This window comes from Rhipicephalus microplus, chromosome 8 (genome assembly GCF_043290135.1).
Source record: "Rhipicephalus microplus isolate Deutch F79 chromosome 8, USDA_Rmic, whole genome shotgun sequence".
NCBI lineage: Eukaryota > Metazoa > Arthropoda > Arachnida > Ixodida > Ixodidae > Rhipicephalus > Rhipicephalus microplus.
The window spans coordinates 38,935,197-39,064,585 of record NC_134707.1 but is presented as its reverse complement, the minus strand read 5'-3'; the positions used below and the strand labels follow the sequence as shown (position 1 = coordinate 39,064,585).

The 129,389-nt window shown below is 44.3% G+C and overlaps 2 protein-coding genes and 1 long non-coding RNA gene across 3 annotated transcripts in view; 2 read left to right on the top strand and 1 right to left on the bottom strand.

Moving 5' to 3' along the window:
* LOC142768471 (uncharacterized) overlaps positions 1-2,695 on the top strand; it is a 4,928-nt gene extending 2,233 nt beyond the window's left edge. The window contains exon 2 of the mRNA XM_075870452.1: positions 309-2,695. Coding sequence (XP_075726567.1) covers positions 309-699 — 391 coding nt within the window. The 3' untranslated portion in view covers positions 700-2,695. The remainder of the gene's footprint in view (positions 1-308) is intronic.
* Positions 2,696-7,766: 5,071 nt separating this feature from the next.
* On the top strand, positions 7,767-18,705 carry LOC142768470 (uncharacterized). Its single transcript, XM_075870451.1, has 4 exons — positions 7,767-7,905; positions 13,073-13,367; positions 15,085-15,436; positions 17,916-18,705. The coding sequence occupies exons 1-4, from the start codon at positions 7,837-7,839 to the stop codon at positions 18,307-18,309; spliced, it is 1,110 nt and encodes a 369-aa protein (XP_075726566.1). The 5' UTR covers positions 7,767-7,836; the 3' UTR covers positions 18,310-18,705.
* Positions 18,706-27,680: 8,975 nt separating this feature from the next.
* Positions 27,681-62,930, bottom strand: LOC142768952 (uncharacterized). Its single transcript, XR_012885579.1, has 4 exons — positions 62,784-62,930; positions 47,025-47,095; positions 36,397-36,469; positions 27,681-27,831 (listed from the first exon to the last, which is right to left on the bottom strand). It is a non-coding gene; the product is annotated as an uncharacterized LOC142768952 (long non-coding RNA).
* Positions 62,931-129,389: the final 66,459 nt, after the last annotated feature.

The following is a 129,389-nucleotide window of genomic DNA, read 5'->3' as shown; positions in this document are numbered from 1 at the left end:
TGTGGACTGTGAATGTATGTAAATATTCTTGTGTATTAACGTTTACAGCGTCAAATGGCGTGAACGTTTTGGTACAATAAATTACTCTATCAAACACGACGGTCTTCTCAAAATTTCGTTTTTCGTGTTACCATATGCAAGGTCAATACAGTTTAAGGTCCTAAAAAGACCGCAGCATACATTTTCTTGTTATTAAAATACTGTGCACGTTGTTGCCCGCTTATTGCTTTAGTGTGAGATTCTGTGGCTTATTATGGCAACAACAACAAAACACACAATAATGGTTCAACTTTCAATTATCTTCGCAGGTTAATCCGGATATTGGAGACAGCAATGGACATACCATGTCTCATGGAGATTGCTATATACTTCTACAATGGCATAGTGACCGTACCATCCGTAAGACGGGAGTTCTGCTTACGACTGACCCACCGCGGTCCTTCCAACGCTCGGCGTTTGACGTACGAGGTAGACAGTAGCTTAGCTGAAAGCCTGCAATGCATATGTGGCAGCACTTCCGGCTTCAACACAATTGGTATTGAAAGGGCCGCACCACTTCCTATGCTGCTCGCACGTCGGGAGCTGAGCGGTTCTGCGACCAACCTGGTGCGCCACCTAATTACAGTTACAAACCAGCCATCGTTGAGGGATATCGATATCGACGTTGTAACATCTCTGCAAAGGCTCACAAACAATTAGCTTTTCCTTTAATTTCTCCGAAACGCGACTTCACAACGGTATAACAAACATAAACCAGAAGAGGAGTCAAAAGTGGTGTGGTGCTATCGTTTAATCATCTCGGAAAAAATACCTGCAGGCCTTATTGTCAAAATTATCATTCCATTCTTCATAATCTTTCTCATACAATGAACAACTTACTTTACTGAACAGATTTACTCAAGCATTGCTTGAGCAAGTAATAAGTCTGTGTTTGTCTCTGCGCTGCGTATTTACAAGAAAATGAAATGGATAGTACGTCGAATAAAAACTGCGAAAACGTTGGCTAGTGGATGAACGTAGCGGCCGTTTCGGTGTTGAAGGCGGTGCTCCTTTCAGTGCATCGTTCGTGGATAACTTTAGGCATTTTTCGTTGTTAATGTCCTTTGCACGTGTTGCTTGCGTATTTTAATTCAGCAATACAGAATCTGAGATATGTGACGTTAGCTCAGTCACCTTGGCAGACGAGTATAGAAATGCCTTACATAACTCGCGCGAAAGAATTCTTCTAGAATTAAACTATTCATAAAGTTGTGAATGCGCAGTGAAGATGGCGCAGTTATTACACCACAGGCCTATACCACCTGACTAGTTTTCTTGCGAGATAAATAGTTCAGAATTTTCTGCAGTCATTTTGGCACATGGTGCAGTTCGAGATACGTTACTTTCTCTTATACGTCCCGGCTGCGGCACGTAATTATTCCCTGGGTGCCTAATGAAGGTGACCCTAATTGAATCTTCTAGTAGGCACTTTTAGCAGTCGAATTCATAATTTTATGTATTTCATATTTTGCCCATTCAAATGAAATACACTTTAGCGAACCCCAAGTGGTCGAGACTTCCGCAGCCCTCCACTACAGCGTCTCTAATGAACATATCAAGGTTTCTGACCCTCAACCCCAGATACTATATGAATAAGTAATGTGCTTTTACAAACGTATTCACGCTTTCACTGCAGTAACAATGGTGTGTATATGCAGTCGAAGTACAATTTTTTCACTTTGCATCAAATCATACTAATTAAATATTTTAACTCGATGGCATCATCCCGCGCATCGTATGCTTTATGAGCAAGCAAAATTTTGCGGTTAATATGAACAGTGGAGCCTCAAGAAGTCGTGATATGCGCCGGGCGGCTCCGTGAAGCAAAGACGTATGAGGGGCGCTGGTGAACGGAGCATCCAACTGATAGCCACTGCTAACATCGAGCACAGAGGGCGTAGTCGTGCGCTTTCAAAATTCCTGTATATGCTACCCTTAGGTAGCATATACAGTAACTATACTCTTTCTCGGCAGACATTGATAGCCCCTGCCTATCTAAGTGCGGTCCTCTCAACACTTCTTTCGCAACCAAGCGACATTCCAGTTTGTTGCTATTGCTTTCATAGCTTCGCCTTTAAGCAGAAACTGCTGTCTTTCGTAGCGTTGATTCTACATTTGAAACAGTTTTAGTTTTTTATGCATCTTAGTATTTAGTAGCGTACACTTCATTTTTTAGGAGACTTCCACTTCGCTTTCCTTAAAACAGTAGCGATGAGCTTCTGCTGAGCTGCTGACATCGAAATTCAGGGTTGGGTCTGGATCACGGAGGTGGCACTTCCATTGTGGCGGAATACTAGAAGCCTGTGTACCATGTAAAGTCGGTACACGTTAAAGAATGCCAAACGGCAGCGTTTCTCGTAAGCCTTGTCCTAGTTTGGGGACTTGGAGCCCCCGACGATATTGGTATGAAACATGTGCTTGTACTCAGTTAACCAACATTACAATTATTACGGTTGATTTGTTCCACTTGTTCATCGTTTTTAAGCGGAGGCATAAGCAAGGTCCAAAGCGAAATGTTCATCATGGTATCGTGCATCTGTCCTAACCGCCACTCCTTCGCGATAGCATCAATCTTATGAATTGACAATGTTGCAATAAAATATGTCCGAAATTGCCGTTGTGCTGATTATCTGGAATAAAAAAAGTGTCAAGTGTCCACAGTGTTCACAATGCCATTTCTTCAAGTTGTAAATTTCCTCATGTCATCCTCTAGCTTCAAGAGAGTGATGCATTTATTTAAACATGGATATTAGCAGAACTGCTCGTTAATGACAGCAAGACTATGACTCAGGCATGCATGATCAGGGTTCGAAGAACGTGAGTTTGATCTTGTTCCAGCCATCTAAATTATATGTTGACGGACTATTTGAGGCCCTTGTGTGAATCCTGTTAAAGGAAACCATGTGTTGACACTACGCAGTGGGGGCTAACGCCTACACAAGCGAAGTTGACGCTGGTGCTCATCACGGCGTTGCGCAGGAGAGAAACCCGGGGAGGGGCAAAGCTTGCTGGAATATGTCAATCGCTGCTAATGGGCAATGAGAGACAGAAGGCTCCGATTGGGCACAGATATGCGCAACACGCTTCTATAGCTAACGTTATACGCTGCGATTTTTTATTCTTGAACAATGCACTGGAGAAATCTTCGGGCACTACCTTTGAGGTCAACGCTAAGTGCCTTATTACGGGGTGGCGAATGAACAGTGGTGCAACGCATGCAGTCCTTTTTTTACTGCGAAATTTATTTAGGGACGGCTTGCTGCTCTCCCATTGTTGAGAACCAAGTACTCAAATCGTTAAACTTTTTTTTTCTACCCCCCACCCCCTGTTATAAGATCACTTTTCGGGTCACGCGCAGTTCCATGTTGTCCGCCGCTGGTGTCCTAACCACATCGCGAAATTAGAAAAAAAAACTTGCATTAATGACACTGTGGAGCTCGCAGCCGAGTCTGCTGGGTGCCAGCCCAATATTTTATCACTGAGTTACGCCGGTGCTTGTAACTTATTGTCAAACTTCCCTTGGGCAAGCATGACCTAGCACCAATTGCACAGTGCGGCTCGAATTCGGGTAAGCTGGGTGCCAGCCCAGTATTCTACCACTGAGCTACACCCGGGCTTGCCCGTTGTTGTCAAACTTGCCTTAGACAGGCTTGATGTCGGGAAAGCAGTCACCTTATTACGACTTATAAAGCACTTTACAACAGTGAGAGAACAACCAGTCGTCGTAGAGTGCGGATATCGTAACGAGTGGGTCGTCCAATGCTCCAAGCCATTAAAAAATCTTGTTTCCCTATTAACTGTGGCACATACCCACTTCAGCCTTAATTCCTCATCGTCGTGAGCCATTTCATGAACAATTGGCACAAAATTCCTTGCAAGTGTTTAGCGGATACTACGCTTCTCAAAAGTAAGACGAAAAATTGCATAGTGAACACCTGCCTACAGCCCAAAAGCTTATTATTAATGCCCAAGTGGGTACCAAGCAAGTGTGCTTGTAGTAGTTACCCAAAGAGTGTTTTGAAAAAGCTCTGAAAAGGCGCTCTGTTAGCTTTCGCTGTGACTGTGCTGCGCCTACCACGCTGCCCTAATGTTTTTTTGTTTTTTTTTTCAATCAAGAGACTCGCTAGCAGATGCTGCCTTCGTCGGCGTTGTGATGTGAGGGAGTATGAGCATTGAATTAGAGAGAAAGAGGGAGGGACGAACGCAATGCGTGTGTGAATGCTACAGTGAGAAATACCTAGAACAGAGAGGGTGAGCGAGAGTAGCTGAGCACCACCTCCCTGAGTCGGCGTTGCGAGGCGGGAGAGGAGAAGCAGACACGCATGCGTGGTTGGGGTGGTCACGCTGCACACCGGATAGAGCTCATCAACCTGTTTCGCATCTAAAAAGCACTGAGCTGGAAACCATCCAAAACCTTTCTGTATTGTCGCAACGTTAGCCTTAATTACTTTGGTACATACATTCTATGAACCGAACAAGCAACCTGCTCTGTATAAACCGGATCTCGGACTGTTTACCTCAACGTTAGCCTTAATTACTTTGGTAAGTACATTCTATGAACCGAGCGAGCAACCTGCTCTGTATAAACCGGATCTCGGACCGTTTACCCGGGTTTTGCTACGCTTGGTACGCTGTTGAATTGAGTTAAGAATCGACACGAAAACTGCACTGTTCCTGATCTGAAGCAGTGATGCTGAACATGAACATGATTGCAGACACTTGAAATTGCGTTAAGTCACTTTCCTTCCAGTTACAGGAAATTTCATCAAGCAGAGTAGTTTACAATCGCCGTGTAAAATAATGAAGGCTGTCTAGATCAGTATGACCAGTTGTCCAGATAAACGGCAGTCAACAAGGCATGACTGCATGTAAATAAATGTGAGCTCTTTTTTACCTTAGGTTTGACGAATTAGATTAGCAGCGCTGAGCAAAGCACTGACAATGGCTCAAGTCTTGCCACAAGAGTCTGAAAAAATTGAGTAATATATCTCGAATGATAGAAGGATTGGGAAATAGATGTTGTTGGGGCGATTACATCAAACGAATGCATATAAAGGTAGTTACTGTACGACAATAACGGCATGAGGACCATGAAGCGCCGCTATTGAGATTGCTGTGCAAGAAAATTGTGCACGAAAAGACAAAGTTACGGTGTAGGTCATCACTTCGTCCACTTTATAAGGTGTAAATATGCATTTAAATCTCAGAGTGATACGCAGGCACATCGGCACATTATGCTGACTAGCAGCGCGCGCACACACACACACACACACACACACACACACACACACACACACACGCACGCACACGCACACGCACACGCACACACACACGCACACGCACACACACACACACACACACACACACACACACACACACACACACAAAGAGATCTCAGACACCAACAGGCATCACTAAAGATGACACCAAAACATCTCTACGTATCGATTCACATTTGATATATGTAAACTACCAAGCAGGCTTCCAATTTCCAATTCTGACGCTTCAAAATACGTCGAAGCGTGTCTGAAAGCTTCAAATTATAAAAATTTGTTTCTAAGCTAGATTCGCTACTTTGTCAAAAAAGCGTTGCAAGCATCATTTATCCGGTGGTCAATCTGGTTGTCCTAATAAAAGTTTCCCAATTTCTCCACCTCGTCAATCGGTAGGATTTCTTCCGAAAGTACAGCAGTGGTGACGTGTGTACAGAACGCACGAGCAGCTGGTTTTTGCTCTCCTGGGCGGCACCTTGAAAAGCTTTCGGGCTATGTCATGGTGTGCTAGGAGCATGCACGGTCTTGTAGGCAGGTTGGCGACGTCAGAGCCCAAACGTGCCTCAAGGAGTCGCCCCGCTGAGCGAAAACCACCTGCTCGCGTGCTCTACACCGATGTGAACGTGAGCGTACCTTTAATGCGATAGCGTTAAAGAGCTCGTGTCGCGGAAAACCCACCGCCGGTGTTGGCCTCGTAGGTTGTGAGCAAAAAATCGTCTGTGCGTCTGTGACTGAAAACTCAAGTTACGGAGATAGCCGCGAGAGGCCGCTACTTGTCCACGCATGCGCAGACAATCACAGTGAGCAAATCACGCATTTGAAGAAAAAAAAAGTGCACAAGGTCCCGAGGCACGGTAGTTTCTTTGCACTGCCACGCCTCCATGATTAGCTTCCAGCGCTATTGTCGAGACGATAGAAGAGATGATGCAATTGCAGCATGCGACAAACCTTTGTAACTCCCCTCGCACTGGACGGATTCTTAAAATTTTTTGTGGCATTGAATTTGTAAGGCAACTCTTCTAGTAAGTTCATTCCATGGTTACTTACAAAAGTGTTTCAGGGCCCCTTTAACGCATTTTGTTCTACAGGTGTCACGACGAGAACGAGCCCAATCGGCAATGATAGCGCGCGCTGGTCCAATCTACTGTGTGCGTTCGTCTGTATGTAACAAAACATGTGAATAAGTATGCACTTAGCGGTTGAAGGGTGTACTAGGGGTCAGATTTCGCTATCGCGTCCCAGTCTTGAAGGCGAAGCTCAAGTGTCCCCGTATATTTTAGTAAAAGTGTAGGCGTGGAAGCTCAATGATGCTTCTACAGGCCATCATGCACACAAAATGTATTTATTTCTTCATGACCATATTATATGAACAATTAGGGTCGGTATGAAACAGCGTTGGCAGGATCTGTAACCACTCATGCCGAGTTTCGTTGGCACTGATCCCGTCCACGACATCTGCACAGAAAAAAAAAATATGCGGAAAATGCATATTTTTCATGTGAACGGTAGCGCTTAACTAAGCAACAATATTGTGAAATAACAAGCGGGTGCCCTATTTTGGTCTGAACGTTACTCGCTGCTGGCTGAAGATAATCTCACCAAATTTTTACCTTATACTCTTGAACACATTTGAAGCAGTCTATAAAGAATGCCTATAGGACTATGCCATTTCAGTCGTTTTACATGTGAAATTGTTGCTGCCCCCCGGTGGTGGTTAAATGGCTAAGGTACTCTGGTGCTTACCCCCAAGTCGGGAGATCGAATCGCGGCTGCATTTTCTATGGAGGCGAAAATGCTGCAGGCCTGTGTGCTTTGATTTGAGTGCACGTTAAAGCACCACAGATGGTCGAACTTTCCGGAGCCCTCCACTACAGCGTTTGTCATATCCATATTTATTTATTTTTTTACAAATACTGCAGGCCCTGTTCGGGCCCAAGCAGGAGTGGGTAACAAATGTCAGTGACAAAACAGAATATAAAAATATAAGAAAATACAATAATAGGTCCGAAAAGAAGGAAATTCTCAACATCAGGGAAAATATAATTAATGCATAGCAATAATGGCATTCATACCGAAATACAAAAAATATCAGCACTAATGAGGAACGTAATGGTTGTTTCTGCACCTTAAGCCCAAGATAATTAAATCAATTAATTTGATTGTTGCTATCGAAATCAATGCTTCGGGAGAAAGTGTCACTTTTTCTATGAAACACTAAGAAATAACACGACTCATACAGAATGTGTGCAATGCATCTGCTCTCTTTCATTATATTGTAACAGAATACACGTTTTGTTTTTCAACTTTCAGGATACCATGGGACGTCGTAGTGTTATGTTGGGTTACTATAAAGAGCGTGCGCATGCGCACATTGTTTGCCTGTAAGACTCTGGAGACACGTGACTTTTCCCAGACGTGCATAGAAACATCGCTTCTAATATCATAATATCTCTTATTAGAGCCAAGAAGGAACCTGTTTCAAGTGTTCCCAAGCACCTAGGCAGTGTTCGAACTTGGGACCGTAATGGAAACACGTTGCCTTCGAGCCGCGGATGACGAAAGTGCAGAAGCCGCTCGATCCTCAAGACAAGAGGCAAGTACCAACACTACTTTACTTCACATGGGACTTTCTTTTGCACGTTCTTTTTTCTCGCTGGTTCTTGTTGGTCGTTTAGTTTTCTGGTCGCTCTAGTACGCCCTCCATGTTCTGACCTGATATTAACCCATATGTGTGTCCCTAGCTGATTGCTGCCGTAAAATTCAAGTGAGTTTCATGGTTCCAAGATTTTTCCTTCCACAAACTACACGTAGGGGTGCATTCTGGGCACTTAAAGACATTCCTACACTGCCGTCAAGCGGAAAATGCCGAAATAATATGGCCCCTCTTTCACGTTTCTTTTTGTGCACACTGATCAAAATTTTCATTTGTTTGGCATACACAGTTTTATTTTTCACTGGCGTTCAACGTTAGGAGTGGGACGACGTTCGGCGCACACTGATCGTGTTTCCACATTTCCGTAAAATTTTTGTTTCATCTCGTGTCATGCGATTTCATTTCAGTGTAGGCGTTCTAAACAATCGAATGTTAAGCCTCTGAAGTTACAGAAGTTTGTTGGCGGCGTGACGTGTTTATCTGTACTTCTCGTTATTCTGTGTGAGGTATTGTTTTTACAACTCCGACATGACCACTTGCTGACAAGCAGTTGGTTCAGAAGACTGGTAGATAAACGTTAACTACGCGAAAAAGCTGTGAATAGGTCGTCCACCTTCAGGAGCGGTCGAAATCAGACCGCGGGGAAACAATGTACAGCTTGGCGCAAACGCTTCCATATTGCTTGAATTCTGGTGCAGTCACGCGCTGTATAAGCGCTATCGCGCGCGTGTCGACCAGGAGTTGCAACGGTGTCACGCGGCAGAATATTCTTTGAAAAAAGGGTGGTATCATGCAAACTTCACTCAGTCTATCCATCACTCAGTCTATCTTAGGGACCTGTTAGAATACTGAGCATTTTTATCTATCTATCTATCTATCTATCTATCTATCTATCTATCTATCTATCTATCTATCTATCTATCTATCTATCTATCTATCTATCTATCTATCTATCTATCTGTCTATCTATCTATCTATCTATCTATCTATCTATCTATCTGTATAGATAATTACGTTCGGGTGCTTTTGTGCGTGATCACCCCATTAATTTGGCGTGAACCAAAATTAGCGTGGCAGAGTAAGATGGTTTCACGAATATGACGCACTGGTGAAGGCAGGGTAATATCACAATCTTGTCGCGTACGCCATCAAACACTTCGCTCCAGACAGAGGCACATACCTACGGGTGGGTACGTGCCACTGGTATCCGGGTATGTGCCACAAGTGATTGACACTTAGCATCTACCCAGGAACGACGAGAGCACACATATCCGACATAGGTAGCGTTGACCCGAACGCAAAGAATAATCGTCAGGGTACCAGCTGAAATTGAACCCAGACATTCTGCGTGGTAATGAAGCATTTTACCACAGAGCTACGCCAGGTCTCGGAACTATTTTTGAAATAGACGCTAATATTTGTGAAACGTCAATAGTTGTTGCAGTGCAGTCTATCCAATTTTATAAACATTAAGTATGTAATCGTTTGATACAGCCATCACGTCAGGTTAACGTCGATTGTGGTTAGTTTCCATGCGCTGAAGATAATTTACGTAGCAGTGTGAAGAGCCAGCATTTTCGCGAGCATCTGCGCTTCATATCAGCTTCTGGTGTTCCTAATACGCATGTTCCAGTTGGCATCATTGCGCAAGTGCAATCAACTGGGTATATAAACATCGGCAACTCTTCAACCTATGTGTGAACATGCAACATTTGCACATATATTTAGCGTCATTTCATGCCATGTCGCTCAATAAAAAAATTGCAACATGGTCACCTTCCCTCCGCATGCTTCTCATAACGTCGATTCCCGGGTACGTGGTATCTGCCGATTTTTTCGCTGTATCTTGAGCTTGGATAACTGCCGTCGTAGAAAGCTGATCAGCCAAAGTAGTGCCAAGCACCAGCTCAAACACGTCTTTCCCGGCAATTCATAATCACCTGCAGTCATTAGAGCCGATGATGACTACTCTTGATCGCAAGAAATGAAAGGCTCGGAATAAAAAAAAACGGTATAGAGTTCTAAGAGAACTTGTTGTTGGGCTAGTTGGTAGATCATTTCGAAAAGTTAATTAGAGCGCGAAAACTTGAGACAATCACTCACACATGCACACACCCATGCATCAAACACACAGCGCTCACTTCCAACTGATTTATTCATAGCTCGAAGGCTTGAATATATACAGGACACATTGTGCGCACACACACCAAAGAAGGCCAACAGCAACATTATCAAAACGTACAGTTAATCAATGTCATCGCCTTAGAGCGATAAACTGAAGTTCGCTTGGTAACAACGAAATTGAAGGGGCGCTTACACAGTTATCTTTATTTTTTTCAATGAAAAAGGCTTCTAACACTTCACGTGCAGTTTTACTTGCGCTTCTGCCCAGAATCTTTGTTTCAGAAAGTCGTACGTCACAACCACACGAGATGACATGCGCAACCAGGTGCGCATACTTGTCATCTCTTTTCGTTAATTTTTGGGCGTGTTCCCTTAATCGGTCATTAATACACCGTTCGGTTTGGCCAATGTTCACTTTTCCGCCGGATAAGGGTATGGTGTACACAACCCCCATGGAACACTTAACAAAGGCCCTTTCATGCTTCTTCTGACAGCCGCGCTTCTTTCTATCGCACACACTTTGGCACAGTCTTCCAATTTTTTCTGGTGCGGAAAACACCATCGGTACGCCGTGCCTGGCGGCGACTTTCTTAAGGTTGTGCGAGACCTTATGGATATATGGCACAACTTGTGGCCTAATCCTTAAGGGCTGGGTAGCAGTCATCGCTTCCCGTGTTCCACGTTTAAACTTCTGCAGAAGTGATTCAGCAACGGCCGTAATGACCGATCGAGGGAACCCAGCAGCCTCTAGTCGGCTCACCTGATTAAGGAAACTAAGTTTCATGCTGTGTGGGCACGACCTTTTTAGCGCCAATTCTAAGCAAAGAGACGCAACACCCCTCTTCACAATCTTTGAGTGGGCAGAATCGTACAGCAACAGCTGCTTCTCAGCACGAGGATGATAAGACCAACACATATGCTCATCGTTCCACGTGAGGCTTAAGTCTAAAAACTGCAGACAAGCTTCTTGAGGCAATTCGACAGTAAAGGAAAGCCCTCGTCCTAGTCCTATGAAAACGTTTAAAATAAAATCAGGGGATGTAAGGTCCCCTTGTTTATCTAAAAGAATTAAAAAATCGTCAACGTACCTAAAAACCTTTAAAACCTTCCCCCCTTTAAAAGCATTGTCCAAATTCCTATCTACATTTGCTAAAAAAATATCGCAAAGGACCGGGGCGACACAGGAACCAATGCAGAACTGCAGTTTTTAGACTTAAGCCTTAACCCTTATCCTGCGGAAAAGTGAACATTGGCCAAACCGAACGGTGTATTAATGACCGATTAAGGGAACACGCCCAAAAATTAACGAAAAGAGATGACAAGTATGCGCACCTGGTTGCGCATATCATCTCGTGTGGTTGTGACGCACGACTTTCTGAAACAAAGATTCTGGGCAGAAGCGCAAGTAAAACTGCACGTGAAGTGTTAGAAGCCTTTTTCATTGAAAAAAATAAAGATAACGGTGTAAGCGCCCCTTCAATTTCGTTGTTACCAAGCGAACTTCAGTTTATCGCTCTAAGGCGATGACATTGATTTACTGTACGTATTGATAATGTTGCTGTTGGCCTTCTTTGGTGTGTGTGCGCACAATGTGTCCTGTATATATTCAAGCCTTCGAGCTATGAATAAATCAGTTGGAAGTGAGCGCTGTGTGTTTGATGCATGGGTGTATGAGTGTGTGAGTGATTGTGTCAAGTTTTCACGCTCTAATTAACTTTTCGGTATAGAGTTGTCTACAGGAGCGAATGTTGTAGCATGGAACAGCCAACGAGAGAAAAAAATGCGCAATCTTGATTTTCCCCTTTCGAAATCGTGCCACTTCGTCCATAAGACGTTAAACATGTTAACGCTTGTGCGATAACTCTGATATCGTGCGTGATCACCAGGTGGTCGAAATTTCCGGAGCCCTCTACTACGGCGTCTCTCATAATCATATCGTATTTTTGGGACGTTCATACTCACAAATCAATCAGTCAAATCTATGATATCGTGCGCTGCTCTTCAATAAACATAGCATATTCCGATCCTGTTACCAGTTATGCAATTCCCAGTTGTTTCACTTCAAAAAATTTGGTGTCGAAAGATTTGGTCAGTGTGAAGAGAATATTCTTGGCTTTTAAGAGAGAGAGAGAGAGATAATTAGAGAGGAAAGGCAGGGAGGTTAACCAAGCTTGGCTCAGTAGGCTACCCTACACTTGGGGTGGGGGAAAAGGAGAATGATAGAACGGAAAGAGATATTGATATGTGGGGTTTAACGTCCCAAAACCACCATATGATTATGAGAGACGCCGTAGTGGAGGGCTCCGGAAATTTTGACCACCTGGGGTTCTTTAACGTGCACCCAAATCTGAGTACACGGGCCTACAACATTTCCGCCTCCATCAGAAATGCAGCCGCCGCAGCCGGGATACGAACCCGCGACCTGCAGGTCAGCAGCCGAGTGCCTTAGCCACTAGACCACCGCGGCGGGGCAACGTAAAGAGATAGAAAAGAAGAGTAGTAAGAAAGAGAAGCATGACTAGTCAGCTCGAGACTACACAGCACGGTCTCGTGCAGTTCTTTCACAAGCGGTTGTGAAGTCTGGTGCTCCTCTTAAAAAGTACAAGACGGCTTTCGTGGCTTTGCACGTATGGGAAGCCGTCGGCCAAGGTTCCAGCATCTTCTCTTCTGTAAGCGGCCGTGAATCCAGCTAACAAAAATGGCTCTACATCAAGTATACGAAAAGGTGCGCCGTGCACTTGCGTTATTGTACACAACTCGTCCTTAAAAAAGAGTTTGGGACCACAAGGGTGGAAGTAACTTGCATGGTGATTAGATTGCCGATAGACGAAGGCACAAAACGAGAGTGCTCCATCCGTTCTTACTTCAAACATTCCAGCTAGTCTGAATTTCCATCCTTCTGGAAGCGACTTCTTGGCCCAATGTGTTGAGTTTTACTCTCTTACTCTCTCTATTAATGCTCAGCCTGTACCATCTTTCGCAGGATGAACAACGAGAACCGGTGGTCGAAGTCAGCGGCCACATTAAAGTACTTGGCGATCGGCTTGCTGGACAGCAGGAACATGAAGCAAGATCCTCCCGGATCACTGCTGACCCACCCGTAAGCACCGGAGTCGAGACCTTGGCCCATTTAACGATAGGGCAACGTGATGAAACGCCAACGCAAGTACGTGCTCCCCGCGACGTCGAGGTGGCGGTGTGGCCAATCTGCGGCGTCGAGTACCGACTTACCGGGCAGGAAGCATTCGGAGCTCCTGCCAGTGCTGCAGAACACCCACGTTAGGACCTCCACACTTTACCAAACAATTCCCATGCGCTGTCGGAATGATTGCCCGAGAAATGGTGCCTACATAGCTACATAAATCAAATTCTACCAGTGTCTTTTTTTTGTTTTATCGCATATCACTGGAAGCGATATATTAGAGGCCTGTGTGCTTAGATTTTGTTGCGTGTTGAGAATTTCTAGGTTGGCGAGTTGGAGAAGTTTCGGGAACAACCACTACGACATCTGTATTAATTATACCATGTATTTGGGATGCAAAACGTTGAATATTACTAACTACGTGACTTGTGGAGTCTTGTTCAATCTTACCGTGGAGTAAACGTTTATAGTGGTTTGTCGCGATAGTATCCAAGTGGTGAATGCGGCTTGCTGGAATATTATTTAACATCTATGCGAAGCAGGACTTCTTCATATCGTTACTCGGAAAGTTTGATTCGTGTTAGAAAGCAGGTGATTGATGTTAGAAGAACGCGCTCAGAGGTGCACAACACGCGTCTTAGTGAGACCAATCCGGTAGGAAGGTTTGTTAACGAGCCAGTGCTTCATGTTTACGTAGAACACGGCATTGTTGGGCACGTTCTGCGATCGGCACTGCACTGTGTTCTACACGTCGATTGGCACGTTAACCACTTTCCGCCCTATGCCATACTGGCCGCAGCCGTTAGTCAAATGGCCAACACTCATGAATGGCAGACGTGAAGATATCATCTATGGAAGACGTCGAGCTAAACAACATTGCGTAGTTTGCCAACGTTCACTGAGCAGCAATGTGTGACGCGTTACATGGGAATTTCGAACGCGGGATAGAACATGTGCGTTGCGTCTACTAAACAATCATAAGCTGCATAAAAGTAGGCATAGTTATAAACGGAGAAAGGCGTAGTTATAAACAGAAACAGAAAAAAATGAACATCATGCTGCATTCCACAATTCATTGTCATCTCCCTGACATTCAAGAATAAAATATTCAATGTGTCACTGAGATATTCTCTTAATAGGCTTTTCAATGCGAAGTGTTTGTCATTTACTGTTGCCAAAGTTTCTGCCATCTGATTGATGTTGACGACGCAGATAGAGATAACAACGCTTCTGGCGCACTACACGGCCAATTTTGGTTCAAGTTTGAGTGACAGGCGTCCTGTTATAACCTGAAAGATTCCTCCAAGTGATATACGCTCCGTTGGTTGAATACATGTCGAGGGCTTGGTTCTGCTGAACTCGTGTATATGTATCTGCCCTAGCTTCTTAGCAATTGTTTTGAATGCCTCGGAGCGTTTTTTTAAAGGGGCCCTGAAACACTTTTTTTGAGTAACCATCGAATTATTTCACTCCAAAAGCGTATTACCTCATAACCGTAATGCTTCTAGAATTTCAAGAATCCGTCCAGTACGAGCGGAGTTACTAGGATTTGTCACACGCTAAAATCGCATTCTCTCTTCTCCCGTCCCGACAAAAGCGCTGGGAGCTAAGCAGGGAGAGATGGGAGGGGCAAACAAAAAAACGTCACGCGTGCATCGTGACCTTGAGCACTTCTTTTCTGTTCTAAACTCAGCCTGAAGTCGTAGAGCCTGTTTTGCCATATAAGCATTTGTTAGCAAAATGAAACAACAGTGGGCATGCATTTCAGTTAATTCACATGTGCTATGATTGCATGCCCCCTATTGTAAAGAACTTCATTGTTGCTACAATAAAAAACCTTCATTCATTCGCAGTTCACTTGGCTGAATGGGAGACACTCATGATGACAGCATTGACCATGCACCAATGTATCTACCGCTTGAATTTGTTGATATACGCTGCCCCCCGCTTTCACGGGTGCTTCTACCAGGAATTCAGTTTGGAAGATAGGGTCGCGATGGTCCTTGTTCAAGTGCCAGCGATGGAAGACCCCTGCAATGAATTCCTGCTACCCTACCTGAGCTATTTGTGCCGAATGAGGAATCTACAACAGACTTCATCAGTCATTTACCAAAATCCTTACTCGCATCCTGACTATGTTTTCAATGGAAAAGAGATCAATCCAGTCGTAGATGAAGAAGGACTTCCAGAATTCAATGACATCAGGTACTTCCTTGACATTTTTTTTCTTTTTCTAATTACCTGCATTTAAAGAAATAGATTTTATGAGAACTCGCGGGCAAAAATAATAAAATCCTGTAGGTCATCTTCATGTAGAGAAATGCTAGCAGGATGGTATCTGCAATTGCTGGAGTTTTGTAATTCTGTCCATGCTGTTGCAACTTGAATAGAGATAAGAAGGCACCGGTAGTCATCTATAATACATCCAAGAGCCGTTGTAGCACATTTCACTCCCACTAAAGTCAGAACGCCCGTTCGCGTTCCCTTGTACTACAACACTGTGGCCATTTGGACCGTTTGACAAATGTATACAGTAAACAATCAGTGAGAAGATAACGGACAGGATAATGACGGACAAGGCTCTGACTTCAGCACACAATCCTTATGCACCTTCCGAACGGTTCCAGACCACCTGTTCAAAAATATTTTATAATCTACTGACGAATACACTAAAACGTCTCCACTGAAGTCAATATGCTCTTCAGTCTATTGTTGTTTTAGAGCCTTAGTTGTGTTCAACAGAAGTCATACGCGTGAGCTGTTCTATGTAGTTGCGATAGATAAAACATTTAAACTCCTATTTTCACATTCAAATAACTGTGTTCTCTAATGAATATTTAGAGGGGAAAATAATTAGAAGCGTACCAGATAATTTGCAACTCTAATTAGGTGTACGAATTACTTTTTATATTATAATTAGAAAAACTAACTTTCCGAAAGAACACCACGTCATGTAGACGTCACGCAGCTTTCTAAACTCTCAATACAAATGACAAAAACGGAATACGCTTCGCCACAAGAAATGCTTCCTCCAGAGATCCGATTTTGGACGCTCATCTCGGAAGGCGAGCATAAACTCTAATCATAGAAGCACCTAAATGAAGTTTACCGCGGCCGCCCACCTGACGTACTTCAGATCGCCTTCCCTGCACCATTCTTCAAACCCATCATAAAATACATACGCAAGTTGGAATGTGTCAAGTTCCTTTAAAAATCCCTGTTAGGTACATTTCGCCCACATTCGTTCTCCTAACGCGGGGAATGTGCTGGCGGGAATGTGCTGACGCTGAAATTTGAACCCGTACCCACAAGCTCCGAAGGCGAGTGTCTTCACCACTAAGCTACATATGCATGCTTCAACAAAGGAATTAACTGTACAGTACATCTAAACTACATAAATGTGCCTCTTTCTACAAAAGAAATGCAGAAAAACCACACTTTGTAGTCATTCTTCACTTTTCTCTGTTTTAAGAAATTAAATGTCCCCAGCGAGACATTATGTAGAGCGGATGTGGAAAATTGCAGAAATTAATAAAGTTTCTTTTTTTGCAAAAAATTGATGCCAGACTTAGGTATTCATTTTCTTCCTGAGGAGGCTATTACATGTCTTAAAAAAAGAGTAAAAGCGAGGATGGGCATGCTATCTAGTGGTTGTTCGTACTATTTCTTGCTGGGCCGCGAAAATGCTTCAGTGGACACTCTTTATGTAGTATATTTCTCTATACGCTGTTCTTCAAAAAAACAACCTTTTTCTTCTTCCGTTTTTGATACTTGCGCTCTACCTACCTTAATCGTTTGTTATAAAGTAATGGGTGCGTAATGTGTTCTATTTACATCTAATTATTCTGCCTTTATTTAGCCATAAACAACCCATCACATTTTCCGTCATGCTGTTCCAGTACACGAGATGGATCATCGCATATGGCATCTGCCCTCATTTTCTGAGAATATGCATTCGAATATGTCACAGAAGGGAAACTTACTCTTGATGTTTTTCTTCGCTATTTCTATGTGCACACTACGTGGCACACAAACTACAGGCGATGATTTCAAACAAAATGTTCACTTAAGCAGTTTCGCTGTTCGATGTATTCTTCGACTCCTCTTTCGCAGACCGTACAAATATGTTAGCAGAATTTTCGCACATTAAATTTCGAAGTATGAAATGGAAGACTCATTCTTGCAGGATATTACTCTGCAAATAAAGTGCGTTGGAATTTTATAGAGAGACAGTCCTTATTAAAAAAAAACAGAGATACTTGCCAGCATCTGTTTATCAATGGCATGCTACTCTGTATAAAAATGGAGAACGGAACTAAAAGATTTCAGAAAACAGGGAAAATACGAGAAAAAAAAAGTAGCGATCAAGTGAACCTGATAAAACTATTTACAATAAGGGTATCAGGAGAGTATTGGCTATCCTACGTGAGATATCTTATCGTTAGATCATGCCGACAATGCTAATTTCAGATAAAACCCAAAATATTGCGCAAAGTGTAGTAATTTCGTTTTGCTTTTATTGTATGTTGAGAAACCGAGGCGGAACGTCACAGCTGGGAGCTTTGTTTTCCCCCGGGAGGTCTCCGTAGGAAACCTTTCCTCGGAAGGTGTCAGCTGTACTGCCTGACATTGTTAGCAGTCAAATGCCATGAAGTAACACGTTCGCTTTCTATATTCCTCGCAGGTTTATACGGATATTGAAAACGACGATGGAAATTCCATTTCTCCAAGAGATTGAAATATACTTCGTCAACTCTGCGTCAACAGTACCTTCGGTGACACGGGAGTTTTCGCTGCAGCTGACCCGCCGTGGTTCTTCCCAGCTTCGTAGTTTCACGTACGAAGTCGATAGAAGCTTAGCTGAAAGCCTGGAATGCGAATGTCAGTATACTATCGACCGTACTACACCAGTCGGTAGTGGCAGGGCTGTACCACTTCCCGGAATCCCCGCACACCCAGAAGGGGCTGGTTCTGCGACCGACTCGGAGCGGTGCCTAATTACATGTACGCAACATCCGTGGCCACACAATTACGTTATCAATGTTGAAGCAAGGGTGCGCACGCCCGTAAAAATTTAGCTTCATTTGTTCAAAAGTAAACCCGGGGAAAGGTAAAGAGCATTCACCTTTTATATAATTCCCAACGTTGGGCACTGCGACCCTACTGCTTTCACTACGTATCGTGAAACTGACATGGCGAAAGCGCGTGGAGGAGACGTCCTCGAAAAATATCCATCTGGTGTTTGTGCGCTTTCTCGTTCAATGTTCGATAGGATTTTTCTTTCGGTTGGGAAGCAATCCTGCAGCATTGCTTCTGACTGTGTCATTACCACGCCAAGCAATAACGCATATGCAATTTTAATGGCATGCACGTAGAACATCAACTCAGGAAACCACTCACTGGTCGATGGAGCTGCTTGTACATGCCCAGTGTTATTAAATAGATGGTTGCCTTTCTTTTGGCGCTCCTCTTCAGTACGTGTCATTTCTAAAAAAACGAAAACATATTACAAATGGTTACGATCACCACGACACACTGAGCAGAACACATTCTAAGCAGTGGCCGCAGCTTTGCACGTCCACATGAAAATCGCTCCCATACATCACACGGAAGACGATGACTGCAATATAAACAATTATTACGTTGAGAAACGTTGTCAGAGTGCCGGAATCTTGCACGACATGACCACGGTTTTAAGGGGGCATTTATTTCAATATTGTTATACAGCCACGGTTGCATAGATTGCTGGTTTTAGAAATTACCTTCTTTTATTCACCCTTCATGTTCATTATAGTTATTAGGCTCACACATATATTCAGTGTTTTTACAATGTATGGTTTTCATACTTTATTGCTTTAAATTTATATATTGCAGCGATTTCACCTTTGTTGTTGTGCGTATTTATTTAGACAACACAATTGAAAATTTTTTTGTCTATTCTAACGTATGTTCGGCAGAAGCCCGTAGACCTTCGACTGACTGTGCCATGTGTTTCTTTTTTTTTTGATGGTATTTGTTTGCACTTACTCAACAATCAGGTGCACCGTTGAACATCTGCGAATCCCGGTATTTCTTCATTGGCTCTCCAAGCTCCAGGCTTAGCACCGGTTTTCCTATTCAGCCGGCCGCGTCCCTTCGCATTGTAGGTATTTCATACAACCACTACGGCATTTGCGCATCTGTTTGGTTAAACGCTCTCGAAGAAGTAATACTGAAAATTCAGGATGCACGGGATTTTGACTTCCCGCTTCTTGAGCTGAGCTACCTTGCGCAGACTGTATTTTGCTGTCGCATTTGGTACCTTTCTCACGTCGTGCAACCATCTTTACGTATCGTGTGATCACTGCAGTCTGCTTTGTGTTCCTTTTTTTTTGGTCAGGCGGTACTGGGTTGGTCTCGCGCGCGGCACTGGGACAGCAGCGTTCTCAGGGAGGCTTTGCTTTCTCTTCAGTGTCCATACGGTGTCAGCTGCTGGCACTGCGCTTCCTTTTGCGCCTAGTGCAGGGGGAGGAATCTCCCGCACAAACGCTTGCATATTACTTTCTGGGTACTCACCTTCGGCATTTCATGCCTAATGTGCAACTTAACAGGGGGCCCCAGTCAGTAACACTTCCTGCGTTTTATGCAACAAGTGTTGCATTTTTTCGCCATGTCAAGTCGAGCTGTCCTGGCATAGATGTTTTGAACAACACCATAGTTGAGACAACTGCTGCTTTGTGGCTTCCTTAAGTCCCGCCAGCCAGACGGGTGTCTTGGAGCACGTTAACGGCTTTTTTTCTGCCTGGACACCTCCGGGACTTCATGTGGCGCGTGGGTTGGGGTGTGCTTCCCACTCTCGACCACCTCGAAAGGTGGAGAATGGTCCTGTCAGCAACATGTCTGAACTGCTCCCTTAGGGAAACAAATCAGCATTTTCTGAGGCATTGTGTCATTGCTCACGTTTTTCGGAGAGCCGTACATGCCAGATTTCGCTGCCTCAGAGTAAATCGCTTCGTTTCTTCTGGGCGTTGTTCGCGAGGCCACTTCGCTTGTCTTCTCATTGTTGCCGACTCTTTCTGCCTCTGGCGCAATCGCTGCGAGGTGGTTGCAGCGGGCCACCGCCGCCGCACGCTCTACCCGATCCTAGAACGATTGTACTTGGAGCTACTGTCTGTTTTGTCGGAGGACCTCTTCTTCCTCGGTGAAGACGAATTTCTTCGGCACTGGTCTTGCCCTTTTGTGTCGGTCTGTGACAGATGAGTGAGACATGTCTTTCGGCCGGCCTGGTATTGGTAGGCTGATGTGTCGATGCGCCAGCGGAAATTGCATGCCAACATGTAAATATGCAAATTGTACATATTTATGTTTCATTTGTGTCTCGTCTTTACCTGCAAATACTTTTTGTGGCTGTGTTTGTGTGAATCATCGAATATACATGTTCTTTTAAGATCATCTCATATTCAGGTTCATGTAAATGACGTCTGTTTTGTCATCATCGTTAGAGTATGTCTAAGAAGGAAATGTTCTGTTGAGTGTTATTGATATTTGTGGCAATAATTTTTTTCTAAACAAAACAGGGGCTGCGCTGCATGCCAAGCTCCATATCAGGGGCGTAGCCAGAACTTTTTTACAGCGAAAGCTATTATGAGATCAATTTTCGTGTCAAGCGCAGTTGTTGTCCGCCGCCGCCGCCACCGCTGGTGTGCGTGACCACATCAAGCGAAATTGGACAGAAAACCTTGCACCAATGACACAGTGTTGCTTGAACCCGGGTGCGCTGGGCGCCAGCACAATGAGTTACGCCAGTGCTAGTAACCTGTTGTCAAACTTGCCTTAGGCAGGCATGGCCTAGCACCAATGACACAGTTGGGCTTGAAACCGGGTCCACTGGGTGCCTGCCTAGTATTCTACCACTGAACTACACCGTTGCTTAACTGCAACTTGTTCTCAAACTTGCCTCAGGAGGGCTTGATGTCGGGAAAGCTGACCCGTTAATACGACTTATAAAGCGTTTTACAACATCGAAAAGATAACCAGTTGCCGCACATTGCGCATAGCGTAACAAGTGGGCCGTCGAATGCTCCAAACCATCACAAAATTGTGTACTTGTTTCCCTTTTAATTGTGGCACATACCCACTTCAGCCATAATTCCTCATCGTCGTCAGCCACTACATAGACAATCGGCACATAATTCCTTGCAAGTGTTTAGCGGATACTACGCTTCTCATGAGACTGACGAAAAATAGCATAGCGAATGCTGGCCTACTACCCAGAAGTTTATTATTAATGCCCTAGAGGGTACAAAGCAAGTGTGTTTGCAGTAGTCACCCAATGAATGTTTTGAAAAGGCTCCGAAAGACTACTCTTCTAGCTTTCGCTGTGACTGTCCTGCGCCTACCCCGCAGGCCTGGTGCTTTTTTCTTCTGGGGAGGGGTCACACCGACCTGACGGGGGCGGGGGGGGGGGGCAAAGGCATGAGCTTTCCTTTGTGACGTCACTATCATCAGCAGTTTGAGCAGATTATCTAAACGCAGATCAAAGTTGTGAGGCTTCCCCCTCTCCCTATGCGTATGCTTCCGAAGAGAGTAGGTAAAAGTAAAGTCATGACCATCATCATTATTATTAGCTTGACTACACCCACTGCAGGGCAAAGACCTCTCTCATGTTCTGACAGTCAACCCGGTCTTGTGCTTTCTGCTGTCACGTTGTACTTGCGAATTTGTTAATTTCATCAGCGTACCTAACATTCTGTGTCGTCTTCTAGCCTTTTCGTTCTCTGGGAAATTCAGTCAGTTCCCTCAATGACCACTAGTTATCTTGCCAACGTGCAACGTTCCTAGCCCATGTTCATTTCTTCTTGATTTCAACTATGATATCCTGAACCGGGTTTCTTACCTTACCCACTCTGCTTTCTTCTTGTCCCTTATGGTTTTCCTTTCCATCGCTCACTGCGTTGTCTTCAATTTAAGCTTATCTCTGTTTGTAAGCTTCCAGGTTTCTCCTCTGTAGTTAACTACCAGCTAGATGCAGCTGTCATATACCTTCCTCTTTAGGGTTAGTCGCAGATTGTCCTTCATGAGCGCAGAATGCTTGCCAAATGTGATCCAGCCCATCCTGATTCTTCTAGTTGTTTCACTCACATGCTTCGGTTCCATGATTACTACCTGTCCTGACTAGGCATATTTCTTTGCAACTTTCAGCATCTCGCTACCTCTCGCAAAGAAGTGCTTTCTTCCTAGACTATTGCACATTGCACATTACTCTAGTTTTGTGCACATTGATTTTCAGACCTGATCTGCTGCTTTCTATGTCCAGTTCAGTAATCATAAGCTTTAATTCACCTCCTAAGTTACTCATTCAGGCATGTCATCAGTGAATCGAAGGGTACTAAGATACTCTCCATTAACTCTTATCCCTAGCCCCGCCTCGAGGAATTCATCTGCTAACACGCAGGTCCCGTCATCGAAGCCCGGCTTGGGCGGTTGTATTTTCGAAGGAGGAGGAAATGCTGAAGGCCCGTGTGCTCAGATTTAGAAGCACGTTGAGGAATCCTAAATGGTCTAAATTTCCGGAGCCCTCCACTACGGCGTTTTATAATCATATGATGGTTTTTATACGTTAAGTTCCACAATCAACTCTTATCCTTACCTTTTCCCCATCTAGGGCATTGAAAACCTTTTGTAAACACGCGGTGAATAGCATCGGAAAGGTCGTGTCTCCCTGCCTTACACCTTTCTTTATTCAATTCTGTCGCTTTCTTTATGAAGAACTAAGGTGACTGTGGATTCACCGTACATTTTTCCCCCGTTATGTTTATGCAGCATTTGTCAATGCATTCATTCTGTTGTGCCTGCATCGCTGCTGATATCTCGACTGAGTCAAACGCCTTTTCGTAATTTATGAAAGCTATGTATAGATATAGGTTGGTTGTATTCCGCGCATGTCTCTATTACGTGATATATAGTAGAAATTTGGTCTAGTGTGGAGTCACCTGTACGAAATTCTGCTTAATCCTTTGGTTGATTGAATTCGAAAGTCACCTTAATTCTATTAGCCATTCTTTTTGTAAATAGTCTACAGAGGACGGACCGTAAGCTGATCGACCCGTAATTTTTTAAGTCCTTGGCGTCTCATTTATGAAGGATTAAACTGATGTTGACGTTTTAAATGCGAAGCATTTCTTAGTGAACTTTCGTGACTTTAAGCGTTTCTATCTATCTATCTATCTATCTATCTATCTATCTATCTATCTATCTATCTATCTATCTATCTATCTATCTATCTATCTATCTATCTATCTATCTATCTATCTATCTATCTATCTATCTATCTATCTATCTAACTATCTATCTATCTATCTATCTATCTATCTATCTATCTATCTATCTATCTATCTATCTATCTATCTATCTATCTATCTATCTATCTATCTATCTATCTATCTATCTAGCCGCCTACGACTTTCAGCTCTCCTGGCCATTTTGATAATGGTATCAATACCAAACTTGGTATGGCATAACATGACTGTATTGAGAACACATTTGACTAGCCATAACATGAAAATCCTGACTTGTATGTCATGAATGCCATGATTTACAATTCACGGTCCTGCAGCTCTTGTGGTGGTTTCGTTCCCATGGCATCTTGCAACACTGATATTATATGACATAATTGCATGGCAAAACACAAGCGACAGACCCTAACATAAAAATAATGACATGCGCGTCATGTAACAACATGACAACTTTCCAAGCTCAAGATGTGCTCGCGGCCATTTCGCTTGCGTCACATATACCAAATTTGGTATTACGGTACGTGAATAAATGACGAATCTATGTAACTGATGCAAACATGATAATCACGAGATGTGTGTCATGTAACAAAATGACTACATGTATCGCTCATGATGCGCTGGCAGCCTTCACTAGCTTCACATATACCAAATTTGTATTACGGGACGTCTATAGATGATGAAGGTATGTGACTGGTGCAAACACGATAATCATGAGATGCGTGTCATGTGAGAACATGACTACACGCCACAATCAAGGCGCCAATACATTTCAACGTAAGGCGTTGTGCGTGCTCACCGGTGTTTATTTCGTCGCGTTACGCCGGCGTTGCCACGCCAGGCACCGGTCCTGTCATATACTCGCAGGCGCGCGTCGCGCGTCGCGCTGCGTTGCTTTGACGCATGCAGGTTTCAGCGCGTCCGGCGTCCCTCTGTCATGAAAAGAGGGAGACGCAGTGTTGTCTGGGTAACGCATCGGCGTGCAATGCAGCTTGTCGCGTTTTGCTCTGGTTGCTGTCGGGTCAGGCCGACGGACGCTGGTCGGCCCTAGCGTCAGACTATAGAGTGCTCGCGTTTTGCTGACGTAGCGTTGCTGTGCCCAGCGTGCGCGCGCGTAAACACTATGTAGGAGTATATTGGGCCCTTCATGATGTGCTCGTGGTCGTTTGGCCAGCTCCACATATAACGAGTTTGGTGTTACGTGACGTCAATGGACGACGAAGTATACAACTTGTGCAAGCATGATAATCCTGACACGCGTGTCATGCAAGGAAATGACAACATACCACGCTCATAGCGTGCTTGTGGCCGCTTCGCTAGCTCCACATATACTAAATTTTGTATCACGTGACGCGAATAGACGAAGAAGGTAAACTACACATCCAAACATGATAATCATAACACGGAAGGCATGTACGGCATCATTTACCTCCACCTCGAAGCGTGGAGCTCATTTTAAAGTTACTTATCAACATTTCGCCATCATGCTTCACATATCATAAATTCACTGTACGTGGGATCTGCCAATTTTTTTTAGTAAACAATTCCCAGTAAGATACAGTAAAGACGGGAAGACGGACCCTTTGGAGCGACAAAATCTCGTTGCAACACTATATGAACTAGCCTTCGAAAACGCATTGTTGCAATGACCCACCCGACCGGAGAAGACATCGTTACTTGTCAATCTTTGTTAAGCGTAAATGGCTTGTTCCTCTTCATGGCGAAGTGCTTTTCAAAAAGTCAAGGAAGGCTACGTTTATAACGAGAAATGAGAGGTACGCGCAGCATGTGTTTGTAGATTCATAATTACATATCGGCTTTGCTTACTTTGCTGATCCAATACTTTGGTACTGTTGATGTATGTTACTGCATGTTTGAGGGAATGATTTTTATGTTCCGCTGTATATGTCAAGCAGCCTTGACGCATTGATGGCTTTCTGTCAACAGTTTTTCTTTACTGCGCGCATCCAAGCATTCTTGCACTAAGAAATAAGTTATGTTTTGTGAGTTGTGTTGCACGTTTTCAGCACGATTTCACACGCGTTTGTTTTCGGGCCGACTTTTTCGCATCTTTGGTTAATATAACAGTGTCACTGTGACTTTCGATAGCAATAAAGTACTCCGATGATAACAATTTGATTGTGTAAGTATATATATATATATATATATCGTCTCTAGACCTTATTTGCAGGTTAATATGCAAATACGGGGCCATTTTTCATTACTTATCTATGCATTTTAGGAATAAACAAACACACTCATCATCATCAGCCTAACTACGTCAACAGCAAGAAAAAGGCCTCGCCCATGTTCCGCTAGTTAACTCGGTCCTGTGCTTGCTGCTGCCAATTTACACCCGCAAACTTCTTAATCTCATCTGCCCACCTAACCTTCTCTCTCCCCCTAACCCGCTTGTCTTCTCTGGGAATCCAGTAATTTTCTCTAATTACCAGCGGTTATCCTGCCAACGCACTACATGCACGGCACATGTCCATTTCCTCCTCTTTACTTCAACTACGAAATCCTTTACCCCTGTTTGCTCGCTAATCCACTCTGCTCTCCTCTTGTATCTTAAGGTTATACCTACCATTTTTGTTTCCATTGCCCGCTGCGTCATCCTCAATTCAAGCTGGACCCTCTTTGTAAGTCTCCAGGTTTCTGCTGCGTAGCTAAGTACCGTGAAGATGCAGCTGTTATATACCTTCCTCTTGATGGATAGTGGTAATATACCAGTCATGATTTGAGAGTGCTTGCCAAATGCGCTCCACCCCATTCTCATTCTTTTAGTTACTTCAAACTCATGGTTCGGTTCCGCGGTTATTACTTGCCCTCAGTAAACATAGTCTTTTACAACTTGAAGTGTACTATTACCTATCTCGAAGCGCTGCTCTCATCCAAGGTTGCTGTAAATTACTTTGGTTTTCTGCAGAATAATTTTTAGACCCACCTTTCTGCTTTCTTTGTCTGACTTCATAATTCTGAGTTGAAATTCGTCCTCTGAGTTACTCAGCAATGCAATGTCATCGGCAAAACGCAGATTACTAAAGTACTCTGCATTAACTCTTAACCCTAACTGTCCCCATTCTAGGAATCTGAAAACATCTTGTAAGCACGTGGTGATTAGCATTAGGGAGATTGTATCCCACTACCTTACACATTTCTCCATTGGTATTCTGTTGCATTCTTTATGAAGCCCTGTGGTAGCAGTTGATCCCCTGTAGATTTCTTCCAATATGTTGATATATGCTTTATCGACGCCCTGATTCCAGAGTGTCTGCATGACTTCTGTTATTTATACAGAATCAAACGCCTTATCGTAATCAATGAACGCTATGGATAGTGGTTGGCTGTACTCTGAGCATTTCTCTATTACCCGATTGACAGTATGAATTTTGTCAATTGTTGAGTAGCCTGTTCGAAATCCTGCTTGTTCCTTTGGTTTAGTGAATTGTAATGTTTTCTTAACTCTGTTAGCAATTACCTTTGTTAATAGCTTCTATACTACTGAGATCAGGCTGATCGGCATGTAATTCTTCAAGTTCTTGTTATCTCCTTTCTTTTGTATTAGGATGATGTTAGCATTCTTCTCAGATTCTTGTTCTCTTCCCACAAGGAGACAGCTCCCAAACAGAGTGGCTAGTTTTTCTAACACAATCTGTCCTCCATTTTTCAGCTGATCTGATGTTACCTGATCCTCACCAGCAGCTTTGCCTCTTTGCATGCTCTCCACGGCTTTTCTGATTTCTTCTATCATTACTGGTTAGATGCCATCTAAGTTACTGCTAGTTCTTATAGTATGAAGGTCGTGGTTGTCCCGGCTACTGCACAGACCTCTGTAAAACTGCTCCTTTATATTAACTAGCCTCTCCGTATTGGTAATGATATTGCCTTGTTTGTCCCTTAGCGAATACACCCGATTTTTACCTATCCCAAGTTTTTTCTTCACTTTTTCGACGCTTCCTCCTATGACTGCTTTATCGCTTCCATACGATATGAAACTGCCCATAACCTAAAGTAAATACGGTGCTCACGCAATAGTTCTTTTGTGAACAAAATCCAAGTACTAAACTTTTTGTTTAAGAACTTGTCATTTGGAACATTTAGGCTACTTATAATACTGAACGAGCAGCCTGAAGGTTTGAGGTGAGGGTTCGAAAAGCACCAAAACTTGAAACTAATGCATAGTGAGAACCTGTTTATTGCTGCCAAATTGTGCCATATTTCAGGAACAGAGAGGTACTATCGCCAGTAACAACCATATCTTCCAATCGCTCTAGCCATCGGACCTGGACATCTGCAGTTTATAGGACACCAGGTATGTCTACAACTCTGTAAGTACAGTAAAAAGTTAATGCAAAGAAATGACCATCTATCATGGCGACACGCCCAAATTATGAGAATCCATACGTGATGCACACTGAAATGTTTTTATTCTTCATTACTTTCAAAAATTTATCGTTGATAAATAAGCACCACCTAGATATACGCTGCTTAAGTAGTAACTTAGTATGTAAGTCAAAAATATATAGCCTCGGAACAATGTCAGTATAAAAAATGTGTACGAGGGGTCAATACGCCAATGTGCAAGCAAGACCGAATCAATATTCCAATCTCTTTTTCAAGAAAACTTGGCATTTACACCTAAGAATGTCCTGTCCACATTTCATTTCTGTGACTATGGCAAGAGAAGCATCATTGTTGTTTTCCATAGCTCATTTTTGTGAGCTTAGTTATTTAACAATAAAGAAGGCTATCATGATGCGTCTTCGCAGTTATAAAAACTATTCCTATTTTTCTTTGTCTTATGGGCACACCTTTCTGCGTCGCACCTCTCACGGCTTCATAATAGTCCTCGTAAGAACTTATTCTATTCGCCGGAGTTAAGGATGACTATTCGCCGGAGTTCAGGTTGGTATATGAGGTAAATCCTACAATATGCCAGAAAAATAAATTCCAAACACATCAAACAGCAATGAAACAAGTTCTCGAATACTGAGCTATCATGTGCGTCTTATCTGGAAGCATGGTCTACAAGTTAAGGTGTTTTATTTCCTGACAGCCTCTTTATCATTTCAAATATATACCGTAGCTTCTATAGAGGCAAGTAGTGACTATGCGGTGTTTATGTCTCACAGTAATTGTACTGTACGAGTGCTGTCAATTTTACACGAAACGGTACTCGAGTGTCGGAGAGCCATATACACATAAATGTCCACGTTGACGGTAGTGTAACGTAATCAAATTGTGACTGGAATTTGAGATCTCGTAACACAGTGGACTTCCAATACTGATCGTGCAATCAGTGAACAAAGCCTGTGGGAATAGCACGGCTACAAAGTAGCACGATAAGCTGACAACGCATTGTGGGGAATTACATTGTGTGCTATCCGATTTTGTTTGTCACATTTGCGAACTAATTCATGCTGAACAAATCAAGAAGCACAAGAAATAACCAGTGACATTCATTTTATTTTTGCGTCAGAAGGAGTATTCATCAATGCGACAGAGGGCATGTAAACTTTATTCAAGAATAAAAAAAGTGATTTTGTAACTTCTATGGTTGGGGCCCTATGCCCAGGCCTCCACTGCCCTTGACCACCGACCGAACAGTTTTCAGAAGTACGAGCTGCACTTCCAGGTCCGAGCTGGTGAGTTGCATTATAGTGGATTGAGTGGTCCACCGTAAACAATATAGGATAGTCGCGCAACTCATGCAAATGGATCTCCGATGTTTATAAAATCGTCTGCCTAAAGAGAAGGCTCCCTATCCACGTCAGTCATATTTAGATGCTCCTCCTAGGAGGAATATGAGGCAGATGGAATAAAAGGTAGCCTTGTGATTGTGGAGATTCCGGTGTGCGCTGATACACTGTGGACTTCACGATAGGAGGAGTATAAGGGACATTGTGTCGGGTGTAAGAGATGAAGGATATGGCTGCCTGGTGGCAGCTACAGCCTCATGGCTACCCGTGAGTCTACAGGTATCTCAGGATCGAGTGATTTGTGCGGTGACGGGAAGTACATACAGCTTTGTCAGGAATACAGGAATACTGTAGCTGTCAGTGTATTTTAATGCTTTGTTCGGTGCTTCATCAGAGATAGACAGCTCTTCCGATCCGCCCGATTTGTAAGCTTTCGAGCTACCGCATGAGGGCTATCATTGGCATGGAGTGTGTCTAGGTGTCCAGGCAATATGCAACTTGTGTGAAAATGTGGGATGTACAGATATGTGGATATGGTGTGTGTAGGGCGCGACGTGCCCTTCAGAAATATTCTTACAGGCTGTTTGCGAATCAGTAATAACAGTGAATGGTTTGTCTGGTACTGGTATTTGTGAAATGTGTGTGATAGAGAGGGTGATTGAAGCCTCCGATGCCGTGCCACTGTGCACTGCTTTAAGTGAAGCCGATACTATTAGAGAATCGGTATTGTCCACTATGACGAGACACATGGCCAATTTTTACAGATATCGGACCGAATCAGTTTAAAGAACCAGTGCGTTAGACGTGCCTTCCCCTACCATTCACATTGGAGGTTGATCTCTTGCCCGTCTCCGGCCTTTGTCAATCAGAGTGAACATTAAGGAGTATCGAACTACCTGCATTTACCTCTTAATGTCCAGTAAAATATGTTTCGGTTCTTGTTGCAGTTTTTCTGGCGCGTGGTAAACCTAACCAAAACAGAATGAGACAAGCCTGTCCAATCTGCTGGAGGCCTTCAATTTTGGTGTTTCAATGGTCTTCGAATAATTCTCCTCATGAAGTTGCAAACTCTATTGAGGGACCATGAATGTTCTTATTGCCGTGCGTTTTATCAGAGCTTGAGCCACGTATTTTCTTTAAAAAATCCCATTTTTTTCCTTGCCTAAGATTCAAAAGGCCGCGAAAGATGTACGTGGGAATATACGAGATCCCGCTAATGTTTTCATCATAGCTTTTTTCCCCACCAGGAAATATTACGAAAAAGAAGTGATTGGACATGGTGCCAATGGATGCTCTCTGTCAATGAATAAAAACACGGAACGAAAGGTAGTTGCAGCATATTCCTTCTGTTTTTATCCTGTAATAATTTTTTTCCATAAAGAGCAAAGACAGCAACATATTTGCTATGCCTACCGACATTAACAATGTTAAGTTATTATTATCGGTAACGAGGAGGCCACAAGCACTGAAAAGAAAAAATTGTGCCATTTCCAATCCTCTTCAGCAGCTGTAACCGTGGCAGCCAATGGCTGGAGCTCTCCAAATAAACTACGGATAACCACACGAATTTCATCCTAAAGAAAAAGCGGGGCACCAACACCAATTTACCCGGACCTTTGAAATGACCGAATATATTATTGCCTCCACACTCGAGATATTAGCTGACCCTCTACACGTTGGCTATTGATCTGTAGTGTCATACCGGCACCACACCGACGGCGTTTTGTTCTATCGAATAGACTATTCACAATATCTCGGCGTACACTATGCTTGCTATACCATCTATTTACGCAGACGTTATCGCTAAACAATTGCGAACTGAAGGCAGCCACAATTTATCGAAATATTATTGCGAAAAATATGACTTCACACGTTCCGCGAAGTGCTGCTGCTTCACAAAGTTCCAAAGTTCAAGATAATTTCTGCATTAGTGTAGCAAGGCCCTATCTTACTATTCACTATTGCATTACACTCGCTTGCTCCTACGTCAAAAACCAGCATAGTTGACGAAGTACAATAACATGACTTCGGAATAGAATCATGTACCTCTATAAAAAAGCGCTGTTGCTTAATGGAGCAAATATATTTATGCAAAATCTCAATGATACCTAACTTGTTTTCGAGTGAGCATTAACGTTTTAACAGTGTATAACCAGCGAGCTTTATATTCCCACAGAATCACTCGAGAGATGTCATACTTAGCCTGGACTTCTTAGGCGACAAATTTTTTTATGAGAGTATTCTTTATTTATTTATTTATCGTGAATACATTGAAAGGCTGACGACAAAAGCTGCATACAAGCAGCTTGACAGGCCCATCAGCCCCATTCAAACGTCAGCAGCAGACGGCAGATATGCATGCTGTAGAAATTTACAGTAATAGACACAACACACCAAAGTATCGCAATTCTATTGCGATAACAAAAATATGCAAGTAAAAAATATATGCACGCTAACAACTAAACAAAGAAACGATATTGTATTCGAAAAACATGGGAATGCTACAAACAAGAAAAAGAGAAACGACGAGGCAATACTGAAACATACAAAAGTGCAAATAGTGTCAATTTACAAAAAAAGATGCACCGGTAAAAGAAAGACTGATAATAAAAAGTGTACATTGCGAACTGAAGGCCCTATCTTACTCTTCTTACTGTATCGGGGCATAATAAATAACATTACTATGCCCCGACAGATGCTAGTTAACTCAGCGTCACCTGGCTATGCCCACTCAGGGATGGTCATGTTAAACCTGACTGCCCTCGCGTGGGCCCGCTAATTGATATGTGGGGTTTAACGTCCAGATAGATAGATATGTGGGGTTTAACGTCCCAAAACCACCATTTGATTATGAGAGACGCCGTAGCGGAGGGCTCCGGAAATTTTGACCACCTGGGGTTCTTAGCCGAGTACCTTAGCCACTATAGACCACCGCGGTGGCACGCGTGGGCCCGCTAGACGACCAGGATTTGAGAGGTGAGGTCTTGGGCCACAATCAGCTTGTTCCTTTTTTTTCTTGTCGGAAAGGGGGACCGACCAAGGAAAAGCCCCACAGAGCATGCTCATAATCCGCATAACCGCCACATAACGAGTATTCCGGGCTCGAAAACATTTCCTGGTATATTGTGTGCAGTGCCGCAGGGCTCGGGTAGGGTCTTTGTTGGAGCACTATGAAAGTAACAGCTTGGGTCCTACACAGTAAAGAGTGTGGCAGGGGAAGCAATTTTCATGAGAGATAATGGTGCTTACATATCTCGTTGTACGTGCATACAGGCTCGGATCACCCAGTAAATGACGCGTTCCCAGCACCCGGTCAATCAAACCTCGTGCAGACAAATTCACCTCCTCGTTTGCAGTGATCGAATGACCATGAATTAGCCTAAGGTGGGCTGAGAATCAGACCAGTGAGTGATTTTTAAGATCGTTTGCTTTTTTAAGGATCATTATAGTGCCTGGGGAGCACCATACTCCTTCGAAGAATGAAAACAAATTGTGGTTCGACGACGACCAGCATAGTTTGAAAAAACTTAGAAGAAAGATGAGCACCAAATTATTTCTCCGTCGTGGACCTCGAAGCCTAGTACTGGGAAATTGAAGTATACGGGAGGGATAGACAAAACCACCTTCTATCACTCCAAATGGCCTATTCGACTTGAATGTCTTCCTCGGAACCTGTGACGTTTCAACAAATAATGAATGCGACAATGTTGGGCCTAACACGACACCCTTGTCTCGTATTTTGCGATTACTAAAGACTTAACTGCTTACAATGCGGACAAAAAAAAGCGGTGCGCCGACTTTGAGGTTGTTTTGCCTATAAGCGCTTCAGCGGTTGTTTATACAATTGTACTTCATCTTTTTAGGTGCGTGACACACCACGTGATTCTTTAAATGGCTTCAAAGTCAGTTTGCACACAAGTGCATAGTTTCTGAATTGAGAGGTGGGGGTCATTTACCTTTATTGTGTTGTGCATTGCTGCCGAGGATCACTTTGTGGGAGACACTACCTTGTTAAGCTAGCGTCTGACGTGCTGCGCACCATGCCGGACCTACGTAAGGTGTATTTTTTGCCTAAAACAAATACTACCAAATAGCCATCTGTGCACGCTTTTTTGGTCTAATATTTGGTTATTTACATGCAAGAATTGAAGCTGAATATTCGAATGAATATTTTGTATTTAATTACAGGCAATTAAGAATTATTGAGCTAACAGGTAGAGAACTATAGTTCCTTTTATTTTCCCTTTTCATTATAATTCTTAGTGCTTGGAAATAAGGTAATTTGAAGATGGCACATATGCAGGCAGTGCATCATGATACTACCTGAAGGGATAATTGGTGTTTTAAGAAATCTTCCTCCTCATCATCATCATCTGACAATTCTTTCCAAATATGATGCGAATGTCATGTGGACAAGCTGACAGATTGAATCATTCGAGAAGCGAAAATGACTGCAGTCGCCGTCTATTCTTTCAAATGTTGACGAGCAAAAGGAAATCGCAATTTACGCCGGCGTGGCTTGTTCAATACTCGACACACTGTCGTCGAGTGAAATGATGACCTTGAAAGGGCATTCGCTTATGCTAGCCGGTCGCTCATAAAACCGAAATTGACCATTCTGCGACGGCTATGGAGTGCTTCGATATCATTTCGGCCTCTTCACACTTTTTCCAATACCTATAAAAGATACGCCTGAATGTGGTGTGCAACACCATCATGACTTGCGTTGGCTTGGTTGTAAGCCTGAAGGACGCTTCCGGTTGGCTCCATTCATTGCGACACGACCAGATGATAACATACATAAATTCTAGCTATATTTATGAGTCTAAAAGAGTACTCTGCAAGGACATTCTAGAGAGATTGCGAATACCCTTTGGCACTATAGTACAATCGTCAAATCTGCGGCACATGTCATGGTGGACACAGTACACGAAGTTGATCCTTCATGTTTTGGCTCGCAATTTAAAGTGACCATGCGCGGAATGTTGCTTGAAGTAATTTAATATTAGAGTATAGCCTCATTCGCGCCATCTAGTACTGTTGTCTAGAAAATTGAGCCGTAGGCAGCGACTGTCAAGGCAGTCTCCGTCGCGTTAGAAAGCAACACTGGCATGCACCTAATTACACCAAATTTTTTCGCAACTTTGTTATTTTCAAGACGCAAGTGCACTATTTTTAATGCTCGTAAATACCTAATGAACATCTAAAACAGGCAAATCTGTTACAGCTTTCATTAAGTGCAAGAAAACTGGGCGTTAATGAGCAGATTAAACAGTTGTGGACGCGCTAATTCACGGCACTAGCCAGACTATGATGCGTCTCATAGTTTATCCTTTTACTTGTAAAATATTTGGTGGTTTTGCACTTCAAACTTCTCAAATGAAATGAGACATCGAAAAAGACTTGACGATGACTCAACGGAGAAACAGCTGCCAAGAACTGCCAACGGTAACACGTATGGTACGATTCTCTAAACAATGAGGAGGAGGAAGGCCATCGAAATCAGCCTGTGAATGGTAAGATGAGTAAAAAGTGTATAATCTCGCTTTGATTTGCGGAGTCGAACAAAAAAGTGACTTTTGTTGGTGGTCATAATATGCGATGATCCTGGCCCACCCAGAGCAAAACTGAATCATTTGCCTCTACTGCGCAATGAAGACCAAGAAGATGTCAAGCGAACAAAAAGGAGAGCACAGTTGGTGGTCTCCTCTTAGTTTTATATGGTGCCGAATTATATTGCATCACGGTGGGGTAGGCGCGAAGCATCGAGTTAGATTGGGCTGGAAGCAAGTGGTTAGGTGATTGAGTGGAGGAAAGGGCACTTTTTGAAGTCCCCTGCCGATACACAAGTCCCGGTTTCGCGTTTCATTTCACAGGTCGTCATGCAAGTGTCATAAAAGAACTCTATGGGTGCTGCTTTAATTGTTTTACACATGATATATTTGAAAAAGAACTTAAACGTGGCCCCAACATGCACGCATTTCAGACTACAAAAGCACCGTTTTGAAACACCCACCTCCACTTTCACCTAAATAAAAAATAAACACTTCGGACAATTAATTAGTCTTGCTATTTCGCTTTGATATTTCCAAGACTTAGGATGTACTGAATTTATGCCACTCGTTTTAAGGGTTTTATAAGTCATGACCTATATTGCACACTTTAGTTAAAAATTTATACCCCAAGATTGCTAGTTGGATATAAATATAGAAACGTCTGGCCCAGTCATTCAGAGACTGATGGCTGATTTAGTACATTTTGTGATTAGGAAAGTAAGTGTTTGCATTCGAGAACATAATTTATGTTGTATGTAAACACGTGCTTTCATGAGACAAAAATTGCAGCACTTTCTGATTTCTATTGACGGAGCCACAGATTGCACATATTTGCACGCCTCTTAAAGCATTGTGACTGTACCTTCACTTTCTTTTTTCGAAATAAATTTTTATGGATCATTCTCCTATTATTGTACATTTGTTTTCTACACGTTATTTCATTGAAGGGGATTCTCATAGTTTTGTATAAATTCTGATCAGTATCCACAACAGAAGACACTGCAGATGACATAAACATGTGCTTCTTGATTACAAAAACGTGTGCGGAAGGCAGCAAATGATATTACAGAAGAAGTAATTATTTCATATTCATTGACTTCATTTACGTTCTACATTATTATATAGCTAAATCTTCGTGTGTTCACTGAAAATTACGAATAATAAAAAAACTTCACTGGAGCTTTCCATGGCTCTCTGATCAGCCAGAATTTTTTTTAATTTGTTGAACACAATGAATCAACACCAGAGTCAAGCATAACAAACTGTAGCACTTTGAAACTTCACTAATATCACAAGATTTGTGTTTTAAAAAATTGGCACAGCATGAGTATGCAGGAACTACGTTGTGTTTTTTCACCTAAAACGCCAAAATGAGCTAGATATATAGGAGTAGGATTGAAAATAATGTTCATGGAAAACAGGCAATGACAACAGCTTAGAATGTCCATTGAGTAATGGTGTTGTTATTTTGTAGTGATTATTACTGTGAAAATGTTGTAAGGCATGGGCGTTGACGTTTCGTACTTCTCTGTAGGAATTTAGAGCAAGTTTTTCAAATGTCGTATAACGTGCCTAAAGTGCAAAAGATATTTAGCCAGCTTAAACAAAGGTGCTTGAAAGTTCATGTTTATACTCACGTATTTCTCGCATTCCCAAAGGTTGGTAACGATACGCCTATCTGGATATTTTTCCGATGCCAAGACATTTGTGCTAGAAAAACAAAACAATATCTTGAGATATATGTTTTTGCAGCGCCGATGCATCCTCTTATGTCACACAATCTTTATGGGTGCTTTGTGTTATCTAAACGAAAAAAAAACACAGCATATTCACAAAGTGAATGATCATAAGTGGGCCAATGCGGTCGTCCGTGCTTGGCTCCGTCCGTCCGTGAGTCCGTCGGTCCGTCCGCAGACGGACGGATAGACAGAGGCATGAACGTACAGACAGAAGCACGAACGAACGAAGGAACATACGCATGAACGGACGCTCGGGCGGACAGAAAGATCGACGGAAGCACGAACGGAAGCCTGTAGGAACTCATGCACTGACGAATAGACAGACGAATCGACAGACGGAAGCACGCACGGACGCACGGAAAAACAGAAAGATGTACGAATTGACGCATGGATGGATGGGCGGTTGGACAAAATCACGGGCAAACAGATGGACGGTCGGAAGCATGAACTGACTTACAGATGAATGGACGCACGAACGGACTCACAGATAGATGGATGGACGGAAAGAAGCGTGGACGCACTGACAGACGGAAGCACGAACGGACAGACGTTAGCACAGATGGAAGGACGGACGGGTGAGACGGACGAATGGACTGACGGACGCACGAACGAATGGAAAAACGCTTCACCCTAATCATCATTATTCACTCTATGGATATTCTATGAAAGCCACTAATGCTATCAAGTTATATAAAGTTACATTATACCCAAGGACATATACACATAACGCCATTTATTGGGCAACTCCTAAACTAGAGCTGTCTTTGTACTTCTGCTACGGAATAAGGAACGACCCAATGCGTAAGGAGCTTCGCCCCTAATAGCATGCCTTTTGCTTATTGCAATGGAGGAAAAAAGCACATAGGCACCGAGTGGCAGATGTTGGGATGACGCCAACCATAACAGCTAAGTAAGTTGTATGGAAATGCACTGCTTGTGCTCTGCCACTTTATACATCCCGGCAAAACAAGCTCACATCGAAACGTTGAATTTACACAGATTTCAAGCTCATCTGGAGGCTACCTACATAAAAACTTTGCAGTGATTACACTCGCTGTATATTATAGGACAGGAGCAACTAATGATCCCCCAAAAAATATAAATGACTTTATATGTTACGTACTGTTGCACTGTTCTAGGCACACCAGCAATTCGAAGGTTGTAAATTCAGACGCTGCAGGTTGCAAGTTGTCTTCTCGGTATTTTACTTGTTCCCATCATTATCTGGGTTACATTGTTGCACGTAATAGCGCGATAAACGTCTCCTATGCGTTCATTTACTTAATATTCAGCTGGTTAGTCTAACGAAAGTAAAAGCTCCCAAAAAGTTCATTTCGCCTACTCTATGTAACTTGCTCAACAACATCGAGGATGGTTCATGACACCTTAAACGCTTCTTGTGTTGCGCGACAAAACCATAAAATCGTGTCGTTCAGAGTATATGAATTGAGCAATGACAGTGTGTTTTGAAAGCCCACCCATTATGAATGTCTCAAATGAATTTAATCATCATCGGCAGCTAAACCATCGATAAAAAAAGCGCTGCGTAGTTTGGTCTGCGCACGCAGGGCCCTTCGCTGATTCGCAAAGGAAACAAACATAACGTAGACGCTTAACATCTGTGCGCTTCATAAGCATTCAATTGACCTTTTTCACAACAGGTCCAGCACACCTAGCGGGGAGAGCCAAAAGGAAATTTGGTGGCTTTCCGGTCAACGCGACAGCGTGTGAGCTTATGCAAGCCTTTGCACCCATTGCCTCCGAAATTGTGCGCCGACAGATTTCGGAGGCCACGAGCCGCCAAAAATGTTTTGGGGTGGCACCGTTGAAGCGTTCCTGGTGTGCATGCGTAGATGGCGTCTGTAAGAGAGGTGTATTATACATCGAAACGGTCATTGTTACGAGCATAGTAGTTCGTTTCCTTACAAAATGGTTCAGTCATACCCTGAGAGCCGAAGGAGGTTAGCGATTGAAAAGGCGATGCACTGGAGGCCCAATCACGCAGTCGCGCCCTACTGTTCGAGGTGAAGCTCAGGCTAATTTTACAGTGAAAGCTGTTATGAGATCACAACTCGAGTCACGTGTCCGCCGCCGCTGCCGCTGGTGTCCGTAACCACATCGGGCGAAATTAGGAAAAAAACCTACCTAATAACCTAACGGGCCTCGAGCCCTTGCCCACTGCGTGCTATCCCAGTATTCTACCACTGAGATACCCCGGTGCTCGAGATTTGTTGGCAAACTTGCCTTAGGCAGGCTTGATGTCATGAAAACAATTGCGTTAATACGATATATAAAGCGTTTTATAACAGTGAAAGAGCAACCACTCGTCGCACAATGCGAAAAGCGTAACAAGTTGGTTGTCCGATTCTCCAACAGATTATAAAAGCTTGTTCTTGTTCCTTTATTAACTGCGGCGAACACCCACTTGGGCCACAATTCCTCATTATCGTCATCCACTGCATGAACAATTGGCACAGAATTCTTTGCAAGTGTTTAGCGGATTTGAAAGAAATTTATGTAGCGCGAGGCGAAAAAACGAACACAGGAAAGAACAGACTGAGAAGACAGAGCGCTACTATTAACAACATGTTTATTTTCGACCTCCAAGCTGCTTTTAAGCAGTAATCGTCAGGTGACCACGCAGATAAGCACGTGTAATTCAGATACATGCACGACCATGCCATCTACCTACAAGAAAAAACGATAAATAGGACACCGTGGATACTACGCTTAGCGGATGCCACACTTCACCGAAAAATAGCGAGAAATAGCATACCGAATGCCGGCCTACTAAAAAAATTTTTACTAATGCCTTAGTGGGTACCAAGCGAGTGTGCTTGCAGTAGTAACCCTAAGGCCCTGAAAGGCCGCTCTTCTAGCTTTCGCTGTGACTGTGCTGCGCAATCCGCGCAGGCCTGGCGTCTTTTTTTTTAATGCGAAGCATTTCTTAGCGAACTTCGGCGACTTTGAGCGTATCTATCTATATATCCGTCTATTTATCTATCTATCTAGCCGCTAACATTTGGGTGTTCAAGTGGTCATCCCCTTAACTTGTCGTGAACCAAAAGTAGCATAGGAGGGTAAGATGGTTTGACGAATATGACGCACTGGTCATGACATGAATAATGTCACAATCCCGTAGCGTACGTCGTCAAACACTTCCCGCCAGACAGTGGCACATACTCACGGGCGGGTATGTGCCACTGATAAACGGGTATGTGCCACAGGTGATTGACACTTAGTATCTACCCAGGAACGACGAGAACACACATGGGCAGTTTTAGCGCGTGAGCGTTTAGCAATACCAGACATAGGTAGCGTCATTCAACGAAGGCATAGAATAAATGTCAGTGTTAAGAAAAGCCTGACATAGGCAGCGTTGGCCACCCAAAGAATGCAAATAATAAACTTCAGGGTCCCCGCAGGAATCGAACCTAAGCATTCTGCGTGGCAGTCAAGCATTCTACCTCAGAGCTACGCCAGGTCTCGGAACTATTTTTCAAAGAGAGGCTAATCTTCGTTAAACGTCAATAGTGATTGCAGTGCTGCGTACCCAATTTATAAACATTACATATTTACTCCTTTCATACAGCCGTCACGTCGGGTTAACGTCAATTGTAGTTAGGTGCCGTGCGCATAGGTTGATTTATGTAGCAGTGTCCAGGGCCAGCATCTTCGCGAGCATCAGCGCTTCATATCAGCTTCTTCTGGTGTTGCTAAAAATCATTTCAGCTGACATCGATGGGCAAGTGGAAAACTTTTTATATAAACATCTGCAGCTCTTCAACATATGTCTCACATGCAACATTTCTGCATATATTTAGCGTCATTTCATGACGTGTCGATCAAACAAAAACGCACCACGGTCACCTTCGCCCCACGTGCTTCGAATAAAGTTATTCCGAGGTACATGGAATCTGCTGAGTTTTTTTAAAAAACGATAGTCTTTCTTGGGGATCTTCGACGCAAAAATTTTAGTCTGTATGTCTGTACATGTGTTTGTTTGTCCACTCCTAGCGGCATCGGGTACGTGAAAGGGCCGACCCCATCCGCAGCGCCCACCAATGATGCTCAAGGTTCAGCTTTAACACTTGTGCAATTGTCAAATAGAAATCAATTATTGCGCATGTGTGGGGCACCATAACACGTGTATACCTTGCATGTGCATCTTTTACTGGAAAAGGCATGCACAAGTAATTTTAAGGACCGTAGCACTTCTGACCATGCAACGCTTGCACGGAAAGGCGAGTGTTTCCAACACTTTACTAATACGTGACGGTTGTGGCACCTACCCGTCGCCTTGCGTTCTACACCTTATCACCTCTGAGACAGGCGCGCACGTGTCTCAGAGCCATGCGCTTAGTTTTCAAAAAAAAACTGCCAGATAGCGCTCATGTCTCACGTGTGACGTGACTTGATGCGTTTGTTCGCCTCCGCTGCGCGCTTGAGCCACTCTAACGCAGCGCCTCCAGAATACCATTCACCGATTTTCTTGCGCAAAACTTCAAATAAATATTTTGTTCACTCTCACCACACGCAAGACTATCGTCTTTCGATGACATTTGCAGATTACATGCAGATACGGGGCGAATTTTTTTTACAGCGTTCGCGATTTCATTCTTCCACCACAGAATATATGATGCGTTAAGAAGACTTTATCGCACTGCATAACATGCATAGAGTGTCTTTTTTTTTCTTGAGCAGGTTGAACAATTAGTGCGGTTCTGCGGGAGAACACCTGCTTGCCATTCAGGTGGTCTCAGTTCGATCCCTAATACGACCTGAAGTTTCGGTCCCCTTGAAGGTGATGACTTTTTTCAATAAGGACCAACGACGCTGACGCCGGAGTTTTACCGAAAGATAATATTTTAAAGCTATTGAACTAAAATGATAGAGGACCGCATGCTTAGAATCAGCTGCGCTGTTGAAAAGCTCCAGGTGGCGGAAATGCCCCTAGTTCTCTGCTACTTCGTCTTCCGAAGTCGTATCATGGTTTTAGAATGTTCAACCCAAATAATTATTAACATGGTAGACGAAGACTGGAAGTTGAAAGCTTGCTAATTAGAGACACATTATGTTATACGAGCGAGAACTCAGTTACTTTCAACACATAACGGATTGCCGTATGAGAAATTACTTGGACGTTCACAGTCGACTGCTTCTTCCTACAATGCCCGCATCCTCCTACAAGTTTCCTTCGACTCATGTGGGGTTACGCACACTCCGCGATAGGCACGCTTTGTAGAAGTGACGATATCATTCCGTGACGTAATGACGCGGTTCCAAATTGTAACAACCCGTGGTGCCATAATGGTGTCAGAAATAGGCGATCTGCCCTTCTTTCTGCCGACTGAGTACCGCAGCAGTTTCTAGGTTACCGTAATATCCTTCTCGTGCGCCCCTTCAGACAGAGTGGGTACGTACATTTAATGTGCTCTTGCCAACTGAAACTAATTTCGAGCATTGTCTGCCATTTTCACTGCCAGCTCACCTGCCGGGATTCCAGAGTAGTCGGCAGGAGTTTATCGGCGGAATTACTTCGGCGTTCAACGGGTGCTGTCCAGCGAAATGCCGAATTCATTCGTTCAATTTTTCACAGAGCATTCCAGTGGTGGTTGAATTTACCAAAACGCACAAAAAGTAAATTTGCTGCGTGTTCAAGATTCCACGCTGCAAGTGGAAGCCTATAGGGGAAAAACAGCAGGCCCGAACGAAGCACGCAGCACTGATAAAGCGAAACCTGGAGGAGCGGGATTTGAGAGCATTTGTTAAAGGCTCTTGGAGCAACAAATGAAAGCGCACATGCATGGTACCTGCTACGTTATCAGCCATCAAAATTTTAGAATTTTTGCGTGTATTAGGAATGCGTCCCCAAGGTCACTATTACACATTGTTTATAAATGCCGAATAACCGGTATGCACACTTGTAGGGAATCGTATGCTCTTTGTTCATGCTGTCATTGACGACGATAAAAAATTACGCCTGAGTCTTTTGTAGTGAGCTGGAGTACTCAACGACCCACTCTTCGCAAAGTTTGCATTGTGTGACACGTGTTTGTTACTACGCTGTTCTAAAACGTCTTGTTACGCACGTTAAAGTGATTTTTTATCCGACATGAATGGAGTCAGCGCAAAGCCAGTTTCAATCACCGGCTTAACTGCGCGGTAGAGAAGTGGGCGGTCACGCAGAGGAGCCAGGTTTCATTTTCATTTTGTCCTCGGTATCTTTAATCACACAGTTTGTTTCGTATTTCATGCGATAGGGGTTTCGGACATCAGTGGTAGTGGACAAGTACGATGCCAGAGTAGACCCTTCTTGAGATCTCACAACAGCTTTCGCCGTAAAACCGTCGTATTTGTGCAGTATTGATACTTTAGCGCTCACCAGAAATAACTATCTAAATATCAAAAGCTTCGTTAAATCACACTAATGACCATTTTTGGCGCTGTCTTTCTGTAGCTGCGATCACCGGTGTTTGCAACGATGGTCTTACAAAATGAGAAAAAAAAAAACATATGCATAAAATGCCTAACGTAAAACTCTGTTTGAACCAGAGGCTTCGGCGGGCAGCTGACTATATACTTCATTGCTGTATGCCATATTTTTATTTTTTTTGGTTCTGAATAGCAATAGAGAATGACGATAGATTACGATTTGACATAATTTTACCACTTGCTTGCACACTTTACGATGCTTTCAAAAGGGAGGATTTCACTGTGACCGTGACAGGAGACCAGGAAAACAGTACTTAAAAATATATAGGAATGTTTTTCAAGGTAGTAGCAATTAATGGGTTGTGTACCTTCATGGTTGGAAAGGCTTGGAGTTCTGCTTAGTTTGAGGCAACTTCATGTTCCTTATCAATAAGCTACGCCGGTTCGCTGTAAACTGACCCTATGCAAGTCCCTTTTCGGGCAAGTAATTGCATTAAACGTTTGTCATAATGCATTTCAAAGCTTTCAAGTAGCAACCAGGCGTCACGCATTGCGAATTGCGTGTGTAGTAGGTCGTTGAATGCTCCTACCCTCTACAAAAGTCTTGGGAATCATTCTTCATCGTCGCGTGCCTCAGCATCAACGAAGTGCCCAGAATGCCTTACAACTGTGTAGCTGGTACCACGCTTCTTCAAGGAATGTGTTCCGGAGAAAGGTTGAAATATCTCCGCGACATGACATAGGAGCAGTAAACACATTCATTCGCCACTGTAACAAGTTTCTATTTGTTATTAAATTCGCTATGCACCATTCATTTTGGAAATTTGCCTACCTAGACACGACAGTATCTAATGAAAAGAGAAAATGGAAGACGACGCTGCACCGAAATCTCACTGACAGCCATTATTACCTAGATTCTACTAGTCACCACCCACGACACTGAAGACAAAGTATATTGATTAGGGAAGAGCAGCGTACCACAAGGATCTGTAGTGATAACAGCGTTCATACTCACTGCTCAAGAGAACACGAAGCTGAAAGAACTTACCCGTACGACGCCCTAAAGAAGGTCTACAACGAAGCGCGTAGCTTAAACAGGAAATCAACGCGACTTAAGTGTCGCCGTAGCCTAGCTAAAACAGCCACTGGCATTCTAAATCAAATATACAAATGCGCTTGCAAACGTAAGTAATATCCTTCACAAGTAATGTGCAGTATTAGCTAATAACGAGCGCCTTATACAGGCGTTTCCCGAAGTGCCAAACGCCGTGTGTCACCGCAAAAGGGATGATAGCACCGACTAAAGTACACTCTCATTAAACTACCCAGATTACACCTCATTCTCGTCCAAGATGTAATACATGCAAACGTCATCAAGATAACGTTACAGTTGAAAAACCCCATTTGATGTGTACGTAACCTAAACTCAACTTTACCTGCACTATACTTCGAATGTATATATATAGTCTACTTGATCGAATGCTCATATTGTCGCTAATGGTATATTACCCGCACAGTACAGCCTGTGGACGTTAGGGTAAAGAGGCATCACCAGGACACGGCGAATGAATTACCAAAATCAGTGGTACAGCATTTTACGTTGCAGTTTACGACTTTGACAACCTCAAACTTGACAACCTCCAGTCAAACTTGCAAATCCCAAGAGATAAAAACTATACAGTGTCGTACCTTATTCACAAGTTCATTACACTTCAGCTAGCAGGTATAAACATTTTAAAAGGAGCCCTTTAAATCAGAAATAACCCTTAAAAAACTGAACTATCAAATATTTGGGCTGAGTTGGAATTAGGTTTTTAATAAAAACATCAAAGAGATACTCCTCTTTTCATGTAACAAACGACGCTCTAACGTTGCTGAAGCGTGTTTGTTTGAAACACGCGTGTTTCATCGAATACACATAATTTTGTTTGAATAAAAAGGTAACAGCTAATATGAAAGTAAAATATCGCTTCCGTTATCCGTGCACCTTGAGATCATGAGTTTATGTCTTAGGTGCATTGCAGGCCGTAAACGTCTTTGAATTATTTTTATTTTGCTCTGCCCTATGAGGGACTCCTAATTTCTTGATTGTATATCTGCTTTTGACCTGTCGCAGTCCACGGCCAACTTTTTCATATCTTCGTATGCATTCCGCCACTCCAATAACCATTTTATTTTCTTCGCATTACAGACCTTTCCCGTTCGTGCAATGCTATACAAATCCAATTATAAGCTTTAGTGATTAACACGAAATATTCGTTAACATGTTCCTGCTTTTTTCTCATTGGCAATAAAACGATTTCACCAGTGCTAAGCACTCATCTACAAACAGTTGTACATAGCATAGTACAAAGATAACTCAAGCGAGTAACGCCAGTATATTTTTTCACAAATACTAGCGGCAAATACAATTATTATTCATTTGTTATTCTTTGGGACAATTATACACTGTTGGAACTGCATTTCAACTGTAATGCCGTTTTTACGCCCCGCGTTTCGTTTTCCGTACATGAATTATACTGACTCACAGCTGAATTAGAGCCGTTGGCGATTGGATTAAACATGATGACACTTGGATTAAGCTCAGAGGCACGCGGTCTCTTTGAGTTGGTGCTTGGATTAAATATGTTGATGCTTGAATTAAATTTTTGGCAGATGGATTAAATAGCTTGACGCTCACATTCTTTCAATGGCGTGTGGATTATCTAAGCTGGCACTTGGATCAAAGTGAGCAGGAAAACGTGTATTTAAGAACTTTTTGCTGCGCGAGTAAATGCATATCAACACACAGGGAATAACTGCGCTACACACGTATAAAACAGACACACACACACACCACGCCTTTGTGGGTGTCTGGGTTATACGTGTGTTAAGCTAAACACGTTGCGCTCTTAAGCAAACGAGGCATAGACGAGGGAGCGATGTTGCCAGGATATACATCAAGAGCAATAGTGTATTGGCTTTGCAGTTTCACACTCCCCCACTACTCGCCGTTCTACCATCGTTACTACGTGAGACAAACAGAAAGTAGTCCCAACCAGCGCCTACGCGAAAAAAAAACACTTTTCTGGACTTAAGAAGGTGAAGAACCCGGTGATTAATGGTAAGTTGGCCGGATCCGTGCCACATTTAAATACTAAAATGGTGATTTTAGATAATAATGTTATTTGTTCCGATTTGGCGTCCCTAAAGCACCACATGATACGAGAGACGTCGTAGTGGATGATTCCGGCAATTCTGATCTCCTGGGGTTCTTTAACGAGAACCTAAGCACATTGGTTGGTCAAAAGCATTTCTCCCTCCATCAAAAATGCGGTCATCACGATGAAGTATCGATCTCGCAAACGGTGGGTGAGCACACAAATACCTTAGTCACTAAACTACCATGGCGGGTTATGGGTAATTTTATATACTTCCACTTTTGACGAACAAGCAAAATGTTTTAGGCTTAAACGCGATAGAATTCTTAAACTACTGAAACGCATTCTTTCAAATTTTGTTTGTATCTACATGCTTGCATAGTCCAGCGTCGCAGAGTGATCTCAATACCAAAAATGATATGAACTAAACAGGCAATAGTCAATGCTTTTTTAATTAATTAGGAGCGAAGCTTCCTACCACCGCCGTGTACAATCAAAGTGCATGTGCAATACATGTGTGCACAATATCATCTACAGAGCGTATGTAGAGCGCATATATTAAAAAAAAGGAAATTCCAAAACACACTAAATCACCGCCAATAAGCTACGCATCAATCGAAGCACATCACAGACCAATAGGTTAAGCAGAACCAAATAAAAGGCTAGGATAGAAGGCAACGGTTCACGATCTCAAGCATATTGCGTCGCTCCACCATCATCATTCACTTCGCAGACTCGCCTTAGTATATATATCCAGAAGCTTTCGAACAAAAGTTAACTCACTGAATGAATGATCCATCAGCAATAGTTTTGATATGTACCACTGCTAGTACTTATAGCCATACGCTCACTCTATGTGGTTAGATAAATGCTTGTAAAAGTACCATGTCACAAAGTGGTTTGCAACATAACGACGCCGCTTCCAAAGAATAAAAGATACTTTTTCCTTACCTCTGAATGAAGATCGGAACAATTGTTAATAAAAATGATATATTCATGATTGTCCTTGTGTTATGCGAGTTCTGGAAGCAAACATGAGAGCTCCATTTGTGCAGACGCAAATCGTTGGTAGGTATACACAATAGGTAAAAATGTTTTAATGAAATGTTTATCATATCAATGCGTAATTATCCCCAAGTGTCTCACTTATATTTAGTGTAATTGAGGCAATGTTAGTGCTCGGCATAATAAACAAAGTATACTTGCAATGCCAAGAGCTCAGACAAAAATAGTGATTGTAGCAAATGCGCCGATCTTTACAAAAGACACACACACACACACACTGTATATATATATATATATATATATATATATATATATATATATATATATATATATATATATATATATATATATATATATATATATATATATATATATATATATATATATATAATGCCACCTAGAGTTGTGAGCCGGCAAGCCCTAGCGAGCCAAAAAGGGCAAGGAGGACCAAGAAGTGTGGTTAGCGCCTCGTTTCGAAGATACACGCTCGTGTCTTTCTGCCCCGCTGTTCCTGTCCCTTCTCTACGGCTCTTGGTACGTGACAAACTGGTGGAGGTGCTGGGTAATCTATGCACCGTACCCCTCCACATAGCAGGAACACAAGCGTCGTACCGGTGGTCACTCCTGTGCACCGCGCCAGCAGAAGGATCCGAGGGCAATCCCCTGAGTTTGGACTGCTCGCAAACAACATGGCAGCTCCGACCAGCCATGCCGACACCAACCCAACCGGTACGAACGGCACAACGCCGCTCACTTGCACCTTACTCACACCGCGAACGCCAAATCCTTTTCATGGCACTGCACTTGAGGATGTGGAAGATTGGCTTGTTCATTACGAGTTTGTTGCCGTGCACAGCCAGTGGGACGACGCCGACAAACTGCGGCACGTCTATTTCAGTCTTTTGGCCGGCGCACGTGTCTGGTACGAGAACCGGGCAGGTATTCTTACATCATAGGAAGACTTCAAACGCCGACTTCTTGTGACATATCCAAGCCCTGACCGTCGGGAGAGAGCTGAAAGCGATCTGCAGTCCCGCATACAACTACCAAACGAAGGGGTTGCGATGTATGTCGAAGAAATGACGCGCCTCTTCCACCGAGCTGACCCCGGCATGCCAGAAGAAAAGAAGGTACGGTACCTCATGCGTGGGGTGAAAGAGCAACTTTTCGGTGGGCTTGTACGCAGTCCACCCAAGACTGTGTCAGAATTTCTCATGGAAGCTGTCACCATCGAAAGCACCCTTAGGCACCGGGCCCCGTCATACGAGCGGCACGTCAATGCTTCAACTACGGACTACTTTGGAGCTTTCGGTGGCCAAATGGATTTTTTCCGAGAGCTCATCCGTTCAGTCATCCGCGAAGAACTCCAGAAGCTGTCAGTGCCCTCGCAGCCCCCTACCTCTTTGTTGTCCAGCGTTGTCCGAGATGAAGTCCAGCATGCTTTAAGAGAACCATCTTGCATGCGGGATTATCAACCACCCGGTGACTTCCCCCGCATGTCGTATGCTCAAGCTTTGCGGCAACCTGTAACACCCGCAATCCCGCATCCCACCGTGGCCCCAGCCATGCTGCAGACGGTCCAAGCGGCGCCATATTACAGCGCACCTCGCCCGATCTCACGGAAATCAGACGTCTGGCGTGCGCCTGATCGACGTCCTCTCTGCTTCCACTGTGGCGAAGCTGGGCATCTTTACCGACACTGTTCTTACCGGCAACTTGGACTACGCGGATTTTCGACGAACTCACCACCACCCAGGTTCATTCATTCATTCATTTCATTTTATTTCAAGTTCTCTTATTACATGAAAATACACAACACTTGTTAGACCCATAGCCACTGGCTAGTAGGGGGTCTAAATAAACATGCATTTAAAGGAACAGATTGTGTTAACAAAGCAGATATTTTATAAGTACGCTTCAATCATACAAGAAAAAAATCGAAACAAAATATAAGAAGGAAACATATTTGTGATAAGTCATTTGCAGTATCTTGCAGCATTGTTCCATGCAAACAACGGATTGCATGTATACAATACATCAAATACATAAAGGTACGTATACCATGTCAAGTATGATTTTGTTAGACATATAATCTATACATAACGAAGTGGAGATTACAATGAGGTTTGTGTTAGTGTACCTGTTCATTTTTCTGCAGAAAGTATTTTTTAAGAGCACAGGCTAAACTTTTGCTTTCTTTTATTTGGTATGGTATATCATTCCAGACCTTTACTCCAGCAAATTGTAGCAATCGTTTGCCATAAACATTGTTAGTAGGCGGAAGATTGAAATTATGTAATGTGGCACGTCTGGTAAGGCGGCAAGAGGATGAACATAGTGATATATGAAAGGGCAGGTTGTAAGAAATCACATTATAGACGGCAAGTGCAATTTTTTGCTGTCGTAAATTATCGAATGGTATGATTTCCATATTACGAAACAATGGCGCGCAGTGTTGATCATATCTAGCATTGTTTATTATTCGAAGTGCCCGCTTTTGTAGTATACGTAAGGGTTCTAGATATGTTTTAAAAGTCCATCCCCATGAATCTATGCAATATGTGAGGTGACAATGAAAAAATGTGAAATAGAGAATGCGGAGAATACTACTTTTAAAATAATTTCTAGCGGTTAATAATGTACTGCATCCAGATCCCAGTTTAGCGCATACAGAGTTAATGTGGCTTTGCCAGTTTAGCTGGCTATCGAGAATTACACCCAGATATTTGAATTCGTTCGTCTTCTCAAGCACGCAGTTATTTATTGTAATGCAAATGGACTCATTATTTATATCTCGATAACGGGAGTGGAAAATAGTGTATTTAGTTTTCTTTGCATTCAGTGTTAGTTTATTCGCTATAAACCACTGACAAACATTTTTTAGTTCTACATTACTTTTATGCTCGAGATCCCTTATATAGTCTGCAGTAACAATAACTGCTGTATCATCAGCGTACATTAGCCTCTCTGCCGATGTCAATATGTTTGGTAGGTCGTTTACGTACAGTGAGAACAGTAAGGGTCCAAGAACGGAGCCTTGTGGTACCCCTGTGTGTATATTTAACAAGGAGGAAGTGAGATTATGCATAATCACCATTTGTTGACGTTCGCTCATGTAACTAGAAAATAAGTCAAAAATTTTGCCACGTAAACCGTAGTGTCTTAATGTCATTAGTAATATATCATGGTCAACTGTATCAAATGCCTTCTTTAAATCAAGAAAAACGACTGCTACAAGCAGGTTATTATTTAATGCTTCGTTAATCTTTTGTGATAGAGATAGTACAGCAGTGGCGGTGGAATGGTGCGCCCGAAATCCATGTTGCTCGGCGCATATTACACGAGGTTCGGTCAGCGGCCCCCTGATATTGAAGAGTATGTGGCTCAACAGCGCGAAACTTGGTCATCCTTGCACCAGTCACGCTCCCCGTCGCCGCGGTGATTTTCTTCTAATCGCCGCACCTATTCGAGCGTGGCGCAGGGTCGGTCCCCCAGTCCGCGCCGGGAAAACGAACCACAGCGACCTTCGGGGGTGAGGCCGCTCATACTGGACAAGCTCAAGGCCTCCTACCGACGCTTCCGCAAACTGACGATTCCCCGACGACGACGACACCAGCTGGTTCCGAAAAGGTTTCATTAGATATTCCAGTGCTGCTCGACGGTGGCAAAGTCACTGCTTTAGTTGACACGGGTGCGGATTTTTCTATAATAGGTGAAAAACAGGCTGCTCTTCTAAAGAAAGTGACGATGTCTTGGAACCTCAAGCCAATTCGTACTGCTGGCGGGCAAATCGTCATGCCACTCGGCGTTTGCACAGCACGAATACAGATTCGTGGTTCAACATTTGTTATCAGCTTGAGCGTTCTCCGTCAGTGTTCTCGAGACCTGATCATTGGCATGGACTTCCGGAGGGAGCACGGTGCTATCATCGACATTCGACAACGCCTCGTCACGTTCTCAACAAAAAGCGCCACACCAGAGCATATTCCCGACCACGATCGAGTATGTCGGCGGGTAATTGACGATGCTGTGACGATACCACCGCGCTCAAGTGTTATGGTTCAAGTGGCTGGTAACAAATCAGCACACGGTGAAATAGTGGCGGAGAGCAATCGATCCCTGCTCTTTTCCCAAAGTGTCTGCGTAGCACGAAGCTTAGTAGACCTTTAGGATGGCCATTGCGAGGTACTTGTTACGAACTTCAGCTACGAGCGCCGACACCTTTTCCCTGGTTCTGTCATCGCCTATGCCTACCCAGTAACTAATGTGACTGAGTGTTTTGCTTTCGAGGCAACCGATAATACCGAAGCACCTCTCCGGGGCGTCGACATAAATCCAACGCTTTCTGACGAAAACAAACTAAGGCTTAACGACCTGTTGATAGTCATCGCGCGCAAACCGTAGAGCACGCGATGGCGACAGAAGAAAATAAACAAGGCGCTACGCCGTGGCACGTGAAGCCACGGCTCACGTTCCTGGCTGGCATCGGTTATCGTTCAGGCGTGTCTTTCTTTCGCTCGTGTGGCATAAGCCTACAAGTGGTGACCCGGACGAAGACAATGACTGACTCGAATGCACCCTCAACCGAACAAGCCTCACGTCCGCAGGACGTCTCGGCCGTGCAACTGCGTCTCCCATCTTTCTGGCCACAGGACCCACAGGTGTGGTTTCATCAGGTCGAGGCGCAATTCTCCCTGTACCGCATCGCCTCGGAAACGACACGCTACTACCACGTAGCCTCCGTCCTTCCTCCTGACGTTGCCAGCGAGCTCTCCGACGTCCTCTCCAACCCTTCGGACACTACGCCATATCAGCACCTTAAAACCAAGGTGCTGGAACGAATCATGCCTTCGGAACGCGTCCGCCTACAGCAGCTCCTTGCAGCATTGCTTCGCGAGCTCTTCCTCCAACGCCTTTCTCAGCCAATCCGCCTCGTCCTCGCGGCGGCCGGCGACGTCAATCTCGACCACATGGTGGAGCTCGCCGATCAGGTTCATGAAGCGACATCCCTAACTGTCAACGCTGTCTTACCACCAGAAGACACTGCGATTTCGCGCCTTGAGGCCCGCATCGACGAACTCGCCGCCTCCATTGCCGCACTCCGGAACCCCCTGCAGGAGACTCGTTCGCCTCGTTCCGGTCATCGAGCTCTTCCACGCACACGAGATGCTCGGAGTCCCAGCCCTCCACCCCTCTGCTGGTACCACCGGCGTTTCCGACACCGAGCCACGAAGTGTACACCCCTATGTTCGTGGCAGGGAAACGCCGGCCGGGACCACTGACGGCGGCGTGTGATCTCCCTTCTCGTCCCAGCCGCCTTTTCATGGTCACGAACCAGCTATCGGGCGCCAGGTTCCTTATAGATACGGGCGCGGAAATTAGCGTTGTGCCCCCAACTAAGGCTGATCGTTCAAAGTCACAGGGGCAAGTGCTTCGTGCTGCCAACGCCTCGTCTATAGCAACGTATGGGCTCCGATCTCTCACCCTCGACTTCGGCCTTCGCTGCATTTTCCGGTGGGTTTTCGTCATCGCAGACGTGGTTCAACCGATCATCGGCTCGGACTTCCTCTCATACTTCGATTTGGACGTCAGCGTGCGGCGGCGCCGCCTCATAGATGGTAAGACTCGTCTCTCCATCTCAGGAGTCCTGTCCGACATCACTCCAATGGCCATCCGCATGCTGATACCTTCCTCACCGTTCGAAAAATTGTTGGCGAGTTTCCCGGAGTTAACTAAACCGTGCAACCTCACTCAGCCGCCTAAACATACGGTGACACACCACATCGTCACCCGGGGTCCACCGGCAGCCGCTCGACCACGCCGCCTGTTCGGAGACCGCCTAGCTATTGCTAAACGGGAGTTTGACCACATGCTGCTGCTCGGCATTATCCGCCCGTCGTCAAGCGCTTTGGCTTCCCTGCTGCATTTGGTACCAAAGCGTGATCCTGGTGACTGGCGTCCTTGTGGGAACTATCGAGCGTTGAACGCCAAGACTGTCCACGACAGCTATCCTCTTCCTCACATCCAGGATTTTACATCGCGCCTCGACGGCTGCACAATTTTCAGCAAAGTGGACCTTGTTAAGGCGTACCACCAGATTCCTGTCGAGCCCGCCGACATACTTAAGACCGCCATCACGACGCCCTTTGGGTTGTTTGATAACGTGCGCATGCCTTTTGGTCTCCGCAATTCGGCTCAAACTTTCCAGCGGTTCATTTCTGAGGTCACACGGGGTCTTCCTACTGTGTTTGCGTACCTTGACGATGTCCTCATCGCCAGCCGCACACCTGAAGATCATGAGCACCATCTACGCGCTCTGTTCCAACGTCTTCAGCAGTACGGCCTCGTTGTGAACGCCTCTAAGTGTACTTTCGGCGCATCTGAGCTCGAGTTCTTGGGCCATCACATATCATCCAAAGGAATACGCCCTCTCCGGTCCCACGTTAAAGCAATTCAGGATTATCCTCAGCCTACAACACTGCGCCAATTACGCCAATTCCTGGGGCTTGTGAATTTTTCCAGGCGCTTCATACCACACTGTGCCGAACTGCTACGTCCGCTCACCGACCTCCTTCGGTCGACCGCCGACCCGTCCTCTGCCATTCCTTGGTCGTCAGAGGCCTAGGCCGCCTTTGCTGCTGCTAAGCAAGCGGTCGCTAACGCCGGGCTTCTCATTCATCCACGCAGCAACGCCCCTACTCGGTTGATGGTGGACGCATCCAGCGTGGCCGTCGGAGCCGTCTTACAGCAGTGCATTAACTCCGAGTGGAGACCCTTGTCGTTTTACTCTCCGAAGCTACTTCCTGCTGAGACCCGCTACAGCGTCTTTGGCCGGGAACTACTAGCCATCTACGCTGCAATACAGCACTTTCGGCATTTCCTGGAAGGATGCTAGTTTTACGTGCTGACTGACCATAAGCCACTGGTGTATGTTTTCCGCACTAACTCCTCCAAGTACGTGCCCCGTGAATTCCGCCATCTGGCTTATATATCGGAGTTCACGACTGACATCCGCCACGTGAAAGAAGCTGACAACACCGCCGCAGATGCCCTTTCTCGTATAGCCGCGGTTGACTCTCCACCGCCAACCATCGACTGGGCCTCATTCTCCTCGGCACAGCAGGATGATAGAGAGCTTGCCGCTTTTCGGGAGAACCCCCGTTCTCTCCGACTACGCCTGGTGCCTCATCCATTATCATCTGAGCGTTTGTGGTGCGATGTCTCAGCTGACCTTCCCCGCCCTTTCGTTTCCGCTTCATTACGACGCACCGTTTTCCACTCCTTACACGACATCTGTCACCCTGGCATTCGGGCTACTCAGCGTCTTCTCACCCAGCGCTATGTCTGCCCCGGAATCAACGGTGATGTGCGCGCTTGGACGCGCATGTGCCTGCCCTGCCAGATGACAAAGGTCTCCCGTCATACTAAGACGCCGCCCAACCTTTCCTTCCACCCGGCTGTCGTTTCGACCATGTTCATCTAGACATTGTGGGCCCTCTACCAGTGTCTCAGGGGTACCGTTATATATTGACCATGGTCGATCGCTTCACACGCTGGCCAGAGGCTGTTCCAATTCAAGATATCACAGCCGAAACAGTTGCCCGCGTTTTCATTTCTACGTGGGTATCCCGTTTTGGCTGTTTTGGCACCGTGACAACAGACCGTGGACGTCAGTTTGAGTCCTCGCTGTTTACTTGCCTTAATCGCATCCTCGGAGCCAGACATTGCCGTACCACGGCTTATCATCCCTGCGCCAACGGCATGGTGGAACGCCTTCACCGACAACTGAAGACCGCCTTGACTACCCGTCTCAACAGAGCCACCTGGGTTGATGCCTTGCCACTGGCGCTCTTAGGTTTACGAGCTGACATCCGGGCAGACCTGCAGTGCTCAACAGCAGAGCTGTTGTATGGCACTTCTCTACGGCTTCCGGGAGACTTCTTCACGTCAACAAAGCTACCAGACCAGCCACAGCAATTACTACAACGCCTTCTCGACTGCGTTCAAGACCTCCGGCCCACTCCACCCAGACCTTCCGAACACAAGACGATATTCGTCCACCCTGATCTGGCCACTGCAACACATGTTTTCGTGCGCCACGACGCGGTCAGACCACCTTTGACACCAGCCTACGACGGACCATTCCGCGTCCTTCACCGCACCCCCAAAACTGCCACTCTACTTCAGAATGGCCGTGAAGAGACAGTCAGCTTGGACCGAGTCAAGCTGGCGTACCTGGAGACCGCCCTAGAAAGCCTCTCATCTACGACTGATCTTCCGTTGGAATACCACAAACGGCATGTCACATTCCGACTTCCAGTCTACACGGGGGGGCCCTGTAGCGTCCTCGTTCGGGCGGCGCGCAAACCGGAGAACGCGCGATGGCGACAGAAGAAAATAAAGAAGGCACTACGCCGTGGCACGTGAAGCCACTGCTCACGTTCCTGGCTGGCATCGGTTATCGTTCAGGCGTGTCTTTCTTTCGCTCCTGTGGCATAAGCCTACAATAGAATTCCACGCCTGTTTTGCACGTTCATCGAGAATCCGCCAAACATCGATTACCAAACACCATATTATCACTTACGGCGACGCGCACCCTATACAGCAACAGCCTTACTGCATTTCACCAACCGAACGACGCGCGATTCAAAAGCAAGTGAAGGAAATGCTTCAAGACGGTATAATACAGCCATCAAGTAGCCGTTGGTCATCGCCAGTGATCTTTGTAAAGAAGAAGGATGGTACACTTCGCTTTTGTGTTGATTATAGGAAGCTGTATAACATCACAAAGAAAGACGTGTACCCGTTGCCTCGAGTGGACGATTCTCTTGACAGGCTGAGGCGAGCAAAGTACTTTTCCTCAATCGACCTCAAAAGTGGTTATTGGCAAATTGAAGTCGATGAACGTGACCGCGAAAAAACGGCTTTTGTAACTCCTTACGGCCTGTATGAGTTCCGAGTGCTCCCATTCGGCCTCTGTTCCGCTCCAGCCACATTCCAACGAATGATTGATACCGTTCTCGCTGACCTCAAGTGGAAAAGTTGCCTCGTCTATCTAGATGATGTCGTGGTCTTTTCAAAAACGTTTGACGAGCACCTTCGTCACCTTCGGAGTGTTTTTGAAGCCGTACGATCCGCTGATCTTACCCTCAAGCCAGAGAAGTGCCATTTCGGCTACAATGAACTGAAGTTCCTGGGTCACGTTGTGAGCGCTGCAGGCGTTCGGCCCGATCCCGAGAAGACTGACGCTGTGGCCTCTTTCCCAGCGCCGACAGACAAAAAAAGTCTTCGGCGATTTCTGGGGCTCTGCGCCTACTATCGCCGCTTTATTGAAAACTTCTCTGAGGTTGCGGAGCCTCTCATCAGACTTACGCGTGACGACACCCCATTTCAGTGGACTGACGAACAAGCGACTGCCTTTTCGGAACTGCAACATCGATTGTCTTCCCCTCCTGTACTCGGTCATTTCGATGGGGACGCTGACACCGAGGTGCGTACAGACGCAAGCAACATTGGTCTCGGAGATATCCTGCTGCAAACACAAGATGGGATTGAACGTGTGATTGCCTACGCGAGCCGCACTCTATCACGTGCCGAAACCAACTATTCAACGTCAGAGAAGAAATGTCTCGCGGTAATATGGGCGATTACAAAGTTGAGGCCTTATCTATATGGGCGCCCATTCAAAGTTGTGAGTGATCACCACGCTTTATGTTGGTTGGCTAACCTCCGAGACCCCTCTGGGCGATTAGCACGATGGAGTCTGCGACTTCAGGAGTTCGATATCACCATTGTATACAAGTCGGGTAGAAAGCATGAAGACGCCGACACGCTATCACGAGCACCTCTGGAGTCCGACCATACAGCTGTAGAAGGCGACAGCACCTTCCTGGGGACTGTCAGTGGGGCGCACCTCCTCAGTAAGCAACGAGCGGACCCCGAATTAAGACCCATCATCGATCATTTAGAAGGCAGCACCGCGTCTGTTCCTCGTCTCCTTTCCCGTACGTTGCCGTCAATTTGCTTACGACACGACATATTATACAAGAAAAACACTGGTGTTGGCAGCAGATTTTATCTTCTAGTCGTCCCTCAAGACCTTCGTGATGACATCCTATTAGCCTGCCACGATGAGTCGACATCCGGCCACCTGGGATACTCACGGACACTCGACCGGGCTCTAAAGCTATATTTCTGGCCAAAACTCGCCGCTTGTGTCAAACGCTACGTGAAAGGATGCCGCGAATGTCAGCGTCGCAAGTCACCACCTGTGAAGCCTGCAGGCCTCTTACAACACATCGATCCATCGCGTACGCCATTTGACCAAGTTGGGATGGACCTTCTTGGATCGTTTCTTTTGTCTCACTCCAGAAACAAGTGGATCATCGTCGCAACTGATTACTTGACGCGTTACGCTGAAACGAAGCCATTGCCACGCGGTACAGCATCTGAAGTCGCCCAGTTTTTCATGCACCACATTGTGCTTCGTCACGGTGCCCCGTCATTCATCATCACTGACCGAGGGACAGCGTTTACGGCAAAACTGTTGGACGACATCTTCAAGCTCAGTTACACGAACCACTGCAAAACAACCGCATACCACCCCCAGAGTAACGGCTTAACAGAAAGGCTGAACAAAACGCTGGCGGACATGATTTCTATGTACGTGGATGTGCAGCATAAAACGTGGGACTAAATCTTGCCATACGTAACGTTTGCGTACAACACCGCAACCCAGGAAACGACAAGGCTCGCACCCTTCCGCCTCGTTTACGGTAGAGACGTGCAAACCATGCTAGACGCTATGATTCCTTGTGACATCGACCAGCACGAGCTACTAACTCCCGATGTCGACGATTACATTCAGCGTGCAGAGGAAGCACGTCAATTAGCTCGCGTGCACATAAGATCGCAGCAATGTGAAGACGGGCATTAATAATAAACTCTTGAATAGCAGGCCGGTGATCACTATGCTATTTTTCGTCATTGTTCTTAGAAGCATGGTATCCGCTAAACATTTGCAAGGAAATTTGTGCCAATTGTCTATGCAGTGGCTGACGACGATGAAAATTATGACGGAAGTGGGTATGCGCCACATGTAATAGGGGAACAAGAACAAGCTTTTGTAATGGGTTGGAGCACTGGTGGCCCACTCGTTATGCTATGCACATTGTGCGACGACTGGTTGTCCTTTTGCTGTTTTAAAACGCTTTATAGGTCATAATAACGCGATTTCTTCCCCGACATCAAGCCTGCCTAAGGCAAGTTTGACAACAAGCCTCAGGCACCAGTGTAGCTCAGTCTTCGGATTCTTGTAATCTAAAGCCACGAATGCAACTGTTTTGAGTTATTGCTAAGCACAACGATTCTATATGTAAACTGAGAAGTAGGGGACTCAGTGGGCAGCCCTGACGGACAGAACGCTTTATGTTAAGCGTATCTCCTAGCGTCTTATTGATTACCAGTCGGGTCGTGCAGTTCTGGTATGCCATAGATACTCCATCTCTGATTACAAAACCAATGTTGACATGGTCAAGGATGGCAAGCAGAAGGTTGGGGGAAACACAGGCAAAAGCTTTTTCGAGATCAATCAGTAGAATGGCTACCCCTGCTTGATTGGCATCGCTACACTCGAGCACGCAGCGCATCTTGTGTATATTGGTCACAATGGAGCATCCCATAATTCCGCCTGTTTGGTGAGGCCCAACCAATTCTTTGATTACCCCTTGAAGTCGCCGTGCTATTACTTTCATTACAATTTTGTAATCACAATTAGTTAGGGATGTATGTCTATACGAAGAAACTAATTTTAACTTCTCCGAGAGTTTTGTCTTAGGTATCAAAACTGTATGTGCTTCACCAAAGGACCTAGGGAGGCCATTAAGTTTGTAAGCTTGATTGAAGACATCTGCAAGTACTTGGGATAAGCCATTTTTAAACTCCTTATAAAACGAAGCACAAAGCCCGTCCGGCCCCGGAGATTTACCAGGATTTATTTATCTATAGCCCTTTCTACTTTCGTTAGCGTTATAGATAGCTCTAAAGCTGATATGGTGTCATCTGACAACTTCGGCATTCTGCTAAGGATCTCTTGCTTGAATGCCTCTGAACCAATGGGCGTAGCAGCGATGAGTCCCTCGTAGTGTTTGCCAAACGCTCGTCCTATGCTCGCATTGTCTGAAACTTTGATACCGTTGACTTCAATGACATCTGACGAAAGTGCTTGGTCGACGTTTGGTAAATCAGACATAGTTGGTCACATTACTAACGGAAGTGGAAGCAGTAATAAATTCTCGGCCTTTAACTTATGTGTACAATGATGTGGATGAGCCGTGCCTTCTATTTCAGGCAGATTTTCTCGTTGGAAGAAGACTGACAACGCTACAACCTTACGACCTCAAAATAAAAACTGAGTCGACCAACGATCAACTGAAGAAACTTTGGAGCAAGAGAGAAGGGGATCTGCAAACTTTCTGGTCTCGTTGGTTAAAGGAGTACCTCAATGAACTCGGGAATTACACATTCAACCAAGCAAAAAGAAATCACATATTGAAGGAAGGAAATGTAGTTCTACTCAGGGAAAAACATTGTCCCAGGCAACTGTGGACCTTGGTTCGCATAGAAGAACTGATCGGTGGACGTGACGGCATCGTGAGGACTTGCTTTCTACGCTTGCCCGACGGCACTGTTGTGAAGCGTCCTGTGCAGCTACTCTACCCATTGGAAGCCACCTAGCGTCATCTGTCGGCGCGGGAGACTGTTGTGACTTCCTTTATTCATCTCTTGCAGCAGAATAGCAGTCATCATCATTATTGAGCCTCCTCACGAGCTGACACTTGGCCTCGTGGCAGTGCCCGCTCACCCTTGTCTTTTTCTTTCTTTAGTTCCATTAAAGCCTTTCATCTGGCAAGACGTGTTTTTGCTTGTTGTGAGCCGCGCCGCAGCAGAATGGCTCAGAGGTCCAACAGCATCTATATGATTTTGTTTGGCATGACTATTCTCTAATTCAAGCGCTCTGTACCGCGCTCCCTGTACCGTGCCATGTACGCTGGAGGTGAAGGGAAAGATGTGCTTATACGAGTGAAGAGAATGCTAGTGGCTCCTGCCGCGAAGTCTTTCTTTTTCAAGCTGCACAAAGGTACATTATCTGTCAGGACATTTGAAGCAGACCGTGGGTTTTACTCACCTTGAGGGACAAATTGCCTTATCTGTGAAAAACCGGAACCTATTGACCATGTTTTCTTACATTATTGGGAGGGAGTATATTCTTGGGATGTACTTCAAAGGACATTATAGAAATAATTACCTTTAAATTCATATCGTATAAGATTTCTGCCAAAGTGGACGAAGAAGGAATGCCTTTTGATTTGATTATGGTATGTGGACTTCACTGTTTATGGCGGGCCCGTATAGCGGGTTTCTATCGCGATCATTATGCACGGCCTGCGCGAATGTATTTCCGTGAATGTATGGCCAAGTTTGTTGACCTGCAGAAAACTCAGGATATTTTACCTGAGTGGTTTTCGAGGGTAGAGCCCTTGGCAGTTCTTAAGGAATTTTAATTTCTGTCGGACTGTTACTGCTTGTTTTCGTTGTGTTTGTAGTTTGATGTACGCACCTATAGACAGCCCATAAAGCAAAAAAAAACAGTGTAGCTCAGTCGTAGAATACTGGGCTGGCACAAAGCAAACCCGGATTCGAGCCCCACTGTGCCATTTGTGCTAGGTCATACCCGTCTACGGCAAGTTTGACAAATTAGAAGCACCGGCATAACTCAGTTGTAGAATATTGGGCTGGCACCCAGCGGCCCTGGTTCGAGCCCCACTGTGTGATTGCTGCAAGGTTTTTTTTTTAATTTCGCGTAATGTGAATACGGACACCGGTGGCGGCAGCGGACAACTGCGCGTGACCCGAAAAGTGATCTCATATAAGCTTTGGCTGTAAAACGATGTTCGATTACGTACGGTGCGGCCGGGGACCCACCTTCGTAGCAGCATATCTCTATGCCTTCATGAAGGCCGATCTCCGACCACAACGTAGACAAAAAAATATTCCTTTTGTTCACTCATTTTATTCAGTTGAGCACCTAAAAACTACCGAATCCAGGAAGACCTTCAATATATATGCATATAAAATGACAAGGCTGGGTTCATTGTTTCAGGTCTAATCCTATCTTTCGATTAATGTAGTCACCTGTAGACTATGGAGCTAGCAGGTGGCACTACCCAGCGTAATGACGATTTCCTTGATGTTGGGAAGCCAGGAGAGCAAAATTTGGCTGCCGTACCGTGAATGTCCTAACTGAAATTAATATTCTTCTTGTGCATGCATAACAAATGTTACATGGGGCTTTCAGTCCTAATATTAGATATGATTATAAGAGACGATGTGATAGAGGGCTCCAGAAATTAGGGTAACCTGGTGTTCTTTAACATGCCGTGTCATCGCACTGTACACAGACCTCCAGTATTTTGCCTTCACTGAAATGTGATCACCTCGATGTTGGTTTGACTAGAACATGCTCAGTTTACTACAAAAGGCACATTTAGTTTGTCGAATAAGAAAGCGTTTGATATAAAAAAGAAAATCTTCCTACTGCTGCAGTAACGTTGCAGAGTTCTTTTTCACGAAGCAATCAGATGTAGGCACACGCAATGCCTAACTGCTAAGTAAACACCACTTCAAACACATGTAAATTCAGTTACGCCTTACATATACAAGATATGTTATCGGGAATACAGAATCATTATTAAGCTTGAGCTACCACATGCATATTCAATAACAGAAACTGATATCCATCCAGGACGCCACAGGACATAACCTCCGAGTATTAAATGTAGTTTCGTTAGTGGTAACAAATATTTTTTCGCCGAACAGGAACGGAACGAATTGCCCCTGTTCTTTTTTTGACTTCCCGACGTTGTGCATTTCCTCCTCTTACAGAAATTGCCGTGCAAGTGTGCAAACTTTTTATCTTCGACAGCGTTAGAATAGATTGGTCATCGTCCTGGTAGGCCGTTTTTTTGTGTAATTGGGACATATTAAAAAGAATGGTTAATGCGTATCATAATTTCAACCAGACAGTCATCATAAAGGCCTAAATTGGCAATAGACAATTTAAGCTTTAGCAACTAGGTTTTTGAAAGCAATCGTCAATGAGCTCTAGCATTTTCTTCATGTCAGACTGTCACTAGGTTTCCATATTGAGTCGTTTACCCCTCTCTTCTCGCTTTTCCACTGTTTTGTTTTCATTTTACGGGGTACAGAGAGCTTGCACGCAACCAAACGAAACCTGTGTTCTACGTAGTTCTGACACCAGGACGGCGCTGCGGGCTCATACTGATCATTTGGTCTGATGTCCGCACGCGGATAAAACCTAATAACATTGCAAACCTTGCAATCGCAACACTCCCCTCTCCCACTGCAAGCCTACTTTTGTGAAATCTCTACGACCATGTCAAGCTTACAGCAATAGGGTCATTGTACACATGGCGAAAAAGTGATTGGCTTCTACAATCATGCACAATGAAGGCCTTACCAAACGCGTAGAGTGTGTACACACAAAGACCCCCATGCATTTTGCCTACGGACTTGTGTTCACAACAATAAAAAAGTACTGATCTAATGAAAGGGAAAACATTTTATGTTATGTAAGGCATGTAACCATCATAATTAAAAATTTGTTGATGTATCGAAACAATATACCACACTCCAGTGAAGCCTTTCAGTTTTGGGGACTTGAAATTCAGGGCAGCCGGAGACCTACAAATACTGTACAATACCAAAAGATATATTCTCTCACAACAATGTCTTGGGCTTGTCACTACAGTAGCGTGCGAGGAAATACCGGAGCAATGGTTTCCATTAGACAAGTTTTGAAGTTTTTTGTCCCGGTATATATAACACAACGATTATGTTTTTTTGATGATAACAAACTAGAGCTTCTTTTTCAAAACACTATCACCGCGTGAACTCTTGTTATATCTCAGCTGTTGGCTCTGTTTGTGCATAAATGCTTCTACGTGTCAGTACCTTTCACGCTAGTCTTTTTTTTTCAAGAAATTTTTTAAACAGCACTTTCAAATAATCTCTTTACGTCTGACCTTTGCCCGCATGTGTCCATACAGCTCCAAAGCAGCCGAAGTTGTTTATAGGCAGCAGGCTATAGGCTCAAATTTTATTTTTAACTGAAATTTATTCATCAAACATGGTCCTTTTTCAAATCTTGCATTGCCGACAGCATGTCTTTCAGCATTTTCAATGATCAACTTCCTTGTTTGATGTTGTTAACTTGAAGCTGTTCGTGCATCGCAATAACATAAAGCATTGAAGCAAGCTATACACGGACGCGCTCCTGCTGTCGTGGTTGGAAATTTCTATTGAAAAGGCCAGACATTTTTTGCATCTGCTGGACGAAAAGAACAAAATATGTTTGTGCATGTTGCTGACCAAGCCGAAATAAACTTACTTATTGAATTAAATGAATAGCATTACCCTATTTCGCAAACAGATTGCAAAATAACCATTCTCAGAATAGCTATAGACCAAAAAACGAATAGTCATGTCATCATTTGTCCGCTAAGGAAATATATTTCTATTCATGTAAGTACACAGCGATTCATTAAAACACAATTTCTCTTTCCCTGCTCAAACACTTTGGAATGGGCCCAAACTAAATCTGTGCCCACTGCAGATGTCGCTTGGTGGGTTGGAGTATTCTTCTGGGCATCTTTTGTGCACGAAATATTTTGAGACTAACAGCTACATTGGGGTTCTGTGGAATCTCGTTCGATCGCCATTGTCAAGCCAGTCCCTGTTCTAGTGAGCGGACGGATGAAAGGTGAAACTTATTCATGTCCTGAGAGGCACGATTACTGCTCAGTAAGCATCTTACGCGTTGGCACCATCAGGCTAAGCCTCCCCACTGCATCGTAGGGTCTCCGAGTGCCCTAAAGTTGATCATTGTTGGTGGTTATGATGGCGAAGCACTACTGATCTTCGTATTCACAAATGCTCTTCGACTCAAACTTCATCCTTTACTTGACTTTGAGCAGAACCCTGCGTATGGGCTGAAAACAAGCTGCGTTTTTTAAGAATCGCTGCAGAGCTTTGCTGGTATGCAATGATGTTCTCTTCATAGAGACGGTGCTCCCCACGACTTTTTAAAGTCAGTGTGAAGTGCCAAGAGAAAAAACGTCCTAGAATACAGGAATAAAACTTCCACTTTCCTTCTTACTAGGGCAAATTTTGTTTTTCCAAAACTATGAATTGTTTCCTGGCCGTACGCCTCCACCATCACCACATACTTTAGGGGCGAGGCTCCTTGTAATCTAACCATCTGACTAGTCACGCATAACCTGCAAAGAAGAGACCAGAAATAAAAGAAGGAAAAAGAAATAGACGACCACTTCTCGTCTCAATTGCTAGATGGTGCTACTCTACCGCTAACTTCCGATTGGTTGCGCGCGCGCGCGCGCTACTCTCAGATAGGCTGCAGTGCACATTTTGCCAACGAGTGTCTCTCGCAGTCTCCTCAATAGTCTCCCAATGTGGCGGATCATTGGTAAAGCATTGATGGAGCAGAGCGGCCGGCGTGTTGAAGACGCATGCACTCGGCTTCCTTGGCTCGCGTCTCGTCGGGGTTAGCCGCGCGCCGTCTGAATTACTGAGCGTGATCAGACGCATAGACGTATGCACGGACGGATGGACAAATGGATGCTTCGCCCCACTCATCATCATCCACTTCGTGGCTATGCTGTGATGTTTTTCACTTTACAAGGTCCTGCTATTCCCCTATACTATCTGCTGTATCACGGGCGCGTGTTGCGACCAAGGCCGTTCAAGCCTTTCGTCATATACTGTTACTCATGCTACAGTCAAAGGCATATGAAATCATCTTGCCACTTCCTAGGCACACATGAAACAGTGGAAGGTACACCATCACCTTCGTTTCAGTGTGGCCGCTGTGAAACCAACATTAATGCCATTACTTGACCGATTCACCTTACGAAGCGTGCTGCGACTAAGAAAGCTCACCGCCATTGTGATAGACAATCAGCACAGCAATCATTGCAGAAAGCATCAAACCAGCTGGCTACTTCCAACAACTATGCTCCTATAGCTTCAATGGATAAGAATTCAGTGCTTCCAACAAACTCGCCTTCCAAATGAGATGCACTCTCTTACAGTGCCGCAGTCGAAGCACCCCACTCGAAACCTCGGCCTTCTATGCCGATGCCAAAAGACACCATGCCGGAGGAAGTCTCAACTGACGCGTCTAGCGAAGAACAGATATTAATCTTCGCCCGGCTAATCTCCAGAAGAAATTTCAACGTCTAGAAAAACGTCACGCACAGATTCGCTGGCGACGTCAGAGTTTAGTACCACATCCGTCACAATCAACGACATAAGGGCCGCTCCAGCTACTCATTTTAGGAGGTGGCGGGGTCGCCTAAAGTAACATCCGAGATTGAGGGTGTGGTCATCACTTTTCTTTTGTTTTTTACTAGCACAAAAACGCGATTATAGCATAAATACTGTTACTTTGTGCTGAAAAGGATTTCCCTAATTTTCCCCAATTGGTGATAGCAGGTGGACGGCAAGCACTGAACAGAGAAGGAGAGAATACGGACAAGCTTTGGGGGAGAGGGAAGGTGATCGTCTCTACCTCCCCCCTTCTTGATCCGCCACCATGCCGAATCAGACACCTGCACCACTGTTGTCACAACGTGAGCCACTGTGCTTTGTGGCCCAACAGCTACAGCCACGCACGTCGGTGTTAGTAGCTAAACTACAGTTATAAATTTGGTCAGTCATTCTACAATGTCCTCCGAATGCATTATACAATGAAACTGTCACCGAATTTTTGGGAAGGTTGAAGAACTTTGTCAACGTGTAAAATATTGGGAGCTATGTGTTTAAGCATAGCAGCTTCAAGAAATCAACGCCCTCCCACTAATTCCAGGATTTGTAGCGTACTCCTCCTCATCCATCATGGATAGCAGAAGCTCGACACCCAGCGTACCATCTGGTAAGGTTGCTGCATATGTTCGGACCACTTTACCTCAGTCGCGTATAGACCTCTCTCGGTGATGCACACTGTGAAAAGAAGGGGTGGCAGTATTGGTACGTCTTTCGCTATCGAATGTTATAGTTGTGTTTTACTACGCTTGCCCTTATAGCGGCAGCGCAGCTGGCGTGAGCCTTGGTTGAATGTATCCTCTCCACCATTGTTATCTTGGACGAGAAATATTAGTGGCTGGTAATTATAACGCAGCACACAACACTTGGGGATATGGTGCATCAAGTGCATGGGGTACATTGATGTACCTGAACTAACTTGTTGGCGCGAGCGGCACCATACGCCATCAAAATCGCAAGATTTATTCTGGTGGCTTGGAATCATGCCGATGCTTTGAGCATGTGCAACGAATTGTTGGCACAGCGACCATTATTCCATTCACCTTAAGCTTTATCCAACCTTTCTGGTCGTGTTGGCCATCTCTCTTGGGTTGTAGACAGTGTTCACTACCATTCCCCATCCAAAGCTATGACCGATAGAACCAGCGCCAATTGAACGGTTCATCGTCGCACGACACTAACCGTGACTACAGAGACGTCTTGGTTTGACGAATCTCGACCAATTCCAGATTTACAGCTCCTTCGTCTGTGGGCTGCACGCCGACAAGCAGCAGTTGAGTTGCAGCGAGATTCAGCTTCAACTACGGTGCGGATAGAGTTCAGCACCGTACAGCGATAGCTCGTTGTCATGAACGCCATATGGAACGAGGTCCTTGGCTGGATTGGTGAGCTTCTCTTGGGCCCTTATTGTCAAATGCGTCGATATGGAGATTATTTCGAGTGATGGAACGAGTCGCCGTCACCCTGATTTAGCAGTCAATTAAGCTGGCAACTGGCGAGACTCCGTCCACTTTCACATTTCCAGCTGCCCGTTTGACACACCGCCTCCTTCATTTACTGCACAAGCATTACTTCCCTAAGTATGCGGGCACTGTAACTTCACTAGAAGTTGTGAACGGCCATTCAAGCGCCTAATATTATGCCCGAGTTTCTGTCAGCCATAGACAAAGCCAAATCGCACAGCGCACCAGGGCCTGATGGACCCTCTTTATAACTCTATAAAAACACAAAAGGAAACGTTCTTGTAGATCTCCTGGACCCTACTAATGAGAAGTGGGCAGGTAGAATCTTCCCAAATACATGGCGCCCTGCGGAGATAATTGTTTTTCCGAAGCCAGGAAAAACTACAGATAATATCACTGATCTGAGGCCTATATTCTTAACATCAACTCTACACAAGCTGATGGAGCAAATGCTTGCGACCCATCTTACATGATGACTCAACGATACTCCTTGTACCATTGGATTCAAATTGGAATCCCACCCCACTTGGGCACTGAAGGTGAGCTGGGACACCTATATTCTATGGTGCTTGTAGGAGGTTGCTCTCACCGTACTCCAACATTATTGGCGATGTACAATTGAAAACCTTATGGCCATGTCAGAAATGAAGCAATAGCTGCAATGATATATTGCCTCGGCCTTCCCAGATGAGCGTACCTTCGCTGAAGCCTTCTTCTGTGATCGAACATTCTCTATCCGCCCACCTGGGCATGCAGAAGATCTGTTCGCATTCCATCGTAGTGTTTCACATGGGTTTGTCCTTGCGCTAGTTTTTTTTCAGCATTGCCTTTCTTCCATTTGCGTGGCAATGACCGTCAGTATCTGTCATTTACTTTTTAATGTATTACGATATTACAGTGCGGACAGTCTACCAAGATCTCGCTCGTCAAGAACAGGGACTTAAAACGGCCTTAGATGTTACTAATGCTTATTGTGGCCATGTCGGCTTGGAATTATCGAATGAAAAAAAAACAGCGCTTATCACTGTCGGAAACAAGATCCGGCACCGTGCTCTTTTAAGCGGACCCATTCACCTCCCCTTCAATCTTGCAAGTGCACAGAAGGTTTCAAGTCTTCGCATGTTGTGGCTCGGAATCGCTCAAATTGGTTCTGCGTCTACATTTGTCAAAATCGCAAAGCAACGTCAGGAGGAAACAATTCATCTTATTTGTAGGATTGGTGAAAATTTGGGTGGTGCATGCATCACAATGGCACGCCACCTTACCAAGGCCTGGTGTACCACGCCTGGTGTACCAAGTCTAGTTACGCAATCTAACAAGAGCAAAATGAACACGTCTCAAAAGTATTATCACGTGCAATCACTGGGCTTTCGCGAATGCACCAATGCACAATAATGACACAATAATGACGATGAGTCGGACTTTGCAAACAAAATCACAACTGAACACCGTTTCTGAATTGGTACATCAGCGCGGTTTGACACGCGCACTGAAACTGACAACATTCTCAATCGTTGCAGCGTTAGCTAAATACATGAGATTCGCAGTACCAATTCTGACTGTTATGGCCACTACTACTCTATGGCAGAATATACAGCTCATAGACAACAAGCCTCTTGGCCGTCCTCATCACCCGATTTCTTGCAAGTCACGGCTATGGTCTCCTGTCTTCGTCGCACCAAGAACACGGCAGGTATCCTTGTACGGTATGTCAACGCCAGTATCATTCTTGGCATGGTTTGTGGTTTAAATTCATTTGTGTTTATAATGTGCGTGTGTATCATGAACTACCATAGCAACAAAGTGCCAAATTGCCGTTTTGAGGCTTTCACTCCTCCAGTAGAGAAAACGAAAGCACAATATTCTCTGTCAGCCATGGATGACTTCTTAGGCCAATGAAATGCAGACACGCTTGCAGTTTGTCTTACGTGCATCTTCATAATTTCAGGTAGGTCACACTGATATATACCATACCACTCCAGCGCCCATTACATTTGAGTAATGGTTTGGTACAAGAAACTCTAAATTTAAGTAATTTGAATGCTCTAGTGGTAGTTAACTATTGAATGATGCAACTACAGTGCAGCTGTGCACGATGTCATCATACTCTTCAAAGTGCTCCAGCCATCACAATGAATGTTTTTATACGTGCACAATATACCGAAAAACGAATTCGCTGGAACTCACCTTCTACTTTTTGGTCAAGTGTGTTCTGTTGGAGATACGGAACACTTGACCGTTGAGTGCCTAGTCATTCGTCACTACTGTAAAATAAAGAAAAAAATGTTTCGCTGCAACAACCAGGTACTGTATTAACAAAACTAACAAACAAATTTCTACGCAAAAAAGTTTATTGCGTAAGTCGATTCACGAAACGAGAAGAAACGTCGTAAGAGGCCATTGTTGTCACATCGGCGCTCTAATAAAGCGCGCTGCGACTGCCCGCAAACATGACAGCGATGTTGATACAGTTGCTATATTTGACAAAACACTTCTTTCATCGGGCACGCCTGTCGTATTCGTCATATCATCCCGCTCACACATAAGAGCGAATTTAGTCAAGCCGTGAAAAATGCACAAGTACTTTTTAAGAGCTTTTTTACGTGCTGTGCAGTTGCCCAAAACAACATGGTGTTGTAAACAACGTATCGGTCGGTGCGAGTTTTAACAAACGCCTCTCACTTGAGTTTCTTCAGCGTTCGACCGGATTCGTTGTGATTACCGTTTTTTTTGGTGCCATTAAGTGGTGTGAAAACCAGCGGCAGTTTATTGGTGTACGGTGAGGCGTAGTGAAGCCTGTGCGTCGGTGTGTTTATCAAGCGAGATTGGCGCCTGTGCATGAACGACAAATAGCACTCGAGAAAGCTGCAATGTGTATTTGTGTGCTGGTAACCGTTCGTTCATTTTACTTTCCGGTCTCTCAGTTTGGTGTTGTCGATATTTCGGATTGACAGTGTTTCGGCACGCTACTTGAGTGACCCGAAGTACGTACGAAAACGTAATAACTACGTGCAGTGTTCAGTTCTTGCTTCGCCACTGGTTATCCCGTACGCTTCAATTTTCTTGTGAGCAGTCTAGTGTTCGGAAGTGAAACGATGTTCTTTGTGAACATTGTTGCTGTGTTGACGTTTTTGATTGATTGATTGATTGATTGATTGATTGATTGATTGATATATGTGGTTTAACCTTCCAAAACCACCATACGATTATGAGAGACACTGTAGTGGAGGTCTCCAGAAATTTCGACCACCTGGAGTTGTTTAACGTGCACCCAGATGTGAGCACACGGGCCTACAGCATTTCCGTCTCCATCGAAAACTTGATCCCATGACCTGCGAGTATTGATGTTTTTTCAAGACTTGTGAAGGTTCATGTGACCAAAAATTGAATGACAGCGTTGATAACTGTCCCACCCTGCGAAGCTGCAGCGGTGGGGCTTGGCGTTTTCGTTTGTGAACTGATAAATTTTACTTTTTTGTAATAACCATAGCCCGAGAGCGAAGATGTGACGAACCAAAGCTGCGAAATACTACATTCTCTCGTGGATCGTGTTGCTTTGGCAGCACACCTAGACTGTTCTTCCGTAAGAACTGGAGAGTTCTATGTGCCAGCGAGAACCTATGAACGTCAAGAGCAAAGGTTTCATCGGGGCTTCGCTTTGGATGAAATTGAAGGCCAGTGCCAACTAAATACATGCTTTCTAGTTTGTCTGGCTATCGTTTTGCACGGAACTACAGCGTTGACAACAGCGTCTCATGGCCAGTTCTTACACTATGTCAATGGGCGTGCATGCCTGGCCAGCCTTTCATTGCTATGTCATCGGCAGCTTTCAGTCTGCAGATGTTATTTGCCTGTTGGACCCAGAGCACACTTGGTGGTCCCTGATGACACTGATAGCTACTAAATGCTGCCATCGGTGAGTTGACTTTGCGGAACTAAATTCGTTGCTATTCACGTAGTAGTATAACGTGTGCAATTTTTCATCCCAGCACATGTTATAGTTTTCTATGTTAAGTTCAAGCATGAAAAATTTACCACTATTGTTATATACATACTTATGTTTTGGAGAGGGACGCAAATACATCAGCAGTTTTTTTGTAATTTTATATAAGCGAGTTGTTGTTTGATTATTAATTTGGGCCTGTGTATTTATTATGTTTCTTAGTTGGAAAGCTAATATGAATTTATTTTCCAGGAGCCAGGTTGCACTTGAGGAATTTGTTATTGTGAAAAATTAGTTCTATAGATGATTACCGCTGTGGTAGCACAATACTTCACTAGGACATATATATTGCGGTATGTAAATCCTAAATGGGGCTTCAGTTTGTCTCAAAGTGTTTATAGCAGATTTGATCCCTTCGATGACGTGATAGCTTCGTCAAATAAGTATTAGAATTGAGTGCTTTAAATATTATTTTAGGTATATTGCTTTTGGCCCTTAACTGACCGCAGAATTTTTAAGGTCCTGTGATGTATCGTAGCACTCACTGACATATCAAGCCTCCTCATGACTTGGAGAACCTGTACAAAAATAGGAAGGACACGGGCTCCCTAAATGTGCAAGTCTATGTCACTGTTGGGACTATTATCATTCAGCGTACCTGCAAGCGGCTAGCAAACATCCATGGCAGCCTCATATGGAAGGACTGTGATCTGCCTGGGAGCTTCGAGGGAACAAAACTACCTACGGCTGGTTGCAAGGTTAGTTTTTTTTAATACAATTGATTAGGTATACACCACTTACTGTGTACAAATTTAAAACCCAAGCATGGTTGCTTGCAGGAGATACCTGTATTATTCGCACACATAATGCTTATTGAACTATATTAGAAGTAAATTACGAGACTTAAGGAATTTGAAAGTGGAAAGCCTGCAGCTTATAAATATAATTCCACTAATGTGAGGCTGAAAAGCTCTCATTTTTGAATAAGTACAAATACTTTGATTCCTGATTGAGCTCTAGCTTGTGATTCACTCTGTGGATCAAGTGCTCTGGAAGTAAATAGCAACTGGGTGACAATCACCGGGCTATTCACAACTTGCCAGGAGAAAGACCTACCGTACCTCAGACGACATAGGTCAGGTAACTGCATTTTTTGCAGCACTGAGAGAGAAAAAGGTAACTACCTTTTTCTCTCTCAGTGCTGTGGCAGGTTCTGTTTCAGCCGAACGTGGCCTCCACGACTGCATAGTTATGTATTTTTTTCTACAAACTGTACCTGACTTAGAGGCCAACTCCGGCGATTTTTCGACCATGTCGAGGTAATGGTGTTTTTATGTTCCCGAGATACTCTTGTCACGAGCCGAATAGCTGAAATTCTCTGGAAAATTGGAAAAAAAAATTATTAAGCAAAAAGGTGCAAAGTCGAAACAGAAACTTGACCGAGATCTCAGTCTGCGTATGACGTACTACTTGGTAAGAACCGGAGGCCAGCCATATGCTGGTTCCGCCGGCGCGTAGTATGAAAACTGTAAAAGTCAGACCAGCGAAGCGCCGGCCAAACACCACAGAGGAAAGAAGAAAGCATTCCAGTGCTATACCCGTGTCAAACGTGCCGCTGTCGCCTTGTGGCAAGCACAATAAACGCTGTATAGTGGCCAAAATAGCAACTGCATCAGCTGCGTCACTTCCGTTGACATGAAAAACATGACGTCCCACAGACATTGTTGCCAAAAATTCTAGCAAGCGAGGTGAGCTTCTCGAGGCAATCTTTAAAATTGATTTGCAAACACTCAGCGCATCTTTCAAGCCTGTACTTTAGCATAAATGACCTAAATGTGCAAAGGAACGTACCCAGTGAATTTGATTGAGACCCATTGACCTCGAAAAATTGCCGGGGCTATCCTTTAAGTATGCACTGTTCATCTCCAAAATTGATGCTCGGTGTGCCTCAAAGCCATGGCTCCTCAGCACCCTGTCTGTGGCTATCCTACTTGAGCAGCAATGCGATGCAGCCAACACTCAGTCATGGAGCGCTTCTGTGGTGTTCTGTGCAGGGACTCAGCATATTCATCCGGCAAGACACTGACAATAATAGCAATGGTGAGTGTTGGTGGAACCTGCCGGAGTCCATGGTGTTTGTTGTGTATGATTGTTTCTCCCAATGAAGTGCATTTTTGAAAGGTTTTCTTCATTTGAAATAATATATGTGAGCAACAAGCACACTCATAATTCACAAGTGCTTTGTGTCTTCTAGGCCGCCCATTTTCTTCTATATGGTGTTCACTATCTCCATTATGTTGTATGGTGAGCTGGCTATGTCAGATATCTTTAAAGTTAGGAACATTAGCTTTTCTCTTGTAACGCAGTCTCACTTTTGTTCCCTAGTGAACTTATTTGTGGTCGGATTATCGCATCTAGTGTAAAGCCGGAATAGAAAATACCTTATTGGCTTATGCCTGGCAGAAGTTTGATGCCTTCACTTACAAAAATGCTGTTTTGCACTTGTATCATAATAAAATATATTTACAGTCTTCACTGTGTGTGTGTATGTTGAGACTTCATTTCGTTATATTATTTCTGCATACTTGTCATCGGCTCCTGAAAGTACGGCATCTGTATATATGAGCACACATTTGCAAATGCGCACGTTTGCACGTAGCATGATGTAACGATGATCTGTATTTTTCTAAGTTTCAGCAATAACAAAGAATCAGGTGCTGCATGGTCACGTACAATGTATCACGAACAGAGCACAGAAGACCAACATGTAGAAAGGGACTGCCAGTGACTGTTGTTTTCAGCTCAAAGTTTACGACAGCAGAATGAGCACATTGTGATGTATGGTGTAGTTTGAATTGTATACGTAGTAACATCCTGTGCAGCTGCAATTTAACTTCTTAGATGTGTAGTATTCAGCAGTTCCTTTGTGCATGAGTATTCCAAATTAATAAAATTTTTCATGGAAGGTACCAAACTTCGACACTATTTTAAAGGCTGTTGTAATGCTAGTGGGCAAATAAATTTGAACTGAACTTTTAACATGCATATTAATCAAAGTGCCTGCGTGTCTCTGCATTTCACAGCCACAAATCACAGCATCCATGGTCGCCAATGGTAATTTGTTTGCATTCTTTGTAGTACAAGAAGTGAAACCATGAATGCGGTAGTCTTGTACTTAGTCAACATAATCATTCAATATACACTCATTCGTATAGCCCCAATGATGTAGTGTGTCTATAAGCCCTAAGAAGTGCTTCTATCTGGATTATTTTATTTGGAAGGAAGAGGATCATCGCCAATCCTAGTATATTTAACACTAGATTTTAGTACTTGTGTAATGTTATCCCACTCCCTGTCCGTCCTTCAATATTCTACTGCCCTGTTTCTACTGTGTAACTGTTTCAATGTACTCTTCGCTCGGATAAGTTTGTTCATAATGTAATTGTCTATTATGCAAATGAGCTATCATCTATGCAGCTTTTCATGTATTTTACAAAAGCGTTTATTTTAATTTATATGTAGATATAACATGCATTTACTTATCTTTTTCTAGGTGCCTGCACAAATGTTTAGCCCTACAAGGGTACTTGTACACTCTAATAATGAAGCTGGCATCTTAAGGAGAGATGCTCCTCGAAGACACATTTTTTTTATATTCACCCTAGAGCAATGAAACTTGAGCTGTTTATGGAACTGTTTCTGCTGATTTCAATTATGTAATTAGTTTTTTGCAAGTTGCTTAATTTGAGGTCTGCGAAATGACAAAGCGAACATCCTAAGCCTTTGCCTCCTCCTCCTTTTTTTATCCCTAAACTTCCGTAATTTTTACCATTGGTAGTTCATATTGTTTCAAATAAAGCGTATAATACAAATAACTATCAAGGAAGCCCATACAAAATACGTAATAGGCGTGGAAAATAATAGACGTAAAAAAAGTTTATATTTCATCTACCCAAGTAAAAGTAGTAAAAGTACATACATTTTTATTATAAAATAAAATATCGAGATTCAAACTAAATGGTTGTATTTTAGATACTTTGGAAAAAACTTTGGCAAACTTTCATACAGATCAAAGCACTGGAAGTGCCCGAAAAGAGTGGGGTACTTTTATAAAAAATGGCAAAGTTTGTGTTTTGACAAAAACAAGTTTTAAAGTTAAAATTGACTTTTTACTTATAAAGGATGTCTATTATTGCGATGAAATTAGCACATAAAAAAGAATAATCATTCTTGTAGTGGCCACTGCCAGCACCATGAGTTTGTCTTTCTTGGCTTTTTCGAGCCGACTCCTCATAGACATTTCGCTCAACGACAGGGCCATGAAACACTTGTCAAAGTTTTTCCGCTCCAACTAGGCAGAGCTTTGTGCCGACGGCAAGCTAGGAAGAAGTTTGACAGGGCTGTGAAATCTAAACTAAGTCAAGTGTCGAGGGACACAACAGTGCCGATGCCATTAGGAGGCCATGTTTTTTGCCCCATACCATCGAACATAATGACAACCTCGTCGCCGCTAAGCTTCCTCACTGTCAGCTCTGTTGACCTCGCATGATTGACACTGACATTATCCATTGCCGCATCACTAACTTTCCGGCTGATGGGTGTGAATGGCTTTTGATGCATTGACTATTGCAAGCCAACAACTGCCGAAAATCGGACCAGCTGCTCGTAGCCTATTCCTACAGAGCACGACGACACAACGGTTTTCACGCGTGAGCAATGGAATTTCATTCATAACGGAGATCAATGCATGAGAAAAGCATTGTCCAGCTGCACTGCTTGACAAGATATGGACCCCGCAAGTAGGCTTCACAGCACATACAGGCGCGCAGCGGCCAATGGCAGTCCCCGATGTGTACCACATGTGAAGCCAGTCGTGGCACTCGAAAAACGTGCAAAATCTTGCTTCTTTTTATTATTTTTTGCACTGCATCAGCGAGGGAAACTGTCGTTATTTAAAAAGTGAGACTCAACTCTACGCCCCATGCGATCGACAATGGCGAACGGCGCCGCATTATTGACGGCAAGGTGCTCGAAAACTGCACACTTTAGGCCTTTTACAAGGTACCTTGTGATCTTCACACGTAATTTTAGAGCATTTTCATTCAAGTATCGACATGTATTTTTTTTAGAACAGTAGAGGTGCTAATCTTATCAAAATGGGCGAAACTAAACAATAGGTATTTTGAAGAAAGCTCGCGTTTTTCGACCTGCATCTCCCCTTAATACCATTTTGTTCGTGGAAGTAACAATGTGTTTATAACGATTGTTGTTATTTTCAGATGAGCGGGTGAAAACTCTTTGGAAATGTATTTTCATTTTTTGAACTGTTTGAAGGTAAATGTTATTATCTTGTTTTATTGTGCTCCCCTGTTTCATGCAAATGACAGATAATTACTTTGTAGTGGCGTAGTATTAGTTGCGATTATTAGAAGCAATAAGCTCGCTGCATGTCAAGAGTTTCTTCAAAACATCGTGACTACTGACCGCGGGTCGAATATCCAAGTATGTGAAAAGCAATAAAGCGGGTATGATATTGGTATTTCAGCACTGAGGTTCTCTTGCAATAACAGAGAATGGAGGGGGAAAATATGAACCCTGAATTATGTAATTTATGAAGCAGCACGGCACAGTGCTTTTGAGCCGAAAGAGGAGTAAGAAACAGTGTGAAAGTCAACTTCTCAAGAAATGAGTACCCGCCGACGCGCGTAATCTCTGGCCGTGAAACCTTTTAATAAAACGTTCTTGGGAACGCTCCGAATCGAACCCAGTACCACTTATATTGTAGTTGAATGCTGTAACTGATCTTCCACTGCTGCAGTGCTTGAGATGAGAGCTTTGTACTGCGGCATTTACCCTATTGCTAAGATATTGTCAATCCCTCGAATAACGCCAAACGCAAAACGTCTGGTACTTAATCAAAAATAGAAAAAAATTAGAAGGTGTCACAGAACACCTACCAGTTTAGAGAACGGAAACTGTACCCTTGGGCTGTCACCAAAATAACATGCAAATACGTAGCGGCGGCGTACTGAACAGTGATATCACGAGGCCAGATGGCGCTGGTAGTACCATCATCATCGGGTGAACCATCATCGGGTAAACCATCATCGGGTAAAACCATCATCATCGGGCGGTTCGGTTCGATCTGTCACGGTGGATGGACGTGTTTTTTGAGCGCTTCCGATCGACTGCGCAGATAAGAGTTTTTGCATGTTTTGAGCTGGTCTTTATAACTAAAAGGGAGCAGTTGAAATCTTTGTAGCACTTATTTTATGGTACGGCTTTTTCGAGGGCCAGTCGCCAGATATTTATTAGTTAGTGCGTGTGTATGTGTGTTTGAATTTTTTGTTGTTTTTTCTTTTGCCACCGCGTGGGGGAGGTGCACGTACATTGAACACGCAATTTTTGGTAGTTGAACTTAGACTTTCTTTTTTTTCGTAGGGCAGGGCTCGAGTTTAGTAATTATAGAGTATAGGGACAATTGGTATCAGAAAGACATGGTTAAAAAGACTGTAAAGTGTTGAGGATGTGGAGTGGGTTTGAAAGTGGACCCAAGTATAGAAGCGGATAGAGATGAGGCTGATGCAAAGTGTAGGCAATGTGAGGTTGAGGAAAAAATGAAGAAAATGATGGTTCCCAGAGTTAACTACTGATGAGAATCACCGTGCTCGAGACTGCGTTGGCGACAGAGCAAGAGAATATGAGGGCTATGGGAGAAAGGCTGAAGTCCGCCGAGGAAGCACTAGCCAAGGTGAACAGAGGAGCGGCCTACGGAGAGAACAGTAGGAAACCGGCAACCAGAACGGCGGAGAAGAAAGAGCAAGCAAGTTTAGAAAAAACTGGTTCAGCCGGTTGAATTGTCGCAAGGCCCAGCTTCAGCGAAGTAGTGGTGGCGCTGGGAGGGTACAAAGCAGCCGGCGTCACAGGTGCAAGTAGCCCCCAGGTGCAGGACGCTCAAGCTGAAAAGTCCCAGCATGTGATAATCGCCGGGCACTAGAATTTAAATCGATGCACAGAAGTCATCAAAGAGAGGGTAAGAGGTGACAAGAGGGTTGCAGTAGAGGCGTTCCCAGGACGCAAGCTAGAAGCAGTCATGAGGCAAGCGAGCGCAAAACTCAAAAATACAGCTGATAGACAAAACCTCGTGATAATTTCAGGTGGTTTAAACGATGTATTGAATGAAGATACAGCAGGACTAGCAACCACACTGGCGAAAGGCGTCGATGACATGCGCGCCACTTCTCCTCAGGTACAGGTAGTGATATGCATGATACCAGAGGTACCGGTGCGTGATAGCAACCTGCAAAGAGCGGTTGTCAACGCAAACCAAGAGATATGGCGGATGAGTCGAGAGACAGGCATTGACGTGGTGGAAATAAACAGAGAGTTGCATAGGTGGGTGGTTTTCATTGAGACAGAATTCACTTCGATGGGCGGCTAGGTCATGAGGTGGGTTGGCGACTTGCAGGAAGCGCAGTAGCTTTTTTTGGGGGGCAAGCGGGCCCTTCGAGGTGCAGGATAGCTAGTAACGAGGAAAACAACCAGGGACACTCTTTCAGTTGGTATGGACAGAGGAGATTCCAAAGTGGCACCAGTATCTAAGATAGGTGGAGTCCGGGGCCAAAATAGACGCAGCCATGAGCGCCGAGCCAATTCAGACATAGGGTATATTAACATGCAGGGTGGTAGGAACAGGCTGAAGTGGGAAGAGATAGAAGAACAGCTTAGGGAAGAGAGGCCGATGGTATACGGTTTTGTAGAAACACATCTCAGGGACATGGAACAACGTCCGAACAATTCGGACTACGCGTTGGAATATTGTAAAAAACAGAAGGCAGCAGAAAGGGGAGTGGTATTGGGGCATTCATTCAAAAAAGTACGGACTGGCAAAAGGTCAAGCAGGAGTGCAAGGAACATTTATGGCTAAAATAGAAAGTGGCAGGTCTAATGACACTCCTTGGTTTCGTGTACTTGTGGACGGGAGCAAAGGCCAGAGAGGAAAATCAAGCAATGGTAGAGTGTATATCAAAGGACATTCAGGAGTTAGGAAGAGAGTGCGAGATACTTATACTAAGTGATATGAATGCGCACATAGAAGACATAGATGAGTATACCGACTCGACAGGCAAAATGATCATGGATTTGTGTGACAGGCTTGATTTGATCATTTGCAACAGTACCGAGAAGTGTGAAGGGCAAATAACATGGGAGGTAGGAAGACTGCAGTCAACGATAGATTATGCACCGATGTCACATAGGACGTATGATAAGCTCAGGGGAATGCACATAGATGAAGGTGGCTCCAGAACTCTGGGTAGTGATCACAAACGTATCAAGCTAAGTTTTGAAAGAGCAGTGAAAGTGGGAAAGACACAAGATGAGCAACTAGAGGAATATTTTTATCCAGAAAGGCAAATTGAAATAGCCTAAACAAATTTAGAAAGTAATCATTGAGGATAATACAACCGTGTGGACACACATGAATCTAATTAGACTGTTTGAGCTAGAGCTTGCTAAGACGCGCGACAAGTCACCCCAGAAAAGAAGACACAAACCCAAAAGTTGGTGGGATGAGGAAGTTAAGAGAGCCATAGCAAAACGTCAGGAAGCCTCTATGGAACACAGACATGCTAAGCGACGGGGTGAACCAACAGATGATGTTGAAAGAAAATGGTAAACCTTTCTAAGTTGTAGAAGGAACGCATTCTTTCTGATCAATGAAAATATTCGAAAAAAGGGAGCTCAGTGGCTGGCAGAAGTACTTAAGAAAAATAGAAAGGCGACTGCAAAATTTTGGAACCATCTAAACTCCCTAAGAAATGAGACAAGCCTAGAGCAGAGGTTTATAACTACAGCCCAAGGTGCTTGGCTAGAAGGAGACGAAGCTATTGACTATATAAGAACAAGGGTGACAGAAAAATTTCAACAAAGAAGTGCTTTATGCACCACAATAGACAAAAATGAATGAAGAGGCGTAATGGCTCCATTTTCAAAACGAAAGCGGGAAAGGGCTGAGAAAAGGGTTCCTCGTAGTACATCAATAGGCCCAGATGGCATTCCAATTATGCTGATAAAGACATAGTCGAGAGTTCGACGGAATGCCGTCTGGTCAGGTAAAGGCATTGTTGAAAAAACAGGTCACTGACCAATGTCAAACAAAACAATGACGTTTCGGGACCCGTACGGGTTCCTTGTTCACAATGGAATGACGGCTGAGCAACAGGTTCTTATGTAACGTTGAGCGCATGACGCAAAGTCCGGGAGTACACGTGGTTTGGTGTGCCAGATGATCTATTGATTGTGTTACTTGTCGTCTGAATGATTAGTCATTCGAGGTTCAGTCTGGTTGTAAAATTCTTCTCCGTGGCCACGATGCGTGCGTTGTCCCAGCTTATCTCGTGGCCCGTCTGCAAACGTCAGATGCAACACAATTACTGCAAACGTCTGATGCAACACAAGAATGACGTCGCCAAGGGCCACACAGTGACAAATGCACTCGCAGAGCATGCCGAGAAGACGGGCCACGAGATAAGCTGGGACAACGCACGCATCGTGGCCACGGAGAAGAATTTTACATCCAGACTGAACCTCGAATCACTAATCATTCAGGCGACAAGTAACACAATCAATAGATCATCTGGCACACTAAACCACGTGTACTCCCGGTTTTTGCGTCATGCGCTCAACGTTACATAAGAACCTGTTGCTCAGCCGTCATTCCATTGTGAACAATATTTCATTTCATTTCATTTCAACAAGGGACCCGTACGGGTCCCGAAACGTCATTGTTTTGTTTGACATTGGTCAGTGACCTGTTTTTTTAACAAGCTGATGAAGACATTAGGTCCGAAGACTAAGCAGGCTTTGAGAGAGGCAGTGAGCAAACTAAATATCGATGGTGAAGTTCCCTATGGATGGAAACTTAGCAGGATGAGCATGATCTCTAAAGCAAAGGGGGACAAAGCTGACAAACAACTACTGTCCTATAACAGTGACATCAGTGGTATACAGGCTGGTGATGCAGATTATAAAGGAAAGACTGCAGGCATGGATAGAGGATGAGAGGGTGCTGGGGGAACTGCAGAATGGGTTTCGGAAACACCGGATGTTGGAAGACAGTCTGTTCTTACTGACGCAGTGCATCGAAATATCTGAAAAAAAGAACACAGGCCCCTGTGGCTAGCATTTTTAGATATCAACGGAGCGTATGATAGCGTGGTTCAAGAGGAATTATGGGGAATACTGGACACACTAGGCGTGGAACATGTAGTCACTAATCTTTAAAGGATATCTATAAAGGTAACAAGGTAGTTATAAAGTCGAAAAAACAGGTATCCAACCCTGCAGAGGTCAAACGGGGGCTTAGGCAGGAGTGTCCCCTGTCACTCTTACTATTCGTTATGTACCTACAAGGATTAGAGGCCAAATTAGAGGGAAGTGGACTGGGCTTCGACCTTTATTTCGTCAAACAAGGAAAACTCATTGAACAAACACTACCAGCATTGATGTACGCAGATAATATAGTGCTAATGGCCGACAACAAGGAAGATTTGCAGAGATTGGTGGACATCTGCGGTAATAAGGGAGATAAGTTAGATTTCAGATTCAGTACGGAAAAATCAGCAGTCATTATTTTTAATGACAATGAAGGTAGTAAGCTAAAATTCAAGAAGTCGCGCTAGAGATAACAGATAAATACAAATATCTGGGCGTATGGATAAGCAATGGAACCGAGTACCTAAAGGAACACGAAATATACGTGACGACTAAAGGTAACAGGAATGCAGCGGTAATGAAAAACAGGGCATTGTGGAATTACAATAGGTGTGCCGTTGTCAGAGGAACATGGAAAGGGGTCATGGTTTCTGGACTGACGTTCGGCTATGCGGTCTTGTGCATGAGATCAGAAGTTCAAGCAAGATTAGAAATTAAGCAACGTGGAAAAGGTAGGCTTGCCTTAAGAGCTCACGGGAATACACCAAATCAGGGAGTACAAGGTGATATGGGATGGACATCATTAGAGGGCAGGGAAGCTAGCAGCAAGATAAACTTTGAGAAGTGATTGAAAGAAATGGGGGAGGAGCGTTGGGCTAGGAAGGTATTCAGCTACTTGTACATGAAGAATGTCGATACAAAATGGCGGAAGCGAACCAGAAAATTGACTGGTAAGAACTTGGAACATAGCAGGGGACCAAACCTAAAAGAATTATCGGTTAAGAAGAAGGTGAAAGGAGCTGAGACCGATATATGGAGAATTGGCATGAATAAGAAGTCCGCACTTGAGATCTATCAAACCTATAAGCAGGATATTTCCAAGGAAAGGATCTATGATAATACTCGGGGTAGTTCTCCACTGTTTGAGGCCAGGACGGGAGTATTGCGAACCAAGACATATCGGGCCAAATACGAAGGGGAAGACACGGTATGCAGTGCGTGTGGAGAGGAAGAAGAAACTGCCGAACACTTGATAATGTTCTGTAAAGAGCTTCGCCCTGTAGTTCAGGATGATTGCGCAAAGTTTTTCAAAGCAGTTGGGTTTAGGGACGAGGAGGGCAAAATAGAATTTAAGCGGGTAGAATTAACTAGAAGGAGGTTATATGATTGGTGGCTAAAGTCAAGGCACGAGTGAAAATTAAATGCTTCACTGCAAAGTACGAATCCTCAACCTCACTTTTTAAAAGAGAAGAGAATCTAGTTTTTGGTTCATTAAGTATTAGGGCTTGATGGCGCTAGCCACCGCCTGATCTAAAGGGTACAGCCATATCCATTCATCCATCCATCATTAATAAACAGACGCATTTTTTTGTTGCAGGTGGGGGGCCCGCGGCTTGTTCGCGCTGCTCGCTTTCTCTGTTTTTTTTTTTTCGTGTGCAATAATTGCCAGGTGACCTAGCTGGCCTCGACTGGCAAAAACAACGTCAATCAAGTAAGGTTTGCATCGTTTATTGCGAGTGTCCAAGCCGGTACAATCAATGTATACGCTCGGGTCCGAACAAAACAAGTCACTCATACATATCGAATGCTTTCAGCCCATATGTAAAGACTCTTGAAAGCTAAGAAGTATGCATATAACTGAACATCGAGATCGCTGAATGAACATTATTCTGATTGTGTCACGGCGTTCCAGCTTAATAGCGTGGCTTCAAGACAATGGTCCGATTGTAACGTAAGATGCGGCCCTTGCCTTGTAATGTCGATCTTGAAGGGAAGTGAATGCATGATGTGCAACCAGGAAGAAACTTGCACATTGCCGATATAATGCTCGCAGAGTGAGAGCAATGTAGTTTTGTTCAATTTGTTAAATAAGCAATTGCGGTTGCGTGCACTTCTGTATTTTTTTTCGCTTGGCCATGCTATATTGTGTACCTCACAATTGTGCAATGTCGCGCCATGTCGACAGGGTAGGCACTAGTTTAATGTCACAGCCATGAGCCTATATCAAAGGTAATATGTATCGAGGTGATGGGCCTAAAAATATTTCAGGCTTGCTACATTTATTGTTAGAGTCAAGTTACACAGTTACTACTGCTAGATTTCTCGCCGCAGGTAAGGACCGGTTTGCTGCGTACGCAGCGAACATGCTTGCGGAAAGAACAGAGTTATGCTTTCAGATCGATAATGCAAAATTCTAAGAAAATAAGCTTTAGGCATACATTGTACATTTTTGTTGTTTGTACATCTTTGTTGGTGCTCTTACAGTACACTATCTGCTCAGCTCTGAGCACAAACTCTTTCGCAGAGACACATCAATAGTACTTGACCACTTTCTTGCAAGCAATCACTCCTGAAATCAAATGGTGGTGCATGATGTGAATCTGTCTGATGACGGGATCAATAAAGGTCACATTTATTACACACTTGTGATTGTGTTTGCTTTTTCAGTATACTTGTGCTTGAAAGCTGAAGTTGTTTTCTCCCTGCTACATTTAGAGGTTAGGATTTGAAATATGTGCTATCGTGCAGTGTGGCTGTGCATAAGTCAAGATCATGTATGTTTCAACTAAGTGCGATTTCCTAGATTTTATTATGATCGTAGTGCACAAAATTTCAATTCGTAGTGGTAGACACGATAGTTATGACAACCTAACTTAAACAAAAGCAGATGTGCTCAAAGAAATCTTGGACGTTTCTCTGCTATATGAAAAAAACTGTACCACATGCAATGAACACAATCTTGCTTTTCACAACAGCAATCACATCTTTGAGGAAGTGGTGCTGCAAGTGTTCATCACCTTTATGATTTATTATTTTAGGAGCCCATTGAACATGTGCAAAGCTAAAACAATTGAGTGCAGCCTTATGAGCATTGACGCATCTTTTTGTAAACTCGTATGAACTAAACACAGTTAATTAGGACAAAACAGTTCTGGGTGTTCGTAAATTGTCACAAGGCTCAACTAAATGTCGGAAAACTTGTTAATGCCTCTCACTGCGGGGTTGTTCATTTTGCAAATAATAATTTCTCACAATTCACATGCCAACTATGAAGTTATCGTGAGTCCTACAGTAGTGGGCAAATTTAGATTGATTGTGGCTTCTAGGGGTTCAGACAAATGACACTATTGCCTCACAGAAACAAGGGTGCTTGTCGAAACAATTGCTCTGACACCTTTTGTTAAAAGTGTTTTTCACATTTCAAGCATCCACCTTTTAAACGTCAGTTTAGTTCACCTGCACCAATCAGAACTGGTTGACAGTTGTGCACGAGAAGTTTAGAACTTGTGCAGCATGGTTTCAGCTGTGCGGCATCACAAAAGAATGACAAGGTGTCAACAAGGTGGAATCGTTATTTTTTTCGCTTAATTTATTGAGGTGCAAACATCTTGGCAAAACACACTACCGGTTGTAGACGTGGGTACACTACCTACTTCTAATGCTATGCTGTTTGTTAAGCTGTGCGTGTGGCTGCACCAAACCAGCGCCGTCAGGGCAGAAGGTACAGGAAAGTCATGAACTAGTTTTGGTGTTGTACCTTTCTTGTGCGTTTTGAAATGAATGGCACGATTTAGAAGATGCCATTGCTGCACCACTGAAACGAATGGCGAGGTGCAGCGCTTTTTAAAATGGGTCATGTGGTGCAGGCGAATCGAACAATTCCTTAAGCACACAAGCGTCTTAGCACTTCACCCCCATGAAAATGTGACCACTGTGGCTGGGATCAAACAGTGTGTTGTTGAGCTCAGCAGTGCCACTTAATCTAACTAATAGTCTTACAGCTTCAACATTATTGAAGTGTAGATTCCATGCCGCGGTAGACAGCCAATGCTTGCGGCCAATCTGAAGCACTCCCCACGATATGCGTGGTAAAACATTCGAAAATAAAGCATTACATGTGTGGGGTTTGAGATGACCTGTTGTAGTGGACATTCATATGTTCCAACGTGCTTGCAGAGTGGACATTCGGGGGTAGTCATCCTGTTGTTGCATGGCAGTCTGGAAAAACATGTAACATCATTAGATATCTATGCACTAAATCAATGCATATTCAATGCATAAAATTTTACACAGTAAACAAATGAACTCAGTTAACTAGTTAACTCAGTTAACTAGTTAACTCAGTTAACTAGTAAAAAGCAGTATTTTATACATATATGTAATGGTACCTCATAACACGTGTATCACTCTGGGCTGCTTCTTCTTAAGGTATGTCATGTACCAGGTTCCTTACCATTGTACACTGCTGCTTCCTTGTTAGGTGGGCCAGGAGGCTGTGGCAGTAAAAGAAGTATTTCTCATTAATGTGGCACTTTCTTGGTCACACTATCGCAAAGCCAGACCCATAATTACGTGATGTTTATCAAACGCGACTGCAGTGAACTATTACCTATAGTAGGTTTTTGCAGTAATATATCGGCTATAGCTACGAATACACATGCAAGGTGACAGCGGTTTAATTTATTTGCCTTTTTTCATCCCAACGGCCTGGTTGCTGTTACCTGGTGATAGAATTTCAGAATTAACTATTCAGTCAGCGACTCGTTCCCACGTAAAGCCACACCGCAAGTAACGCACGTTTTTTTGGTTACAGATTAAGACGTTAAACAGTTTTAAAATTTAATATTGTAATGCACTGCCACCATGTGACGCCTACACAGTCATTGGCAAAAATCTACATATGCTGAAATGAGCTAACTAGCCCTGTAAGCAACCGACCTTAAATAAAGAAAGCTGAAGTGGTTACTACTCACCGGCCCGGGCTTGCAACGGGTGTTCATCCAATGAAAGCTTCAACGGTCGCTTTGTTCCCCGGATGTCACTTGAATTCCCTTCGCGAAAGCAATTGAACGAGTCAAAATGAACCGAAGGAGAGAGAGTGTGACGGTCGACAGAGGCTCGAAATATTTACAGCGAAACAAAACAGCCTGAGACACATTCCAACGTACCGCGAGCCGTTACCTGCCGTCGCAACCGTTGGCCGCCGCAAACTTTGAAATGAGGATAATGATGTCAATAGGCTGCTGCTGACCTCGAGTTAGCTGGGAGCAAAAAAATTACAAAAAAATTTAAGACGCAGCACATGCTTAAGAAAAACTACTTGCTAGAAGAAGAAGTTGTTTTTTTTTGTTAGCGGTATGAAAAGATGTAGTATTTGACCATTTTAAAATTAAAACTTGGCGCCGACGAGGGTGCCTCTACAAGAAAGGGCAATAGCGTGAGTGGCAAGATAGGTTAGTAAATCCACTTTAGGTGTTTGAAACAGAAACGCACCATGGTTGCTTTTTTCACCTCCTACAGGTGAGCACTTGAACTTGAGAGTTTCCGGGGTCTGAAGGCGTTCACCCAAGGTTACTAGAAAGTAGGAACCACCACGCAAGGCTGTATAACCATGCACTATTTATCTTGTACATTACTGACATAATGTTGGGATAGCCGGCTCTAACGTAGGCTACCCTCCCATATTTTGCCAAATATAAATGAAAAATAAAAGTAAATCGGCGTATGACAACGCTAGTTCACAATCCTGAATTCACTGTCACCAGTGACACTTTCACTAAATGACTAAATGAATGCTCAGTTTGTTATCATTCTTGTTATTTAGGAAAAATTTAGCTCATTAACTCACATCGATTGATTTGTGGTGTTTGACGTCTCAAAACCACCACATGATTACGAGAGGTGCTGTAGTGGAGGGCTCTGGAAATTTCGACCACCTGGGGTTCTTTAACGTGCACCCAAGTCTGAGCACACGGGCCTGCAACATTTTCGCCTGCATCTGAAATGCAGGCACCCCATCCGGGATGTAATCCTGTGACCTGTGGCTCAAAAGCCGAGTACCTGAGCCACTAGACCACCACGGTGAAGCTGCGCATTAACTCACAACTCTTCTAATTAGCATTGGTTCTCACATCTAAAGACAGTCACACTTCATCTCGCTTTCTGTGTTGCTGTAACTCCTATAAAACACGTATTTCACTTTTTTATGCTCTCTAAGCATCCAACGCTACTTTGCAGAAATGCTTCCTGACGTCTGCTGGGCAAGAAAATTGTCTTTATTATCTCTCACTTCAATTTGAGCCTTTAGCGGAAACGAACCTCTCTCTCTCTCTCTCTCTCTCTCTCTCTCTCTCTCTCTCTCTCTCTCTCTTTCTCGCACTTTCTCTATCTATCTATCTTTTTTCGTCCTTTTCCCGCGTGTGGTAACGTCTCTTTATTTCAAGACAAACATACACGTTCTTTGCTTTGTTTGCTTAATCAAACACTGCTGGACGAAGAAACTGCACCACAATCTGTGAAACTCATTAGCAATGAAACACCTCCCGACGAGTCTCCCTCGTTTTACGTAGACACATATCTGAGCGTAAGTGTATGCACGTTCTCGCATTCCGGCTTCATCCAAATGCTGCGGTGCATAGAATCTGCGAAATAGCGCTCACAATTTCATTTGATTGCTGCTGTTTATTTCGCTGCAGCTCTATATTTCTGCAAAGTTCGTCCGCAAGCACAAATTCCGCTCCTGTGTCTTGTAATAAGACCATTGTATGAAAGGCAACCTTGCACGTTCAGCTACAAAACAACCTTACATTCACCAATACACCATGCTCGATTCCACCGGATTAATAGAGTAGCAGTGCAGCTTCAATATATATAAGATAACTGATCGCGTTAAACAAAGGAAGACATTTGGGGCACATTTTTAATCATTGCATGCATCGAGTTTTGTGCAGTTTCATTGATGTGGTGCACCGAGAGCCTGTTCACTTGTACTTTGCGAGATGGTTTATGGATTATTGGTTAAGGCCATCCAGCAATTTCTTTTTTTTTTAGCTTCGTTCGGTCATTGGAGAAAGGCGAGTGCTTGGCTTTGCACAGCACACCCTGACGTCTATTAAAATGTGGCATCATGTAAGCGCTGTACCAGACGCCCGCAGAACTGAAACTTAAATGAAGCAAATCATTGGCTATCATCGTATATTCACGATGCTAGACGCTTTGCGCGCGCCCTTGCTATTATCGGCAGACACTTCTTTCTTTCCTTGCCGTTTCGTCGGCTATCATGTGTCCTCGTCGCCCTCTTAGGTGCAGAATAAGGTAAATTCGTACCTGCGTTATCGTAATCCCTCGAGATAAGAGAATTCTTGGCTAAGAAATTGCGTAGCCCAGAGTGAGCTTTGTAATTACGGCCCAAGGTTTTCCCGTAAATGTATACAGTTCATATGCGCTAAGACTTATGGCTGTCGTATTTTCGGAAGCCGATGACATGCATACTTATATAGCGGCCAATTGTTTTCCTTTACTGAACCCTGACAACCTCTTAGGAGCATAACGGCCTTTCTGGACGAAGACTTAAGCAACAGTGCAAAATGCAATTTCGATGGAGGTGAAAATGCTGTAGGCCCATGTGCTCAGATTTGGGTGCACGTTGAAGAACCTCAGGTGGTCGAAATCTCGGGAATCCTCCACTACGGCGTCTCTCATTTTTATATAGTGGTATTGGGACGTTCAACCCTACATATCGATCAATCAACAGTGTAAAATTTTCATCATTACACGATCTTCGAAGTCCTCCTCTATGGCGCCTCTCAATTTCATATAGTGGTTTTGAGACTTTAAACCCCACATATCAATTAATCAACAGTGCGAAATTTTAGCCATTACATGAAAAAAAACTGAGCTCTTTGTCATAAAGTGCATGACAGCGCATCTCTTGTACAACTTACACCACCTGAGTTTTGACGGTGGCATCCGCTTTACCCGTGAACTACAGCGGTCAAACATATCAGAATTCGGTGGAGACATTAGGCACATCAGGAAAACTGATATTAGTGTCAGTGATGCCATGTCACATAGCGCTGTGAATGCTTTGATATGTAGCATTAGTCGCAACCTCGAGTATATGTCGCAACCTCGAAGAAATGGCTATGTCTTCGGCATGAGGACAAGGAGTCCTATAATGTACAAACCTAAGCTTCGACAATAATTCCCTTTAGGGGTGGACAGTACTTTGCCAGTAACAGAAAACATTTGCTGTGGCACAATTATTGAGATAAGCATTGCGCATTTATGCTTACTAGCAATCACAATTATTAGAATTCACATCGCTAAGCAGTCAGATTCACAGTGCACCTCGGCAGGAGTGAGCCGCAACTGTTCGTCATCCTTTTAATTGCGAAGCTTTTCTTTTTGTACTGGGGTACTTTGACCGTCCATCCATCCATCCATCTATCCATCCATCTATTCGTCCGTCCATCCGTCCGTCCGTGAGTCAGTCAATCAGTCAGTCAGTCAGTCAGTCAGTCAGTCAGTCAGTCAGTCAGTTAGTCAGTCAGTCAGTCAGTCAGTCAGTCAGCCCATCCATCCATCCATCCATCCATCCATCCATCCATCCATCCATCCATCCATCCATCCATCCATCCATCCATCCATCCATCCATCCATCCATCCATCCATACATACATACATACATACATACATACATACATACATACATACATACATACATACATACATACATACATACATACATACATACATACATACATACATACATACATACATACATACATACATACATACATACATACATACATACATACATACATACATACATACATACATACATACATACATACATACATACATACATACATACATACATACACATTCATTCATCCATCCATCCATCAATAACGCCATCTTGTTATCTTGTCATAATGCCGTCGCGTACGCCATCCCGCAAACGTGTGGCACAAGCGTGTGGCATATGCCACGAGTGAGTGACAGCATATATCTACCCAGGAGCAGCAAGAACAGAAAAGGTTAATTTTAATGTGCAAGCGTGAAGGCAGTGCAGAGACCGTCAGCGTTGACCCCATGAATGAAGTAAATAACTTTCAGTTGCCTTGTCAGAGAATGTTTTTTTTTTTTTGTAAAAGTGAATGCACGAACAATGAGCATGTTTTTCGGTAATTATGCTAATATGTTACTTCTCATGACTTGTAAATTTTCTTGTTTTCCTTTTTTTGACAGCGCGGAATTATATTGCAAGATCTGACAAATAAATTGTGTTGTCAGTTAACGTTTTTGGATGCGTCCTTCCCTGTCTGGTTTTTTGTCTTTCGCGCTGTCTCCCTCCAACATAAAGGTCCCTGCAGGAATCAATCTCCAACATTTTCGGTGGCACTTATTCTATGACAGAGCCACGCCAGGTCTCAAAACCACTTCTCAATGAGACTCCAAGGTTCGTGAAACGGCAACTGGGGTTGCCGTGCGGCCTATACATTTTCATGAACATTGCCTATGTACTGCTGTCCTACAGGTGTCATGTCAAGTTGATGCCAATGGTTAATTGTTAGCCGCAAATCACAAATGGTGATTTGTGTACTGTCTCCAGGGATACTATCTTCAGAAATATCCGCGCTTCTTACGACCTTACCGCTTCTGGTACAGCTAATATCCATGTTGCTGTTCGGATTGTTACACAACTTAAACAACTGGTTATATAAAATATGTACAGCTATTTAATTTGTGTCTTTGTGTGCATTGGTGTATATCTTTAGCGCCACGTCGTAGCAGTTTACTCAATAAAGCTTTAAAACACAGTCATCATCCATGTATATGCTTCGCATGAAATTGCTTCCCAAAGTACGTGAAATCTCTCTAAACTTTTAGCCTCTGGCGGCATCGCTTTGGCATGCCGCCCTCCTCAAAACGTATAACGAAAGCAAATTCCACTTGACCTTATTTCAAACACAGCCTATCTGCAAATAAGCAATGATTTATAACATATAAACCTGACATTTAAATAAGGCTTTGGCTGTGGATCTGCAAAAAAAAAAGCTTCATTTTAGCGTGAGTGCAGGTCTGCAGAGTGATCGCGTTCTTTCAGTTGGACCAAGACAATGTCGACATTTCTTCAGGTGACCACATATCTTGTTCACATGACATTATTAGAAGGTTTTGATCTACAACTTCGTGACGGAACAGAGAATGGAAGGCAATTATGTTAGAAGTGAACTTAAGTCCTGTACACATTTATTTAATGGCACATGTTTGAAAAGCGTCAATCATTTGTGTCATGATGGCCTCTTAAAAAAACTTCCGTTTTGGGCAACCTTTTCTAAAATGTTAAGAAAACCTAAGACGTCATTCACTTCCTGTGCAGATATATACATTATTACACAAAAAGCCCGATACAGCAAAAAATCTCAGCTTTTTTCCTGAGCACCAATAAATATTCTCCGTGAGGCCATGTCTAAAATTATACGTTCACTAGTTTTCAAGCAATGATTGTAAAAAAGCCTTTTCCAGCATCTGTTGTTCAGGCCTCTGGAAAAAAAATTATTCTACTCATACAAAAAGCTTGTTATCTCCAATTAATATATTAAGAAAGAGAAATGCACAATAAAGCTACTGACACGTCTGTTATTTACTATACTACAGATCAGGAGTTCTCATACTAGCTCAGGAGTTCTCAATTCATCTCATACCAATTACAAATTTACGTTTTGGAGGAGTTAGCAACTGCGCAACTTCTCCAGTGTCATAAATAAGAGTGAAGAATTTTTTTTAATTTTTTGTGGCTTTGTACATATGCTTTGAAGCGCTCCGAGAAAATCTGCAACATTGCGTTTTATTTGAGCTTGGCACCTGCAATGAGATAGAACCTAATTTATTAAAACTTGTAGTTTAACGTCGCAAAACTACCATGTGAATATGAGAGACACCGTAGTGGAGGGCTCCGGAAATTTGGACCACCTGAGGTTCTTTAATGTGTTTCCAATTCTGAGTACACGAGTCTACAGCATTTTCGCCTCCATCGAAAACGCAACCGCTACAGCCAACATTCGATCCCGTGACTTGAGGGTCGGCAGCCGAGTACCTTAGCAACTAGACCACCACGGCGGGGCAGATATCTTCTAGTAAAAGAAGGTTTAGGCACGATTTATATGCGTGATTTTTTTTTTATTTGGGGGCAAAAGAAGGTATGCTCATGGGTTTGAGAGTTGTTTGAAGGGTACACCATCCAGCACACGATCATAGGTTGTACTTTTTCTTAGCAACTCATTCACAACGTAAGCGTTAAAAGTAGTGCCACATTTGCGAAACAAACTATTAGAATGATGTATACGCCCCGGAACATAAAAAATGGTGTTCAAATGAGCAGTGTCACGATTGCTGTGAATGCTGCTCTTAGTATGTCAAGTTACACTGCAAACGTTTGGGGAGGCAGGTTCAATTATAACTGTGAAAAAACATTAGGAATACGGGTATAGGAGCCTGGAAACCTAAACAGGTTGAATCTCAGGGTGATCACGTGCGGACGCACAATTCCAGAACGGCTTGTCAATGAAGACAAATTACTAATGAATCACATGAACAGAAGTCTTGAATCACAGCTGGAGTTTGTTCGAAATCAGAAAATGTTTCGCCCCCTAAATCTGTCACCTCTTTTTTCTTGTTCTTTCAGTCCGCGTTACAATATATATATCCACGTGGCTCGACAAAACAAAGCAAGAGAACTAACAGAACCCAGAAACTGAAACAAGTTAAATATATTTTTTTCAATTTGAATGTGCCATATCAATTACTTCCGGTTGCTTTTAGAACATCATGAAAAGGCAGAAGTACGAAACCTTTTCGATTTCACTGTTGGCTAAAATTTTGTGTAGAGTCCTGCCCAAATTTTTGTTCCCAATGTTCTGTATTGCAGACTGCAATGACGTTATGCAGATTCCCGGCAGCTCTAGTGCAACGAACTGCATTTGTTGCTGATTGCTCTTTTCATTGTTAGAACCATTCATGCAATTTATTGAATACAATATTCATTCAACGAAAATTAGTGAGAAGACAACAACAGCAATTCTCCTAACAAAATTATTTGCAGCAATACAAAGCACCAGATAATAACAGAAGTTGTATAAATTGATGAACTTACAAGCTGAGTCTGACAGGTACTATGTAAATTGGACAGCAAGGAACGTATTCACTGACCCGCATTCATCACAACAGCTTCTAAGCTTCACTTAAGGCTAAGCTAGGCTGGCTACGTTCACACAAGGTAATAGATAAGGGAAAGGCAGTGCAAATATTTATATATAATACGCAAAGTATGACTAAAACAACAATAGTGGTTTTTATTTTCAACACGTTGTCTGTGCAGGGATAATCAAGACATCTGAAGTTTTGCACACCTCTTCTACTGATCTTTACATTATTTTTTATTCTTTTTGCTTAGTGCATCTACGCTAAAATGTCAACTTGTCTTTAACAGATAAGACGGACGTTAAAGCCGGCCAAAGTACACTATGCATGGCAGGCTTTTTATCCAATGAATGTTGCTAGCACGCTACCGCGCCCAAGTTATGTCTCCTTTAATTTTGAACGCACCATCAGCCATGATGAAGGTGAAGATCTTAAAGCAAAAAACTGGGCGATTGGGTTAGTGGCGTAGCCAGGGGAGCGGGCTTTTAAAGCTTCAGCCCCCCCCCTCCCCCCCTGAAATATTTCGCACTTTTATGCACCACCCCCAACCAGCGGTGTCGCCCGAGAGTAGGATTTTAGTGGGCTCCAGCAAACGCCGGCTAAACGAGATCTTCAATGCTGTCCCATTAAAGCAGCTGATATATTAAAATGAGTGCAGATGAAACAGAGTCGGTAATGTAGTGCATCAGTCATCGTACCTTTCAAGACTCTTTATACATGCTGCGCGCACCACCACGGAAGTACTCACGCCGTTAGTAATGCCGGCTTACTTCTATTTGAAAAAAAAAAAATGTGGAAGAAAGCGAAACGCGAGTGCTTTCTGTCAGTTAGTTCGAAAAGATATGTTCAGTAAGATCGAACCAAGAACCAGCGGGTTAGGCTACGTCCATTCAAGAAGCACCTCGCTTCAGGAGAAAAAAACAGGCATTTCACTCACTAGTACACTACCACCACGCATATTGTTACGAGTGATAAACAGAAAAAAGAAATCGTTGAAGACACGCTTTTGCCACAGTACTTGAAACCACCTGCTTCAAAGTGAATATCGGTATAGCGGATCCTAAGGTTACTTTTCTTTCTGCTTACACAGACACTTCTTCAAATAACATTCCTTCTGCGACTGAAGACAAAGCGCTGGCATCACAGCCAGATGTATCAGAGTGCACAGTGAAAGTTTACACCTAGTCAACTTGCGAAAATGACCACCTGTTCTCACAGCATAATGGATCGAAGATGTCGTAGTTCGTTGTCATAACAACTATCCTATAGTTCTATTGGTATTTTACAAACAAACCTTAGTTTTCAGGATCAAAATAGGAGTAGTATTCTGGGAGCTTTTCTTTCATCTTACCAGTGGCGGAGGACACTTATTCGTATATGGCGCCATCCTCCTCCTCCTCATTATAAGCCAGGCTCAGAAGGAACAATGACAACACAACCACACTCTCGTTTATTCACACCTACATATGTTGCAACCTTGATAGCTTCGTACAACCTAGAAGTGTGGCAGTTTGGACTAGTTGGTACGACATGCCGATAGAGTGCGAGAACAGAACGACGACAAAGAGAGGAGGACACTAATGCTCGTGTCCTTCTTGTATCTTTGTCGTCGTTCTGTTCTCGCGTAATAACTTTCGTCATCTCATACTATCGGCGGAACGAGAGTTTTTCGAAGAAAAAAAACGTGGTTCGGTGTATGAGGCACCCTACAACAAACTTATTATGTAAGCACCCACAAGAACTGAGTGTTCTGCGAAAAGTACACTGATATTTCATCACTCATCAAAGCAAAACTATGCACTTTCATTGATTCTGTACAATGCAGCAAATACTTTGTTCTTTCTGGAGCAAAAGTATTTTATTATATAAACATATATAAACGGTGAAATCTCACATTATATTTATACATCTACCACACATCACGTGCATTTGACGTGCAGTCATATTGGGAAAGACTATCCTCTTACAGGATAGAAAAATAGACTATAGTCAATATGGGACATTCGGACTACCTCAGTGCAACATCTGGCTTCAAATTTTACAATCAACAAAGTCATAATAAGTGACTGTGTATTTTATATTCACAAAAAAAAGGCAGCCTACATTGTAAAGTACCCTGGGCGCTAACAGATCCAGGTTTTTGGGGCACGAGGGGTTTAGTTCACCCGAGCTCACCACGTGACGCATCAATTTTAAAGAATTCAAAAGTCTCGCCATGACGTATGCATTGACGTATCGCTAAATAAAGTACAATAAAAAGAAATGGTGTACACACCCTGAAACGTTCGCTTCACCTCAGTGCGCAGCTATGAGTGCGCTGTGTCGGCGTTATCTCGACGGCGACTACTGGCAATGACAGTTTATCTAGAGATACCGTGTCAGACAGCTCACAGCATTCCGCACGAAATGTCTGGTTGTCGTAGACGCACCCCTGGTGTATCAAAAGAAGCATGTTTGTTTTTATTTGTTTTTTTTTTAGTTTCAGCGCTATTGTACAGCGTGGATATTAGAGAAGCACGCTGCTGTATAGTTTCGTGTTCACCGAGCGTCAAGCATTATGGTTGCGAACGAACAGGACATTGCGATTGTGCAATGACCAACTTTTTGTGTGTGTGCTACTTAGATTATCCTCGCTCGTTCTTTGTGCCATGTCAAAATAAAAATAAATAACTTTAAAAACGCTGAAATTGTGAGTATCTAAACTAAATTGAAGATATGTATTTTTTGTTTTCATTAAGTTCTTGTCGACATGCGGCTGCCACCTCCAGCGTGGCGCTATCGAAGTGGCTATGGCTCGAACTTACGCACGCAGTCAGTCTTGCTTTCACACTGCACCGATATCTCCGTGCCACACGAACATTTTTGCTGCGCGCGATAAAGGCCGAAACGAATCAAGTCTAGATACTCCTTTCCTAAGAACACTACGGTGCACACACAGTTCACTGTGTACACGCCGAAATGTTACCAAGAATGTCCTCAAGCCAACTCGCCCTCCTTTTTGTACTACGAATAGGTACTTCGGTTAGCGTCACATTTATGTACACGTTAAATTCCCCCCCTGTGGTTGGAAATTTCCAGAGCCCTCCGCTATAGAGCATTCGCAATAACCATGCTGTGATTTTGAGGCGTTACACCCCAAGTATTATTATCACTTTTAGGACAGCCGCAGCGTGTTACAGTCGTGAGTGTCACTCCTGAGTCATTAGATATCTATCTTGTTTCATTCAGTTCTGTCTCTCTCACACACATGCCAATATATATATATATATATATAAATATATATATATATATATATATATATATATATATATATATATATATATATATATATATATATATATATATATATATATATATATATATATATATATATATATACATAAGGGAAAGAAGTGTATACCTAAGGGCTCGTTTTTTCCGTGTTTTTAACACAATAATAATGAGATATAACAGACAGTAATGCCAAGGAATGTACAGGGGAAGTTATTAACATTAATGGAATGTAAATAAGAAGAAAGAAAAGTGGATGAAAAAATTACCAACTGTAAGCAGGAATCGAACCTACGACCTTCGAATTCGAAGGTCGTAGGTTCGATTCCTGCTTACAGTTGGTAATTTTTTCATCCACTTTTCTTTCTTCTTATTTACATTCCATTAATGTTAATAACTTCCCCTGTACATTCCTTGGCATTACTGTCTGTTATATCTCATTATATATATACATATATATATATATATATATATATATATATATATATATATATATATATATATATATATATATATATATATATATATATATATATATATATACACGGCCTGAGGACTACATCTTTACCGCGACTGCCGAACTTCATTCATCCTCACCCTGTAAGTAAATACACCTAACCTTTAATTCAACCGTAACAGTTACGTGGTGGAAGTTGAATTAGCAACCTCCAACCAAGAAACACGACACTTCAAGCGCCTGATCTACGACGAAGCCGCCGCCTTGCTAGACTGCCACCATTACCACTGGCAGCTGAGATGTCTCACGGCGAAGAAGGAAACCGGATCCCCATAGCTGCAGACCTTCTACCAGTGCCAGCAGCACCGCTAGTGCCAGGTTCGCGTGTGGCTGGTCTCTGGTTGCGTCAGGATCAGATGGTGCCTCGCACATTTGGTGGCAAATCTGACGAGGACATGGATGCCTGGCTCACATACTACAAACGGGTGAGCAAATACTACCAGTGGGACGCGGCGACTCAGCTGACCAATATAGTGTTTTTCTTAACAGACACATCACTCGTGTGGTACGAGAACCACGAAGATGCCCTCACGTCACGGGATCGGTTTGTTTCCGAAATAAGAGCGTGCTTCGGAGACTCCGTAGCTAAGAAAAAGCAAGCGGAACAAACGTTACTGCAGAGAGCTAGATCCCAGGAGAGACGTGCACGACCTATGTCGAGGCAATCTTGAAGCTCTGCAAGATTGTCAACCCTTCTATGTCAGAGGGAGACAAACTTGGCCACCTGTTGAAGGGCATTGCCCAGGACGCGTATCAGTTCCTCATCAGAAAAAGACAGCCTTGCTACGGTAACCGACGTCATAAGCCACTGTCGCACATTCGAGACCCTGAAGATACGACGTATCACCCACAACTTGTAATGCCGAATGTAACCACCGTGGCAAGTGTTGACGAATACACGGCGCTTGATCTCGCGTCGACAATACGCCAGATCGTTCGAGAAGAGCTCACTCGACACGCTCGCCCAACGCCGTACGAAGCTGCACCCACACCGCCTCCTTTTCGCCTTCCCGTGTCAATTGCCGCAGCAGGTATCGATTACTGCAACTACAGGCCACCCTCACCACCAAGGTCACAGCGCAATAACTACCCGCTGCCAAGGTACGAAGACCACTTCAGTTACCCCCATCAGCCAGCCAACACCCATTACGACCCGAATGAAGATGTACCTGCACCACCACGTCAGCGCAATGCCTTCCAGGAGTACAATGCATATTGCCAAGCCCCTGTGTGCTACCGTTGCGGTATTCCCGGGCATATAGCTCGGTTCTGTCCTTGACAGAGAGAGATGAAATCCCGATACCATTCCTCATCAGAGTTTCCGCCAGCGGCACTGGTCACAACAACGGTCATTGGCCCGCCTATTCCAGGAGTACCTCATGGCGGGGAAATCACCGTGGCAGTTCTCCCGCTTCTGACCGTAGTTTGACGCCTCCATCTGGCCGACTGCATCGTTACCCTTCGCCGGGACGGCGCCTGTCATCACCGCCGCCACCGGGAAACTAGCCAGCGCAACCGACGGAGGTGAGGCCGCACAAAGGGATTTGCCTCAGATGCCTCCACCAGTTATAATGTCCAAGAACAAGATACGTGTGGTAATAGATGGCTTTAGTACGAGTGTTTTGGTGGACATTGGTGCTATGATATCAGTTATGAGTCTTTCTTTCAAACGTCGCATTGGCCGCAAAGGTATGTTTTCTAGGGGCGAATCAACAAGGTTTCGTGGTGTTGGTGGGGAAGTACTTCATCCTGTCGGAGTTTGTGCTGTCAATGTCTTATTGGCAGGAAAAGTGTTCCCAACATAGTTTCTTGTGCTGCAACGTTGCACCCACGATGTGATTCTCGGTCTTGACTTCTTCCAAGGATGTGGCGCTTTCGTCGACTGTGGAAGCGGTGAACTTTTTGTCAGCGGTGACATTGTTCCTGCCCTCGTTGATGAGGCGCCGCAGGCCGCTAAGTACGCTCTGATTGTTTCCAATGAGCTGACAGTGCCGCCAGGGTCAATAAGGTCAGTTGCGGTGTTCGCTCTAGAATCTGCCACATCTTTTGGCGCCATCGTTCAACCTGCCATCGTTCAATGTGCTAAGAAAGCATACTCGTCCCTCGTTGTTTAGTATCTGTTGATGAAGGAGCAACCTTTCTGTGGGCACTCAACTGTTCGCCAATGCCGGTTGTGCTCCCTCGAGGAATGAAGCTTGGCGTCTTCGGTGATTCCACTGAAGGTTCTGTAGCGGTCGTTGGCAACGTGGAAAGCGAGAAAGGTACAGTGTCTGACAGGCGCAGTTGCTCTTATGAGTCGTAGATCCTAGGCATGATTAGCGCCACTTTGCGGTCACACGAGCAGCAGACGTTACGCCATCTGTTGAGGCGACATGCTTCTTTGTTTGAATTTTGCCAAAAGGAGAAGCCACTATCTCTACCTTTACCGTGTTCTCGTGCTCACCATAGGATTGACACCAGCACTGCCCATCCGATCCGACAAAAGCCTTACCAAGTGTTGTCATCAGAACGAAAAGTTGTTGCCGACCATGCAGGTTCAGAAAATGCTGAAGAAGGGTGTCATTGAAGAGTCGTGAAGCCCGTGGGCAGCACGCACCGGTCATCTTGGTTAAAAAGAAAGATGGTGCCTGGTGGTTCTGCGTTGATTACAAAACACTCAACGCCGTGACCAAAAAAGATATATATCCGCTGCCTAGGATTGACGGTGTTATTGACTGCTTACACTCGGGTTCATACTTTTCTTCAATTGACCTACAATCAGGATATTGGCAGATACCTATGCTCCCTTCCGACAAGAAGACCGCTTTCGTGACGCCTGATGAATTGTACCAATTCAATGTGATACCGTTAGGGCTTTGCAACGCCCCCGCCACTTTTGAGAGGTTTATGGACTCTGTCCTTCGAGGTCTTAAATGGGAGGTATCGACGACGTCATTTTTGGGCGTACCTTCGAAGAGCACAACGTCTGTTTAAGCCTTGTTTTAGACTGTGTCGGAAAAGCTGGCTTGATTTTGAACTCTAAGAAGTGCCGGTTTGGTGAACGACAAGTTTTGGTCCTTGGTCACCTAGTTGACAAAGATGGTGTCAGGCCAGATCCCCGCAAAAGCGAAGCAGTAGGCACATTCAAACCACCCCAGACACTGAAGGAACTTCCCAGCTTCTTCGGCCTATGTTCCTACTTTCGCCGCTTCGAGCCCCGATTCGTGGACGTAGTACACCCACTGACGAGCTTGTTGCGAAAAGATAGCCCATTCGTACGGACACCTGATTGTGATGACGCATTTTTTGAACTGAAACTTCTTCTGACATCAGAGCCTATGCTTCGTCATTTCGATCAATCTGCTCCTACAGAAGTGCACAGTGACGCAAGTGGAATTGGCATCGGAGGTGTACTTGTTCAGCGCCATGATAATGCAGAGCATGTTGTTGCTTATGCGAGTCGATCTCTAAGCAAGGCTGAAATGAATTACACGGTATCAGAGCAAGAATCTTTAGCGGCTGTATTCGCCAGACAGAAATTTCGATGTTACCTCTACGATCGTCCATTCACGATTCTGACAGACGATCATTCATTATGTTGGCTTGTCAACCTCCGAGACCCTTCTGGCCGCCTTGCTCGATGGGCTTTACGCCTTCAAGAATTTGAATTCAGCATTTCGTACAGAAGTGGACGACGTCATTCGGATGCTGAACGCCTTTCTCGCCTACCTATGACAACGACGGAGGACAGTCCAGATACTCTTGACATCTATTTTGCTGCGGTCTCTCACACGTTTCTTGAAGCCAATATCTTCAATTGAGAACAACTGAATGATTTATTTTGAGACTCTTTGTTCGTTGATGCTCGGAATCCCAAAGGCAGTGGTAGCTTTCGCATTCGTGATGGACTGTTGTGCAAAATGAATTACTCAACAACCAGTGCACAATATTTACTGGTTGTACCTCAATGTCTTCGATGCGACGTTCTCCGTGCTATTCACGAAGACCCAACGTCAGGACACCTTGGGTTCATTCGCACCCTGCATCGAGTGCAGCAGCGTTTTTACTGGTCTAGAATGCGAGATTTTACGAAACAATACAAATTGAGCTGCGAGAACTGCCAGAGTCACAAACGACCTACCAGTGCACCGCACGGTCTTCTTCACCCCGTAGAACCACCTACTACGCCTTTCGAGCAAGTGGGCATCACCTATTGAGCTCGTTTCCGCGATCTTCGAACAACAACTGCTGGAAAATAGTATGCGTCGACCACCTTACCAGATATGCCGAAACCGCTGTGATACCATCTTCCACAGCTGATGGCGTCGCTGCCTTTTTGTTACGCTTCGCTATTCTTCGCCGTGGCCACCTCAAGTAATTATCAGTGACCGTGGTCGCCAATTCATCGCAGATGATCTGAAAGAATTGCTTCGCCTCTGCACTTCACAGTTAAGAAATTCGACACCATACCATCCCCAGACGAATGGTCTTGTAGAGAGTACCGATCGAACTCTTACTAACATGCTCGCTATGTACGTCGCATCCAATCACAAAAACTGGGATGAGATCTTACCGTTCATTACTTAAGCATACAATACAGCGACGCACGAGACCACGGACTTCATGCCCTTCTACCTGCTCTACGCTCGATCACAACGCAGCTCCCTTGATACAATCCTCCCATTTAGGCTCCATACCGATGAGTCCATGGCCGAAAAATTGTGCCGGACTGAACAAGCCCGCCAAATTGCTCGCTTGTGCACACCGGCATCACAAGATCGCTCCAAGGAATGGTACGATCAACGCCATGATGCCACTTCATTTCGCAAAGGTGAATTCGTGTGGTTGTGGACCCTACAACGAACGGTATATGTCAGAAGTGTTCACCGCAGTACACAGGCCCCTACGTCATTGTAGATCACTCGACTGACTTGAGGTACATTTTGGCACGCTTCACGACACCTTCTCGTCAGTCAAATCGAACGCAGTTGGCGCACGTGGCATGCCTGAAGAAGTTTCATCCCTCCAGTGACTGAAACTCGCCCAGCTGGCTTCGTCTGTGAACTGGGGATTGCTAGGGTATGAGCCGGGCTTTAGTATGTGTCGGGTAGGTAGAAGAGGAAGACGACGATGTCTGGTGCGGCCTGAGGACTTCATCTTTACCGCGACTGCCGAACTTCATCCTCACCCTGTAATTAAATCCACCTAACCTTTAATTTACCCGTGACAATATATTGTCACGGGTAAATTAAAAGTTAGGTGGATTTATTGTCACGGGTGAATTAAAAGTTAGGTGGATTTATTTACAGGGTGAGGATGAAGTTTGGCAGTCGCGGTAAAGATAATGTCACGGGTAAATTAAAGGTTAAGTGGATTTATTTACAGGGTGAGGATGAAGTTCGGCAGTCGTGGTTAAGATGCAGTCTTCAGGCCGCACCAGACAACATCGTCTTCCTCTTCTACCTACCCGACACATACTACAGCCCGGCTCAATACATATATATATATATATATATATATATATATATATATATATATATATATATATATATATATATATATATATATATATATATATATATATATATATATATATATATATATATATATATATATATATATATATATATATATATATATATATATACATATATATATATAATGACAGAGAGAGACAGAGAAAGCAACGGAGCAGCAGAAACATGGAGACTTAGAAAAAGGGTTCAGCTTATATTGAGTACGACGTAGCAAGTAAGGGAAAGAAAAACGGCAGGTGCAACATAAAAAGACAGGAAGAGAGCAGAGTGGATTAGGGAAGAAACAGGAGTTAAGGATATCATAGTTTTAATCAAGAATAGTTAATGGACATGAGTCGGGAATGTAGCGCACAGACTGGATAATTGCTGGTTATTAAAAGTAACTAACTGGATCCCCAGAAAAGGCACAAAAGTTAGGGGGAGACAGAAGGTTAGGTGGGCAGACGAGATTAAAAAGTTTGAGAGTATAAATTGGCAGCAGCAAGCACAAGACCAAGTTAACCAGGGGAACATGGCAGAGCCCTTTGTCCTGCAGTGGACGTAGTCAGGCTGACGATGATGATAACGTTATATATATATATATATATATATATATATATATATATATATATATATATATATATATGAGATCTAACAGACAGTAATGCCAAGGAATGTACAGGGGAAGTTACTAGAACCAATGGAATGTAAATAAGAAGAAAGAAAAGTGGATGAAAAAATAACCACCCATGAGCAGGAATCGAACCTACGACCTTCGAATAACGCGTTCGATGCTCTAACCACTGAGCTACCACAGCGGCCTTCCCTCCATCCACTTTTTTGGGTTTTTTTTTAATGTGAATTTAGGAGCAGGAGTGACAGTCAGCGCCATCTATAAGCAAAGCGACGAGTGTGAAAACACTCTTTTATGCGCATGTTTGGCGTGACGCAGCACGTGAACTGATTATGAGCAGGCAGCTGATTAATAGTCCCTCGTATACAACCTAATGACACCAAGTCTGCCAGTACGAGACCCTCGTTTAATGAAATAAGGGAAAGAAGTGTATATCTAAGGGCTCGTTTTTCCGTGTTTTAACACGATATTAATGAGATCTAACAGACAGTAATGCCAAGGAATGTACAGGGGAAGTTATTAGAACCAATGGAATGTAAATAGGAAGAAAGAAAAGTGGATGAAAAAATAACCAGCCATGAGCAGGAATCGAACCTACGATCTTCGAATAACGCGTTCGATGCTCTAACCACTGAGCTACCACAACGGCCTTCCCTCCATCCACTTTTTTGTGTTTATATGTGAATTTAGAAGTAGGAGTGACAGTCAGCGCCATCTATAAGCCAAACGACGAGTGTGAAAACACTCTTATGCACACACACACACACACACACACACACACACACACACACACACACACACACATATATATATATATATATATATTGAAATAACTTGAAGATAGCACATAAGAAAAGGATCGTATTTACTAACGTTTCGGCCGTGGCACGGCCTTCGTCAGAGTAAGTAGGTATGATACAATGCAGCCGCTTTTATAGGCTCACGTGATGAACTCTCGGTATTGCAGCTAGGACAATCAAAGTAAAAAATGGTAATCTGTCAGGACCTTGTGTTGACATGACTGACATGTGACGGGTGCATGAATATAAAAGTTTCAAATTTCCTTGCGCATCGACACGTGGGGCACAGTATGGTTGGCAGGACATGTAAAAGAGCTCAGAGGTAAAGAAACCACGGTTGACTATTATACAATTTAATATACACTAAAATATTTTACTAATCTAAGAAGTCGTGTTGTTATAGTGCGAGGCAGGTGAGCTTTCCTACGTTTTAATTGATACCTGAACGAATGGTGTTAAATTTGTGGATCAAGAAGGATTCCCTCACTTCCCTATCGTGATTTGTCTTAAAACCAGACTGAATAATCGTGGCCCTAATTTTGTCGAAACCATGGCCAGGCATATTGACGTGCTTCGACAGCGGTAGATTAGGGAGGCTTACGGCATGTGCACGGTGATTATTAAAACGAATTCTGAAACTTGTCTCTGTTTGACCTATGTACTGAGCACCGCAAGTTGAACACTCGAGAAGATAGATGACGTTGATACTATCACACTTGTAGTTCCCATTTATCTTTAAAGAAAAACTGGACGATGTACTTGAAACTGTTTGAGATGTCGTCATGTGCACGCACACTTTGCAACGTGGTTTGTTGCAGGGATGACAGCCTTCATGATGTGAACACGTGGTTTTAGATGAGGTTAGTAAATCACGAAGGTTCCGCGATCGTCGGTAGACCACGCGTGGTTGTTCTGCAAAGATTCCTTTGAGCCGCTCGCTCTGTATTAAAATGTTAAAATGTTTCTTTAAGATATGGTTCACATTTGGAGCTGAGGCCGCATGTGTCAAAATTAGATTAGTCCGCGAACAATCTTTGGGTCTTTTGTTAGTACTCAGCAGGTCTGAACGGTCAAGCTCTTCTGCACGTTTGATGGCGTCTGTGATTATGCTGGCAGGATAGCTCTGTTTTTCGAGCGCGCTCCGAAGTTGTTCGCAGTGGCGGGAAAATTCGCTGCTATCAGAGCATATTCTTTTAAAACGGACTGCTTGGCTGTAAGGAATACTAGTTTTGTTGTGTTTCACGTGACTACTACTAAAGTGAAGATATTGCTGCCTATCCGTGGGTTTCCTGTAAAGATTAGTTATCAGCTTCCCGTTACGTAGAGTGACCATGACATCAAGGAAGCTTATGTTCACAGGTGAATATGAGAGCGAAAAAGAAATCGCCGGATGAGCGTTGTTAAGATCTGCTATGAAAGAAAGAAGTTGTGATTCACTATGGTGCCAGATTAGGAAAATGTCGTCGATGAACCGCTTATAGTAAAATGGCTTATATTCACAATTTGCAAGAAAGTTGTTTTCAAGGAGCCCCATAAATATGTTTGCGTAGTTTGGTCCGATTCTTGTGCCCATAGATGTACCGCTAACTTGAACATAATGTGTCCCATCAAATTCGAAATTGTTAAGTTCAAGAATGAGCTTAAGCAACGTAGCTAACGTAGATGCGGAAACTGGTTTGTTGGCGTGGCAATCGTTGTACGCGCAGATAACTGCCTCGATGCCATCTGAGTGAGGGATATTAGTATACAGTGACGTGACATCTAACGTAACGAGAAACGAATTTTGAGGAACCTGTAGGTCAACAATATCTGATAGAAAGTGATTGGTATCTTTATTGTAAGAAGAAAATCTGGACGGAATGGTGTTGATGAGGCTATCTACATAACGGGAAAGGTTCTCAGTCACTGTTCCAATTCCAGAAATTATTGGTCTACCGGGATTATCTCTCTTAAGAATTTTGGGAAGAAGGTAAAACCTGCCAGCTACTGGGCTCAACGGTATGAGGGATTTCAGAGTGCCATAGCTTATTTCTTTATCATTAAAGAGCGCAGTCAAGGTATCACGAACAATATCTTTGAACTCGTTTGTTGGGTCATGATCTTTCCGCTTGTAATATGATGCATCACTGAGCTGCCTATGGCCTTCGCTGATATATTTGCTTCTGTCCATTACAACAATGGCGCCTCCTTTATCTGCAGGTTTTATAATTATGTCATTACGACCAGCGAGGGATTCAATTGCTTGTTGCTCTCTGTCAGTAAGGTTGCGGTGCAATGGTGTACGTTCTTTATATGCCTGCATGACATCGCGTTGTACAGCTCTGATATAAAGGTCCAGACATTTGTCTCTTTGGGAGGGGGGTGTCCAATGCTTGTGAGATGGCAATGATGAGCTATCGGTATTGTGAACCGAGGACCGATCATAAAAGTACTCACGGAGGCGCATGTTACGTTCGAAATTGTGAAGATCCTTCACCAACTGAAATTCATTATAGCCTCCTGTTGCAGGGCAAAAATTAAGTCCAAAAATTAAGGAACGTAGTGTGTTATCTCGAGGACTTAATTTTTGCCCTGCAACAGGAGGCTATAGTGAATTTCAGTTGGTGAAGGATCTTCACAATTTCGAACGTAACATGCGCCTCCGTGAGTACTTTTATGATCGGTCCTCGGCTCACAATACCGATAGCTCATCATTGCCATCTTACAAGCATTGGACACCCCCCTCCCAAAGAGACAAATGTCTGGACCTTTATATCAGAGCTTTACAACGCGATGTCATGCAGGCATATAAAGAACGTACACCATTGCACCGCAACCTTACTGACAGAGAGCAACAAGCAATTGAATCCCTCGCTGGTCGTAATGACATAATTATAAAACCTGCAGATAAAGGAGGCGCCATTGTTGTAATGGACAGAAGCAAATATATCAGCGAAGGCCATAGGCAGCTCAGTGATGCATCATATTACAAGCGGAAAGATCATGACCCAACAAACGAGTTCAAAGATATTGTTCGTGATACCTTGACTGCGCTCTTTAATGATAAAGAAATAAGCTATGGCACTCTGAAATCCCTCATACCGTTGAGCCCAGTAGCTGGCAGGTTTTACCTTCTTCCCAAAATTCATAAGAGAGATAATCCTGGTAGACCGATAATTTCTGGAATTGGAACAGTGACTGAGAACCTTTCCCGTTATGTAAATAGCCTCATCAACACCATTCCGTCCAGCTTTTCTTCTTACATTAAAGATACCAATCACTTTCTATCAGATATTGTTGACCTACAGGTTACTCAAAATTCGTTTCTCGTTACGTTAGATGTCACGTCACTGTATACTAATATCCCTCACTCAGATGGCATCGAGGCAGTTATCTGCGCGTACAACGATTGCCACGCCAACAAACCAGTTTCCGCATCTACGTTAGCTACGTTGCTTAAGCTCATTCTTGAACTTAACAATTTCAAATTTGATGGGACACATTATGTTCAAGTTAGTGGTACATCTATGGGCACAAGAATCGGACCAAACTACGCAAACATATTTATGGGGCTCCTTGAAAACAAATTTCTTGCAAATTGTGAATATAAGCCATTTTACTATAAGGGCTTCATCGACGACATTTTCCTAATCTGGCACCATAGTGAATCGCAACTTCTTTCTTTCATAGCAGATCTTAACAACGCTCATCCGGCGATTTCTTTTTCGCACTCATATTCACCTGTGAACATAAGCTTCCTTGATGTCATGGTCACTCTACGTAACGGGAAGCTGATAACTAATCTTTACAGGAAACCCACGGATAGGCAGCAATATCTTCACTTTAGTAGTAGTCACGTGAAACACAACAAAACTAGTATTCCTTACAGCCAAGCAGTCCGTTTTAAAAGAATATGCTCTGATAGCAGCGAATTTTCCCGCCACTGCGAACAACTTCGGAGCGCGCTCGAAAAACAGAGCTATCCGGCCAGCATAATCACAGACGCAATCAAACGTGCAGAAGAGCTTGACCGTTCAGACCTGCTGAGTACTAACAAAAGACCCAAAGATTGTTCGCGGACTAATCTAATTTTGACACATGCGGCCTCAGCTCCAAATGTGAACCATATCCTAAAGAAACATTTTAACATTTAAATACAGAGCGAGAGGCTCAAAGGAATCTTTGCAGAACAACCACGCGTGGTCTACCGACGATCGCGGAATTTTCGTGATTTACTAACCTCATCTAAAACCACGTGTTCACATCATGGAGGCTGTCATCCCTGCAACAAACCACGTTGCAAAGTGTGCGCGCACATGACGACATCTAAAACAGTTTCAAGTACATCGTCCAGTTTTTCTTTAAAGATAAATGGGAACTACACGTGTGATAGTATCAACGTCATCTATCTTCTCGAGTGTTCAACTTGCGGTGCTCAGTACATAGGTCAAACAGAGACAAGTTTCAGAATTCGTTTTAATAATCACCGTGCACAGGCCGTAAGCCTCCCTAATCTACCGCTGTCGAAGCACGTCAGTATGCGTGGCCATGGTTTCGACAAAATTAGGGCCACGATTATTCAGTCCGGTTTTAAGACAAATCACGATAGGGAAGTGAGGGAATCCTTCTTGATCCACAAATTTAACACCATTCGTTCAGGTATCAATGAAAACGTAGGAAAGCTCACCTGCCTCGCACATTAACAACACGACTTCTTAGATTAGTAAAATATTTTAGTGTATATTAAATTGTATATTAGTCAACCATGGTTTCTTTACCTCTGAGCTCTTTTACATGTCCTGCCAACCATACTGTGCCCCACGTGTCGATGCGCAAGGAAATTTGAAACTTTTATATTCATGCACCCGTCACATGTCAGTCATGTCAACACAAGGTCCTGACAGATTACCATTCTTTACTTTGATTGTCCTAGCTGCAATACCGAGAGTTCATCACGTGAGCCTATAAAAGCGGCTGCATTGTATCATACCTACTTACTCTGACGAAGGCCGTGCCACGGCCGAAACGTTAGTAAATACGATCCTTTTCTTATGTGCTATCTTCAAGTTATTTCAATATAGAAAATAACCGGACCTGTCGTGCCTTCCCTTCTATATATATATATATATATATATATATATATATATATATATATATATATATATATATATATACACTTATGCATATGTGATTTGGTTATGAGCCTCTGGGTAGCGGGAAACAGATAGATTAGAGAAGAGGACGTTCGGCTAGCGAGATAGGCCTCCGGTGCACGACCCTTTCAAGTCTACCAGTAGGCCACAACGTAATAAATACATTCCTAACGTAACAGAGTGGTGGAGGTGCTGGGTACAGCACGTCGACGAACCACGGAGCCACAGCTGTTCGAACTTCGCCGGAGCCGTCGTCTTACTGGTCTGCCACCGACCACAACCATCATGACCGAAAGCGAAGGTCACGGCTTCTCAACCACGCAAAGGTGAGTGCCGGCTGCACCTTGGTATCGCTATATGGAACCCCGCCCGTTCGCGGGAAGAGCAGGGGAAGATGTGGATGGGTGGCTGACACATAACAAAAGGGTGAGCCGGCATAACGCCTGGGATCCCACCGACCAACTGGGAAATGTCGCGCTGTTTCTCACGGAAACCGCTTTGATGTGGTATGAAAACCACGAAGACTCCTTAACAACGTGGGATAGTTTAGCCGAAGAACTCAAGAAATGCTTCGGTGACTCTGATTCGAAAAAGAAAAACGCGGAGCGCACGTTGGCTTAAAGAGCCCAGACTCCTGGAGAAACATGTACCATCTACATAGAGGAGGTTCTGGTGCTCTGCACGATCATAGACCCATATATGTCTGAAGAGGACATGGTCGGACACCTTCTGAAAGGTATAGCAGAGGACGGCTACATTTTTTTGATATGCAGGGAAGACCTCACTTCCGTCTCCACCATCCAACGTCCCTGCCGTACTTTAGAGAAGCTGAAGACTCGTCATATTGCCCCGAAGCTTGTTAGGCTGGCCAATGTCACAACGGTCGCCAGCGTCGACGTAAGCCCGCCTACCGACCTTGCCGCTACTATCCGGGCAATAGTGCGCGAAGAGCTACAGCGACAAGACACACTGGTCGACGACACCGTCCATCATCCGCCTACTTGTTCATCCTACTACCAAGCGACGATCGCTCTTCCGCCACCATCGGTATGTGCGACGGACTTTAGCGAAGCTGGAACTTCGTGGCCACGCCGAGACTCATTCGCGCTTGACCAGCGGTATGACCGACGCCTTCGTACCGGCCCCGCTCTACGAAGGCGGGCAGTTCCCGTTCAGCAAGCTGCTCTACTCCGTCCGGGTAGGCGACCTTACACAGCGGAGCGCTCTCAGCAGTGGTTCGGCGAACGACCCCTACCCGTCTGCTACAACTGTGGCGTCGAAGGCCACATTGCCAGGTACTGCAACTACCGGCAGCCGCCAAGGTACTACCGCTCACCGAGATTCCACCTGTCTGGCTTTGCACGAGCATCAACGTTCTCTGAAAGCGCATCCCACGAGACACCCAAGGTCGCTGCGACACCGTTCTCCGGCCTCTGACCGCAATCTGACACTCCCGCCAGCCCCTCACTCCAATCGGTAACCGTCTCCTAGGCGCCGCTACCCTTCGCCGCCGCCGAAAAACTAGTCGGCGCGACCGTTGGAGGTGAGGTCGCTGGAAAGTCATCGATTTCCACAGAAATGCCTCCTTTCATTTGCATGTTTCGAAATAAGGTTTGTGTTCTAATTGACGGTGTCTGAACAATGGCCTTAGTGTACACAGGTGCAACCATATCAGTGATGCGTCTAGCATTCAAACTCCTTCTTGGACGAAAGGTTATGGTCCGTTGGGACCATGCTGATACATTTAGTGGAGGGAGCGGAGATGTCTTATAACCTGTTGGTGTCTGCACAGTGACTGTTAGTTTGGGTGGCCAGAATTTTATCGCTGATATTGCTGTTCTGTTTCATTCAGTGCATGACGTAATTCTAGGACTCGATTTCTTGAATCTTTGTGGTGCCACTGTAGATTGCGGCACAGGGGAGATTACAGTAGATTGAAACGTTCCAGTAGCGTTTATGGAAAGCCCACTCTGTATGGAAAGCATCCTTTGCGTGTTAATGGACACAACTGTACCACCCTTGTCTGCCAAGTGTGTTCCTGGGGTCAGTTCCCCTGCAACCGAGACGACATTTGATGTCACCGTGGAGCCCATTCACCTCAGCTGCCTGAAGAAAAATGTTCTAATACTCTATTGTACGTTGTCGGTTGTGCAAGGGCATACTGGTTTGTGGGTGATCAACGACTCCAATGAACCTTCAGTACTGTCAGAGGGTTTAAAACTTGCTAAGATCCGTCAACATCAGGTGTTCTTCCTTGATATCCTTGCAGAGAGCAGTGATTCTCCAGATAAGCCCGATTCCAATCATTTGCACGCCATGCACACCTCTATAATGGCAATGATTGACAAGTCTCTTAGCACCAAGGAGCGTAATGACCTGGCGAGTATTCTGTGCAAACATGCTGGTCTTTTCGGTTTCACACAGCTACAGGCTCCACTGCCATTCCCTGCTTCTCGTGTAAAGCATCGCATAGATACGGCATACCATAGACCTCTCCGACAAAAGCCATACCGGGTATCGCCTTCGGAACGCGCAGTGATAAATGAACAGGTTGGCGAGATTCTAAAGAGGAATGTGATTCAGGAATCATGCAGTCCGTGGGCAGCTCCCGTAATATTTGTCAAGAAGAAAGATGGAACATGGCGATTTTTGTTGACTGCCGCCGTCTCAACGCCATCACAAAAAAGGACGTGTACCCACTACCACTTATTGATGATGCTATATACTGTCTTTCATCAGCCTCCTACTAATCGTCTGTTGATTTGAGGTCAGGGTATTGGCATATTCCAATGCACGAGCAAGATAAAGAGAAAACGGCATTTGTCACACCAGATGGACTTTATGGATTCAATATAATGCCATTTGGACTATGCAATGCGCCTGCAACTTTCCAGCGCTTCATGGACAACATTGTGCGTGGTTTGAGGTGGGAAGTATGCATGTGTTATCTGGACGATCTTGTGATCTTTCGGGTGCACTTTCTGTGAGCAGGACACACGCCTCGACATCGTGCTGAACTGCCTAAGCAAAGCACGCTTGGCACTCAACTCAAAGAAATGTCGTTTCGGAGAGTGCCAAACACTCGTCCTCGGACACTTGGTGAACAAAGAAGGCATACGGCCGGATCCAGCGAAAACGGCTGCAGTGGAGGCGTTCAAGCAACCTCACTCTGCGAAAAAACTACGCAGCTTTTCGGGCCTCTGCTCTTACTTCCGCCGATTCATCCCTGGATTTGCCAATATCGCGCACCCACTCACGTGTCAGCTTCAAAAGGCGTACCATTTGACTGGACTTCGGAATGTACGTACGCTTTTTCTGAGTTGAAGTTCCTTTTATCATCCCATCCAATTCTTCGACACTTCGATCCACTGGCTTCCACAGAACTTCACACAGACGCTAGCGGTGTCGGCGTAGGCACCGTGTTGGTTCAACGCTTGGATACCAAAGGCCATGTCGTTGCGTATGCACGTCGTTCACTAAGCAAGTCCGAGCGTAACTATACCGTCACAGAGCAAGAATGCCTCGCCGTAGCCTTCGCAGTGAGGCGCTTTTGGTCCTACCTGTACGGACACCCCTTTACCATCATGACAGATCATCATTCTCTCTGCTGGCTGGTCAATCTGCGCGATCCATCTGGTCGACTAGCGCGCTCGGCAATCCGTCTGCAGGAATATGACTTTCCAGTTTCCTATAAAAGCGGTCGTCATCACGTTGATGCAGATTGTCTTTCGCGACTAGCGCTTCCATCGACGTACTGCGACGCGGGCAACTTCGACACCTACATCGCGCCTTTGGATCTGCCATTTCCAGATACCAACGCCTTTAATATTGAGCAGCAAATGAACCACACCATACAGGAGCTCTTTCCTACCGAGTCAAGACCACCGGTGACTTGCTTCTGCATGCGCGACGGGCTTGTGTACAAAAAGAGCTATGCTACGACCGGCTTACGATATCTTCTCGTGGTTCCGAAGAGCTTTCGCGTTTCCGACTTGCAGGCTATGCATGATGACCCAACGTCCGGCCCTCTAGGCATAACGAAAACTCTTTGCCGGCTTCAAGAAAGATTTTACTGGCCGGAAATACGCCAGTCGACGAGACAATACGTCTCTAGTTGCAACGAGTGCCAACGAGAAAGCGCCCTACCAGTTCTCCTCCAGGGCGACTACATCCTATTTTACCCCCTAGAACTCCAATCGAGCAAGTTGGGATTGACCATCTAGGCCCCTTTCTGAGATCTTCTAATGGCAATCGCTGGATAGTCGTATGTACCGATCACTTAACATGGTACTGCAAAAGAGCTGCTATACCATCGGCAACTGCTGCTGACGTGTGTTCATTCATGCTGCGTTTTGTACTTTTACGACATGGACCTCCTAAAATTGTTATCAGTGATCGTGGGTGACAATTCACTGCAGACGTGGTGGAACAGATGCTACGTCTATATATATATATATAAATATATATATATATATATATATATATATATATATATATATATATATATATTCAAATACTGTATATATAATTCAAATATATAGAATTTCATGGGGCGCAAACAGAATCAATAACAGGAAGTCAAGAAATTCACTGCACCGAAAACGTGTAGCGAAAAATCTGCGTGTACATTGATTATGAACAGACTGATAAAACTAGAGCTTAATTCTGCACCTAGAGAAACGTCAGTTTGATTTGGCGCAGAAATACGGCGCAGTTTTTTTGTGTGTGTATTAGTGTTTTGTTCATGTGATTTGCTGTATGAATTTGATAGTTTTATTTTTGTTTGTAGACATTACTGTAGTTTTTAACCTGCTATTCGTGTGATCTACTCGATGTAAACACCATTCATGCATTCTCATATTTTACTTCATAATTGCTTTGGCATTCTCTGCTCACCGCTCATTACTCACCACATCGCAGTAGATAGTGTATGAGAGTGATGATTCACGTGTCAGAGGCCCTTGATATACTATGCCTATTTAAGAAAAGCGCATTTTTCTATCGTGTTTTCGCTGATGAAGGCCGGTTCCCGCTGAAACGTAGGAAAAATAAAACGTTTTCGTTTTTCCCGTCCTCTACTTTTGGTCTTTCTTCACTAGATATAAATATATATATATATATATATATATATATATATATATATATATATATATATATATATATATATATATATTAAGGGAAACAAGTGTATACCTAAGGGCTCGTTTTTCCGTGTTTTGACACAATAATAATAAGATCTAACAGGCAGTAATGCCAAGGAGTGTACAGGGGAAGTTATTAGAACCAATGGAATGTAAATAGGAAGGAAGAAATGTGGATGAAAAAATAACCACCGGTGAGCGGGAATTGAACCTACGACCTTCGAATAACGCATTCAATGCTCTAACCACTGAGCTACCACAGCGGCCTTCCCTCCATCCACTCTTTGGGGTTTTTTTAAATGTGATTATAGAAGCAGGAGTGACAGTCAGCGCCATCTATAAGCCAAGCGCCGAGTGCGAAAACACTCTTTTATGCGCTTGTTTAGCATCACGTAGCACGTGAACTTATTATGAGCGGGCAGCTGATTGATAGTCCCTCGTATACAACCTAACGACACCAAGTCTGCCAGTACGAGACCCTCGTTTAATGAAATAAGGGAAAGAAGTGTATATCTAAGGGCTCGTTTTTCCGTGTTTTAACACAATATTAATGAGATCCAACAGACAGTAATGCCAAGGAATGTACAGGGAAAGTTATTAGAACCTGTTATTAGAGCATCGAACACGTTATTCGAAGGTCGTATGTTCGATTCCTGCTCACGGCTGGTTATTTTTTGATCCACTTTTTTTCTTCCTATTTACATTCTATTGGTTCTAATAACTTCCCCTGTACATTCCTTGGTATTATTGTCTGTTAGATCTCATTCTATATATATACATAAATATATATATATATATACATATATATATATATATATATATAGGCAGGCATGGTGGTTGAGTGGCCGTAGCGTTGCATATAGTCTAGTAGATCCTCCGTGAGCGGTCACAACGTGGTTTATTTCGACGTTTCGGCCTAAAGTCTGGCCTTCATCAGGAATAAAGATACAGTTTGTCGGTGCTCAGCTTTATACAATCTCAAATCAGAGGGCAAGGTAAGAGGAGAAAGAAAAAAAGAAAAGAAAAGAAAAGGAAAGAAAAAAAAGAAAAAAGATAAAAATAATATACGGTGAACGCCCCTCGGGTGCCCCCCTTCCACTTTTCCCTCCACTCCCCCCCCATCTCTCTCCCCCCTCTCCCCTTCACCTTTCTGATGTCAGCGGTCTGTGTATGTTTCCGTTCACTAGCGCATTCCTCCCGATCAGACGGTCCCTCCTGGCACTGGCGGTTCGGTGTGGGACAAAAAAGAGCTTTTCAGGAAGTCCTAAGCCTTTAACTGCTCGGGGTCCCGTAAACAATTCGTCGTAGAAGGACGGGGGCCGCGTATTGTGGCAGAGGCTGGTCAGCGGGCATTTTAGGAAGTTCTAAGCCTCTAACTACTCCGCGCCCTGTCAACATTTCCTCGTAAAAATAGGGGTGCCCCGTATTGCGGTAGGCTGTGCAAGCGCGTGCAATGCGAATTCCTGGCCCGCTTCTAAATTACGCGTGTCGTGGGGGCCTCCCGGCTGTGCACATGGTTGCTGTTGGGCATGTCGTGCATGGCACAATTGATTGGGTAGTAAAATAAAACAGAAAACAGACGACAGCTGCACTTAGGAAGAGTAGTTACACTTGGAATTGTTTTAGGTTGTCCAGTGCCCTTCGCAGCTGCAGTGCCGTGAACTCAGTTACTATTTTCATCGTTGCCGTTATTGTTTTCTAATGCTTTAATTGCTGCAAGTGTACCAGGATTCTCATTTATTCCTCTATCGAGGGTGTTAAATCGGTGGATAAGGTATGACTCTCGTTGTTCACGTTCTCGATTTGATTTAAATCCCGTCTCTAAGAGCGTTACTGATAGTTTGTCGAATGCATGGTCGGGAAGATTGAGATGTTTTGATAGAGGTAGACTTGGGGCTGATTTCGCATGGGCTCTGTGATTATTGAAGCGAATCCTAAATGGTGTTTCTGTTTGTCCGATGTACTGCATACCACACACGTTGCATTCGAGTAGGTACACCACATTAGAAGAATCGCATGTTAGGTTTCCTCGTATGTTAATCGAAAACTTGGACTGCGTGCTGGTTGCTTTGTCTGTTTCTCGCATCGCCTTACATACAAGACATCGTGGCTTTAAGCAAGGGCGGCATGAATTATTGGGGGGTGATGTGTTAATTTGGGAGTGGACAAGGGTGTCTTTGAGGTTACGTGGTCGTCGGTAAACGACGCCTGGAGCGGATGGGAATGCGCGTTTCAGACGTTCACTTTGTTCCAGAATGTTGTAATGTCGTTTAAGGATGTTGTTTACATTGGGGAAGTTTGTGCTGTAAGTCAAGCAGAGGTTTGTTCGTTGTGGGTCTTCTCGTGGTGGTCGCTTCATAAGTAAGTCTTCACGCTTTAGTTTTTTCGCTTTTTGAACAGCGTCATTAATTACATGTGGGGGGTATTTTTGTTGCTCGAGCATAAGTTTTAGCCTCTGTGAGCTCGTGTCAAAGTCAGCGTCTCTAGAGCAGATTCGCTTAAACCGGTGAGCCTGGCTGTATGGAATACTGTTTTTACAGTGGCATGGGTGATCGCTTTGGTAATGAAGGTATTGTTGTCGATCCGTTGGTTTGCGATATAGGGTTGTAGAGAGCTTCTCTTCTTCTATCGTTATGGTAACATCAAGAAAATTTACGGTAACTTGCGAGTATGTGTGTGTGAAGTGTATGTTCGGGTGTACAGCATTGTAAGTGTCTATAAAGCTGAGAAGTTCGTCCTCGCTGTGGGTCCAAATAAGAAAGATGTCGTCTATGTATCTTCTGTATAACATTGGTTTCAAGGAACTTTGTGCAAGAAATTCAGATTCTAGCTTTCCCATAAATATGTTGGCATAATTAGGTGCCATTTTGGTGCCCATAGCGGTCCCGCTGATTTGTCGAAAATACTCTTGGTTAAACTCGAATGAATTTAATTCGAGGACCATCCTCGTCAATGTTGCAATGGCAGAGAAATCTGGGGTGTTAGATTGTCTATGGTTTGTGTACATGTTTCTTAGTGCAGCTATGCCGTCATCGTGAGGAATATTTGTATATAATGAAGAGACATCAAGGGTAACCAAGTACGAGTTTTTCGGCACACAGATACCCGCAATGTCTCGAAGAAAATGTGTGGTGTCTTTTATGTACGACGTGAGGGTGCATGGAATGTGGCTTATTAGTTTGTCCACGTACCCTGATATGGGTTCAGTTATTGTACCGATGCCTGATATGATTGGTCGACCTGGGTTACCGGGTTTATGAATTTTTGGGAGGATGTAGAAGCGACCTGGACGAGGGTATGCTGCTTGCATCAGTTTGTGGTCAGTGTTGGTTATCTTTTCTGCGTCCAACAGTTTCTTTAGTTCTGTTGATACGATACGTTTGTATTCGTCTGTCGGATCACCTGGGAGGCGTTCGTAAAATCTTGAGTCGTCTAGTTGGCGGTATGCTTCTTGTAGGTAGTTGGTTGTATTAAGGACTACAATTGCTCCTCCTTTGTCAGCGGGTTTTATTGTTATTTCTGTCCTAGATGCCAAATTTTTATGCTCATTTTTTCAGATTTGGTCAAGTTTTCTCGGTTTCCTTTCTGTCTGTGGTATTCGTGTACTATATCTTTCTGTACTGCGGTGATATAAAGGTCCAAGCACTTGTCTCGATTACTGTTCGGTGTCCAATCATTTGATTTACGACGGTGAATTGTTTTGTGGTTAGAAGGCCTATCTAAGAAATATTCGCGCAACCTTAAGCTTCGAGCGAAGTTGTCGAGGTCTCGGAGTAAGTGGAATTCATCGAAAAATTTTGTGGTCGGGCAGAAGCTTAGTCCCTTAGATAGCAGTTTTACTTCGTCAGGTGACAAGCTCGTGTCCGATAAGTTTACAACCACAGTGTCACACGGTGTGTTCCTAGATGGGTGCTCGTTTGTACCATTAGTGTTTTCCTGGGTGGTGGTGTTGTAATGATAAGGCACTGTATCAGGGAACGCGGGTTTGGGCACATGGTCTCTTTCGAGTTTATGAAGTTTTGTGGCCCTGATGGCTTGGTATTTATTCTGCTCAAATTCTGTTAATCGCGTGATTTCTTCGTTCGATAAAGTGTTGTGGCGGAGAATGGTGTTGGTCATAGCGACCAGTTTCTTTACCTGTTTGTCACTATGATTAAGAGCAATTTCTGTTAATTTAAGGGATGCCTCAAGGAGGACGTTTTTCCATGTTATTTGGTCTTGTTTATCTAGATTTGTAGCGGCTGGTGTGAGGGAGAGTGTCATACCCTTGGGGGCTATTCTAGCACGAAGGTACACTTGCAATGTTGATTTATGCATTTCATGTCTAATTCGTTTGTCAGCAAGTTTTCGTACTTTAAGGAAAGTGGCACTGCAACTGGGAAGTGATGAGCTGGACTTACGTTTCAGAAGTCAATCTTCTTTTGAATGCGGGGATGGCACTGATGAGGTGCGCAGGTTGTAGTTATAACTACAACCTGCGCACCTCATCTGTTAATCTGTTAATCGCGTGTTAATCACGCGATTAACAGAATTTGAGCAGAATAAATACCAAGCCATCAGGGCCACAAAACTTCATAAACTCGAAAGAGACCATGTGCCCAAACCCGCGTTCCCTGATACAGTGCCTTATCATTACAACACCACCACCCAGGAAAACACTAATGGTACAAACGAGCACCCATCTAGGAACACACCGTGTGACACTGTGGTTGTAAACTTATCGGACACGAGCTTGTCACCTGACGAAGTAAAACTGCTATCTAAGGGACTAAGCTTCTGCCCGACCACAAAATTTTTCGATGAATTCCACTTACTCCGAGACCTCGACAACTTCGCTCGAAGCTTAAGGTTGCGCGAATATTTCTTAGATAGGCCTTCTAACCACAAAACAATTCACCGTCGTAAATCAAATGATTGGACACCGAACAGTAATCGAGACAAGTGCTTGGACCTTTATATCACCGCAGTACAGAAAGATATAGTACACGAATACCACAGACAGAAAGGAAACCGAGAAAACTTGACCAAATCTGAAAAAATGAGCATAAAAATTTGGCATCTAGGACAGACATAACAATAAAACCCGCTGACAAAGGAGGAGCAATTGTAGTCCTTAATACAACCAACTACCTACAAGAAGCATACCGCCAACTAGACGACTCAAGATTTTACGAACGCCTCCCAGGTGATCCGACAGACGAATACAAACGTATCGTATCAACAGAACTAAAGAAACTGTTGGACGCAGAAAAGATAACCAACACTGACCACAAACTGATGCAAGCAGCATACCCTCGTCCAGGTCGCTTCTACATCCTCCCAAAAATTCATAAACCCGGTAACCCAGGTCGACCAATCATATCAGGCATCGGTACAATAACTGAACCCATATCAGGGTACGTGGACAAACTAATAAGCCACATTCCATGCACCCTCGCGTCGTACATAAAAGACACCACACATTTTCTTCGAGACATTGCGGGTATCTGTGTGCCGAAAAACTCGTACTTGGTTACCCTTGATGTCTCTTCATTATATAGAAATATTCCTCACGATGACGGCATAGCTGCACTAAGAAACATGTACACAAACCATAGACAATCTAACACCCCAGATTTCTCTGCCATTGCAACATTGACGAGGATGGTCCTCGAATTAAATTCATTCGAGTTTAACCAAGAGTATTTTCGACAAATCAGCGGGACCGCTATGGGCACCAAAATGGCACCTAATTATGCCAACATATTTATGGGAAAGCTAGAATCTGAATTTCTTGCACAAAGTTCCTTGAAACCAATGTTATACAGAAGATACATAGACGACATCTTTCTTATTTGGACCCACAGCGAGGACGAACTTCTCAGCTTTATAGACACTTACAATGCTGTACACCCGAACATACACTTCACACACACATACTCGCAAGTTACCGTAAATTTTCTTGATGTTACCATAACGATAGAAGAAGAGAAGCTCTCTACAACCCTATATCGCAAACCAACGGATCGACAACAATACCTTCATTACCAAAGCGATCACCCACGCCACTGTAAAAACAGTATTCCATACAGCCAGGCTCACCGGTTTAAGCGAATCTGCTCTAGAGACGCTGACTTTGACACGAGCTCACAGAGGCTAAAACTTATGCTCGAGCAACAAAAATACCCCCCACATGTAATTAATGACGCTGTTCAAAAAGCGAAAAAACTAAAGCGTGAAGACTTACTTATGAAGCGACCACCACGAGAAGACCCACAACGAACAAACCTCTGCTTGACTTACAGCACAAACTTCCCCAATGTAAACAACATCCTTAAACGACATTACAACATTCTGGAACAAAGTGAACGTCTGAAACGCGCATTCCCATCCGCTCCAGGCGTCGTTTACCGACGACCACGTAACCTCAAAGACACCCTTGTCCACTCCCAAATTAACACATCACCCCCCAATAATTCATGCCGCCCTTGCTTAAAGCCACGATGTCTTGTATGTAAGGCGATGCGAGAAACAGACAAAGCAACCAGCACGCAGTCCAAGTTTTCGATTAACATACGAGGAAACCTAACATGCGATTCTTCTAATGTGGTGTACCTACTCGAATGCAACGTGTGTGGTATGCAGTACATCGGACAAACAGAAACACCATTTAGGATTCGCTTCAATAATCACAGAGCCCATGCGAAATCAGCCCCAAGTCTACCTCTATCAAAACATCTCAATCTTCCCGACCATGCATTCGACAAACTATCAGTAACGCTCTTAGAGACGGGATTTAAATCAAATCGAGAACGTGAACAACGAGAGTCATACCTTATCCACCGATTTAACACCCTCGATAGAGGAATAAATGAGAATCCTGGTACACTTGCAGCAATTAAAGCATTAGAAAACAATAACGGCAACGATGAAAATAGTAACTGAGTTCACGGCACTGCAGCTGCGAAGGGCACTGGACAACCTAAAACAATTCCAAGTGTAACTACTCTTCCTAAGTGCAGCTGTCGTCTGTTTTCTGTTTTATTTTACTACCCAATCAATTGTGCCATGCACGACATGCCCAACAGCAACCATGTGCACAGCCGGGAGGCCCCCACGACACGCGTAATTTAGAAGCGGGCCAGGAATTCGCATTGCACGCGCTTGCACAGCCTACCGCAATACGGGGCACCCCTATTTTTACGAGGAAATGTTGACAGGGCGCGGAGTAGTTAGAGGCTTAGAACTTCCTAAAATGCCCGCTGACCAGCCTCTGCCACAATACGCGGCCCCCGTCCTTCTACGACGAATTGTTTACGGGACCCCGAGCAGTTAAAGGCTTAGGACTTCCTGAAAAGCTCTTTTTTGTCCCACACCGAACCGCCAGTGTCAGGAGGGACCGTCTGATCGGGAGGAATGCGCTAGTGAACGGAAACATACACAGACCGCTGACATCAGAAAGGTGAAGGGGAGAGGGGGGAGAGAGATGGGGGGGGAGTGGAGGGAAAAGTGGAAGGGGGGCACCCGAGGGGCGTTCACCGTATATTATTTTTATCTTTTTTCTTTTTTTCTTTCCTTTTCTTTTCTTTTCTTTTTTTCTTTCTCCTCTTACCTTGCCCTCTGATTTGAGATTGTATAAAGCTGAGCACCGACAAACTGTATCTTTATTCCTGATGAAGGCCAGACTCTAGGCCGAAACGTCGAAATAAACCACGTTGTGACCGCTCACGGAGGATCTACTAGACTATATATATATATATATATATATATATATATATATATATATATATATATATATATATATATATATATATATATATATATATATATATATATATATATATATATATATATATATATATATATATATATATATATATATTGCAACGAGCAAGGTTGCGTAAAAACAAAGGTTATTATTCAAGAAACGTTAGCCGCAACAAGCTGGTACAGGCAGGAACCCGGCAAGCACGAGCCAGCAAGCACGAGCCACACACGGACGTCAACGTCTTCTTTCACGCTGGCACAGAGCCGGCGCCACTATGCTTCGGTACAATTACTCCCCGCGCAGAAAGGAGCCAACCTGGCGACCTAGAGAAAGGACACGACAAGAGGGTCATATCACGGTTTGAGGCGTGATACGTGTACTGTTCACGCCCATGGCAGCATTGGTCCGAAGGTGGATCAATGGGCTCAACTTCATAGTTGACAGGAGATGTTTGCCGCACCACACAGTAGGGAACATGGTATTTCGACGAAAGCTTCGGTGAAAGACCGGGAGGGGTAGACGGGACCCAGAGCCAAACCAGCATTCCTGGGTTATAGTGTACACTAGACGCCGGGGAATCGTGGTCAGTTTTCTGGCGCCATTGGTCTTCTGCGGTAAATGAGCGAGCGGGTTGACGACACTCTTTGGCATAAGCAGCTGCTTCGGAAACAGGCGTCGCTTCGGAAACACCAGGCTTGTAAGGGAGAATGGTGTCCATGGAGCATGATGGCTCACGTCCGTACAGGAGGAAGAAAGGAGAAAAGCTAGTGGTTGTTTGTGGCGCACAGTTGTACGCGTACGTGACAAAATGGAGCACTTGGTCCCACTTAGTGTGGTCGTCAGGGGCGTACATGGCAAGCATATCTCCAAGGGTACGGGTAAAGCGTTCCTTCATGCCATTGGTTTGAGGATGGTATGCCGAGGATTTCCGATGGACAGTGCGACATGCCTTGAGCAGCTCGTCGACAGCGCTCGAGAGAAGCACGCGTCCACGGTCACTCAGTAATTCATGAGGTGCACTGTGTCGCAAAATGAGATGGTGAAGAAGAAAGGACGCAACGTCTTTCGCAGTGGTAGCAGGCATGCTGATGTTTCAGCGTAGCGTGTCAAATGATCGACGGCGACGATAATTCACCGGTTGCCTCGAAGAGAGTTGTGTAGAGGACCATAAATATCAATTCCGACGCGGTCGAATGGTCTCGCTGGGCAGGTTAAGGGTTGCAAAGGACCAGCAATGCTACGAGAAGGCGTCTTGCGTCGTTGACACGTGGTGCATGACCAAACGTACTGGCGAACATGCCGATACATGCCGCGCTAGTAGCATCTTAGACGAAGGCGAGAGTAAGTCTTAAATACTCCAGCGTGGCCACACTGTGGGTCATCGTGAAAGGCAGCGAAATGTCAAAACGCAAATGACGAGGGATGACAAGGAGCCACCTACGGCCGTCCGTCACGTAATTGCGGCGATACAACAAGCCTTCACTGACAGCAAAGTGTCTTGCTTGACGAGAGAGGGAGAGTGAAATCGTTTCTGACAAACTTTGAGAGAGGACGTCGAGCAAAGAATTGATCCAAGGATCCTTGCGCTGTTCGGATGGCATGTCAGTGATGCTCAACGATGACGAATCGCAAATGGCAGTTGATAAACAGGCAAGGTCAAGAGGCAGTGGAGAACGGGATAGTGCATCTGCGTCTGAATGTCTGCGTCCTGAGCGATAAACAACGCGGATATCGCATTCCTGAAGGTGTAAAGCCCAACGAGCGAGGCGGCCAGTAGGATCTTTCATGGATGCTAACCAGCACAAGGCATGGTGATCTGTGACAACATATAACTGGCGTCCATAAAGGTAAGTGCGAAATTTTCCTATAGCCCAAATGATAGCCAAGCACTTCTTTTCCGTTACGGAATAGTTGGACTCTACCTTCGTTAGGGTACGGCTGGCATAGGCTACAACGTACTCGTCGCAGCCATCCTTGCATTGAGCGAGAATGGCACTGAGGCCGACACCGCTTGCATCCGTGTGAATTTCAGTGAGTGCATTGGGATCGAAGTGGCGGAGAACTGGTGGAGACGTGAGTAGCCGGTGAAGCGCCGTGAATGCGTCATCGCAGTGGGAATTCCAGCCAGAGAGGTCCGTGCTACGGGAGAGAAGCTGAGTCAGAGGGGCAATTATAGAGGCAAAATTGCGAATGAAACGCCGAAAATAGGAACACAAGCCTACGAAACTACGAAGCTCCTTTAGGGTAGTAGGCTTCGGGTACTCGGCAACGGCACGCAGTTTGGCAGGGTCTGGCGATATTTCTTCTATTGAAACGACGTGGCCGAGAATTGTGAGTTTGCGGGCGCCAAAACGACATTTCTTGAAGCTTAGTTACAACCCGGCTGCCGTAAGGCACTGGAGAACTTGTTCCAGACGGGAAAGATGAGTTTCAAAATTCGCCGAGAATAAAACTATGTCTTCTAAATAGCAAAGACAGATGTGCCGTTTAGGTTCCCTGAGGACACTTTCCATCATTCTTTCAAAAGTCGCAGGCACATTGCAAAGACCGAAGGGCAATTACTTAAATTCCTATAAGCCATCAGGGGTCACAAACGCTGTTTTTGGACGGTCTGGTTCAGCCATTGGCACTTGCCAATAACCAGAGCGCAGATACAGTGAAGAGAAAAACTTCGCACCTTGAAGGCAATCCAAGGCGTCATCAATGCGTGGCAGGGGATAAACATCCTGGCGTGTGATGTTGTTTAGTCGACGATAATCCACGCAAAACCTGATGGAGCCATCCTTTTTTCGCACGAGGACCACTGGCGAAGCCCAAGGACTGTGTGAGTGCTGAATGACACCACGTTGCAGCATCTCGTCGACGTGTTGAGTGATGACGTCACGCTCGGCCTGCGAGACGCGGTAGGGTCGCTGACGAAGTGGAGTATGATGACCGGTGTCGATATGGTGAGCGACGACGGACGTGCGTCCCTAGGGAGGTTGTCCGTGGTCGAAGGAGGCGCGGAAACGGTCAAGTAGTTGAATGAGCTGATTGCGCTGGTCTTGCGTAAGGCCGGTGCCTACGCTGCGCAACAGAACGTCTTCGTCAGGTATATAGGGCGCGGTGGCAGCTGTGACAGCATTCACGGACATCGGTGTCGTATCAGAACGGGCATCGAAAGGAAAGATGTTATCATAAGTGTCGAGACTCCCAATACATTCGCCATGCAATAAGGTAGCGGAACAAGGGAACAGATTGCACACGTACACGGCACTGGATCCATCGGCAAGTGTTATGACGGCAAACGGGATGACAAGGTTCGGCGACGAGCGCATTCTTGTGACGGCATAAAGAGGGCCGTTCAATTGGAAACGGAGTTGCACAAAAGAGATACCATGGCGACCGAAAAAGCAAAAATGACGACGTCAGCGGCGACGATCACCTTTTTGGGTGAGCGAGGGAGATCTATGAATGTCGTGCTGAATGGAAACAAAACGAGTTGAGCACGAGCGCAGTCGACAACCGCATAATTAGTGGAAAGAAAGTTCCATCCCAGGATGATTTCATGAGACGCATGCAGAAGGACGACAAATTCAACGATGTAGTGAAGCACTCCTTGAATCACAACAGGAGCAGTGCATGTGGTGGACGGTTGGACGTGTTGCGAACTCGCTGTGTGTAAAGAAATTTTAACCAGTGAAGTCGTCACTTTGTTCAGTTTGCGGCATAACACTTCACTGATTATACAAATAGAGGCACCTGTGTCGACAAGAGCAGTTGTGGCGAAACCGTCCACAATCATGGCAATCTCGTTAAGGGGCGAAAGATGAGGCCTTGGAAATTTCGTCAGTGGCGCAGCTCTTGCCTCAAGAACTGCGACTGTTAGTTTTCCTCCTGGGCGTGGTTGGAACGGCGAAGCATGAGGGAAGGAGACCGAAGACGGGGTGAAGGAGATCGACGTCGGCTGAAGTCTGGTCGACGTAAGCGGTGGTCACGTGAACCAGGTGTCACATGCGATTCTGATTGCCGAGGTATGTTACCGGAATGCTGAACATCATTAAAACAGAATCCATGGCGACGAAAGTAGCGCGCGACATGTCCTGGAATACCACAGTTGTAGCAGACGGGCCGGTTATCCGGAGTACGCCAAAAGTTTACAGGTGCTCGAGGGGGTGGAAAGGGCCGATTTACCGATTACACCGAAACTGGTGACCTGTAGCAGGTGGTGGCTGGACTTTATGAAGGGAGCGGTGGTTGGGCAGGAGGTCGGCGGACGGCTTCTGCGTAAGTTAGCGGTGCAGCTACTGATATTGGGGACGCGGGCGAAGGGATAGCCTCGGCAACTTTCGTCTGAATAGCACGGCGAAGTGAGTGGTCCAGTGATGTGGGGGTCTCGTTGATGGTGGCGACAAGAGAGAGCTGTCGAGCAACTTCCTCCCGGATGTACTGTTGAATTTGAGGCATTACCACGCTGTAGTCGGGGCCACTGGTTTTGTACTCCAAAGCCGAAATACCAGCTGTTTGCGTATTAGCGGGACGTGTAGAAATTCGTTTCTTGCGCAGCTCATCGAAACTTTGACATAGCTGAATCATGGCCGTGACGGTCTATGGGTTTTTGGCCACAAGCATATTAAAAGCTTCGTCATCAATGCCTTTCAATATATTCTTTATTCTGTCAGCCTCTGTCATCCTCACATCAACTCGCCTACAGAGGCTGATCACATCCTCAATGTAGCTCGTGAAGCTCTCACCATTTCGCTGAAATCGACCCCGCAGGCCCAGTTCAGCACGAAGCTTACACATGGCTGGACGACCGAAAAATGAGGTGGCAGCCTCTTTGAAAACCGACCAGGTGGGGATGTCGGCTTGGTGGTTGGTGAACCATAGGTTGGTCAAACCCGTCAAGTAGAAGACGACGCGAGTCAGCTTCGCAGGGTCATCCCACTTGTTAATCGCGCTGCATGCTCGTACTCTGCCAGCCAGTCCTCGACATCTTGATTTTCAGTGCCGTTGTATACTGGTGGGTCACGCAGACGAATAACACCAGAACACATGACAGGTGGAAGCGTGGAAGAGCATTGTGGGAGATCGACGCGCTCGGTCATCGCGGACTGAGATGGTAGCTTACGGCTGCGGAGCTCCAGGACGTTACCCAGCGCGTTTCCACCAAATGCAACGAGGAAGGTTGCGTAAAAACACAGGTTATTATTCAAGAAACGTTAGCCGCAACAAGCTGGTACAGGCAGAAACCCGGCAAGCACGAGCCAGCAAGCACGAGCCACACAGAGACGTCAACGTCTTCTTTCACGCTGGCACAGAGCCGGCGTCAATATGCTTTGGTACAATATATATATATATATATATATATATATATATATATATATATATATATATATATATATATATATATATATATATATATATATATATATATATATATATATATATATATATATATATATATAGAATGGCGTCGGGTACCCTCAAGAGTCTTCTTTATTGTCTCCATTATGTGCCCCACAACCTAAACTTGACTGCTAATGATGAGTATGTACATATGAAAAGATGGGACGCATAAATAATGCTCACACTTATTTTCCCCGCGCACTTGAGCGGCCGGCCCGGCCGAGACTTAGGCGGAAAATGTACGGCGAACAAAAGGTTTAAGGCGTGAAACGTGAACTATCTCCGAGGCACGGCAACGACGTTCCGAGAAACCCTTGGAAGGAGCGACAAGGTAATTGACAGGAGATTTTCGTTCACAAATAAAGTAAGGTCCCAGAAAGCGTGACTGAAACTTTACACATAATTTGGGTGTGCAAACAGGCGTCCAAAGTAATACTTCATCTCCAGGACGGAAGGTGACGTCTCGACAAAAGCTGTCATAGCGTTGCTTGTGGTGTTGTTGACTGGCCTCCGTGTTGAGTTGAGCATGTTGACGTGTCTCAGCGAGCCTGGAGACGAAATGTTCTGGCGTAGTCGTGGACGTTTTTGTCGTTACATTGAAGAAAGTGGCGTTAATGGTGAATGTCGGTGCACGACCATAGGCTAGGAAGAAAGGTGAATACCCGATGGTTAGTTGAACAGCGGTGTTGTGTGCAAATGTTATGAGCAGCAAGACTTTGTCCCAGTTATCGTGGTTCGGTCCGATGTACATAGATATCATGTAGACTAGAATCCGGTTAAATCGCTCTGTCAGGTCATTTGTCTGCAGGTGGTAAGCGGATGTGGTCTTATGAACTGTGCCACAAGTTTTTAGGATTTTGTCGAGAATTGTGGACAGGAAGGCCTTGCCTCGGTCACTCAACAACGTGCGAGGTGCACCATGACGCAATACAATAGCTTCTAAAAAGAAGGCGGCAACGTCTGAGGCAGAGCTAGTGCGTAGAGGAGCAGTCTCCGCGTATCGTGGGAGGTGGTCGACGGCTGTGACGATCCAGCGGTGGCCCGCTCGCGTTACGGGAAGTGGCCCGATGAGGTCTATTCCGACAACAACAAAAAGTGTATCGGGACATGGAATGGGTTGTAATAAGCCAGCAGGAGCTGAAGTTAGTCGTTTCTGGCATTGACAAAATGTGTGAGAAGCGACATAATTAGCCACAAAGGTAGAAGGAACAGGGCAGAAGAAACGGCTCCTAACTCGGTTGTAGGTTTTTTGAAATCCTGAGTGTCCCGCTGATGGGTCGTCGTGCAATTCTTCGAGAAGTTGTTTTCGCAGTGAACGGGGAAGTACTCGCACCCACCGATGCCCATCCGCATTGTAAGTATAGCGCTGCAGGACATTGTTCTCTAGTTTCAACAGCCATAGCTGACGACGTAGTCTCGCATTAGGTGGAGAAGACGAGCCATTCAAGTACACGATGATGCGGTTACAGTAGGGGTCGTCCCGTTGGCACGAGGCAAACTGGGCGCTGCTGTATAATGATAGTGACCCAGCAACTTCCTGGGGTGATAACGTGAGTGAAGAGGGGGCCGCTTGATCACCTGAGGGGCATTGAGGATGCATGGCTGGAGATGAAAGTGGCAGAGGGCAGCGAGAAAGAGCGTCAGCATTCTGATGCTGTTTGCCAGGCCTGTACACAACGTCAAAAGTGTACTCTTGCAAACGCAGTCTCCAGCGACCGAGGCGCCCAGACAAATTCTTCAGCGAGGACAACCAGCATAGGGCATGGTGGTCGGTAATCACAGTGAAGTGGCGTCCATACAGATAAAGTCGAAATTTCTGGATGGCCCAAACGACACCGAGACATACCTGCTCTGTTATCGAGTAATTCTGCTCCGCAGGTGTTAGTGCGCGGCTGGCGTACCCAACTACTCGCTCACGTGATGTATCGTCGCGCTGGAG

Bases quoted from the DNA above. Each gene is read 5' to 3' on its own strand.
- LOC142768470 (XM_075870451.1), top strand. From the start codon at position 7,837: ATGGAAACACGTTGCCTTCGAGCCGCGGATGACGAAAGTGCAGAAGCC. The intron at 13,368-15,084 runs GTTAGGACCTCC...ATTCATTCGCAG, and splicing joins CAGTGCTGCAGAACACCCAC to TTCACTTGGCTGAATGGGAG. The intron at 15,437-17,915 runs GTACTTCCTTGA...TATTCCTCGCAG, and splicing joins CCAGAATTCAATGACATCAG to GTTTATACGGATATTGAAAA.